At 37.0% G+C, this 121,896-nt stretch overlaps 2 protein-coding genes and 1 long non-coding RNA gene across 3 annotated transcripts; 2 read left to right on the top strand and 1 right to left on the bottom strand.

The window, feature by feature from the left end:
• The first annotated feature begins 575 nt into the window (after window positions 1-575).
• Window positions 576-55,764, top strand: RAB27A (RAB27A, member RAS oncogene family). Its single transcript, NM_001048130.1, has 6 exons — window positions 576-644; window positions 29,987-30,161; window positions 37,892-37,977; window positions 40,513-40,616; window positions 45,278-45,401; window positions 55,293-55,764. The coding sequence occupies exons 2-6, from the start codon at window positions 30,009-30,011 to the stop codon at window positions 55,489-55,491; spliced, it is 666 nt and encodes a 221-aa protein (NP_001041595.1). The 5' UTR covers window positions 576-644; window positions 29,987-30,008; the 3' UTR covers window positions 55,492-55,764.
• On the bottom strand, window positions 46,160-63,485 carry LOC119866896. The gene is made up of 4 exons (XR_005381684.1): window positions 62,855-63,485; window positions 51,270-51,385; window positions 47,354-47,409; window positions 46,160-46,424 (listed from the first exon to the last, which is right to left on the bottom strand). It is a non-coding gene; the product is annotated as an uncharacterized LOC119866896 (long non-coding RNA).
• RSL24D1 (ribosomal L24 domain containing 1) lies at window positions 62,824-80,487 on the top strand. Its single transcript, XM_038580465.1, has 6 exons — window positions 62,824-63,204; window positions 67,109-67,222; window positions 68,894-68,966; window positions 71,877-71,940; window positions 73,548-73,633; window positions 74,864-80,487. Exons 1-6 carry the CDS (start codon window positions 63,124-63,126, stop codon window positions 74,935-74,937), a joined length of 492 nt encoding a protein of 163 aa, XP_038436393.1. The 5' UTR covers window positions 62,824-63,123; the 3' UTR covers window positions 74,938-80,487.
• The last annotated feature ends 41,409 nt before the right edge of the window (window positions 80,488-121,896 follow it).

Here is a 121,896-nt window from a genome sequence, read left to right as displayed (position 1 = left end):
TGCTGGCAAAAATTCTGGGTGCACCTCCCAGTAGACAGTTTTATTTATGGGTCTGGAGGCCAGGAGAGGTCTGGTAAGTTATCTAGCCCCATTCCTTCTGCACTTCCATTTGATCTCCTGTGTTGTTGGTTTGTATCAGGCATTGCATTTGTGAAGAAACAATGTTAATATAACCTTTAAGGGCCTGGAGAATGCAATACTTAGACTTTCTTAAGAAAACAAATATTCTACTTTTTTGATTGGGGAAAGAAAGTCTAGCCTTCTAACACCAGAAGAGGTTAATACAGCCACCTTCTGTCTGAGAGGCCAGTGGAATTGGGTTTTAGTAAGCTCAAAATGGGCAAAATCACTTGACTGGTCTGCAGGCCATATGACGAACAGCTGAGACTAATTAGCTGGATTGTGGGTTTTTACAGAGATGCCTGATTTTGAAAGTTGATGGAGCGGACTGCTTTTCAAAAGACTCTTTTGAAAACCTTTTATAAGTAAGCAATTCTGACTTTAACATTTCTCTTTGTATTATGTAGGCAAGAAGTAACCTTTTTGAAGAGGACATGTGATTGGAAGTTGTCTAATTGGTGAAGTGTTGGGAGCAACTTTTCTAAAATTTTAGAAAAACAACAACTTATACTCCCTCCCTCAAGGTATAGTTTTGTGTTTTTATATATATATGCATATATATATATATTTTTTGTAGAGGTTTCAAATTCCACCATGCCAATTTTCATGTATTTAGAATATGTGTGATTTAACATAGAATACCACTGCACATGTTAACTTTTTTTTTAAACTAAAGACTTTAAGACACATGCTGAATTTCTGGGTTGGAGTTTGAAAAATACATTTTCAGTTACTGTATGGTGGATAGGAATACTGACTGCATTTTCCTTTCTTTTCTTAACTTTAATAAAGTAACAGATTTTTATTCTCTGATAATATGTTGAATAAGAGAGCTGATTAAGGAATTGCTCTAAGCTTAAGGGTTTTTGGGATTTTATTTTTAATATTGTTACAGCTTTAATGGGGGAAAGCTTTATGTAAGCATGTGTTTTAGTATTAGGTGTATTTCTTCTATGAATTAAATTTGCCCCCCAAGTAATTGTTAACTTTTGTTAGGTTTGGCCGTGGTATTGTGGTTATGTTAAGGAAAGGACCGTATATTTTATAGATGCTTAGTTTTTTTTTTTTAATTATTTATTCATGATAGTCCTAGAGAGAGGAGAGAGAGGCAGAGACACAGGCAGAGGGAGAAGCGGGCTCCATGCCGGGAGCCCGATGTGGGACTCGATCCTGGGACCCCGGGATCGTGCCCTGGGCCAAAGGCAGACGCCAAACCGCTGAGCCACCAGGGATCCCCCTTTATAGATGCTTAGTGATAGTATGCAGGAGTGAAAGATCTGGGGTTTGGTTCTGATGGGGTCTGATGTTCATTAAACAATTCTGTCTACTTCTGGACATGCACCAGTTTGCCGGGACTGCTGTGACAAAGCACTACACACTGGGTGGCCTCAGCAGCAGACACTTATTGTCTGAGATGCAGATGTCTGCAGGGTTGGTTTATTCTGAGGACTATGAGGAAGAATCTGTTCCAAGCTCCTCTCCTTGGCTTGTAGGTGGCCGAGTCTCACTGTGTCTCATCTTATAGTCTTCCCTCTATGCAAGTCCTTACACTAAGAGGGAATCTGGATGCAGACACACAGGTCATGGGGCTGGTTGGTGTCAGAGTCAAGGCGATGTCCTGACTTCCACTCCAGGCCGCTGACCAAATTCCTCATTTTGTTGTCTTTGCTGTGAGTTCAGGCTTTTTTCCTGTGACTCCTGAACACCGATTGTCAGGAATCACTGTGGGGGAAAAAGCCTTAATTAAAAGTTGACTTTGTCTAGATTCTTGGATTATTAACACACACACAGTTTTGAAAAAAAAATATTTTGGGGAGTAGTGTTTATTCATGAGGGCATCCTACCCATAGACATCAGGTTGGATTTAATATATTCCAAAGGAGTTTATCCCCATCTTGGTTGCAGCTATTAGAATACAAAAACCATTATTTTTTCTTTTTGTTTGCTGCTGCTACCCACACGACAGGAACTGTGGCAGAAAATGCTGGTGAAACCTTGCGGCCAGCAGGATGGCACCATAGCAACCGAGACCTGCACCTCTGAACAGGTCCCGGAACTCAGGCTGCCTCCGCTGCTGATCCAGTTTCCGCCTTCTCGAGACCCTCAGTACTTGTGTGCTCAAAGAGGAAATGCTCACCACTTCCCTCTGTTTCTGTTTTCTCTTTTTAGGATGAAAGCTTCCTGAGATCTGTGTTCATCTTTTCGCTACCCTTCCTTTCTTCTGCCCTCTGCACTTGGTGGATTTATAGCTAGAGCTCCGGGCATTGCATACCTCATAGCTGATGAGTCATGTAAAGCCCATTAAAAAGAAAAGCTGATTTTCGCAGAAGCCCTAATTCATTTGTACTGTCTTTGCAAGGGAACGTTTTCTTACTTGCTTCGGTGCTCCTGGTGTTGCTGCAGTATGGCTGGGGCCCTACCCTCTCAATAGTAGTGGGTTCTGTGGGGGGTCGGAGGGTGGAGAGAGGATGAGTGAGATCAGAGGGCTGCTCAGGAGAGGAGTTTGCATCACTGCTGATACACTGGAGGCAGGAGCCACTTCCTGAGAATGCAGATACAGATCATTCTTCCAAGAAATGAGAGCATCAGTTTGTTTGTTTGTTTTCTCCATTTCATACTCCATTAGGTTTCTCTTCTCTCTGATGTTATCTGAGCAGGGAACCTTTAGCTGAGAATGCTAGATTTATCACACAGCAAATATTGAATGGCTCCCCTGTTTCACAAGAAGGAGAAAGTCCTGATGTCTTTAAGCTGGCTCCTCTGTGCTTTGGTGACTGTGGACTATTGTTTAAAAAATCTTACTAGTGTCCTTCTGGGTTTCCCTTCATTCTGAATGGTCATCTTCTCTCTCCCATGGCCTCAGGAATCAATTATGTTGATAACTCTAAAATCCATATTGTTAACCCTGATTTCTCTTTTGAAGCCTACTTCTGTTTTCCAAATGCCAGTTAAACACAACTAACTCCCTGGATGTCCAACATGTCTAAGGGACATTTAATTGATCATGTCTGTTATGCTGTAGCATTGTAGTAGTGTGTCTGGGTTCAAATCTTGGCTCTACGGTTTACTGGTTGAGTGAGTTGGAGAAGTTATTTAACCTTTCTGTATATTAATCTTCTCATCTGAAAATTAGAGCCCTCATAGGGTTGTTGTGAGGATTAAATGAGCTGGTGTTTATTTATTTATAAATATTTATTGATTTATTTATATAGATTTATTTATTTATTTTAGAGAGAGAGGGCACAAGCAGGAGGGGCAGACGGAGAGGGAGAGAATCCTAAGCAGACTTCATGCTGAGCATGGAGCCTGACTTGGGGCTCCATCTCACAACCCTGAGATCATGACCTGAGTTGAAATCAAGAGACATCTAACTGACCAGGTGCCACTTTGGTGCCCCTAAGTGAGTTGGTATTTTAAAGGTCTTAGATACTGGGTGTTGTATGCAACTGATGAATTATTAAACACTACATCTGAAACTAATGATATACTACTGTTGGCTAATTGAATTTAAATTTAAAAAGAAGGACTTAGAAAAGTAAGTGTTGGTTATAATAATCATCTCAAGTCATCTTTTCTGTTAATTCATTCTGTTACCAAACCTAAGTTTTGGTTATCTTTTACTCCTAAACCAGTGAGTTAAGAAGTTATATTATACTGATTTTTCTACTTCCTAAATATGTCTTGAATTAATCCTTTCTTCTTCATTCTCACTGTCACTGACACAAGTCAAATCACCATCTCTCCCATCCCCTCCTGACTATCTGTTGTGCCTTCCCAGTCTCCATGTGGCTGCTGGAAATATCCCTCTAAGTTATATGCTTTATGTTCCTCTCTTTCATAAAAGTCTGCAGTGGCTTTCCATTGCCCAGAGGATAACACCAACTTTTTATGTTATGGAATAGTCCTCTCAGGCCTTGGTTGCAGAGTCTCTCCCACCTTCATAGCCTCTGTCTGGACACCTCCTCTCCTATGCCCATGCACTCTCCTTTAGTCATCCATCTGCCCACCCCCTCAGTGTGCCATATCCTTCTCCCTCTTATGCCTCTGCAAGTGCAAATGTCTTCACTCCACTACCACCCTCCCAGGCTGTCAGCTGCCACTTGCTCCCTTATCATGGCTGTAAGCTTCGTCTGGCTTTTGTACTTTGAATACCAGACAGCCCTTACCTAATTCCATCAATAGTTATTTACACCTTTCAGATTAGCATCAAAGATCATTTTGTTAATAGTTTTTGTTTTCTTTAAAGGATGATGTTTATATGAAATGTGAAGTCCTTTATCACATCATTTTATGAACTGTGTGATTTTTGTCCATTCACATGCATCACTTGTCCGTTTGTGTACCAATTTTAGTCCTTGACTACTTCAAGATGCTACTCTGAAGTTTTCCTGATTGCCACACCAGGCATATTGGGCTTCTCCTCTTCCTTCTAACCCTCTCTGCCCAACATTCCCACCTGCCTAGCATCTTGTACATATTTTGCAGTTCTTTTCCATGGAGAGTGCTTCTATTAGACCCTTGTCATCTAGAACTACCTCATTGTTTCACATAGTTATGAGTGCAAGGCATGTTCTCAATGCTTGTTTGTTAAATGCACGATGTTTTAACTGATGTGCTTGTAGGCTGGTGCCTGAATTTAATCATCTCCCTCCTCAGTGACTTCAAGCTTTGCTGTTGTGTCTTTTGATAGTCCCCATAGGCCAGTCTACTTATCAAACTTTACTTGAGACTATTGACACCTTTCAGGTATTTGTATGTCATTTTGCATTTAATGTCAGTTATATTTAAGGGACATTTGGTGTAGGTTACTTGAGAGGTACTTCCATACCTGTTCCAGGTGGTACTACCCTTCCCTACATCCTCCTGTGCTTTAGAATTTTTGTCATTTCACATTTGTCAGTCAAGCCAAGTTTATTTCCCTCTAAAACAACTTAAATGTTTTGTTTAGGCTAGATCAAAATCTTTTTTTTTCAGTCTTTAATAGTTATTAAAAATGTTTAAAAGTGATTAAAGGCTGGTAGAAATCACAAACTGAAAAGGCACTGTTTTTAAATACTGTTATAAAACTTATTTACTGGAGGAAGTGGCTGTGGGCTCTTTGGAGTCAGATATAGACTCTAATACTATATTGTGATGTTTAATTGCTTTTCTAAGAACTAAAGATTTTAGTATTTTATTATAGAGTTGCTTGCTGATTTCTGTTTCATTTGCATAAGTATCCCTTTTCATTTCTAGAACATACCTTGTCTAACATCCTTGGTCAAATAGATGCACATGATGGACTAAAACAGATTTTAGGATAATTACATAGACCAATAAAAAAACTTTGCAATGTTTTTTTTTTTTCTAAAGAACATCCTAAATAGTTAGAATTTAGTATTTGTAGAGCTTAGAAATGTAGTTTCAACTTCTTTAATTTTAAAATTAAGGTATTGTCACCTTTTAAAAAGTATTAAGTTCACACTTTTACTAGCAGGGGGAGATGGCAGATTGGGTAGAGCCCAGAGCATACCAAGAGGCATGTTAAGACGAGAAAGATGAGGAACCTGGGTGATAACTCATCTTCAGTCGTTTCTCCAAGTATCTCTCGAGGATCTTGACTTTTTTTTTTTTTTTTTTTTTAAACCGTAGCTTCTTGGGTTGTATGTGTATATGGGCAGTGGGGTCATATGGGGCGAGTTTGTGGATAGGGTCCATGGATCTTACAGATTTTTTTCCTTCCCTCTCCTGTTCTACACCATGGAGCTATGGAGTGTTTCCCCCCAAAGAATACTACCTTTATATATACTGTTTAGGACTGCAGAGTACTTAAAGAACTTCTGTATCTGAAGTCATCAAACCCCCTCCTCCACTTCTCAGAAACCTCCCCTGGGACCCACCCAGCCCATGTCTAGGTTAGGTATTAGTTTCATGAGATCCTTCCATTATGCCTACTATAGATACTAACCATACTTGGCATCTTGCTTTGGTGGTCCATGCCCTCCATTAAATGCTAAACTCTGTGAGGATAGGTGCTGTGTCTTATTTGCATTTCTGTGACCTCGCACAGCATGCACTGGGTGCTTCACCTATTAAATGAATAAACAAACATATAATCTTTTATTAAGAGAGAACCTGCCCAGACTTCCCTAGAACTATAAACCCCCTTGATGCATCATGGCCAAAATCAGATTTGTTCACCTTGTTTTAAACAAAAAGAAATGCCTATGTTTTTCCCTCCATCTCTGGATTGTTTGTTACAAATTAGATCATCATTGTAGCTGGTCTGGTTTAGGTTCTGAACCAAGGTTTTGAGGTATGGGCTGACCCTTCTGAGTGATAATGTTGAATTACAGAGTGTGTATAAGCAGCACTTTGCATCTTTCCAAAATGCTTATTTTTGAAATCTATTACCTCTAATTGCTAGCTGCTGTAACGGGGGAGCTTGAGTTCTGGTACTTGAAGTCAAGAATAGTCTTGAAAAGAAAATTCAAAAGATAGCTTAATGACTTTCTGTTATTTCTCTAGGGGATGAAACACTATTTCAATTGAAAAACTTTCTATGATAATTATGTCTCTAAGGGACTGCATCTCAAGTAGCCTTGTTTTATTTAGCACCAAAAAAGAACAACCTTATATAAATGTAATTTGAAGATCAGTTTTGGGTAATCACCTCAAATACCTGGCATTTACTATATACTTCATTTTTTATTCATTCAAGTGTGTATGAACAACTCTGAGGTCTACAGTCTTCCCCATCCTAGGACTGACCAGGAAGAAAGAGAATGACTTTGAAAGAAAAATCTTGGGTGAAAGTGTAAATCAAGAATAGAAGTCAGTGGGTGGCGGGCACTGAGGGGGGCACTTTGACGGGATGAGCACTGGGTATTATGCTGTATGTTGGCAAATCGAACTCCAATAAAAAATATACAAAAAAAAATAGAAGTCAGGAAGGTCAGAGAAGAAGAAAGGAGACTGGAAAACTAAAGATCAAAGGCACAATAAATGTAAAAGCTTGTTAATTAACAGACTGAAGGAGAAAAATTACATAATTTTCTTGATAGATGCCAGAATAAAATTTGATAAGACTGATACCCATTTGTAATACTCATTCCTAGAAAACTAGGAATAGACGGAGAACTTCCTTAATCCCCAAAAGTATCTACCAAAAACTATAGCAAATGTTCTTTTTTTTTTTTTATAGCAAATGTTCTTAATGATGAAATGTTAGAATCAAGACAAGACTGTCTATTAAATACTTTTGGAATTCCTAACTGCCACAGTAAGACAAATATAAATATAAAGTAGAAAGATTAGATAAGAAAGAAGCAAAATGTAATTATTTTATCTATGTTTATCATGTTTAGAATAAGTGTGGCTAAATAATAGAAGATATATGTATATTTTTAAAACATGTCACAATAGTGACAAAACTATAAATTATCAATAAGTCTGCAGATGTAAAAAGTCTTTATGAAGAGAATTTATTTAATGACATTTTAAAAGTCATTTAGAAAGACCTGAATAAGTGGAGAGAGATAACATGTACATACACAGCTAGGTTCAATATCATGAATATGTCGATCTTCTCATTTTGATCTATATAGATTTTCATGCAATCCCAATCAAAATCCCATATGGTTTTTGAAGAACTTAGATGGAAATATGAAAGGTTAAGAATATCCACAGTAAGGTTGAGGAGACTGGTCTTCCCAGGCACAAAGTTGTACAGATAGTCCCTGACTTAACAATGATTTAACTAAAGAGTTTTTGACTTTATGGTGTGGAAGCAGTATGCATTCAGTTGAAACTGCACTTTGAATATTGAATTTTGATCTTTTCCTAGTCTAGCAATGTGGTAGGATACTTTCTTCTGATGCTGTGTAGCCAGAGTGAGCCTCAGCTCCCAGTTGGCCACCTGATCATGAGAGTAAACAACCGGTACACTTAAACCATTCTGTACCCAGACAACCACTCTGATTTTCACTTTCAGTACAGTATTCAATCAACTACACGAGAGAGTCAACACTTTATTATAAAATAGGCTTTGTGTTAGATGATTTTGACTAACTAGAGGCTAATGTAAGTATTCTGAACACTTCTAAGGCTAAGCCTTAAGGATTAGTAGATTGGGTGTATCAAATGCATTTTTGACTTAAGATATTTTAATTTATGATGGGTTTATCAGGACATAATCACATTGTAAGTTGAGGAAGACTTGTATAATGAAGTTATAGTAATTAAGGTCTTGTGACATTGGCCCAGGGATAGTAAAAATGACCAAGGAACAAAAGAGCCCTGAAACAGATCTGCCTTTATATAGTGAGTCACTAGAGAAAGGACGGTTTTTTCAATGAATGCTCATGGGGCAATTAGATATTCTCCAGGGAAAAAATTATGAACTTGGATCCCTACATACACCTTAAAAAATTTCCAATGGATTAAAGACTTAAATGTAAAAGGCAACATGTTAGGAAAATAGTATAGAAGAATATCTTTACTTTGGGTAAATAAGGATTTCTTTTGACTACTCAAAGATTAAGAGCCATTTAAAAAGTAAAAAGATAAACTACAAACAGGGAACAGATATTTGTGACATCTGTAACTGACAAAGGACTAGTATCTGGAATATATGAAGAACTCCTGCATGTTCATATAGCAAGGAAAATATTGGGAAGCAATTTTCAAGAGAAAATCTTGCTAGTGTGCATCAGGAGATGTGCACATGCATATTTATAGCAGTATTGTTTTAAATGAGAACAAAAACATGGGGGAATGTGGTTTAGTTCTGCTAATTCTTCTCTGAAAACCCACAGGCATTAAGTAATTAGAGAAGGGTTTTGGCATGTCATTTCTTAATATCAGTGATAAAAGTGGTAATGCTTTCAAGTCAAGAAAGAGAGACACAGAAAGAGGCTGAATGAAAATGATATTACTCTTGGTCAGAATATGTTTTCATCAACATGCAGTCAGATGGGTGGTGTATGATGATGGGCAAGGGTCTGAGGTTTGAAACTGAGTGGATGCCTTAATGTTGGCTCCCTAAAGGAGAACATGCTGTGGAGGCAAAATGACATCCAGCTGTCTTCCTGACATTTCCTTTTTAATCACTGCCAGATAAAATACCTTACAACAGAGGAATGCAAACAAAATTTTGTCAGAACAGCAGGGATTGCCCACCATGTCCCATGTAATTTAGTTTGGCTGATAATGCCTGCTGTGATCCTTGGTCTTGTGTGTTCCCTCTTCTGTGGTAGGTACAGTCACGGCCTTCTTTTTTGACATTTCACCATTGGCCCCCCTGCCTCTGTCCCAAGGACAGAGATAAATATGGGACCATAGGGAATGGAGGTGGTTTTCAGGCATTTCTGTGTGTCTTTGCTGACCCCTTAACATTCCATCTGTCCTAATCCAATCTTGTCATCTCTCCTGTCTAAAAACCTTATACCCACCATGACAACCTTATGTCCTCTCCAACTTTTTCCCTTTCCCCACTTCAGTGGCCTGTTTCTATCTGCAACACTACTTTGCTGTCTGATCACTCAGTTTCATTCTTTTTTCTTTTTCTTTTTTTTTTTTATTTTTTTTTTAATTTTTATTTATTTATGATAGTCACAGAGAGAGAGAGAGAGAGGCAGAGACATAGGCAGAGGGAGAAGCAGGCTCCATGCACCGGGAGCCCGACGTGGGGTTCGATCCCGGGTCTCCAGGATCGCGCCCTGGGCCAAAGGCAGGCGCCAAACCGCTGCGCCACCCAGGGATCCCCTCTTTTTTTTTTTTTTTTAGATTTTATTTACTTATGGGAGAGAGTGAGTGAGTGAGCAAGCTTGGGGAGGAGCAGAGGGAGAGGGACAAGCAGACCCCACACTGATGCAGAGCTCAAAATGGGGCCTGATCTCAGGACCCTGAGATCATGACCTGAGCCGAAACCAGAAGTCGAATGCTTAACCAAATGAGCTACCCAGGTGCCCCACCCAGTTTCATTTTTTGGAGCTCTTTGTCTTTGCTGCTTTCTCTTGTGCCCACTGAGCCACTACATTCTATTGTTTTTAAATTAACGTCTATTGAATTCCTTCCACATTCCCACTGCTGGTGACCTTGTCTAGGCTTTCATCTTTAAGAAGTAAGAAGTGATACCAGAGATACCTGCTGCCATGACACCATTGAACTTTCTTATGGTTAAACCCCGGACTCTGAACCTACAATCAGAGAATAGAATGTTTTCTAGGAAAGACACCATGGAGTCAAAACCTCTTATTTCATATTTAAGGAGATAAGCCTGGAGAGGGATAGTGACCCATGCTGAGGGGCACACAGATAGTAGCAGAGCCAGAACTAGAAACCCACACACTGATGGTTAGTTTTCTAGCCCTCTTCAACTTGCCACATTAACTTATAAGCATTCCTTTGAATTTATAGTGGTCTTATGTCTCTCTCTGACTAAATTTTTAGGGGAAGAATTATCTTAGTCATATTTGTAGCCTTTGAAGTAATTGACAGGGTTTCTCAATACTTGTTAAATTGAAGTTGAAACACAGCCATGCACCAAATGTGCTTTTTCTTTCCTATTCCTGACCACCTTGCCAAGTCCTTCTTAGGCTTGGAAGGTACTCAGCTCAGGCTCTGATTCCTGCTTGAAGGCTTGGTCAGATAGTTGCCTCTTTCTGACCTCCCTACAGTCTATTTGTCTTATAAAACCATCTTATAGTTACCCAGCAGTTTATAGTTTATAAAATGCATTCACATAATGTATTCTTTAGTCCTTCCAATAATCTTGCTGGATAAATATTTCCATATTGAAGAAATAGACTTGGAGAGGTTATGTGACTTGCCATAGGTCGCACAGCTAGGAAGTAAGTAGCAGAGTTTAGGTCTTCTGACTTCAAGCCCTTTGTGCTTTTGATGTCCTGTGCTAGGTGGTCTACATGGCATACTAGACATTTTGTTTCCTGATTATCTTACTTGTCCTTTGTTGAAAATTAATTCGTTTCATCATCCCAATTACCAACTTATTGAGGAGAGTGGCTGGGTCACATATTTCTTTCATGCCATTCATAGTTGCTAGCACAGTATTGGGCAACATAGAAGTTGCTTCTCAAATACTGTTGAGTTGAACACTAATACAATTTAATTTATCAAAAAAGAGCAGCTATCAGTGGAGCCCCAAGACACTTTTTTTGGGTCACTCCTGAATGAAATCAGCAATGAACAGAGGGAACCAGAGGAAGGAAGAGGCTGTTGGAGAAAGCCAGATGGTAAGCACAATTAGCAGTTGAGTGACAGCTGGCCTGTTGTTAGTCTAGTGATGAGGGGTGGTGGATAAGTAATTCACAAGGAGACAGTCTTCAGGAAATGTGCAAGTTTACTGGAGAGTTGAGACACATTCACGAGAAGGGAGAGGAGTACTTAGAAGAAGCATAATACTCCTATGAGTTAAGCAAAATAAAACACTCATACATATTTGAGTTGTGTTTAACCAAATGTTGGTTAAAGGAATATCCAGAGTAGGATGTGGCTTATGAAGACAGGTTTCCAAGGTGGGAGTGGAGTGGGTAGAGGAGCTTTTGGCTTACTTTGTGATTATTTTATTAATTACTGAGGCTGTGAGAAAAGGAACATGAATACGTAAGGATGTTTCCTTTGAAACAACTTCCCTTCCCTTTTCCCTACTGTGGCAATCAAAAGGGCCTCAGCTCTGAGAGCCCTAGGGTCAAAAGTACAGGGAATGCAAATAAATACACATGTCGTATGTGCATGGAGATGTGTTGTGATGACCAAATCTGTGAATTTTTCTGGGACTGCCTCATTTCACATATTCTTGTGCATTTGCCCCATAAATTAGTGAGATGCTTTAGAAATTTCAGTACCTTGACAACTAAACTACGTTTCCAAACTATATTTCCTTTTCCTGAAAGGGTCACAAAAACCCACTGACAGACCACATGCCCCACATTTTGGTTTGAAAAATCACACTGCATCTCCTGAGTTCTTAAACATTTTGCATCTGAGCAAAATGTAAAACCTCTTCTCCTAGAGTGGATATGAAAAATGTCCAGTTTCCTAATAGTAGAAGCCTATATATGTTTTTTATGAGCTCTTGTCTCCTACAGAGAATTTAAGATTAAGTCCTTTTAGATTAATGGTAATTGAACTTTAATATCTCTCCCTTCCTATCAAAATGTTCACAGTTTAGAGTTATTTTATAGAAGCTGAAGGAATGTGTATCTCAACTACTTAAAGGCACCAGCACTTAAGGGAAATTATTTCAAATTAAAAATTGTAATTTCTATACGGTGGACTCAAATGTGAATATATAAAACCTTTTCTGGGACATTCATATATGAATTTTTAAGGTGATTTCTCATTAAAAATTGATTAATATCATTGGGGTCTATTCGAAGTTTTAGTTTATTTTTAGTGCTTGATAGCTATATAGCAATGTATTTTTATGTGATATGCAGATATATGTGGGAAGGTTCTAATTTAAAAAGGATACCATTGATAGCATTGCTTTTTGTTTACTTATTTTTTTTTAGTGGAAAGATAATTCCTGACGTCAAAACATGCAACTTATAAACTTTTATAATCTAATTTGTTGGTATGTGGAAGGTCTTTATATTTTAAAAAGTGGACTATTAGAACATGTTTATAGAATTGCGAGATTGATTTTTTTCCATGTGTGGCTTATAAAACCTTTTCTTACTACTTTACAGTCACCTCTCTTATAAATAGAATCTCATTTCATCCTCATTAAAAAAATTAATGTAATTTGTTTCTTTAATGCCCTCTAACCACTCAAAATTTCTGAAGTTTCTCATCAATTTCTTATAAATTCATGGATTCTTATGACCTCATGGTGTTGTCATGTGCTTCATGCTCCTCTTGTCTATAATTTTCTTTATCCAGTTGACTTGTTCTCTTACTGATTCACAGTCAAAATTTTTATTTTATGTCAGTAAATTTAATTGAGGTTTATCTACTCTTTAAAAAAAAAAAAAAAAACAAGGCTTTCTAGATTCTTTCTGAGTGACCATCTTGCCTATTCACGTTGGCCCCTACATACATTAGACCCTGACTTAAAATATCATTCAGGCACAGGAGCTTGGTTCTCATAGGTGCCTGTGTCTCAGGCTTAGCTGATAACAAAGACAGGTATGGCTTTGGGGGACCAAATGCTAACCTAGATGCATGGCTTTCCATCTTTCCAGGATAGAAAGAGGAAACTTTAGTGAAGGAACCTGGTTGGAATAATTAGGGAGCCTTTGAAATTGAATGGACTAACAGAGGAGAGCAAGTAGATGGAAAAAATTGCCCTGACCTAGAGGGTAAGAGAATCTCTCTGGTTTTTGATAAAGCAAGAGCTACCAGGGGCCTTTTTTCCTAGATATTGCTCCTGCTGGCTGTAATGAGCTAGAAGGTCTCTCCAGTCTGTATGACTAGATGTTCTTCTGAATTCGTGGAACACTCTCTCACGATCCATAAGCCACTTCTCCCCTTTTTGATCTGTTCCTTACCTTATGGGTGTTTGACTTTGATGTGACTTTGACCACCTGCATTTGTATTTAACCCCTTGTGTCTGGAAGTGGTTCTGTGTCCCCTTCACATGAGCCTGCCTGCTCTGGTGGGGAACACTAGAGATTGCTCTTTTCCCATTTTCCTTATACCCCTTTCTGCTTTCTTGGAATTTTCTAATAGTTTTAAGTAGTAATACTTTCATATAAAAGCATTCTTCATGACATAGCCATTAGCTGTAACAAGAGGTTCTGTGGATAAAATATAATACTAGCAATTTCTCCTGAATTCATAGAAAAAAATCAAGTTAGTGAAGAGAATTTTCTGTTTTTCTCCCATCAGTATTTAAAAAAAAAGTTTGTGCCTCTATGCTATTCTGGTTATAATTTAGTATAAAGTGGCTTTGGACATAGCACAAAATAATATATTCTGAATTATTTTAAGTTTGCTCTATCAATATTTCAAACTGTTCTTCAAAACATATCTTGACTTTTGAGAATTATACCCCGAGTATAGCTTCTTGAGTCTAGATGAATCTGGATATGTTTTCTGATGGCTCAATGTGTCCATTTAGACCCTTTAGGAAAGGATCACCAATGTAGCTGTTTACAAACATCTTCCTACCATTTTCCGTTTCAAGGATACTGGTTCCTGACCCAAGGTGGGGTGTCAGGAGTGCTGCCTCTTGGTTCACTTCTGGCCAGTTTGGTCTGGATTTTCCCAGGACTATTTAGACTTAGACCCAGGGCTCTTAGGTTTCTTGTGAATGATCCATTGAGCATTGTCTACAAGACTCTTTCCTATAGGCTTATCTTACTCTCTCAAGCTTTAGGTAACACTTCTTGGAATCCTCACCAGGAACATCAATACATTTTAGGTTTCCCCCCCTAGATGAGAAAACTACTAAGATTGTGGTAAGTGGAGGAGATCCAAGAGGTGGCATCTTTAGGAGCTGTTCAATAGAAAAGTCTGGCAGGCCTTAACAAAATGAGTTGTCAGTCTCAGGTGTTTAGGCAGACAGGAAGTGTTAAGGAACAAAACCAAATGAGATGATTCAGAGTTGGGTTAAAGGTAGAGCTTTCCTCATTGGTTTCTAAATGTGTACAAGGAGCTCTTATTAGTCTTTATTGGACCACAGGCCTTGGAAGTCAGGTCTCATCTTCATTTTTTCATTGAAATGGTTCCATTCTCATTGGTTTTGTATGTTGGAGTGCCATGTAAGAATTCATTTGAAGAAACTTGCTAAAGAAACTTTGCTACTAGCTGAACCAAAGCAGTTTTCTGAGGCAGTGAAAGACACTGATCTGCTATAGACAAGAAATAACCCAAACTTAGGATAGGTCAATCATGTTTATGTAAGTCAAACAAGAAGTTCCCCAAACATAAAACCATCTCTACAGTGATCTATAATAGAATGTTCATTTTATATAATTATATATAAGTGAATTTTATTGCATTTACATTTTGTTTTTTATTTTTATAATTGAATGTTTTGATGAAACATATTGTGTTCATTTTTTTTATTGCTCAATTGACAGTCCTAACAGGATGAAAGCAAACGTGCTGAACAGATGTGCCTGAGCCTTGCTGTCATGTATTGAGTATGGCTGGCATATGCTTCTTTACATAATTTCACAAGAGTGGACACATGAATCCACTCTGAATTGTTTTAAAAAAGAGAAAAAGAAAAAAGTTGAGTGCAAATTATAGCCTTCTAAATTAATGATACATTTATAGAAATTTCAAATAACATATATGCTAGAAGAGCAGAAGCAAATAACTTAGCCAAGCAGCATAAGTGAACAATTTGGAGGTCTCTAAATCTGTATATAACTCATTTGACTATAAGAGTTTTTATTCCAATTCAAAAAAATAACAAGGGAAAATGGACATTTGAATAAAAGTTTACGGAACTCTTGAAGTACCTTCATGGATCTCAGAGTTCTACAAAACACAAATTGAGGACCAGAAACTTAATGCCTCTCTGAATAGGGACTGCAAAGCCTTGTTCTTTTATAGTGCTTTATATTTATCTCCTGTAGGACATTTTCCTTGTATTTATTTCATAAAAATAAATACAACCCAGTTTCTTAACACACCTTTCTCAGAAACGAACAGATAAAAGAGCAAAACATAAATAAATCTATATAAGAGTGAAAGACTAGCTAGAACTAGTATGTATGTAATTCTGGATACAACAAGGTTACAAATTTTTTAAAGAAATCTTGGAACATTCATAAAATTTACCTTAACAGACCTTATATTTGTTATTATGCAGATCACATTTACTGACCAAAATGCAATAAAATTAGAAGTCAATAGCAATAGCGAAATAGCCAACTGTGATCCGACAGGTTGATTTAGAAATTGGCTGGATGGTTGCAAGTACATTGTAGTTCCTCAGTCCTTTTGCATAAGTAAATCCAAGGCACACCCCATTCTATAAACAGCTGCTGACAGAAATGCAAACAGTCCATTCCAAGACTACATACTGAATAGGTGGAACAAGGAAAGACTTCCTGAGAATCAATAAGTACATCCTATTAGACCTTGTCCATTAGGTGAGTTTCTTTTCTTTCCTTTTGATTCAGCTATTAAAGAACATGATACTATTTAGGGAGTAGTTCAACACACATTACAAATACATTGCTGAGAGAGTAGACCTGAGGGGGACCAAAAAGATCTCTGTCCAGCTCTCTGTAACTTACTGACACCTAATGGACACTAAAGGCTAAGAATCCTAGTGTCCTTGTTTTAGTGGTGCTAAAACATCAGGAAATAGTTTGATATTCTGAGCCTATATCAATTTTTTTAAAAAAATTATATTTTTAAAAAATTTAAGAACTGAGGTATATTTGATATACCTTGTATTCGTTTCAGGTGTACAATATGATTCAGTATTTGCGTATACTGCAAAAACGATCACAATAAGTCTTGTTAACATCTGTCACAGAATTTCTTGTGTGATAACTTTTAAGATTTATTCTCTTAGCAAGTTTCAAATATGCAGTATAGTGTTAGTAACTGCAGTCACCATGCTGTATATTATATTCCTATAATATATTTATTTCATCACTAGAAGTTTTTACCTTTTGTTTCCCTTTACCCATTTGGCCCACCCCATAGTCCCTGCCTCTGGTAATCACCAATTTGTATCCAAGAGCTTGGGGTTTTGTTTTGTTTTGTTTTGTTTTGTTTTTTTGATTCCACATATAACTGAGATCATACAGATTTGTCTTTCCTTGTCTGACTTATTTCACTTAGTGTAATATCCTCAAGGTCCATTCATGTTGTACAAATGGCAGTATTTCCTTTCTTATGGCTGAGTAGTATTCCTCTGTGCATGTGTGTATGTATGTATCCATCCCATTTTATTTTATCATTCATTTGTTGATGGATATTTAGGTTGTTTCTAAATTATCTATTTGTTGTAGATAATGCTGCAATGAACATGGGGTACATATATTTTTTTGAGTTTTTGCATTTTCTTTTGACAAATACCAGAAATGGAATTACTGGGTTATATGGTTGTTCTATTTTAATTTTTTTGAGGAACCTCCATACTGTTTTACACTGTGGTTGCACCATTTCTACCAACAGCATAGAAGCCTTCCTTTTCTCCACATCCTCATCCCCTGTCTTTTTGATAATAGCCATTCTAGAAGATATGAGCTAATATCTCACCGTGTCTTTGATTAGCATTTCCTTGATGATTAGTGATTTGGGGCATCTTTTCATGTGTCTGTTGGCCACCTGTACGTCTTCTTTGGAAAAATATCTATTCAGGTCTTCTGCCCATTTTGAAATCAGATTATTTGTGGGTGGTTTGTTTGTTTTTGTTGTTGTTGTTGTTTTGTATTAAGATGTATGACTTTCTTTATATATTTTGGGTATTAACTCCTATCAGATATATGATTTGCAAATATTTTCTCCCATTTAGTAGGTTGCTTTATCATTTTGTTGATGGTCTCCCTCACTGAGCAGAAGTATTTCAGTGTTTTTAAAATAATTAAGTTGTGGGGCATGGGTGACTCAATCAGTTAAGCATCCAACTCTTGATTTTGCCTCAGTTCATGATCTCAGGGTCGTGGGATTGAGTTCAGCATGGATCCTGCCCATCCCTCTCCTTTTGCTCTTTCCCCTGCTCATGTGCACGCTCTCTCTCAAATAAGTGGTGACTAAAATCATTAAAATAAATAAAGGAACTAAGTTGTTACATGGTAGAAATATTTACAGATGTCTTTTGTTCATTCATTCGTTCGTTCCTTGAACTCATGAGCCTGAGATCAAGACCTAAGCTGAGTGAAATAAGTCAATCGGAGAAGGACAAACATTATATGGTCTCATTCATTTGGGGAATATAAATAATAGTGAAAGGGAATAGAGGGGAAGGGAGAAGAAATGGGTAGGAAATATCAGAAAGGGCGACAGAACATGGAAGACTCCTAACTCTGGGAAATGAACTAGGGGTGGTGGAAGGGGAGGAGGGAGGGGGGTGGGGGTGACTGGGTGGCGGGCACTGAGGGGGGCACTTGACGGGATGAGCACTAGGTGTTATTCTGTATGTTGGCAAATTGAACACCAATAAAAAATAAATTTACTATTAAAAAAAAAAAAAAGACCTAAGCTGAAATCAAGAGTCATACACTTAACTGACTGAGTCACCCAGGACTCCTATGAGTGTTTTAAACTCAGGACCAACTTGTATCAGTTTGCTGCCGGTTCATTAACATTATGGGAAAGCCAAAACTAGGATAGTATTGAGAAGTATTTGTGTTCCTGAAATGGCTCTATTCCCAGAAATAGATAGGGGAAAGCTCTTTTCCTTGTTGGAAAAGTAGAAGTCCTTAAAGACACAGTAGCTTTTGAGCTTATTGAGGAGGGTCCAATATCTTGAAGTTAACATGGCAGCTCACTGTGTTACAAAAAAAAAAGAAAAGTGCATTCATTGACTGGCATTGTTGATGTAAGGTCAGTTGTTGCACACACAAACTAGAGTTTGGAGAAAGTACTTGGAGATAAGAGACAAGAAAGCCAGTGGGCACCAGCATGGCTCGGTTGGTTAAATGTCTACCTTTGGTTCAGCCAGGTCATGATCCCAGGGTCCTGGGATGGAGTCCCGAACCAGACTCCTGCTCCGTGGGGGAGCCTGCTTCTCTTTCTTCTTCAGTGTGCCACTCCCCCTGCTTGTGCACACATGCTGTCTCTCTGTCAAATAAATAAAATCTTAAGACAAGAAAGCCGGAAAGGGGAAAAAAGCAGAGAGGTCATGGCACAAGGGCAATTATTAGAAAAGGCTTTTAGAACCCAACATGGGGAGGTCGTAGGGTGGATGTTAGACTGTGGAAAAGAATGCCAGCTGTGAAGTGATGGGTCCTATGCATCAATAAGCAACCATGTACCGTAAAAGCATATTCCTAAGAGCTGAGGACAGCTGTGCTGAATGTTAGCCAACAAGGGTGAGGGTGTGGGGCAGGCAGGACAAGGGAAAAGTGGATCCATATCTGGCATATCTTCATAGCCATTGTAAATGTTTGTGTATGAAACCAATGGTTCAGTTTAGCCTTTGGAGTAGGACATGTGGGATGGGAGCTCTCAACATTCATAGTTCCTGCAAGTACACAGGTGTAGCATCTCTCATCACAGAAAAGTAACAGTATGATTTCTGTCCTTTGTTGAAGAAATCAGTGAAATGATTTCAGTATACTGTAGAAATCACACTTATAAAACAACAGTGAAAATAATAATCTTAGTGTGCAAATGGTTGGGTCTGGAAAGGCAGGGTGGCATTATATATTCTGGACACACCTTCTCTATGGGGTGAATAAATACAGAGTACTCACATTCTCATTTTTTAAAAAAAGGCAGTGATAAAGGAGCTCTTCTCTTCCCTAGTTATTGTTAACTCAGGGATATTTATGTAATTGTTCTTATTTGGACAATGGCAGCACACAAAAAACTTGAAGCAGGTGAGATGCAAGAGAGAGCCAGGCTGTGCTGGTCAAAGGCCTCACCACACATGTGCTGTGCTCTGGGAGGACAAAGCTTGGCAGAACTCTTGACTCCATTTCTAAGTGAATAATGGAAAGGTGCGGTGTGTTTTGCAACCTTGGAAAAGCACATTCCAATATCAAGTCCTTTGAGTGCTACTTGATTTGTCATCCTTATAGTCCTGGCTAGGGGAGCAGCATGTCACTTCTAATATTTCTCCCTTTGAGTCCCAGGCCCTAGACTTTGGTGGCACTCTGACATAGCAAGATGCCACCATTTGTCTTGTTAATAACAGAATTCCCTCTGTTAACCAGTTGGGCTTGAAGCTATCCTACCTTCCAGGTACTTTAAGTCACTCCTCCATTTACATTTTCAGAAAATCTATTTACTACGTTCTTTGAGAGTTTTATAAAGTGTCAGTGTCATTCTTATGGTATTGTGGAAAAGTGCCAGGCTTAAGGCCATAAGATCAGTGTTCTAGCTTTAATCTTTTGTAATCATAAGAAGAGCTGTGACATATTGATATCTATCAGGCATTTTGCTTCTCACTCTACACAGATAGGTGGTGGTATCCTGTTGTTTGAATATAGGAGACCTTGACTCCAATGTCTATTAAAACCATCTTCTATGTGCTTATAAAAAGCAACCATTGTGTGGGAGTAGACTTTATAGGTTTTGTGCTTCTGTCAAATTCTTGGAGACTCTCCAGCTTCGTGGTGTCATTAAGAACCATATTTAGCCATGGGTTGGACATTGAAGTCACATATGGTTGTGTCCATTATAGGACTGCTCTCATATTGTTTGAGATATTGCTCAGCAAACCAAACAACCACTCCTGTTGCCACAGTATGGCCTATATTTTATAAATGCCATATTCTATAGTGTGCCCTTCCCTGTTAACCTTATATCTATAAAACAAAAGGTACTTACCATAATCTATAAGTAATTTAACACCCAGTGCTTACCTTCCATAAATTCCTATAAACATTCATATTCTGACCCTAAAAGAAACTTAAGTAACAAATAAGGTCTTTTAAGTAAATGAATCAATCAATGGTCTCTATAAATTAAAAAACAACAAAACATCTAGTATATCATTTGAATCATCCCACAATCATCTCCTGGCCTTCCAGGAGAACACTTTGTATTTTCAAGAATAATTCCAGTGTCCCCCTCTTCCCTAATGTGTAGTTGCTTGTATTATTTGTTTACTGGGTTATGTTGCTCACCTACTGAGGTGATGGTAACATTTCAGAAATGGTAGATCAAGTCCTGGATTGAGACTGTTTATTTTTTCTTTACCCTAGTCTTTCTCTTTAATACTCATAAAGGATTTGCAAATGTCTAGAGGAAACTTTTTACAAATGAAGATATATTCAAATGTCCTGCCGGTATTTGAAAATGTATATTTAATGGTATTTGCAGGTAATTTTATTTTTCTCTGAATAACTTGCTTTGCTGGAATACCACTATCTACTACAAGTTAGTCTTTTCACTTTGTTTAAATGGGGAGAATGAAATATTCCTATGTAGCAGGCACATTTATAAATATAAAGCCAAATGATAGGTGAATTTAGATCCTGTCAGTTTTTAGCCAAGAATATCTCCCCTCACTGTTAAGGATGGATCCATAATATTACTACATTGTATTGATAGGAATGCATTTATGAATCATAGGTTATAGGAGAATATCTAATGCAGTTATATAGTATTCCCAATTTAGATAAAATCAAACTCATCTTTCAATTAGGAGACAAGGAAAAGCTAGGATTTCTAGCTAGGGCAGAAACCTATCTTCTCTTGCCTTGACCAGAAATTGAAAAGAGGAAACTCACGGCCCAGAAGGCAGAGGCTATCTCCTCTTGCGAAAATAGGGAGCCCCACTATTGGGTAGGACACTTGTTTTTATAGTGAAAGTAGATGTATTTTACTTTAGGGTCTAGGAATTGCAATGATCTAAGACAGTTGTAACCAGGGCTTATTTGGTAACCACAAGTTGTCCCTACTCATATCTTGATTTGTTATAAAATGCCTTCTCTGTCCTGCCCCACTCTGTATGATTTCTCTTACCCCTTTCTGCTGTCTCTATTATGTGTATTCTTCAGAACCAAGAATAGATCAATGGTTCCATAAACAAAAGGAGAAAAATCTACTGCTTTTTAACATTAAATTTAAAAAACACCGATAGGCTTTATTGTTCTATGCCTGTCATTGTTGCGTGAACATTTTTCTCCAAATGAATCCTTGAATAAGGAGACATTAATATGTACAACAGAACATGAGACAATATAGGTCTCAAAAATCCTGATGTTTTGTGTTTTGTCTGAAAAGTAATAGTTATATTCATATTTTTCTATTTCTACGTAGAAATCACTTTGGGCAAGGCAAGTGAGGTCCATAAACTCTATAGGAACACTGTAATATCTTATTAACCTTTCTAAGAAATTCAAAATGTTTTCTAGTTAAAATTTCTTACAGTATACCTCATGTTTCTCTTTTAAAAGTTTTCTCTTTTTTCTCTGTTAAGCTTTACATTTTTATTCCTTTTGCATCTTTATATGCATGCCAAACATGTGACGTGCACATATCGGCAGGGAAAAAACAATATGGGGATGTGAATTTTCATGTCATATTGTACTATGTTTACAAGGGAATATTAAAATGTTTTTGAGGATTGGCTTTTTTGAAAATGCAAAGAAGTGGGTATAGTTATTAGAATATAGATTGGGAAGTGGCTAAAAGTGTAAGGTTTTAATGTTGAATATTGGCTCCCCATTGTGCTCTGGCACCAAGCACAAAATAGGCATTCAATAAATATTTGATGAATGAAAGAGTTAGTGAATGAGCCTGAAGAAGTATCCTTACAGAGAATTTCAGGCAGCACCACAGGAAATAATCTTGATTTGAAAGGAATGCATCAAGCTCAATAGCAAATAAATCTGTAAGGAAATGAAAAACACCATGATTTTTCTGCTCTCTTTACATTTTGAAACCACAGGAAAGAAAGACATAAAGAGGATTTACAGGAGATAGTACAAGTATCAAGATACATAATTTCTTAGATTTGCTGTGACCAACAAGAGGCAGACATGCCTTCAGTTTATGACCTGTCTCCTTGGGGGGAACTCATCAGAAGGAAGAGCTTTGTGACAGAGACAGAAGTACAGGTCCTTCATACCAACTTCTGTGTGTCTAAGCCTTACTTATAAAGTAATTCATCTCTATAATTGCTGGCGCTACAGAAAACTTTTGATTCCTGAATCAAATCAACTATAACTGAAGTTCCTGGCTTTGAAGGAAGGATTACCGAGAGAACAAAAGACATGCTATGTTAGAAAAGGGTATAGGACTAGAATTTAGAAGACTAGGAATCTAGCTCAGCTCCACATCTAATTGGCTGATTGATTTTATATGGTTCACTTGTCTTCTCTGGACTTCATTCAGTTTCCTCTTTTGGAAATTTAAGTATTGAACTGATGAACATTTCGGTTCTGAAATTGCCAAAAATCATACAGATAAAACTCAGTGTTATATTGGAATGCCAGTCATAGCTTTCATAATGGATAGAGATCTCATAAGTGATTGCATCTAAATTGAATTTTTCCTATGTTTTTTCTAAAGGTTCAGGTAGTGGATTAAGAATAGATCATAAAGTGACATGCCTTGCTGAGAGCTTGATGAGATTTTTAGTCATAGTATTGCTAAAAACAAGTTTCAATTATTGAACATTTAATATAAGCAATGCACTAAAAGCTTTCTGTGGATAATGTCACTTAACCATTGTTATCTCCATTTTATAGTTGAAAGAATGGAGGCTTAGTGTAAAGAACTCAGACCAGGACAAAGAAACAGTCAGAATTTGAACCTGAGCCTACCTCCCATTATATTTAAGAAAATATCACTCTTTGTGTAATATAAGTCTTGTACAGACCCTTGAGTTATCTTTAAGGGTGGTGTGCTGATAAAATCATGCATGTCTAGTACTGTTTGTGGCACATCTATTCAGTTAATATTATCCCTCCCTCTTTTTAAATTCTCTGTACTAAATATGGCTGATAGAGAATTTGGCTTTCAAGAAATGGCTGACCTATCTGAATTAGTTTCAGAATGAGTCTGCCTAATGATAGGGGATCCTAAGGTTGGAGTCTAGGACTGACTTTCATAGGAAGCTTTATGGAGTATTTGGGCTAGGGGTGTGTGTGTGGGGGGGGGGGCGGTGGAGATGGAGAAGGGAGGGAGAGAAATCTAATTCCTTTGCTCTGACTAAAACCACTCTCTTCTATCTTATTCCCCTAAGAACAATTAAGATATGTTTTATTTTTTAAATAAGGAAGAAGATCATTGACTTTCTCTCTGAAGGCAATTACCACTACTTAGTGTATGTTGAGGAAGTGGGTGTTCCTTGCTTTCTATTGTTAGTCTGGTGAGAGTGAGGGTGGAGAGCACTTTGAAAAAATATTTGTGTAGGGAGGATAGATGGAAGTGAACAGAGTAAGAAAGTCTTTTGCATGTCCCAAATTAGAGTCATTCTTGACTTTTTAGAAGACATTTCCTTGAGGTGTCTCAGATGCTACTTCCTGAAGGAGATACAGAGTTTAAAGAAGTGAACTTTGGTTTAAGTGCTCTTCACAAGTTCCTAATTTTTTCTTTCATTAGTTTTTAGTTTAGGGGCATAGTTCTTTCTTATAGTTCTTGGAAAGAAAGGAATATTGTCTGCATATTTACCATTGGGAGCTAGATTGCAAGATGATGATGCTAATGGCAGTTAATAGTCATACAAGATTTACTGTGTGCCAGACACTGTTCTAAACTCTTCATGTATACATTAACTCTATCTTTACCACAGCCTCCTGAGATAGGTTTACAGCTCCTTCAAATCTAAAATGTGTTGATGGTGCATTTGTGATCTTGCTAGAAGATGCTAATGAAATATTTTCATACAACTATCTCCAGTGCTACCTCATTTAGTAACAGTTGCAAGATGTCATACATTATAAGACTGTGAAATGAAAGATGCATGCCAGTTATAAAGAACTTAAGATAAGAAAGCATATGCGTGATAGAGTTAATAGAATAAAAATTAATTAAAAAATCATTCCCATTTTTAAAATGGGGGAACCTGAAGCAAAGGGATTAAATATTCTTTAAAAGTTTTTTTTTTCTTCTTTAAAAGATTATTTATTTATTCATGAGAAACACAGAGAGAGAGGCAGAGACACAGGCAGAGGGAGAAGGAGGCTCCATGCAGGGAGCTGGACGTAGGACTCGATCCTGGGACCGTGGGATCATGCCCTGAGCCAAAGGCAGATGCTCAACCATTGAGACACCCAGGCGTCCCAATTTTTTCTTTTATTTTTTAAATATTTTATTTTTATTTATTAGAGAGAGTGCATGTGAGGGGGATGGGGAGGAGCAGTTGGATGCTGAGTTGAGCACAAAGCCCTACCCAGGGCCCATCTTAGGACCCTGAGGATCAGGACCTGAGCTGCAATCAAAACTTGGTCGCTTAACTGGCTGAACCACCCAGGCACCCCAAGGGATCAAATTTTCCGATTTCAATATATGTGCTGCCAAAGTGAGCACAGGGATTAAATTATCTAAAGTGAAATGACTATATTCACATCTAGGTGATTTGGTTCTGGAGTCCATGTTCTTAACCTCCACTTTTTCTTCTTTCTCAACAACATGCTGGAATTGAGCCCATGTTAGCATGTGAATAGACTGCCCAAGACGCACTTACTTGTATTCTCATTGGAGCATCCATTATAGAATGGCACTGAGGAAGTGTGTGTGGTATGTAGCCCCTGACTTTAGGACTGTGATAAGGATTGTAAAGTACTTGGTGTGTGGGCATCTGATCTAGGCTTCTGAGCTGCTTTTAGCAAGAGTAATGTAATTGGGAAAAGCCTTCATGAACTAACTTCTCAAGCATCAATAGGTTGGAATGCAACCACTGCAAATATTATGTACAAAATGTTGTTTGGATGTCCCAAATGTCAAATCTTGCACCATGTGTTTTCAGTGTTTCCCTTCCTGCTCTAAAATGCCAACATAAAAATAATTTATGTTATTTCTATACTTGGGGAATGGAATTTTTTCTTTATGGGGAGTAGGCCCCTGACTACTCAAGACTGGAGTAATAAGAATAAGAAACAAAAATAATTTTTTTATATGAAGGTGGTTCTATATGAAGACCTACCAGCAGTTTATTTATTTTTTATTTTTTATTTTATTTTTTTTCTACCAGCAGTTTAAACTTAATATTAAGTTTTCTTCATCTGGTGGTGATAAGCAGTGGTGAAACACATATATTGGACTGCAGGATGGGTTTGGGGCTATAGTTTGCTATGCACTAGAATTATTTTCTGCTGAAGCAGGAAATGGTTCCACTAATTCTAGGCTTTGACTAATTGGCTGCAAACTCAGATAAGAAACTTGTTACCCTCAATACCCTGCCCAAAACCTGAAAAATCTCTGTTATCAGTGAAGGCCTGCCTCCTTCCTAAGTCCTTTTATTTCCTTGCAGGTCCTTACTTTTTAGAATTCTGGTCTGTTAACCCAGACTAGCCTAGTCATTGTGACCAATTTAGGGCACACTTTACATAGCCTCCAAATTTGCTACAGATTTTTCTTAACTTGAAATCTCTGTTTTAAAAAAAAAAAAAAAAATCTCTGTTTTATTGTTGGATCATGGATTAATGTTTTGCTGTGATCCCTGAGATAAAATGGTGAGTTGTCAACCAAGGAAATCTCTGTCACCCATCACACCTTTTCCTATTGTTTCTCATATTCTCCTCTGCCAGTGTGCCTGTATTCCTTTTTCTCAACTTGTTTACTGTTCTCCAACACATACAAACTGTTCAGATATAGAAAGAAACTATATTGTAGTGGAGATCAATTTGGGGTATAGACTATCTGCAATTGAGGTAATTATCAGTAAAAATCTGAGTTTGTTAGTTTGACATAGATTTAAAACACCAAACCATTGCTTTTTTTGCTTCTGTTTATCATTTTACATTTTTAGTCTTGAACTGTTTGAACATCTTTCTGATCAGTCAACTTGGACTGGTTGGAACCAGTTTTTAATCATTCTGGGACAGTAAAAAACAATTTTATAGATGACATGATCCAGTTATAAGCAGTTTGATAAAATTAGAGCAAGTTTGACTCAGTTGGAGATATTTAACTGGTCAACACTAACTTGACTCAGTAAAATATACTCTGAACCAATCAAACCTCACATGAGCCAGTTCTGACTGCCTTCCAGGTCAGAACTTATTTGAGCTAGGTAAAACTAGTTTGAAGCAGTTTGAGCTATTGAAACCAGACCCAAGTAATTTTCATTAGATATATTTAGTTTTAGCCAAAGTGACTTTACATCAGTCAGAAATAGTTTTGTGGGTGTAACCTCTTTGAATTTGAGTCTTTCATTCTGAACTAGAATGAACCATTCAGATTTTTTTTTTTTTGAGCAAGTATGAGCTTGTTAGAATGGACTGCAGTGTTTTATACAGATTTGAACCTGTTTTTAACTTGGTCATAACTTCTTTTTCAATAGGCATATCAATTTGAAATGAATTGAAAATGTTTTAAACCAGCCAAAAAAGATCAGAATTAGTTTAAAAGTGATCTGTGTTGACTCAGCAAATTACTCTGAGCCAGTCAGAAATCCTTTGTATTAGAAATATGTTTTGAGCTGCTCATAGGCAATTTCAGTGATTGATCTGGGTCTTTAGAACCAGTCTGATCTGTTCAGAATGGTGTGAAGAGAGTGAGCTAACATTTACTGAGTTGTAATATATGCTAAACACTGTGCTGGGTATTCCACAAAGAGTGTCTTGTTCAATCTTTAGAACAATGGTGTGAATGAGTATAAAGTATCTTCTTTTTCGTAGAACGGAAACCTGAAGCCAAGACTCCGAGACATCTGAGTAGCTGGCATGTGGGAGACATGGGATTCAGCCCAGTTCTTCTTGACTTCAAAAATCATGTGTTTCCTCTTAGGCTGCCTTGTACAATTAGTACCTGGTAATTTTAATCCCAACATGCATTTATGGAAACTTGAGTAACAGACAATAAGCTTGGAGGTATACTGGACATTGAACTTGGAGTTAGATTTATTTTCTAGACTATGCAAATGAGTTATTCTCTCTGGGTTGTATTTCATCTTTGGGAAAACTGAACCCAGAGAGTGAAAGGTCTGGACATTTATTTTCAGATTAACAAGGCAGATAATTGCCTAGAGATGTGATTTGAAGAGTGCAAACTATGATTAATATTGATGGTGGTATTTATACCTTTAGCTGTGGTATTTGGTTTGTTAATACTTCCTTTACAATGGCTTGGTTTGGGAACAAATTGTTATGTATTGCTATCAACATGAATAGAAAAACCCACAAAGAACATTTTTAGACTTATATTTGTGATTCTTCTCCCCTAGTAACTAACACATTAAATTTTGGTGCAGCAGAGATAGTTTCATCTGTCTTTGAATTCCATTCAAGTGGATTTAGAGAATCCTAATGGCACTCTTCTGAGTGATGCCATTGGTGATAACATTTTCTCCTGTACCTTAAATGATATAAAAACATAGATACAGAAATGACCAACCTTTGTTCAACCTGAAAGTAGAGAGGAAGTAAGGTAACCACAGTGTTGTTGTATCATTCTCATTGCAGAATTTGAAGTTGCCTTCTGCTTCCTTATTCATTTTTAGGGGAACTTCCAAAATGATTAAACATTATTTGGGCCTGCTTTTAAATTCTTAGCTCTTATTAATGAATAACTTGGAGCCAAATGAGATCCTATAATACGATACTAGCATATTTATTTGTACCATATTAGTTATCTTCTGGAGAGGACTATGTTATATACCATTAATACAGGCAACCCAAACCTGTGAATACAGAAGCTATAATGTAGGAAAGCCATCATCTGTGAAGTGTCATTCTTTACAGTGTGCAAATAGAGTTATGAATGTTTGTGGAATCTCTGCCTTTATCAGCTGACCAGCCATATCTGAATGTGAGGTCCTAGCTCTTTACTAAGGCACCATGAAGAAGTAAATTGCAGTGGCTCTTGGGGGTTAGTATTCAGGATTTTTGAGCATAAGACGAGTCACCAAATTGAGGATGGGGTAGTGGAAAAAACATAGAAAATCAATAAATGTCCTTGCTTGAATTTTTATTAATTTTATGGACCTATAGAAATAATCCTATAGGAAGCATGAGAATGGTAGTAAAGTTTTTCAATGTGAGGCTGGGTGGAAATAGACAATGAAAGGAAAATTAGCATCTAATATAGGGCATCTGATGTGTGTATGGATGGGAGAATATGCATGTTTGAATGGGCATGTAGAGTTGCAGGTGGTAGTGGGGTAGCTCATTATTTTTCTGATTTTGAGGAGGGTTTATTGGTATTAGAAATGGGAGCATAAAAATAAGTAAGCCTTTCCTGGAGACAGACTACATTTTCAGTTGGACTGATATTTTCAGTAGTTTGAATCTATTTAGAGAATAAAAACAAATCATGAGAAGTGCTCATTGCAAAGGATAAAAATAACCGTGGTTAGGCTTTGCTGGTAAAAACAAGAATTTTTCTTCTCTAAGTTGCACCTTTGTTTTAGTCAATATCAAAAACCTGAATTGGTAGCATTTCTTGTTTGAATACCAAGGCAAGTATAGGTAGATGAGCCAACTGTGACTTCTGAACAGTGGCTGCCCAAATCTGAACTCAGTTTCCAGGGGAGCAGTGGTATTCTAAGAAAGTCTGACTTAACATGAGGTATGTAATTGTAATAATAATAATAACAATGCCACAAGCCAAATTTTACTTGTGAATTTAGTATTGTCTTTGAAAGAACTATAGTGACATTTGAAAGTGAATAGGATAAATGAAATTGCCTAAATGTCCAAGTAAAAGAGAAAAGCCTGAGATCTAGGACCAGGAGACTTTGAAAAAAGTTGTGTGTGTGTGTGTGGGGGGGGGGGGGGGGGTTGGGAATTGGAACCACTTGCACTCTATTATTATTCCTGTAACATTCTCCTTCCTTATTTCTTTTTAAAATTTTTGCATCTGCATGTAAGACTTAGTGGTGGTTATCTTCTTAATTTTTATTCTCACTTTGAATTTTTGTCTTAATGGTACTGTAATATGCACATTAAGTTTAAGCTGTTATTTATTATTTCTGTTACATCTCCTCTAGCAAATTATTAGACCCTTGGGGGCAGTGAATAGTATCTAATCCTCTTCACAGAACCCTTAGGCATATAAGTGTCACATAGTACTTACTGAACTGGATATTAGAGTAACCGATAGTATTCATGGAATAGTCTAATATTTCCTAATGGCTTTTTAAAAATATGCATTTGTTTGTATTTTACAGGTGAAGCACTGAGTTCTTCATTATGTCTGATGGAGACTATGATTACCTCATCAAGTTTTTAGCTTTGGGAGATTCTGGAGTAGGGAAGACCAGTGTACTTTACCAGTACACAGATGGCAAATTTAACTCCAAATTTATCACGACAGTGGGCATTGATTTCAGGGAGAAAAGAGTGGTAAGTTCTATATGACAATGTGATCTGTGAATCAGTGCTTTCCTGTCTGTCTAGTTTATTTGTAGGAATTAGAAGGACAAAGTTAGGAATATATAATTGAAGGGTGCATGTGAAAGTGTAGTATGTTCAGTCTTTGCAATGTGATTTAAAAGATTGTGCTAAATGACATTTAATATAAAACCAAGGAGACAAAAGGGAAGATTTCTTTTAATTTTCCCTTGATACCCTTTTGGCTTGTATGGTCCCTCAGAACTCTACAAAGTTATTTGTCTGCCTTTGTTATGAAGCTTACAAACCACCCTCACCCTCCTACTCCTGTTTTTTTTTTTTTTTTTTTTTTTTTTAAGATTTTGTTTATTCATTCGTGAGAGACACAGAGAGGCAGAGATACAGGCAGAGGGAGAAGCAGGCTCCATGCACGGAGCCTGACGTGGGACTCCATCCCTGGTTGCCAGGATCACGCCCTGGGCTGAAGGCAGGCACTCAACCGCTGAGCCACCCAGGGATCCCCCTACTCCTGTTTTGTGGACTATTTCATCCACCTTTGATGTCATTTTTAATTACCTTTATCTTAATTCAGTCCCACGTGGAACGCTAAGTGGCAGAACTCATCATGCTGCCAGGAGGGGGAGGTTGACCTAGGAGTGAGAATGCCAGTAGTGAATGTTGATCTGGGAAGAAACCAAGGAGGAGGTTCTACTGAATGGTGAAGGGGCACTTATTTTTTTTTTTTTTAATATAAGGGGCCATAGGACTGATAGTTATTCTGATGGTGGAGGGGATGGCAGGGGGTCACTGTGTTAGAGTTGCCTTCACATGAACTACATTTCTTGCTGAAGAATCAACTGTTACCATGACATGGATCAACAAGTGGTCAAGAGATTAATGACAAAGATCTTTCAATGGAGCATATTCTACCTGGAAAAGGTACAGGGTCTCTGGCTTCCAGGATAGAAGAATGCATTCCCTCTTACTCTAGGTCTTTTCTGACAGAGAGTCTTATAGAGACTCAGACCCACTGAGTGAGAATAGGATTTCATGAAATTTTTAGTATTGAAATATAATTGTAGAATCAGTATATATGTATATGATTATATTTATTAATTTCCATTTTATGATCTTGTTTTTTTAAAAATCACCTTATTGAGATATAATTCACATAACAAAATTCACCCACTGAAAGTGTACGGTTCAGTGGTTTTTAGCATATTCACAGTTGTGCATCTCATTCTAGAACATTTCACTCCCAAAAGAAACCTCATGCCCTTTAGCAGTCATTCCTCTTTTATCCCTTCTCTGGCCACTAATCTATTCTCCATGGATTTGACTATTCTGGACATATCATGTAAATGGAATCATACAATATGCCTCCTTTTGTGTGTGGCTTCTTTCAGTTAGCATAATGTTTTCAAGGTTCATCCATATTGTAGCATGTATCATGACTTCATTCTTTTTTATGGCCAAATAATATTCCATTGCATTGATATACCACATTTTGTTTATTCATCCATTGATAGACAATTTTATTGTTTCACTTTTTAGCTATTATGAATAATGCTTCCATTAACAGTCATATACATTTTTTTTTGTGTGGACTTATGTTTCCAAATCTCTTGGGTATACACCTAGGAATAGAATTAATTTGCCATATGATAACTCTCTGTTTAACTTTGAGTAACCTCCAAATTTTCTAAAGTTGCTGCACTTTTTATATTCTTACCAGCAATATGGAAAGAGTTCCATTTTCTCCATATCCTTACCAACTCTTGTTATTGTCTATTTGATTATAGCCATTCCAGTGCATGTGAAGTGATATCTCATTGTAGGTTTGACATAAATTTCCCTAATGACACGTTTTTGAGCAATAATTATTTTTCATGTACTTACTAGCCATTTGTGTAATCTTTGGAGAAATGTCTATTCAAATTGTTTGCCTATTTTGAAATTGGTTGTCTTTTTATTCTTCACTTTTCAGAGTTTTAAAAATACATTCTGGATAAATGTCCTTTTAAATATATACATATAAGTAGTTATAACCCTTATGGTTAGGTCTGTGATCCATTTTGAGTTAATTTTTGTATACAGTGTGGGTAGGGGTCCAACAATTGAAAAGCCCATTCTTTTCCCCATGAATGATCTTGGCACTCTTGTTGAAAAATCAATTGACCATGAATATGTGTTTATTTTTGGGCTCTCAATTCTATTCTAGTCATCTAGATGTCTATCCTTAAGCCAGTACTATCTTGATTACATCTGCTTTGTACTAAGTTTTGAAATTGAGAAACATGAGTCCTCCCACCTTGTTCTTCTTTCTCAAGATTGTTTTGGATTCCTTACAATTCCACTTGAATTCAAGTGGAATTTCTACAAAGAAGCCAGCTGAAACTCTGATAGGAATTGCACTGAATCTGTAGATAAATTTCAGGAATATTGGTTGTTGATAATGTTACATCTTCTGATCCATGAACATGAGATATTTTTCCATTTTATTTAGATCTTCTTTCATTTCTTTCAACAATGTTTTGTAGCTTTTTCAAAGTTTAAGTTGTACACTTTTTTGCTCAATTTATTCTTCAGTATCTTTTTCATTCTTTTGTAAATTGTTTCTTAATTCAGTTTGAATTGTCCATTGCCACTATAGAAATATAATTTATTTTGTGAATTTATCTTGTATACTGAAACCTTGATGAACTTGTTTGTTAGTTCAAATTGTGTGTGTATATTTATATTTATTCCTTAGGATTTTCTATATACAAGATCACACCATCTTCTCTTTTACTTCTTCTTTTCCAATTTGGATATGCATTATTTCTTTTTCTTGCCTGATTACCCTGGCAAGAACCTCTAGTAAAATGTTGAATAGAACTGATAAGAGGGGACATCCTCATCTTGTTTTTGATTTTAGGGAGAAAGCATTCAGACCTCTACCATTAGGTATAATGTAAGCTCTGTGTTTTTTCATAGATGCTGTTTTTCAACCTGAGGACATTCTTTTCTGTTTTTGAGTAGTTTTTTTTTTATCATGAAAGATGTTGAATATTTTCAAAGGCTTTTCTTCTGCATCTATTGAGATAGTTATTGATTTTTGTCCTTTATTCTACTACAATGTATTGTATTATATTGATTGATTTTTGTAAGTTAAATCATCCTTGCTGTTCCTGTGATAAATTTCACTTTGTCATGGTATATAAACCTTTTTATATGTTGCTGGATTCTGTTTGCTAGTATTTTGTTGTCAATACTTAGAATGGATATTGGTTGGTAGATTTTTTTCCCCCTCATGATACCTTTAGTTTTGGTGTTAGGATAATATTGGCCTTATAAAATGAGTTGAAAAGTGTTTGGAAGAGTTGGGGAAAATTGGTGTTGATTCTTCTTTAAGCACTTGCTTAAATTCACCAGTGAAGACATTTGGGCCTGCCCTTTTCTTTGTGGGAAGTTTTCGATTACTAATTCAGTCTCCTTATTAGTTATATGTTTCTTTATATGTTCTATTTCTTCTTGAGTTAGTTTCAGTTGTTTGTGTCTAGGAATTTCTCAATTTATTATAGATTATTTAATTTTTTGGCATATGATTGTTCATAGTATTCATTTGTAATATTTTTATATATGTAAGGTTGGTAGTGTTGTCCTTCTTAAAAATTTCTTTAAAAATTATTTTAATTTGGGCACCTGGGTGACATAGTTCATTGACTTTCGGTTTCTACTCAGGTCATGATCTCAGGTTGTGACATCTAGCCTCACATTGGGCTCCCCATTCAGCATGGAGTTAGCTTGAGATCCCCTCTCCCCCCTCTCTCTGCCTCTTCTGCTTGTGCTCTCTCTCAAATAACTAAATCTTTAACAAATTATTTTAATTTTAATTTTTATTATTTATAGTATATCTGGTTATACAGGAGATCTTTTGAAAGCCTTCTGATTTTAGGAATTTGAGTCTTCTGTTTTTATCCTTGATCAGTCTAGCTGTTAAGATCAATCAATTTGTTTGATGTTTTCAAAGAAAAGATACCTTATTTCCACTCTTTATTATTTCTTTCCTTCTGTTTGATTTTGGTTTAATTTCTCTTATTTTCTAATTTCTTAAGTTTGAAAGTTAAGTTATTGATTTGAGATCTTCTTTTTTTAATATAGGTGTTTATTGCTATAAATTTCCTTCTGGTAACTGCCTTAGCTTCATTTGATCATTTTTTTTTTTGTAGTTGTGCTTTTATTTTTATCCATCTAAAAGTATTTTCTAGTTTCCCTTGTGTTTCTTCTTTGGCCCATCAGTTATTTAAGACTCTGTTAATTTAAGACTGTGTAAAATGTATTTGTGAATTTTCCAAATTTTTTCTGCTAATAATTGCTAATTTTACCCCATTTTGAGTGAAGACATAATTTGTATTATTTCAGACTTAAGTTTATTGAGGCTTGTTTTATGATCTTACATATTGCCTGTCTTTGAGAATGTTTCATGTATACCTGAGAAGAATATGTTCTGAAGTGTTCCATAGATGTCTTTTATGTTCTTGGTTTATAGTGGTGGTAAGCCTTCTGTTTCCTTGTTCATCTGCCTATTTATTCATCTATCCATTATAGAAAGTGAGTCTTGAAGTCTTCCAATATAATGATTGGCATGTTTATTTCTCCCCCTTTCTCCCTATATGTTCTCAATAGAGTAACCCTTTTATCATTATAAAATATCCTTCTTTGTCCTCAATAACAATTTTTGTCTCAGTGTTTTTTCCCTGATATTAGTACAGCTCCAGATCTCTTTTAGTTACTATTTGCATGGTATTTTCCTCCTATCCTTTTATATACAACCTCTTTGTGTCTTTGAATCTAAAGTATGTCTCTTGTAGACAGTACATAGTTGGATCATGTTTTTAAATCCATTTTGTCAGTATCTGCCTTTTATTTGGAGTAATTTATTTAATATAATTCCTGATAAAAAGCATTTATGTTTGCCATTTTGCTACTTGTTTTCTGTCTTATTTTTTGTTCCTATATTTTCTCATGACTACTTAATTTTGTGTCATATACTTTTTATTTTTTTATTTTCTTAAAGATTTTATTTATTTATTCATAGAGACACACAGAGAGAGAGAGGCAGAGACACAGGCAGAGGGAGAAGCAGGCTCCATGCAGAGAGCCTGACGTGGGACTCGATCCAGGGTCTCCAGGATCATGCCCTGGGCTGCAGGCGGTGCTAAACTGCTGCACCACCAGGGCTGCCTGTGTCATATACTTTTTAGTATGACATTTTAATTCCCTTGTCGTTCATTATTTTTACTATATATTTGAGTCATTTTTTAAGTTGGTACCCTAGGAATTACAACTATCATCTTAATTTAACAGTCTAGTTTGGATTAATACCAACTTAATTTCAATACTATCATGAAACTCTGCTTACATATGGCTTCATTTTCTACTCCCTCCTTTGCACTGTTATTGTCATACAAATTACATCTTTATATGCTATGTGCCCATCAATAGATTTATAATTATTCATTCAATTGTATTTTAATCAGATGGAAGAAAGAATTATAAAAATGCATTTCTACTGTCTTTTATATTTATCTATGTAGTTGTCTTTTTGGTGCTCTTTATTTTTTATGGGTTTGACTTATTGCCCAGTGTCCTTTTATCTCAGCCTAAAGCACTGTCTTTATTATTCCTTTTACAGCAACTTACTTTTTACAATATCTATCTCTTTATTAACATTCCCTATTCAATGAGGCATTATTCTTTAGCTCTTTAAAAAAAATGTTTTTCATTTATTTGAGAGAGTGAGAGAGAGAATGAATGAACACAAGCAGAGGGAGAGAGAGAGAAGCAGCCTCTGGGCCGAGCAGGAAGCCTGACTTGAAGCTTGATCTCGGGACCCTAGGATCATGACCTGAACCAATGGCAGACACTTAACCAACTGAACCACCCAGGCACCCCCATGCTTTAATTCTTTAAATATGATTTCTCTTAGTTCTTTGAACATGTTTACAATAGCTGATTTATTATGTTTACAATAGCTGATTTATTTAGTCTTTATTTAGTAGGTCCAACATCTGACCTTCCTTAGGGATGGTTTCTGCTGATTTTGTTTTCCCCCTGTGTATGAACCATACTTTATTTTTGTGTCTCATATACTTTATTGAAAGCTGGACATTTTGAATAATATAATCTAGCATCCTCTGGAGTCCGATTCCTCCCCACTTCCTAAGAAGGGGGGCAGAGGGAGAAGGAGAGAGAGAATCTCAATCAGACTCTGTGTTGAGCACAGAGCCTGACTTGGGACTCTATCTCGTTATCCTGATATCATGACCTGAGCTGAAATCAAGAGTCAGATGTTTAACTGACTGACTTAACTACCCAGGTGTCCCTGAGTGTACAGATTTCTTGAACTAGTAAGTCTGTCATCTTTTTCTGACACATTGTGTGTGTGTGTGTGTGTGTGTGTATGTGTGTGTGTTCATGTTCGTGTGTGCATGCCCATTTGGGAACATGTGCCTAATGCTCCTGCAGTCAATTTGTAGCTCTGCCTTAGCCTTCACTTCCTGCTTGAGAAGAGCATCAAAGTTAGCTAGAGATAAGACAATAAGGTCTTTTCAATTCTTTCCTAGGCATATGTTCAGCCCTTTACATGAGACCAGCCTGGAACTTTCCAAGGAACACTTTGGAGCTTTTCAAATATCCCTATGTACATCTCATTTCTTTTCTTTTTCAAGTTTTTTGGTTAGGCTTTTGTTAGCCCCAGATGGTTCATCTCTTGGTTTTCAAGGCTACTAGGAGTTGGGGAGAATGGTATGGGATAGGAAAAGTTAAAATGGCACAAAATTTATTGTTTTTACTGATATTCAGCCATTTTTCTTAAATAGATGCTTCTTAGAATGTTGTGAGCCTTTTTAATTTTCAGAGTTTGGAAAAAGTGGATTTTGGCTTTTTTTTTTTTTTTTTTTTGCCAGTGTTTCATTGCTTTTATGGGGAAAGAGATCTTTAGAGGTCCTTCTTATTTTTTTTAAAGATTTATTTATTTTTATTTATTTATGATGGACATAGAGAGAGAGAGAGAGAGAGGCAGAGACACAGGCAGAGGGAGAAGCAGGCTCCATGCCAGGAGCCCGACACGGGACTCGATTCTGGGACTCCAGGATTGCGCCCTGGGCCAAAGGCAGGTGCGAAACCACTGAGCCACCCAAGGATCCCCTAGAGGTCCTTCTTATAAAATTGCTTCAGAATACTTTTTAAAGATGGAATAGGGAGGGATGCTTGGGTGGCTCAGTGGTTGAGCGTCTGCCTTTGGCTCAGGGTATGATCCTAGAGTCCTGGGATAGAGTCCTGCACAGGCTTCCTGAGTGAAGCCTGCTTCTCCCTCTGCCTGTGTCTCTGCCTCTCTCTCGCTCTGTGTCTCTCATGAATAAATAAATAAAATCTTTAAAAATAAATAAAGATGGTATAGGGAAAAATACTAGTGATTTGAGGGAACTTTGAGGAAAGGTGAATGGATTATTATTTTTATACAAATTATGTGTTATTTATATATTTCATAATATATTTATAAAAATATATGTGTATATTTATGTTTTAATACAAATTATTATATTATCCAAAGACAATTATTTGAATAGCATACAAACAAGGTTGTATTCCATATGGGATGTTTTAGAAGTCTAGATGCTTATGGGCACTTTACTGAACAGAAAAGTGAGAAGATTTCACTGGTCTCAAAAGTTTTCTTTTTCATTTTGCTGTTTTAGGTATACAGAGCCAATGGGCCAGATGGAGCCATTGGCAGAGGCCAGAGAATCCACCTACAATTATGGGACACAGCAGGGCAAGAGAGGTATGAGATCTTCAGTTATCTGTTCCTTATTGGAGGAAAGCGAAAACCAGCTATGCCCTTCACACAGTACCTGAGCCAGGAAAAGGCCAGCTGATTAGTTGACTGAACTTAGATAAGACTTGCTGCTAAATCTGCAGGAAATTTCAGTCTGAAATGATAATGATGTCTATTTCATACAAGGTCAAAGGAAAAATGAGCCCTTTTCAAATAGACTATTTTACTTAGGGACTTTCTACTTTTTCTACTTTTTTCTCTTCCTCCTTCCTCCTCCTCCCCCCATTCTCTTTCCTCTTCTTTCTTCGTTTCTCTTGTTCTTTTCTTAAAGACACTTTGCTCCATTTACTTTTGTTATTTACTCAGCCACAAAGACAACTACAGACATACATGCATTATTCTCAGCTGATTATTGAAACCTCACAGAAAATCTGATTGGAATTAACTCATATGGTCAGAAGTTGCTTGATTAAAATAAGCCACATGAAATCTTGATATAAAATTTCTTTCAGTTAGTTATAGCTTTTTTTCTCACAGTTTCCTCGAAGTATTTTTTTTTAAGATTGATTGATTGATTGATTGATGTAGAGTTAGAGAGTGAGTGAGCGAGGGTAGGGGAGGGCCAGAGGGAGAGGCAGAGGGAAACTTCAGCAGACTCCACACTGAGTGCAGTACTCAACAAGGGGCTTAATCTCATGATCCTTAGATCACATCCTGAGTTAAAACCAAGAGTCAGATGGTGAACCAACTGTACCACATAGGTGCACCTGAAGAGTTCTCTTTTTAACTTTTTATTATGGAAATCTTTAAATATATACTACAGTGGATAGTATAATAAAATCATGTACATATTTCCAATAGTCATCAATTTGTGGCCTTATTTCATATATACCTCTACCCTTTCTTAGCCCCTCCTCCAAACTATATTGAAGCCAAATCTAAATATCAGATATTTTCATTTATAACTACTCTGGTATGTATTCGTAAAATATAGAACTCTTTTTGTAAAAACATGGATTAGAAATATTTGAGAAAACTTAAAATAACAGATTAGGTGACAAATTCATACCAGTATTTCCTTTCCTGGAGTCTATGCCTGTCAGTTGCAGACTTTCCATTGAAATAAAATGGAAACCAACCTTTAGAGGGAGAGAGAGGGGAGAGAGCAGAATAAAGCTTTGGGAGAGAGAGTACCAAGAAAGCATAGGGACTAAGTCAATACCACTCCCACCTTAAAGCCAAAGAAATGGTTATCAGAGTTATGAGACGTCTTTAGAGATGGAAATTAGAAGGTCATGGAACCCATTGTAACATCAAGTCAAGCCAAACTTTTTCAGGATGAGGAAAATATACACAGCAAGCACCATTGCTTTTAGTCTAATTAACTCTTAATTGTACAGTAAATTCTTTTTTTTTTTTGTACAGTAAATTCTTTTTTTTTTTTTTAATAGCTATTTTCATTTATTTATTTATGATAGTCACACACAGAGAGAGAGAGAGAGGCAGAGACACAGAGGGAGAAGCAGGCTCCATGCACCGGGAGCCCGACATGGGATTCGAGCCTGGGTCTCCAGGATCATGCCCTGGGCCAAAGGCAGGCGCTAAACTGCTGCGCCACCCAGGGATCCCTGTACAGTAAATTCTTGACTGAAGCTAAGATCTCCTGAGCTAGTTCTTTTTTTCTTTTTCTTTTTCTTTTTCTTTTTTTTTTTTTTAAAGATTTTATTCATTTATTCATGAGAGACACAGAGGCAGAGACATAGGCAGAGGGAGAAGCAGGCTCCATGCAGGTAACCTGATGGTGGGACTTGATCCCAGGACTCCAGGATCACACCCTGAGCAGAAGGCAGACACTTTAACTGCTGAACCACTCAGGCATCCCTCATGAGCTAGTTCTTGTGATCCCTGTCCAACAGTCTAGTTTTTCAAATCACATGGTCCATTAACACAAAAACTTATGTAAGTGATAAATAACTGTCTTGTACACTTTTGGAATATCATTATTCAATTTGTTTTTTAATTTTTAAAAATTTACACAGCTTGTTTTTATTTATTTTTATTTAATTCCAGTACAGTTAATGTCCTAGTGTTATATTAGTCTCAGGTGTACAATATAGTGACTCTGCAATTCCATACATTACTTGGTGCTTGGCATAAGTGTTCTCTTAATCCCCTTTATCTATTTCACCCACCCAGCCAGCCACCCCCACCTCCCCTCTGGTACCCATCACTTTGTTCTCTAAGAGATTGGATTCCAAATAGAACTTTTGATAATTGTTGGCATTTTATAAAGCCTCAATATATTTTCAAATATGCTTTCTAGCTCTAGGTATCTATTTGATAGCATACTTTGCTAGATTTTGTGTAATTAAAAAATACTATATGCATATATAATGTGAAGTTATTAAAAACAATGGCACATTATTAAAAACCCAATTTGTCATGGATGAATTATTGGAAGAGGCCAATGGCACTATTGTTAGTTTTATATTCAGGAGTGGGGGCGTGATTTAGGTGACCAATCTGCTTTTATGTTCCTAGGTTTCGTAGCTTGACAACAGCGTTCTTCAGAGATGCTATGGGATTTCTTCTGCTTTTTGATCTGACAAATGAGCAAAGTTTCCTCAATGTCAGAAACTGGATAAGTAAGTGATATTGTTTCTCTGTCTCCTGCTCCCCACTTCTCACAATACAATGCTCTCTGAAATTCTGCTTCTGTTGTAAGTTGTTTTGGAGGAGCTCCTAGTACTATTAAAAATGCTGTTAAAGGGGGATCCCTGGGTGGCGCAGCGGTTTAGCGCCTGCCTTTGGCCCAGGGCGCGATCCTGGAGACCCAGGATCGAATCCCACATCAGGCTCCCGGTGCATGGAGCCTGCTTCTCCCTCTGCCTGTGTCTCTGCCTCTCTCTCTCTCTGTGTGACTATCATAAATAAATGAAAAAAAAATTAAAAAAAAAATAAAATAAAAATGCTGTTAAAGGAGCAAGGTTTTACTTTGGAGACAAACATTACTGAAATACTGTTTTCCCTAGTAATACTAACTTTGATTTTTTTGAGTACTTATCCTGTAGGAACATGGAAGCACTTTCCATGTAATCTTTTTGGCTTTTCCACAGAGGATGCTCTTATCCCCATTTTATAGATAAGGAAACAAGCCCAGAGAAGTTAAATCTCTAAGTATCTGCTTGCCTATTGTATGCTATCAGGCTTATATCAACCAGGGCTTAATACATCTACTACATAGAGCTAAATATGTCTTGAAGGCTTAATAGATCACACCCCTGGCTCTATGTCTCTTCTGTACTCAGAGCTACACACACACACACACACACACACACACACACACACACAGAAAGAGAGAGAGAGAAACACACACCTACCTTCATCTTGGCTCTTTGCAGAGATCCCAATCTCTTAAATGATTGGTTAGTAGCCTCTTAAAATCCTGCCACTAACAGTTGGCAAACATTACATTTTTCTCTATTGTTTGTAATAGCACAAACCTAGAGAATCTATTGGGGAAGGCTGTGATGTTAAATTCTTAACATCCAAATCCTTAAAATGAAACACTTATTTAAAAATACCTGCTTTTTAAAAATAAAAAAATATGAAGGGGTCATTGGCTGTAGTTTTAATAGTAGAAAATCTTATTTTTAAGAATGAGTTTTTAAATAAGTAATTTATGTGGTAGATCATGATTTTCAAAGTATTTCCACATACTTTGTATCTGACCCTTGCAAGCACCCTGGAGGAAGATTCAGGCAGGTGGTGTGTCTTTATTTTAGAATGAAGACTCTGGGACTTAACCAGTAGTCAACTTCTCTGAGGACATGGAATTTGGCTTTCAGTTCAGTAGCCTTTTATGCTCCTTCTCAACTAAGTTAATCATTATGATTTGAAGAGCTATTTAATACTTTAAGTACAAATTCCTCAAATTTAGTTATGCTTATGGGCTTCACTTTGTTAGGTGCTTGTGTTGCACACCTCATTATTTCGATTAAAGCTGAATGATGATGGCTATTTTCTAGTCCTTTATCCTCAGCCCTTGCTCATCATCCTCTTCTTTGTATCATTCTAACAAGTTCTGGGCTTTAAGTCAAACACTTTATAAGATTCTTATTAGAGATGCGCTCATACAATCTTAACATTGGGAGATCAACAACCCACCTGTTTTCACAGGTAGAAATGGAAATTCTGAGACAGATGGCTCTTGCCTATCTGGACTTTTTAGATGATTTAGATAAATAACAAAATTATGGGAAATTATGTGTAATCTATACATTTTTTGTTTTCCTTATAGTGTAAAAGAAGTCTTAATGCACAGGTAGAGAAAACTTACACATTTTGAGGATTTCATATCTTCAATGGAAAATATTCTCCCCCAACCCCCCTTTAAAAAAAGTTCAGTGTCAAAGGTCATAATATCAAATCTTAATTAGGAATAAAAATTTATTATCTATACATTTTATTTGTCCTCTGCCTATTAGCATTTTGAATATTACAGGGATCATTCATTTCTTCTTTTTGAGGGGTATATACTAGAACAAAGGTACTGTTGCATTGAACAGGTAGTTGACTCCTGGGGCCTGACTTGCCCAGGGAGAGGAGAGCAGGTCTCCACCCTCCCTTTGCTTCTCCAGAGCTGCCATTGCAGTCCTTTCTCTCTTGACTCCAAGGCTGTCCATGTACTGCGGAAAATGGAATACATACAAGTCCAAAGGTGAGCCCTGCTGAATTCAGGAGACTGAACAGAGAGCTGAGTCCTCTGAACTTAAATCTGATAGCTGAAAGGAATCAGGTGGTGTTGTATTCACTCATCTGTCCTCCTGGAGCTCAGATGGGAAAGTCATGCCCATAGTCATTCCTCATTTAGAGGCAGCCTATTTCATAAAGAAACTCTAAAGTAGCCTGAATTTGTAAACATGGCTTCTATAGCCTCACATGAATGGTATCAGAGCCCAACAGGTATATGTTTTACATGTTTTTGCCTCTATATTTTTATTATTAGTATTCTATCTGAAAAGCCATCCCTACACCCCTCTTTTTAAATTAGGAAGGAAAAAATATAAAGAAAAATCACCAATAATCATACTTCCAGGAGTCTCCAAAATAAACACTATTAAACATCATTACTGGTGATACTTACATAGCACTTCTAAATGCTATGTTAGTATCATATTAATTTAATTGTTCTCAAGTGTGTGTGTGCATCTGGATCACCTAGAGTGTTTGTTAAAACACAGATTCTGGGGATCCCTGGGTGGCGCAGCGGTTTAGCGCCTGCCTTTGGTCCAGGGCGCGATCCTGGAGACCCGGGATCGAATCCCACGTCGGGCTCCCAGTGCATGGAGCCTGCTTCTCCCTCTGCCTGTGTCTCTGCGCCTCTCTCTCTCTCTCTCTCTCTGTATGACTATCATAAAAAACAAAACAAACAAAAAAAAAACACAGATTCTGGGCTCCATATGCCAGCATTCCTGATTAAGTAGATCTGGGGTGGGATCTGAGAATTTGCATTTCTAACGAGTTTCCTGGTAAGGGTAAGGCAAGTGGAATTGAAAAGGAAGGGGAAGTAGAGAGAGAGGTAGTGTGGAATGGTATTTAGGGGATGTTACCCAGTTACTGGCCCTGGTTACAGAATCCAAGGAGGCCAGAGGAGGGCCTTTCTCTCTTTATTGTGTGATGACTATTTTTTCTTCTTTGGGCTGATGGAGGACCAGAGAACACTTGAGGATAGTGTTCACATTGGGAAAGAAGTAGAAAGATAGGTTGGCCAGGTGGGAAGAAGTCAGAGTCTGGAGAGTTTAGAATACCAGGTAAGGAGAGTAGACTTGATCTCAGGTGAGATGGTGTTTAACCATGTTAGAAGCACCTGAAGAAGGCCCATGGACCTTACCTGGAGAATCACTGAATTAACTCATTTAATCCATACCTTAACTCTGTGAAGTAAGTACCATTATTATTACCATTTACAGATGGAGAAATGGCCTTCCTCAGGGTCACACAGCTAATAAATGGCAGAGCCAGGATTCAACCTTAGACATAGTCAGTTCTGAGTTCATGTTCATAATCATGACACTGGACACATATGGGGGTTAATAGAGCACAGAGCCACTCTGGAGACTAGAAAGCTTTCACAGTAGAGGTAACTGAGAGGCAAGTCATAAAAGAAGAGTGGGGATTCCTGGAAGGAAGGTTGTGGTTGGGTATTCAAGCATGTGGGGACAGCATGTGTTACCAGCTTCCTGGAGGAAAAAAAGCACATGGCAGTTATTGGAAACATGAATAGACTGGTTTTGCCTCTCTATAGGCCTTGTTGCCCAGTTGTCTCTTGAAGGCAATGGTCGAGGGCCCTGAAAATCTGCACCAAGTGTCTTGCCTATGTTAATGGTCAGTGAATACTTGCTGACTAGATTTTCTCTCGATAAGATATAATGAACATAACTTTGTAATGAGGAACTAAAATGTCGACACTTTTTGGTTAACCATGATAAAAAATAAATTAGGTCATTCCAACTTTGAGCTAGGTCTTCTTGTGATAGTTTGGGCTGCTTTAATTTCATTATGGGGTGTGGTGAATAAGAAATAAGGCTTTATTTTACTTGGGAAATTAGATTAGTGAAAGCTCTTTTTAGTGGGAAAATTAGATTAGTGGAGCTCTTTTTGTTTAATTGCTTTTTATAAAGTATGCCTATTTATAGGTTTTCAGGTAAAAAGTGATAAAAGCTGTGGAATAAGAATTATAGTCTTTTGCTTCCCCTTGGTTCTGGTGACAGACTCACTTCCTATTTATTCTAGGTTTTCTCTCATTAGTCTTACATTTTGCTTATTTTAATTGAATTGAATCTGCCTTAGGATTGTAGAAAAATGTGAAAACATTTCAGATAGAAACAAGCTAGTTCATAGGAAGACAGTTCTTTTTAAAATGTTGCTGTGGAGAGACACTATACAAAAAGCAGAGCTTTAAGATTAGCAATAAGCACTAAAAATTCTTCAATTTTTTCTTCAAATGGTTTTTCTTCAGTAGAAACCACATGTGTGTGCAACCATGGTTGCTCACGTTCACACCTACACATTTGGAGGGGTAGCGAATTCTCCTACTCCTCTCTGACACAAATAAGGTGGGGTGGGATATATGCTTAAGGATAAGGTTTAGATCTCTATCCCATCATTCAGTTTTGCAGATTAGGTTATTGATGCTTTGAAAGCATATCATTTCCTTATGACCGTATATCCATATTACAGTTTTTCATATATTCTCCATTGATCACACACTTATATTATTTACCTATAATAATTTTTCTTACAGGCCAACTACAAATGCATGCATATTGTGAAAACCCAGATATAGTGTTATGTGGAAATAAGAGTGATCTGGAAGACCAGAGAGTAGTAAAAGAGGAGGATGCAAGAGGACTTGCAGAGAAATATGGGTGAGTCTTTTTGTAGAAAAATCTAGTGAAAACATTCCCAATTCAAAAATTAGCACATGAATGGGTAATGGAAAATGCAAAAGCAAAAAATTGAAACAACACACTCATATGTAGGCCTTGGGAGGTATAAACACCTACTTTACATATTAATGTTATGTGATAGTGGGAACCCTAGGAAAAATATTGGGTGAGGGCCATGCTTCAATACCCAAAGATACAAATGCAATGAAATGCTGGGACACCTGCACCCCGATGTTTATAGCAGCAATGGCCACGATAGCCAAACTGTGGAAGGAGCCTCGGTGTCCAACAAAAGATGAATGGATAAAGAAGATGTGGTTTATGTATACAATGGAATATTACTCAGCTATTAGAAATGACAAATACACACCATTTGCTTCAACGTGGATGGAACTGGAGGGTATTATGCTGAGTGAAGTAAGTCAGTCGGAGAAGGACAAACATTATATGTTCTCATTCATTTGGGGAATATAAATAATAGTGAAAGGGAATATAAAGGAAGGGAGAAGAAATGTGTGGGAAATATCAGAAAGCGAGACAGGACGTAAAGACTGCTAACTCTAGGAAACGAACTAGGGGGTGGTAGAAGGGGAGGAGGGCGAGGGGTGGGAGTGAATGGGTGACGGCACTGGGGGTTATTCTGTATGTTAGTAAATTGAACACCAATAAAAAATAAATTAAAAAAATACCATTTTATTAATCTCTTGATATTTAAAGGAAGACACTTTTGAGGGCAGATGCCCAAACTATAAGTCAGTTTCCCCAAAATGAACGTAGGAGATGCATGGGATAAGAAAATTCTCTTTATTCAGCAAGAAACTTTCAATGTGCTGCTGTAGAGAGCCCCAGCATATAAGGAGGCCTATGGGCTTTGAAATTTCTCGACTGGGAGAGGATTGTGAAGATTCCCTTGGTTTAGGTTATATTTTTGTGGTGAAGAATCATCTAAAAACTGGTCTTCCTTGAGCTCTGGGAATAGCATCACAGTAGCATTAAATGGACCTGAAAGAAGGGGTTAGGTGCTGCTTATTAAAAATGTCAAGGTCCCCTCTACAAAGGAATTTGTGCTTTACTTTCTACCTCTGATACAATGAGAACTCAAATGTGTATGCTAATTACCCTTAATATAGGTGGGAGGCAGCAAGTAGAATTGAGAACGGGAAGTAGAGAGAGAGAGGTAGTATGGAATGGTATGTAGGGGATGTTACCCAGCTACTGGCCCTGGTTACAGAATCCAAGGAGGCCAGAGGAGGGCCTTTCTCTCTTTATTGTGTGATGACTATTTTTTCTTCTTTGGGCTGATGGAGGACCAGAGAACACTTGAGGATAGTGTTCACATTGGGAAAGAAGTAGAAAGATAGGTTGGCCAGGTGGGAAGAAGTCGGAGTCTGGAGAGTTTAGAATACCAGGTAAGGAGGGTAGATTTGATCTTGGGTGAGTGTGGGAGGTGGGTGGCAAGGAGTTGCTGAAAGCCTTTTGAGCATGGAGGGATGTGATAAGTACTTCTTTACATCAGTCTAGGGGTGGTGGGTGGGGTGAAATGGAGGGAGGAAAGACTAGAGACAGGGAGATTGTGGTGATCTGTTAGGTGGGTAGGGGCTATATTTGTGGAAAGGAAAAAGGAATAAATCAGAAAAAATAGGGTGGGGCAGAACAGGATTTTAAATCTTTTTCAATTCTAGGGGTGGAACAAGGCAAGGTGGGCTGGGGAGTGTAGTCCCCTCAACTCTAATGGCTTACATTATCTGGCACAGATTTGCAATAGGATGTGGAGATTTTCACTCTTGGGTAGATGGTGTTTAACCATGTTAGAAGCATCTGAAGAGCTTTTAAGAAATGCTTGTGTCTGGGCCTCACTTCTGAGCTTCTGAGGTAATTGGTCTGGAGTGGTTTATCAGTGGTTCAATATTCAATTGAAGAAACATACTTACATATAAAGGGATTTGTTACAGGTATCTGACCTTATGCACTTGGAGAGCTGGTTAAGCTGTAAGAAAAATTATTATAGGTAAATAATATAAGGTGTTGTTTCTGATGCAGAAACTTGAAGTCCACAGGTCAGGTAGTCAGGAAGAAGGTGGGTTTAAGGTGTGGAGAGCAAACACCAGCAGACACCAGCTGGGACCCATAATGACAGACTGAAACCCTGTCAGTGCTGGGTTACCTCTGACCTGGATGGTGTGGGTATCCTAGAGAAGCCAGGGACCTTTGTCACAGAGCTAAGCACACACACCTGGCCCAGGAGTTGGAGAAACTAAGGGAGGAAGGTGGAGCAGGTATAGGTCTGGTTGTTGGTTTATGCCAAAACCAGATGAGCCAGTAGGTAAGCAATGATGTATGAGAGCTACAGAATGGCTGCTGCTTCGCTTCCACCCCCAAAACTCCCCTGAATCTCTCCTGTGATCTTCCCTAACTGGAAAAGAAATTCTGAGAAATGTTCAACCTAACCAAGTTGACATGGTACAAAACCACCACAGGTGAGGGCCTGGGCACTGGTGTCTTTAAAAACCTCTCCACGTGATTGTCACGTTAGAAGCACCTGTGGAGCTTTTAAAAAAATACTCAGATCTGGGCCTCACTTCTGAGCTTTGACACAATTGATCTGGTGTAGTGATTCTGAGGTGGAGACTGGCAAAGCCCCACAGGCAATTCTGATATGCTTATCTACTCTTGAGAGGCATTCATATTGTGTAGTGGGAAGGAAAGAGGGAGGGCCAGATACCGAGAATAGTGAAGTGTCGAAACTGGGAGCTGGGAGCTATGTTGCAAGGGGTTAAGGAGGAAGTAAGTGATGAAGCAATGGAAACCGTGCACCTAGGCTATGCTTGTAAGAAGTAGGTTAGTGAGGCCAAAAGAAATAGGGCATTTAGGAAAATTGGCTAGATCCAACAAGTATGTTCTCAAGGGCTGGAAGAGAGCCAGGATTGACTTTATCCCCCTCTCGACTTCTTCAGACTTTGTTGGTTTCTTCTGTTCTGGTTCTTAGGATTCCACATCCTGCCTGGTATAAAAAGCCCAACATTGCCTTCTGTCTGTAGGGGAAGTTGGAGGGAGTCTTTTGTCTGTGCCCAGCTCACAAGGTCTGGGGAGTACTTCATAAGAGGGGCTCTATCTAAAGTTTCTGAATTAAGTTAAAATGAGAGAAAGGATTAGCAGGTAAGATAATGGAATCTACTGGAGAAGAATGGAAAGAGATGGAAACAGAATTTCCTTAGGAATTTGGAAGAATAAAATAAAGTTCTGGGGGCACCCGGGTCATTCAGTTGGTTAAGTGTCTGACTCTTGGTTTCAGCTTAGGTCATGATCTCAGGGTTGTGAGATCAAGCCCGGTGTTGGGCTCCACGCTGGGCATGAAGCCTGCTTAAGATTCTCTCTCCCTCTGCCCCTTCCCTCCACACACACACACACACACACACACACACGCACACACATACACACACGTGCACACTCTCTCACTCTCAAATCTTAAAAAAATATATAGTTCTGTAGGCTGTTTGGCAGTTTCAGAAGATTTAATGAAATGATTTAGTACACATGCATTTCACAAATTTGGTATATAAGTTTAATGATCATTTTCACAGAATTTTTTTTCATTTGTAATCCTGATATTTTTATTGATTGCACATGTACTAAAAGGTTGTGTTGGTCAGTTTATCTCCATGCTAATAGTGGTAGAGTATGGTTTATGGCACATCTTTGTATCATTTGTATGTTGTCTGATAAATTCACATTTTTTTTGTTACTATTGTGCTATCTCTTCTCCCCAGTACCTAAAAATAAATCATTGATTCATAAGTGCTTCTCTTAAATATATATGTGCTTGAAGAATGAAAGACTGTCTCAGAAAAACTTCACAAACCTAATAAAGAGCATGTTATAGTACAAATATGGAAAATATATTTGTCTGCAAGAATTCTCTTCTGCAAGGACAAGTAAATCTGAGAATAAGACATTCGTGTAGCAGTCAAAAATGGAAAGGGTGAATTGAATGTATAATGAAGAATATCAGACATTTTATGTTTAGTAGGCAAATAATCCATTTACCTCTAATTTCCTGTAATTTTTAGTTTTTTTTTAGAACAAGGGCAAAATAATGCTTTCTGGTATGTTATATTCAATAATAATATAAATGAAGTCAGACAAAGGAGCAAAACAGAAGTTTGTCTGAATTTGTTCTCCTGCCAGTCAAAATGAGGACAGTCTACACTGTTGCTGAAACATTTTTAAAAATAGCTACAAAGTCAAATATGTTAGAAGAGCAGACAGAACCAGCATTGGCTGGGATGCCTGGGTGGCTCAGCAGTTGAGCATCTGCCGTGGGCTCAAGTCATGATCTCTCAGTCCTGGGATTGAGTCCTACATCGGGCTCCCTGCATGGGGCCTGCTTCTCCCTCTGCCTGTGTCTCTGCTTCTCTGCATCTTTCATGAATAAATAAATAAATAAATAAAATCTTTAGGGGAAAAAAAAAAAACAGCATTGGTAACATTCCTCTTTCAGGTGATACTATTGGGTCTCAAAACTTAGTGTGTGTCAAAAATCACCTGAACTCTGGCTCCCAAGTAATTTCTGATTCAGTAGATCTGGCTTGGAGCCCAGAAATTTGTTTCTAAATGATTCCTAGATATTGCTCCTGCAGGTGGCTGAGGACAGCGCTTTGAGAACCACTGGCATGCATGTCAAGTTACTATCAGGTGTGTGTGCTGGCAGATACTTCCCTTGACAGTATAGTTGGCAAATCATTATGCACAGAATATGAAGCAATTGTTTACTGTGCCATGCATAGGTGAGGGAAGTGTGCTTAATGACCCATCACTGGAAAATCCATGTTTGAGGAAAGGTTTTTTTCTTTTTCATAGTTGATTAAATCAGCTGTGATCTAGACTGGGAAGGGACACAGGGATTGGTACTGAGGGAATGCCAGCCATAAGTTGCCAGGCAAGGACTTGGTGAGTAAAAATGGCTGCATCTAAATGCCTTCCCACTCTTCTTTTTTCACACAGGATAGTTGAAAGTCATTACAAGCCTTTTGTTTTTGATTCTGAGTTGAAGGAAATACAGAAAATTATGAATATGATGAAAGCATGGTAATTGAATGTATACATATTGCATGTGCTATACAAAGGAATGGGCAGCACATGCTTTTAAATTGATAAATAATTGATTATAACATTGTATTAGTTTTAGGTGTACAATGTAATGATTGGATATGTGTATATATTGCAAAAACGATCACAATAGGTATGGTTAACATCCATCACTACATGCAATTATATTTTTTTCTTCTGATGAGAACCTTTAAGATTTATTTTCTTAAGGGTAGCAAATTTAAGATAATTCTTTCCCCACTGTAGGAGGATGGCTCTTAATAAGGAAAGTGCTCGAGTTTCTGGATTGAAGAATGTGTTAAGAACATTTATTTACAACAGTAATAATATGAGTACAGACCATTTCTGGGTTCCAAATGGCTTAGCTCAGCAGAATGCTCAGTGTCCTATCTAGTCTGAACTAGATGAAATGTATGAATAGCTTTATCTTGAGTAATTTGATTTATTGCATACTTCATGACATCCTTCCTTTATTTAAGAAATAATGCTGTATCATCGGGCATGTTTTAAAACCACACACATAAGCTGAAACTAAACATCAGGATTTGACTGATCCATATTCCTTGTAGGACATACATTGTATCATCAGTAACATATGCCAGTATTAAGAGTCACTGATTTATAGGCTTCGTGACTTGTGCAATTTCCACCCATGGGAACATTTTTCTAAATTGGCATAAATAATAATTCCTCCAAGTACTGTGCCTGAACAAACAACAGTGGTCCTATTTGGGAACTCACATATAAGTTGGAAATTCCAGCCTTGTTGATTCATTTCATTGGATGAAAATCACATTTCCCAGAGGGATTTACCACGAGGTTCAGTGATGGATGGCATATCCAGAGAGTCATGGCACCTGGTAGGAAATTTTAAGGGATAGTTGCCTTAACCTGGTGGTGAAAAACTTGGGGGGAAAAAAAAACCTAAACATACAAAACTGATTTTCAGAACCCCACATAACTTAGTAGAGGATCTAGATTTCATTTGGCACAATCTCCTAGGTTGAACCAGTCCATACATCAGCCCTTTATTGTAAGACAACAGACTGTGAAAAGTAGTGAGACTCATTTCTTAATTAAGTGAAAACATTTTCTATAATATCTAGCTCCATATGTGAGCCAAATATTTAGAACTATTTGACAGACTCGTCAAATATAATTGCTTTCATTCCTGACAACCTCTAACTGTCATCTAGGATTTTCTAGTTTTGTGGAAATAAATAATACAAAAGAAACCAGATTGATGTGGATCCTGACCTATTGCATGAGCAGGATATAGATATCCTGGCAAAAACCTGCAAATGATAATAATACCATCCCTTGTCATTGATTTGAAGTAGTTTGCCCTTTTGCTCATTTTATTTAACATTTGTGATTAACCTCTTTTTAAAAAAATGTACCAAAATTGGTGTTCTGCATGCATTCCAAATGGCTGTTGAGTGGTCATTTTTGGATTGATAGCACAATTAGCTGCATGGGGTTTTTTCAAAGGTTTGGCGACACTGCCTCTAGTAAATTAATGCTACATTAGCACCACCATGTGGAGAGAAGGAACATTATCATTCTTTCTATGGCTAAAAAGGGGGACAGTTGACCCTCCTGAATGTAAGCTAATTTTACTAAATTTTTGCCTAGTAAGCTTTAGGAAAAGCAGAGTATGATTTTTAGAGAAGAAAAATCCATTAGGTTAAGATTTCTTGAGCACTTGCTGGATGCTAGGCTTGTGCTAAGTCCTTAACTTGTATTATCTCATGGAATTCCTCCTTGCCATGACCCCATGAACCACTATTATCTTCTTTGCAGATAAGAAGTGTTCAGATAATGTAGCCTAAATGCCTTATAAAAGTGGACGTCAAGAAGATACAGACATAAAAATAGTACTAACTCCATCGTCTAGCCTTTCCCTTGCCCTTAGGACAAGCTGGGCAGTCCATTTTTCTGTCTCTGGAGCATCATTTTGTTGTGGAAAGAAGGTCTTATTTCAGAGTATTCTCTGTGGATCTCACTTCTCCTCTGGCAGCTTTTAAAGAGTGGAGAACAGAGCCAGGTGAACTTGAACATTCATTAATTCTTGTAGAAACAAAAACTGCATTGCCCCAGTTGCTCAGAAGAGTCTGAATGATTAGTCTAAAGATTAAGATTGTTAACTAGACTCTTGGTCACATGACCTGGAGGTTCACAAATGGCAGGAAAATATACTTGAAGGAGAGAAGGTTGTTACTTGAATTTAGAGTTCTAAATCTAAGCTACATCTTATTAAAAGATGTACAATATTAACATGAATGACTTAAACATTTATAAACTATAACCCTGAAGTTCTACCAATTAAATATTTGCTTGAGTAAATATATTAGACAATAGCTTATAGGTCTGCTAGAAGCACCAGTCATTTATACCTCAGTATTAATCAGTAAAGTAAAATCTGTTTCTCTCTGTATTTAGTGAAGATCACTTGGGGGAAGTGAGGAATTTGATGCGGATTCATGGTAGGCAGATGCTTTGGAGCATGAAGCACTTTGGGAAGGACAGGTCTGAGTGAATCATCCCTGACATAGGGAAGGAAGCATGGTCCCAGGTACTAGAATTTAGGGCAGTACTGTAGATCAGCTACCTTATAAATTAAATCAAATAGTTTGTAAGCTACTTTGGAAATTGAATGTTTATAATATTGCTCACATCTCTTGGAGCTATGATTGTCCATGACTCAGGGACATTTTTTCTATGAGATGATGTGTTCTGAGTGTTAACAAAATTACCAGCAAACTTTTGTAACTTAACCTATTCTGTGTTGGAAATAAGTAACACTTGTCAATGACACACATGTCAGAAATGATATGTCAGATTCTGATATAAACACTTCAAATGTTAACTTATTTAATCCTTATAAGAGTATTGATATTCCATGATTAATGATATTATTTAGGTTTACGGATGAAGCAACTGACACACACAGTTTGATAACTTGCCAGAGTTATATAGTTGGTAAGAAGTCATACTAGGATTTAAATCCAGGTAGCCTGGCTTCCGAGGTTATGGCTCTTAACCATTGTCCAAGATGTTTGTAACTTCTATATTTTATAGTTTTTAAAGGTATTTTAAACTATGGTTTCTAATTTATACCTCAAAAATAACTGTGAGGCAATTTTTAGGAGCTGAGAGGGAAAAACTATGGAAAGTAGAAATAGGTTAATGGAGAGTCAGTTGAGGAACTCGACACTTAGGACTTGAATGTGCTATTTATAATGGACTTTGAGAGGATTTCAAAAAATTAGATGTGCAATACTATGATAAGCAAGTTCTTCCATCCAACAACTTTATTTCCTTCTTTCTTTCCTTCCCTTTCCTCTCTCCTTCCTTTCATTCTTCCCTCCTCTTCCTCCTCTCTCTCTCACTCTCTTTTTGTATTTCAGTTTCAGCTCATTATTCTTGGGGAGAGGGATGGGTTTTTCAGCTGCTTTTCCATGAAACAATATATTTCTGAAGGGTGGTAGAATGGTTAAGCCTTCTTTTTAAGTATGAGAAATGTTCTGTAGACATTAAATGAGTCTTCATAGCATAGTTGAGAAAAAGCATGGTGAAAAAAATATAAGTGCTGAAATTCTGAGACTTCTCAATCTAAGAGTATTCTTGTAACAATGGCAGCATCACACACTGCTCCAGTGATTTAACTCAATAACATCATAACTACTCAATAAATAAATATTTATTGAATCCACACAAAGGATGCCCTCTTCATACTTGGTAATCAAATACTGCATGTGACCAGAGGAGTGGGAAAAATGCATTATCATCATTTTGTTGGCAAGGCAGCAGATGAAGATGGAATTAAGAAGACTCACAATAACCAAAGATGTAGCCAGGTAGGAGGTATGCCAAGACCATGTAATTTGCTCAGCATACCATTCTCTGGTTAAGATATTTGAGAGTCAGTATATGAAGGGGATTGAACATGGGCATGGTAAAATTAGTGGAGTAACAATGTCTTGCAGTACTCACAGGTGGGTGGATAAATGTTTAAATGAATTGAGAGTTCCTCAACCAGTTTTTAAGAGCTATCCTAAAGGAGGAGAGAATTGCCGAGGTCCAGCTGAAAGGCCTGTCAGCTCCTACAGGAAGTGTGAGTCCCTCTCTCCCCCAAGTGCAGCAAGTGAAAGGGATTTGTTTTGGAAATCCTCATACAAGTAGATTAATTTGAACCAGTAGAATTTATGGTTACACTGGAATCAAGCAGCTGTGGATTCAAATCCTAGCCCTGCTACTTTCTATCTTTATGAAATTGGGCAGATTACTTCATCTTTCTGAGCCTCAGTCTAATCATCTGTGAAATGGGAATGAAAATTTCCAGGAGTTTTTGTCTGTTAGGAATTTAGTGTCAATTATTTTATTGTCTTAAAAAAAAACTTTTTAGTGTACACTGTTATGGTAGTTTTGTTTTTTTTTTTTTTTTTTTAAGATTTATGAGAGAGACGGAGAGAGAGAGACAAAGATAGATTGAGCACACACAAGGAAGGGGATGGGTAGAGACGGGGCGGAGGGAGAAGCAAGCTTCCTAGCAAGCAAGAAGCCCAATGTGGGGCTTGATCCCAGGACCCCGGGACTACAAACTGAGCCATAGGCAGACACTTAACTGAGCCACCCAGGTGCCTCTGTGGTAAAGTATTTTTATCATCTTATATATTCACGCTCATTTTTGAAGTTATCAAGGGCAAAGGTCACTGTCTTTTCCCTCCATATGTTGTTACCTGAGTTGTCTCTGTCTTGCAGAATCCCCTACTTTGAAACTAGTGCTGCCAATGGGACAAACATAAGCCAAGCAATCGAGATGCTCCTGGACCTGATAATGAAGCGAATGGAACGATGTGTAGATAAATCCTGGATTCCTGAAGGAGTGGTCCGATCCAATGGTCATACCTCCACAGATCACTTGAATGAAGCAAAGGAGAAGGGGATCTGTGGCTGTTGAAGAGTCCAGTGAGCTACACAGTAACTCAAGTGGCCCATGTCTGTGATCTTCTCTATGGGTGATACATAGCAGAGAGAGTGATGAACAGGCATTGTGTACAAATGGCTTCTACTGTCCCACTTAGGATCAATAAAGCATTTGGTTTTATGATTAATTTGCTGCAGCTTTGTAAATATTTAAGATTCAGCCCGAGAATTATGAGAAGTATTTCACGCAGCCGAAAGTGCCTTATAAAACCTTAGCCCATTGCAGTAGATGATTCAGGATTAAGGATTCTGTAGCCACAGAAGAGTGAGTTTATTATGCAGAATGACTAAAGATACCATTTCCTGCCTTAAAATACATCAGTCCAGAGTCTAACACTCAAAATCTTAGATACAATTCTAAAACTATCAGTTCTTAATCCAAATTAAAAAAAAAAATTCTACTTGTAGTGTAGGTGACCTTGTAAAATGCCATTTAAACCACTTCAAAAAAATAAACACTTCAATGTTAAATATGAATATATACAAACATCAGTTCAATGTCCTTGAGTACTAACTTATATAAACAATCTCTTTAAAATGAATATAGAATAAATTATGGTTATATCTATAGACTCTGGATAAGGCAGATTGACTAATATACTCACTGTGACTCTTATTAGTAGGAAAGGGCTTGGGGATGAGGCTAGGGGTATCTTAATGTAGTATGAGCAACTGAAGTGGGGTTTCTAGCTCCTTACCATATTCCCACTGCTCTGAAGGGTTGATTAAAGGATCAGGGAATTATATTTTAATGGCTTTATTTCACTGTGATCTGTGCATTTATACTTGGCCTATGTGCTGGCCACATTTGAACATAGCTGGTGCTTCTGCTGAAGTTATTTTTTATAAGTAAGCATTCAGCTTCTTTTTCTTCATATTTATAATGTTGGTCGGGCATCTTCAGACTTCAGTTTTAATTAGCTTGTGGACTAATCTTTTGTTTTCACCATCACACTTTGTTACTGATATTTGCAACTTGTTTTATTTTTACATTGGTGGAATTCAAGGAATTAGATTCTAATTACATAAAATGTTTGCTATTGGGAGAAGAAAAGTTGTATTTAAGCAGTTGCATTGATACTATAGCTCAATATAAGAAAAATGAAGCCTTTATAGCCTATATTTTTTATTGAGATCACAGGCATTTATTGCACTTGCTGGGTCTTGCCAACGTCATGGATTCCTCTGCATTGCCTAAGTGTCTTTATATTAAAGGTGGTTTTAAAATATGCTTCATGGTAGGTGTTTATAAAGGTAAAGGGGAAAATTCTTGATTAAAGTGGTTTAAGTAAATTAGAGTAAAATTTCCAAAGAGATTAATGGCTATTTAAGAAGAAATACCATTCATCATAATTTAAACAAAGAATAAAATCAACATATTTTGTGGTGGCAAATGTTTGGAAGAACTGTAATTAGAAAAATACAGCTATGATGGAAGTAATTACTTTTACATGGTAATTTTCAAATAGCTTTTGATTGAGTATGTATCCCGTTTCTTTGCCACTTACTACCAGTCTTTTAAAGAAGTTAGCTGTGGTAGTGAGATCTTACATATTTCTATTCTTGAAATGAATACGTCTTTTAAATACTAAGAAAGTCATTGAGTCCTGTTTGAATTCTGTATTCCAGTGAGGAAAAGATCCAGACATTACCAGGGCAGAGTCCTTATCACAAGCAGTGCCTTCTAAATTTGCTGTAGACTTCAGTGGAGCAAATTATAATTTTACAGCTACATATCACACAGCATTTTATATGGTCTATTATGTAGTTAAATAGAAGACAATATTTGTATGTTTCAATATTTCTAGGTTGCTAATGAGCAATCAGCTACATATCCCATTGGACTTAAGCATGACACACAAACATACATATGATATAGTGCACATGCAAGAACCATCTTCAGTTATTGAAATAAACCTGTATTCTCTTTGGAAATCATTTGTTTGAATTTGGTATCATAGTATCATTTTTGTGCATCTGTGTATTTTTCTATTTATAAGACTGTAAAAGTGAAGTGTATTTTCAGTGAACTTTGTGCCAATTAAGCTTATAATTAAAAAGTGGTCTACTCAAGTTGATGTGTGAACCTACTTCATTATATTTCTCCTTCTGCCCCTCCCACTCATGCTGTCAATAATCACTACTTGATACAGTTTTATGTTTGTCTCCACCTATTAAGATATAAGCTCCAACAGGGACTCCTGGGTGGCACATTTGGTTGAGCATCTGATTCTTGGTTTTGGCTCATGGTGTGATCTCAAAGTTGTGAGACTGAGCCCTGTACAGGGCTCTGTGCTCCGTTTGGAGTCTGCTTTAGATTCTACCTCTCTCTCTACCCTTCACACACTTTTTTTTTTCTCTCTCAAACAAATAAATCTTTAAAAAAAGATATAAACTCCATGACAAATGGGACTTAGGCAGCCTTCTTCAAAATTGTGTTGCCACTACACAAAAAAGGGCCATGACACAGTAGGTTATAGGTGGACTGCACGAAAGACTTCCGTGGCAACAGGGTTAACTGAGACAGTTTTCAGAATAGCAGTCACTGTTAATGTTCAAAGAGGAATAGAATTTGAAAATAAAAACAGCTTCAAAAATGTTTACACACTCTTTGAGGAACCTCCACACAGTTTTCCAGAGTGCACCAGTTCACATTCCCACCAACAATGTAAGAGGGTTCCCTTTTCTCCGCATCCTCTCCAACATTTGTGGTTTCCTGCCTTGTTAATTTTCCCCATTCTCACTGCTGTGAGGTGGTATCTCATTGTGGTTTTGATTTGTATTTCCCTGATGGCAAGGATGCAGAGCATTTTCTCATGTACATGTTGGCCATGCCTATGTCTTCCTCTGTGAGATTTCTTTTCATGTCTTTTTCCCATTTCATGATTGGATTGTTTGTTTCTTTGGTGTTGAGTTTAATAAGTTCTTTATAGATCTTGGCAACTAGCCCTTTATCTGATACGTCATTTGCAAATATCTTCTCCCATTCTGTAGGTTGGTCTTTTAGTTTTGTTGACTGTATCCTTTGCTGTCAATCGGAGAAGGACAAACATTATATGTTCTCATTCATTTGGGGAATATAAATAATAGTGAAAGGGAATATAAGAGAAGGGAGAAGAAATGTGTGGGAAATATCAGAAAGGGAGACAGAACATAAAGACTCCTAACTCTGGGAAACAAACTAGGGATGGTGGAAGGGGAGGAGGGTGGGGGGTGGGGGTGAATGGGTGACGGGCATGAGGAGGGCACTTGACGGGATGAGCACTGGGTGTTATTCTGTATGTTGGTAAATTGAACACCCATAAAAAATAAATTTATTAAAAAAAACAAATGTTTATACAGACTAACATGTTTATGGTTTATTATGAAAAATTAGAAAATTGAGAAGTATGTTCTGTATATTAAAGTTGATGTCAAGATTGCTAACAATCTAAGATGTTCAAAGGGAATGTTTTGATATTTTTATAAACTGGAAATTTCTGAAAGGCATTTCATGGTCTTCTGTTTTGGACAATATTGGTGACTATATAACTGGAAAGTTCTTCCATTATAAAACATTTACATAATGCTGGATAAAATACAATGAATGTATTTTTTAAATGTACTGTTGATCTCTGAATAAAGTAGGGGAAATATCCTGTGACCACCTCTTCCCCCACAAAACAGACAATAATAAGGGCAACAGCAATGGCAGCAAAAGAGAGAAATTACAGCCTGATTCTGAGAGTGGTTTGCTTTTGGTTTCATTTGCCAGCCAGTGTTGGTTTTAAGGACTACAGGCCAAGAGCAGGGAGAGAAAATCTTGGATATAGAGGAGATAGGGCACGGGAATGGGGAAGTCCCTACTCCCAAACAGAAAGCCAGGGCTCACTCTATGTCTTAGTCTTTTCTGTAAAATGTATAGTCTTTTACACAGGTTTGATGATCACATTTATAATACCTATTTTTTTTTTTTGTCTCTGAATGGCTAAGCCAAGAAATTAACATAAAACTGTGATTTGTGGTAATAATTCTGAACTACTTGGTAGAATCAAAGCAAAATCTTTTCAGAGGAGAGGACCTCCATCTGCACTTTACAAGACTCTTCCAAAACATTCTACTAAAGATGAACTCTCAAAAATGACAACGCATTCCTCCTCACTCAGTGTCAATCATGAACAAGGATCAGTAAATCAAAAACAGCAGTATTTTACACTTAAGGACTTCAAATAACATATCCATCAGATGGGGACCATAAAGTAAAAATGTTTAAGATAATTACACAAAAGGAAAGGAAATATCTGGGAAAAGAAGGCATTATTAAAGATACAAGATTTATTTTAAAAAAAGACTTCATGTATGAAAAATCTAGTCACTGATATTCAAGACTTAATGGTCAAAAGTTAAACGGCAAGTTTGACACAGTTGGAGAGGGAATTAGTGAACTAGAAACTTGGAGGAAATTACACAGACTTCAGCAGTGATAAAGAGCAAGTAAGAGAGAAGAGAGATGAGAGAAGAGATATAGAGGGGAAAAAAAAGCTTCAATTTATGTCCAATAGGAATTCTAGAAGAAGAAATTAGAGAAAATGAGAAGCAATATATGCAAAGACAGGAGCTGAGGATTTTTTGGTAATGATAAAAGACATTTTCAGATTGAGGAGTTATGCCTCTCAAGCAGGATAAATGAAACAGTATTTCCAAGACTTTAGCTTAATTTATTGGATGTGGAATACATGTCTTTTTTTCCTTTCTCATGTATTCTGTTGTAATAATTGGAAAGAAAAAAGCTTCAAAGACAGGCTACTCATCCATTCAACCTAATGTGAAGCACTGACTATGCTCATAGATTGAAAGGAACAAAGCCTCTAATGAAACTTTAGGGAATGGAATTAAGAGCACAGATAAGGGATGTAGTCTCTGACATGAAGGTAAGAGGAGGATGCTGGGTGATCATGTAAGTGAGAAGGGCAGGAAATTTCTTGTTCAAGTAGCAGGAGAAAACTGAGTTGGGAAGGAATTGTATAAATAGCTTGGGAGGACTGGTGAGGCTCTTCTGCAATTGTTGATGGGAATAGGGAGAGGATTAGACCAGGATAAAATAAGTTTTAGTCTCTTGGTTGACAATGAAGTATTGGGCAAATGTTTATTACTAATATTTCTGGTATGTGCCTTTGTTAACATTGTTCTGGAATTACTAGTCAAATGATTAGTGAAGAAAAGTAAATATAATTACCAGACAAAAGGAAAAAGTTTTAAAATATCAATATATTGGGAAATAATACCTAAATATCAGCAAAGCATTAACTTTCTTAATATGTAAAGTACTCTTAAGAATCAACATAGTCGACTACTGTGTAAAGGACATAAACAGACAATTCACAGAACAAAATGGATTTCAAACTTTTGGAAAGATTCAAGACCTCATTCATAGAGAAATGCAAATTAAAATAATAAACCAATCTTAACCTTTGACTGGTAAAGATTTTTGACAAGAATGTAAAATTAGTATCTTATTGGTTGAGTGTTAACTGATCAAACCTTTTAGACAGCATTCAGTACTATCTTCCAAATTTTAAAAGCTTACATATCATATCCTGACTTAGTTCTATGAAGATAAGTTCTCTTTAAAAAAAAAAGTGTATCAGTAAGTGATACAGTGGGCATTTAGTTAGACATGAGCTAGAGGCAAGGATGGTCATAAATAGGTTACACATTAGAAGCTTGGGAGCCCAATATCCTAATTCTGTGGATTCCAAGACCTGGGGCTAACAGACTAAGAGCCACAGGTGCAGAACATGGCTCTTCTCTTCCACCTCTGCCACAGGGTAACCCCTAGACTCATTAAAATACATTTACATTGTGGTTTTAGGCTTCCCAGCGCATCATGGGCAAAGACTATGGTGGTCTTGGTACAAACCTTGTAGGGTCAAAAATACTCCCCCACCCAACCAGTAGGAGGAGTCTCCCGAGTGATTGGAAGCAGCCTCCATTAGAAACCACCCCCTCTATATGGAAGACCTCGTGGCTATAAAAAGAAAGGACCCTTCTGCCCTGAGAGGGGTTCCCACCTCTGGGCCTTCTTGCTCTCCCACCTTGAGAGAATACTGTCCTTAATAAATTGCTTTTTGCTTGCTACTTTCCTTCTATCTTGATTGATTGATTTCCAACAACCAATACCTTCATTCACACAACGTGGACTCTCCCATCAGGAATATAAGGATGCTTGTTATGTTAAAAAGTAGGAAACAAATATCCATCCAGAGGCGGCCAATAAAAATGGTATTCTCATATAGTAATACAAAACTATTAAAAAGAATGTTAGGGGAACCTGGGTGGCTCAGTTGGCTAAGCCACAGACCTTAGATTTTGGCTCAGCTCCTGATCTTAGGGTTCTGGGATGGAGACTGGTGAAAGGCTCCTGGCTCAGCAGGGTGTGTGCTTGAGGATTCTCTCTCTCTCTGCCCCTCACCCCACTCGTGTGCCCCCTCTCTCAAATAGATCTTTTAAAAAAAGAATGTTAAAATATTCATCAATAATAAAATATATATTTATGTGCCAGAAACTGTTCTGTGCCTGTACACAAAAACGACAAAAAAAAAAAAAACAAAAAACAAACAAACAAAAAAAAAAAACCCTATCCTCACAGAGCACTTATTCCAGTAATGGGAGACAGGTAACAGAGAAACATAGAAAAGGGTGCATAGGATGCTCATTAGTGTCAAAAAGGAGGGGGAGGCACAGGCCCCAAAATAAACATGTTTTGGGGCAGCCGGGGTGGCTCAGTGGTTTAGCGCCGCCTTTGGCCCAGGGTGTGATCCTGGAGACCCGGGATCGAGTCCCGCGTCGGGCTCCTTGCGTGGAGCCTGCTTCTCCCTCTGCCTGTGTCTCCGCCTCTCTCTCTGTGTGTGTCTCTCGTGCATAAATAAAATCTAAGACAAAACAAACCACGTTTTTTCTAGGCAGAGAAAACTCTTGACAGGTAATAAAAGGAACCGACTGCCACCGCGGAGAAAGTCCTGGGGTCTGAGGAAGGAACCTTAGTTTCCTACGAAAATGTCTTTTGTTTTTACCACATGTATACCAATTGAAAGGAGAAAAGGTAAAAATAATTACAAGTCTTTCAAAAATTGTTGGTAACGTTCTCCAAGCCTCAGAGAATCGTGTTTCTGTCGCAGCGTCCGAAGCCGCCGGCGGCCGCAGCTCCTCAAGGCTGCAGCCCCGCTGGCCCGGGGACGCCCGGAAGGGGCGGGTCTGAGGCCGGGCTGAGGAGAAAGGCGTTCCCGGAGACTTCCCAGGGTGCGGAGAGTCGGCCGGGGTCAGAGCACAAACCACATGAGCTATGAGTAAACGCTGACCTTATAGGCCATGGTAGAGAGGAAAACCAGGCGCTGTGAGGGCGAGCTTCGCAGGGAGACAAGCACCACGCAAGGCCGAGTTTGCAGCTCCGCGCCTGCGCCTCACGGCCGCTCGGAGGCGCGGTCACGTAGGACTCCGAGCTCTCTGGGGCGAAAGACGCTCTCTCTTTTCCGGGTCGGGTGTTGAAGAGAATCACTTCCTGTGACGCGGCTACGTCACTTCCTTTCAAGAAGGGCTTTTGGTCGGTGGGAACCCACGCGTTTTCAGCATGCGTATTGAGAAGTGTTATTTCTGTTCGGGGCCTATTTACCCCGGCCACGGCATGATGTTTGTCCGCAACGATTGCAAGGTGAGGGGGCCGAGCCCAGCGCGCGCTCTGCGACGCTCCCCCAGGCGTGAGGCCTCGCCAGCGCGGCGCCGGGCCCTCCTGAGCCGGGGGTGGCTCGGGTTTTCCGCGCCGCCTTCACGAGAGGGTGATTTTGTGAGCAGCTCTGGCCTTGCCCTCGACCTGGGGAACTTCTCCTTGTGGGTGACCCCTGCCGAGCTGGGTCACCGGCTCATCCTTGGACGATACTGGCGGCGATGAGGTTCCCGAGTTACTAGAGCCTGCGCGGGATGGAGTCTGGGAGTTGGGGGGGGGGGGGGGGGGGGGGGGGGGGGGGGGGGTTGGGGCCGTTTGGCCACTCTGGTACGTGAGGGAAATTCTTGAATTCGGAAAACTTTGTTGAGTGCGTGCCCAGTCGAGCGTCATTGTTAAGGTCTGTGTCCAAAGAGATCAGTAAGACTTGGGAATGTCCGTGACGTGTAGAAGTTGATAGAAATGTTGCCTAATGGCCTCGTAGTAATGTATCACAAAGGTGCTGGAGGAGAGTTGAGCAGGGTCATATATGAAACGGCCCAGAAAGGAGAGGTCATTTATCTTGGATTTTGAATGTTGCCTAAAGTGAGGAGAGGACATTTTAGGTGGAAGTAAAGTGAACCGTGGAGCGGAGGCGCAGCGAAGCAATCTCTTTAAGGAGGTAGGTGGGTTGTGGCTGGTGATAGAGGCTTGGGGTAAAGCTACAAATACATGTGTAAGTGTTTATATTTAAAAAAAAAAATACGTAGGGGATCCCTGGGTAGCCCAGCGGTTTAGCGCCTGCCTTCGGCCCAGGGCGTGACCCTGGAGACCCGGGATTGAGTCCCACGTCGGGCTCCCTGCATGGAGCCTGCTTCTCCCTCTGCCTGTGTCTCTGCCTCTTTCTCTCTCTCTGCTTTTTATATCCTCAGGCAACTCTTGCTTTGAATAAATAAATAAAATAAAAAGTAAATGAATAAAATAAAAGTAAAATAAATAAATAAATAAATAAATAAATAAATAAATAAATAAATAAATAAAAGTAAAAAAAAAAGATACGTATATAAACATAAAATATGGGGCCTGGTTGTGAAAGACTGTGAGTGATACATGAATTTGTCTTCTAGCAGAATGAATCTCATTCTGTTGAACACATTGTTTCTTAGAATTTGACCTCCTATTTGCTTCAGAATCACTAGACACTTGTTAAAAAAAAAAAAAAGATTCCTGGTTTCCACTAGATCTATTAAATTGGTATCTTTGTGTAGAGGAGAAAAGGATCTAGGACTCTATATTTAACAGGTGATTTTAATGTACTAAGGAATTACATCCTGCTTCATCACCTTCTGTCTCTTACAGGAGCAAGGGGTTCTTGTTGAAAGTGTGGGACCAAAGCTAGGTTTGGGAACTTGAAAGAACATGCAAAGATTTTGAATATTTGCTCTCAGGAACATGATAAAAAGTCTGTAGAAACGAACTAAATGATTGTTAGGTTGGCATTTAATTCACAGTGGTACTATGGCTTTGTAGATGTAGGTCATCATAATTTTATGATTTTTGTTGAGCACTGTTTATCCTGTGGATATAGGAACTAGAACAACAGATCATGGGAGCTATCTAGAGTTAGGTGTCCATCTGGCAGTCACAGTGGAAGTTCATGTTGATTAGGAAGTCTCTTGCTAGCAAGGACAGTTTTGAATTGGTGAGGAGCCAGTCTACTCTAGGAAAGATCTGTGGGTTCAAAGCAAGAGTTGCCTGAGGATATAAAAAGCAGAGGCCCTGAAGCACTAAGGAAGATAGGTATCTCGTTTTTTTCTGTGTTAATGATTCCTAAATCTGTATTTTCTTAGCTCTAGTCTGAATTTTCCACCGGATGGGGAAATCCCTTTTGTGTCTAATGGTGAGCCTACTGAAAGAGTTCCTAATTACCTCAAATCTTTTTTGCTTTTTGAATTAATACCGCTGTCATATGCTTAGACAGTTTTGCTAGAAATATGATAGTCATCTTTGAATCTTTCACTTTTTTTTTTTTTTTTAAGATTTTATTTATTCAGGAGAGACGCACATAGAGAGGCAGAGACATAGGCAGAGGGAGATGCAGGCTCCCTATGGGGAGCCCTATGTGGGACTCCATCCCAGGACCCCAGGATCACGACCTGAGCCTAAGGCAGACACTCAACCACTGAGCCACCCAGGTGCCTCAACATTTTACCTTTTTAATCTAGTTACGAAGTCTTATCAGTCTGCCTATGCAAAGTATAGTGGTCTTTGCCTTCTTTCTACCCTCCCACTCTGGTTCCAGATTAAGCACTTGTCATTTTTATAGCCTCTTAACCAGTCTTTCTTTTTTCTCTTAGCTTTTCAGAGTGTTCTTCATAGAAAGCTCGGTCTCATGCTTCCTGGGTAGCTTTTTAAGGGTAGAATAGGTGTTAATGTTCCATATTTTCATATATTTTACAAACATAAAAAACTTGTGCACCCTTAATCGGTACTTGGTAAGTATTCATACAGTAGAAGAAAGAAGCTGAAGAAGAACTTCAAAGCTGAAGTATTACATCATTTGTTTGCATGTTGAAAACTGAGAATGATGATGGATGACTAGCTTAAAAGGGAAACTTGAGCCTATGAAGTTTTGCCTCACAATCCATCCACCACCTACCCCACCGTAGATTTAACCACTTATTTTGTATTTCTATATTACTTAAATATGATCATTGTATATATTGTTTATGTCCAATCCTGATCTCAGTCCCTCCTTTGTAAATTGAGACTTTATTACAATGCTAGCCTAGGCTTTGGAGGTAGAGTATCATGTTTTAATTATACTTGTGTTCCTAGCACCTGGTAATACCAGATACATAGTAGATCCTTCTCCTTGTTAATTGTTGATTGTTGATTGAATCTCCAATGATTCCAGTCTCTTCAGGTACTTCATTGTCCTTTTTAGTTAACATCTAGGTACAGAAGTCAAGGAGACTTCTCTGTAACTTTCCATTGGTCTGTTTAGAATTGAGACCCAAGACAAGTTCAGACCTCTCATTTGGTAGACCTCAGACCTCAGAAACTTGTCTAGGAGTTACCTAGTAGGTAATAAATGTAGGAGGCTTTTACTTCAAAGGTAATAGTCCTTTGGGCTGAAAATAGTTACAAAAAAAAAAAGAAGAAAGGAAGGAAGGAAGGAAAGAAGGAAGGAAAGAAGGAAAGAAATTACTGATATGGATTCATAGTGAGATATTCCAGGAGACCCACTTGTATTCCTATATTTCTGTGTGCTTTGAAAGTAATTCAACAATAAAGACATGTTTTGACTCCTGTCTCTTAGGAGAGGGTCCGCTAGGAAGGACTGACCTAGGTCAGATTAAATTGATATTACATACTATTTCTAAGAAAATGATGTTCTAGTGTGTATAGGGACCTGCTTGAATTTCCCCCGTTGAACAAAGTGTACATTAAATGAAAAGTATTTTGACTTGTGATAATATATACAGATTCGTGATCTACACACAATTTGAAATGTTTATACTTCATTTTGACTTTCACCCCCATTGAGGTATATAGAGAATTTGTAAGTGCGAAAGGATTTAAAGAAATGACTTTCCTTGAAACTTGTTTTTATTCAAGGTGATTTTAAGGTTTTACTGCTAATCTATGAAAAGGAGTTTTGAATTATATATTTGGGGCCCTGCATCTTTAGTTTTGATGACATTTGATAGTCAAAAATAGTCAAAAGATAGTTCAGTTTACATTTAATCTTACATGCCTCATATATTTCTAGATGGTGTTGTAAGTAGAAAGAATTGTTAGTGAGAGCCATTGCCTTTTTCTCAGACTTTGCAGTATATTTTATCTGGCAGGGTAACATCCTAGAATAGAAACATTCCTAATGTTGACTCCACTATTTTAACTTTCCTTTTAGGTATTCAGATTCTGTAAATCCAAATGTCATAAAAACTTTAAAAAGAAGCGCAATCCTCGCAAGGTCAGGTGGACTAAAGCATTCCGTAAAGCAGCTGGTAAAGAGCTTACAGTGGTGAGTATAGTTAGCTATCAATATAATTTTTACGAGTTTTCAAAATTTTAACTTTTGTGTGGGAGGGTATGTAATTTAATTAACTATAACAAGACTTTCTATGACAAGATTGGTGAGCGATTTATTTGCATTTGGCTATCATAATAATATTCTCACATGATCCTAAAAACCATAGATCTGTAGAATTCTGAAAAGAAAAAACATTCCCAATTCAATTTATGGAAGTGATTTTCCTTATTTTAGCTCCTGCAAACAAAAAGGAAAATCATTTAAATGGGTTGGGGTGAAGTTGGAAATTACTACTCAAGGATTTTGAGAGGAACCTAAGAGATTAAAGGATTCTTGAACAGCATTGAAGGCTTTGATGAGATTTGTAATAGACTCATTTGTCAGTTTCTGGATTTCCTTACAGGACTTTGAGAGCAGAGAAATTAGTTAATAGTGTTGTTTGAAGGAGGAATAGTGGGAAGTCAGAGGTGAGGGAATTTCATGCATGAGCTTCCATCGCCAGATTGTTACTGAGTTGCTCTAAGGGCCTGGTGGAACTTATCCGTATTTGACCCCTATAAAAGGAGGTGAAAGCTGCTGCATGAGGTACCTTTGAAGGAAGAAGATCTGTAATCTGTTCCTTCTCTCCATGACTTCCTCCTTCCAACCTCTCTACTACTTTAAGGGCAGTATCTAAGCAGTTACAATGATGCCCCTTCCTGGCTTCATTTTCAATGAATGGGGAGAATATTTTTTGACAAGATGCAAAGCTAAATCACAATTATTTTCACAAAAATAATTTTCAGTATGGATGAGAATAAACAGCACTTCAAATGCAAGTGACAACTGCATTAGTGAAAAAAGGATGCCAATCACAGTCATTTGCTGGTGACCAGTTACCTTGTCATTGCTGAGGTTATTGTGACTGAATAGGTCATGTGTATATAAATGAAACAGGTAAATACAGAGTTAGTGCTGTTCCATTTGCCTATTTCAAGATTTGAAAACTAAGAAGTACACCTATAGTTATTCTAAGAAATCTGTAGTGTTTCTAAAATTGTTTCACATGTTTTAAGGTAAATAGGATTATTAACTGTCAAAATACCAACTGTATTTAGAGGAGACCTGAAGAGTTTCTGAGAGAAAAGTATGTCATGCAGAGCAGCACCACATTTTTTTGAAGATATGTAGTTTTCTACCTTTATACTATAATAAAGGTATATAAATATTGAAATACATAAACATGTTAGGCAGGTAGGTTGAACCATATGAAGGTCTCAATATCTGACTCTTTTTGATCTATGAAAAGTGGTAATCATATGGTTTAGCCTAAAAGAAAGTTTTCTGCCTGTGAGTCTCAGCTAAGAATGGGAAACTAGGGAAGCCTCTTCAGTTTGTTTGAAATCTCCATGATTGGTGTGTGACCCTTTAGAGGATGAGGCTGATATCCTCCTCTTGTCTTCTAAAAATCACTTGTATATAGATTGATATTTTCCATTGGGCTGTCTTGTACATCTGGTATGTAGAGGAGAAGTAAGGAAACTTGCATCTGTTAGGGTCACCCTGGGGAAATCTTAGTATGTGTCCATGGTTGAACACTTGGAACTGTTGTGAAAAAGAGAAAAGTTTGAAGAAATGCTTCTTTTGTATCTCTCCTAAAATCCTATCTTTCCCTTTTTACAGGATAATTCATTTGAATTTGAAAAACGTAGAAATGAACCTGTCAAATACCAGCGAGAGTTATGGAATAAAACTAGTAAGTTTCAAAGGAATACCAGGAATTTTCTAATTCCTTTGCTCCCACTTATTTATACATATGTAAAATCTGTAAGAAGCAGTGCCCTGTTGATTTTCCTGCATAGATTCTATTATCCTTTCCTTTTGAAATCCTAAAAATAGATTTTTCAAAGAAAATCTGCTTGGTGTAGACAGTAGGAGTCTTTTGGAACTTAAAACTATTTCCTGCTGGTTAACACAAGTAATAAAAATTGTTAGTAGTGTGTTAGTAGTGTTCCAGAAAAATATGTTTTTACTCTTCTAAAAGATTTGTTATTTCCTCACAACCCCTATTTCAACATATCAGGTCTGTAAGCTAATCTGTTGACAGTTTTATATTCATTGCTTACATTTTTGAATAGTGTGAAGATGTGGACTCAGCAGTCTTTGTTAAGATGCTGATGTTCACAGAAACAGGAGAACTTCAAAAACAAGAATACTAGGAAGAATAGTTTGTATTTTATTCCTCATGTCTCTGTATTGCAGATCAATTTGTAATATCATGTACTTCTTACATTTAAAGTTTTTCAGTCTTCTGGAATATTTGAAATGTATTAGTTTAGAAAAGGATAGTTAGAAAGGATTTACCTGCTACTTCTTTTTTTTTTTTTTTTTTTTTTTTTGCCTCCTGAGGAACTTTAAGATATAAATATACTTTTGAGTACTAGAACTTGGCCTTATCAATTTTTGTTGAAAGTCAAAGTTGTATATCTAGCATATTTAGCATGTGCAAATTTAATTAGAGTTGACTTTGTCTTATTTATACAAACATCCTCTTAATACCAGTGGTCCCATAGGGCCTTCTGAGGAGTCTTGTTAAAATGCAGATTATGATATGGTATTTCTGGGTAGAGCCTAAGATTATGCTTTTTTTTTTTTTTTTTTAAAGATTTTATGTATTTGAGATAGAGAACATGTATGCACAAGCAGGGGGGGAGGGGCAGAGGGAGGTAGAAACAGACTCCTTACTGGGCAGGGAGCCCTATGTGGGGCTCGATCCCAGGACCCCGGGATTCATGACTTGAGCCAAGGCAGATGTTTAAGTGACTAAGCCACCCAGGGGCCCCAGATAATGCATTTCTAACAAGCTCTCAGATGATGCCAATGTGGCTGGTCCCCAGGTTACACTTAAATGTTTTTGACTTAATTTTATATTGAACAGAAAAGTCACAGAATTCTGATATCCTTCACCAGATTCCTGAAATGTTAACATTTTATTAAATTTACCTATTCTCTTTCTATCCTTCTGTAATTTTCTGAACTTTAAGTTGCATACATGCTTTTATTCCCTAAATAATTTAATAGAACTAAAGAATAAGAATATTTCCTCAAAAAATAGAACTTTCTCATTTATAACTGAGGTAGTTATTAAAATCAAGAAATTAAAAAAAAAAAATAAAATAAAATCAAGAAATTAACATTGATGCAGTATTATTATCTAATCAGACCTGTGTAAGAATAGTACATGTCACGTCTCTTTGGTTTCTTTGAATTTGGAATGGTTTGCAAGTTTTTATATTCCATGACATTGACAGTTTTTTTTTTTTTTTTTTTTAATTTTATTTATTTATTCATAGAGACAGAGAGAGAGGCAGAGGCTCAGGCAGAGGGAAAAGCAGGCATCATACAGAGAGCCTGACATGGGACTCGATCCAGGGTCTCCAGCATCACACCCTGGGCTGCAGGCGGCGCTAAACCGCTGCGCCACTGGGGCTGCCCCCGACATTGATAGTTTTGAAGAGTATGGGTCAAGTGTTTGGTATAAAACCCCTAAAACCCCTAATTGACTTTTGTCTGATGCTACCTCAAGATTAGATTTGAGTAATGGATATTTGACAGGAATACCGTAGATACGATGCTGAGTTCTTGTTATTGTGTCCTGTCAGAAGGCACCTGCTATTGTCCTGTAACTGGCCATGTTAGCTTTGATCATTGGTTAAGGTGGCCTCTGGCCAGTTTCTTCACTGTAAAGTTAGTATTTTATCCTTTGTAATTAATAAGTAAATCGTGGGGAGATATTTTAAGATTGTGTGAATATCCTGCTCTTCTTCACATCCATAGAATGTGAGCAGTTAGATTGAGAATGTGCTGCCCAATATGGCAACCACTAGCCAGAGGGGCTGCTGAGCACTTAAAATGTGGCTAATCTGAATAAAGGTTTGCTGTGAACATAAAATACATGATTTTTGAAGACTTCTGTGAAAACAAGCATAAAATAACCTTGGTAATTTTATATATTATGTTGAAGTAACAGTGTTTTGGATATGTTGGGTGGTTAAACAAAATCTGTCATGTTCCTTTTTTTTTTTTATTTTTTTATTTTTTTTTAATGTGGTTGTCAGAAAATGTAGAATTACATGTATGGTTTGTCTTATACAATGCCGATATAGATTCTAGAGCATGTTTGGATTCAGTTCGTCTACACGTTTTCCAAAACAGTTGGATATTAGTGGTTGGGAACATGGCAAATTGGTTTCATTCATTCTACCAATGTTCATCATGTGCAGATCATATCCCAGGCATTTGGAGAAATAGTGGTATTTATGCCTGGAATGGTGCTTTTATAAATGGAGAGGACAAGCTAAGAATGGGATTAGTTGCCATTAATCTAGGTTTTCTGTAAAGTTTGAGAAGCATTGAGCTGGTTTAAAGTAGAGGGAAAATGTAGCCATAAAGACTTTTTGTAAAATAGAGACATATTTGTGAAAGGTAAAAAGTTAACAGTGATGTCAGTCAAGAGTATCTATCTTCTTTAGCTATTTTAGCAGGGATTGTTTTTGCTATGAGTTTTGCATTTAACCCATTCCTAAATGAGAATAAAGGAATGATCATTAAAGCTCTTGCTTGGATGTGCAAAAATTTGCTAACTTGTATGAATTTTTTTTCGTAGTTGATGCAATGAAGAGAGTTGAAGAGATCAAACAGAAGCGCCAAGCTAAATTTATAATGAATAGGTATGAATAAATGTATCAAGTAACTTTTGGAAAAATATTTACTAGTAGAAATCCAGAGATATTTTTTCCTACTTTTTGTTTTCACATAACTTCAAAATTTGCAAGAAAGTATAAAGGACTCTTGTATATTCTGTTGGCATTTTGCCACATTTACTGTATCCTTGTCTATAGTAAGTTGAAGACATGATGCCCTTTTCCTGAGTATGTTTCAGTGTATATATTCTAAAAATAAGAACATGCTCTTATGTAACTACAGTATAGTTAACATTGAACAGTACTATTATAGAACCTTACTTAGATTTCACCGGTTCTTTAGCAATAGAACTAGAATATAGCAATAGAAAATCCTGCATCTTACATTTAAATGACATGGACATTTTTGAAGAGTATAGGTCATTTATTTTGTAGAATGTGCCTCACTTTGTATTATGTCTAATGCTTTCCTCATGATTATATTAGATTAGGTACACCTTTGGGCAGAATATCATAGAAATGATGATGCATGAGAAGGACACACATTTTAGGAAGCAGATGTCGCAAGTGACTGATCCCTTAGTTAAGAGGTGTCTGCCAATTTTCTCCATTGGACAGGTTTTTTTCCTCCTTTTTAATCAGTACATATCTTAGTGGAAATACTTTGATACTCTGCATAGGATGCCTTATTTCTGAAACTGGCACCTACTGGTATTGGCATCCGTTAGAGTCTTGTCTGAATCTGTTACTACAGTGATTGTTGCCAAATGGTGATTTTTCTAACTCAGTAATTTCTTCTTTGGCTTTCCCATATAAAAGAACTTTTCCAATTTCAAAATATATTCATTATTTATTCATATGTCTGTGTGTATTCATTCTTATGATATTTAATGGGTTATTACTTACTTGTCGTTATTTATTTAGATGTTCTAAGTGCTCCAGATTGGCCAATTGGAGTTCCTTCCAGCAGGCTCCCATGTCATTTTGACAATTTCTCATTTTTCTTTAGGTGCTTTCTTGATTTATGGCTAACAGGATGTGGCCTCATCTTATACTTCCCTGGTTCCAGCCTGGAATCTGTTTCTCTAGAGGAGGGTCATTTGTTTTTGATTTCGTCACTGAAAAGCATCTGCCAACAGCTTTCTGGCTTTAAAAAAATGTTGAAGCATTGAAAGGGAGCCCAAATGTTTATCTAAAATGACAGTCTTGTATATGTTTTGTATTCTTGTACTGATTTATTTGTTTGTTTATTTTTTCTTGTACTGATTTTAAAAACACTAGGTAACAGAGACTGTATTCTCAGTTGGAGGAGAAAAGATCTAGGTATTTTAACAAATAGAGATTTGTACTATATTTGTATAATAGACATTGATGTCTAAGATTTCGTTCTCTGCTTCAATCACATTTCTTCATTCACTTAGCAAATATATAAATCCCACTTTATTCCCAAGTAAGTACTAGGGATACAATCCAATGAACAAGTTTGTAGTGTAGGAATCCTATTAAGCTAATTAGGAACTAGAAAATAATTTTGAGTTCTCATTGCTCATATACGTGGCTAATAAGATTTTTATGAATTAATGTCTTTTAGGGTATGTTGACTGAAATTTTGACTTTGGTATGTTTTATCCTAGATTAAAGAAAAATAAAGAATTACAGAAAGTTCAGGACATCAAAGAAGTCAAGCAAAACATTCATCTTATCCGGGCCCCTCTTGCAGGTAAGTACTGCATTACACAGGAGTTCTCTTTCAGTAAAGAGTTGAAAAATCTGTATCCTTGAGGTCTGTCTAATGGGTATCAGCCAACTTTCTATGGGTATTTTTTCAGATAAATATATCATTTATGATATGACTTGATTTATAAAAATATAATTTGTACTGTGTATTTCCCAGTTCCAACTTATTGCATATGGTGTTTCTTTTCCCCCCTTTATAAAATCATATTCCATAAGCTAATCAAAAAAGATTTGAGTACTAATTTCATAGATTTTGCTTCAGACTTGTTTTTATAAAAGAACAACATTTTATACTAGTGGTTTTCTAACTTTGGTTAGTATGGGAATTGCTTGGGGAACTTAGTGTTAATTTTGAGTCTGAGCTTCTGTTCCTTAATAGCTCTCTGGATTCTGATACTGATTTTGATATATAGGTTTGAGAACTACTGTTTTATATTAAAACCTTTCTTTTGTGATTATGTAACTTGCTTGTAGTCTTGCATTTTGGGTAGTCATCTGTGCACATAGTTTCTTTTGTGAGGTGCTAGAAAACCAGTCTTTTACTCAGCTGGCAACAGATACCATCTTTTATATAATTTACATATACAGATTACCTGAAGGGAGAGAAATTTTGGTGAGAGAGTGATTTCATGCCTAAACTTTATTTAGTAAAGGTCAAATTCCGGGGGTGGGGGGGGTGAGTGGGGGAAGGTCAAATTCTGTAACCACATGTTGAATAGATTTATATAAAAGTCTTAACAAGGTTAATTTTTGTACTCATTTTATTAAGACAAAATAGACAAAATTCTAGAGCATTATTTCATGTATAGACAATATGAACTTACCCCAAAACAAAGGAATTGAGCCACTATTTAACTTTTTAGGTAACCCTCTGTGGGTAGGTAAGTACAGTTTAAAAGTAGGTTTCTTGGATCCAGAGGGCCAAGGTTCGAATCCTTGCTCTTTGACTTACTGGGCTTATTGAGTGGTTTGGGAAAATTATATCTGCCTATGGGTCTCCATGCTCTCATATTTAAAATGCAAGTTGTTAGGATGGTGAAGTCAGCAAATGTATATGGAATGCTTATTACTTCATGCATGGCATATCATAAGACCTGTGTAAATTTCTTAGAAATGGCTGTTATTTAAAAACATTTAAGATCCTTTATAAAATGTTAATAAGAGTTTGGCAAAGTCACATTGAATTGATAGTTTTTTAAATTTATTTTTAAAGGCAAAGGAAAGCAGCTGGAAGAAAAAATGGTGCAGAAATTACAAGAGGATGTGGACATGGAAGATATTTCTTAAAAAAAAATCTCACTCCATTTCTATAAGTGCGTTTGAAAATCTCCTTAGGAGCCTAAGAACTTATAAATTATCAATTTATATTTTAAATAAGGTCACTCAAATGAAAGGTAATTAAAAGTACATCTCTTGTACATTGCTGTCTGTAGAACATCAGATATTGTGGATGTTAGATTGCATCTTCATTGTTAAACCTTCACTGATAGTTACATTTATGTAAGTCATGCAAATTTTTTTTATAAATACAGAGTGAAATGTGGACATAAAATGGTTCTGCCATTTGGATGGTGGCAGTAGGTGGTACTTATGTAAGAACTAATGACAAAATTCATGGCTAGCAATATGTAAAATAAATTTTCTTTGCAGTAAAATATTCCTTTTATTAATATTATAGAAAGGGGGCTTAGAAAAAGGAACTAAAAACTTTGATAGTCTCATCAAAATAAGATTTTCAGTATTTGTTTTGGTTTCTTAGCATCTTAGGTTTCAATATGTGAGGCCATTATGCCAATTATGTTGGACTGTTTTGACCTGGTTTAATTGTTTTGATAGGTAGCTCTTAATGTTGGGGGTGAGAGCTGAACAGTGTGTCCTGAAATGGCACTGTATACTTTCCACTTTGGACATTATTCAATCTGAGATTCCTGATAGAACCAGATTTTTTCCAGCATGGTAATGATGTAGAAGCAAAGGAATCGCAATGCCTTTTAAGATATGTTGTATGATTTTTTTTTTTTTTTTTAAAGAGCTCTAATTGTTTTTAGGAAACAACTTACAGTTTTTGGTCACAAATTATTTGCACATAAGACCATTTCTAAAGTACAAATTTTTTGTTTAAAAGGTACTTAAAAAAGTATTAGTGGGAAGAAAATAATTCCTTCCCTCCCAAATACTATTGAAGCAAGAGATATATTTAATTAAAAATATATACTGCATATTTAATGTTTTTATATTTCTACATTATTTGCAACTTTAAGGATATTAAGTTAGTTTTTATATTGCTTTTTGAGGACAGAACTTTTTAATTTTGGTATTAGTGAAAAAGTGACTGATCACTGGACCAAGTGTTAGAAGATCCGAATTCCAGTGTGGTTTTTGCCTTTGTGTTCTTATTTGTAAACAACATTATTGATAAAACAATTAGGGGAAATGATATGAAATCAAAGACATATGTTAAATTACTTGAAGTTTTCACTCTAAAGTAGGTTTCTGTTTGCTTTAATATAAACATTTTAAGATTACTTACCATTAGTAAATTTCCTATCCTGTTAGCAAGCTATTGCCTGAGACTATCAATTTGGGAAATTGAGCTGAAAGGAAGAACTGACATTGCATCTCAGTTTTAACATCCAGACAGTTCTCTTAATTGTCAGGAATTCATAGTATTTTGAGACCCCAGATATCATTATAAACTATATGGATGCAGATGCCATTTTTACCCCCCTGCAACCTCATAAGCTTGGTTGGATCACTGACTTGTCCCTTTAAAATGGTGCCTGAGAAGTGGCATGGTACAGTGCTATTATTTCTATTTGTCTGATTGAGACCTCTGCTGGGCAGTTAGTATAACACAAAAGCATAAAATATTCCAGACACTTGCTACAGAGAACTTTTATATTCTCTAAATGCTTAAGGGTAATGTAGCATTGGAAGTCATAGAAAAGAATTTCCTTTAACATCTGTCTTACAAAACCCTGTAGGGTAGCAGAAAAAAAAACTAATTGAGGAGCATATGGCTGGTTCAGTCAGGAGAGCATGCAACTTATGATGTCAGGATATAGAGTTTACTTAAAGAAAACTCAGATCATTTCTTATAATTAGAAAACCTTGAAAGATGTTTATCTTATAGATAGCAGTTAGATAAGGATTCTCCTTTTATAGATTGAAAAATTTTTAGGTGACTTGCCTTTTTATCACACAGAAGATGGAGGATGTAGTGGTTTATATTCATGCAAGTGCCTGTGTGTAGAAGGAATTTATCCAGAGCCTCAGATCTGGTCCTCACAAGTTCCTGTGATTGCTGTGAGAGAGGATTGTAAAAGTTACTTGAGTGATGGTCAACTTGACTATGCCTTGGTTTCTTCATTGGGAAAATGGAAATGATACATGACTAAGCTCAGGATTTTTTATGAGGAACCAATCAGGTAATATATCTAAAGTAATCATTCAAGGCCACTATCGTTGGAGCTAGTGTTAAAATGTTAACTAATAGGATTGGCTGTGTGACCACATAAACCTCATAGTAATGCACTTTGTCTTGGGAGAAAGGTTGAGGGTATTAGGATTTGGGAATAGCTATGGCTAAATTGAGTGCAGTGCACTTAGTCCACAAAGACAGGGTTACATAGGGTTTAAAATGTTAGTTTTTAGCATTTAATGTCACCTAGAAAATTTACTTATTATGAGCATACTATTTCCCATTCTCTGTTAGGAAGACGGAGAGGGGCAATATATTTCCTACTGGTCAGCTAGTAGTTTAAAACAGTGAATTGTCACCCATGATTTTAAGGGCTAATTTATATATGGGTTTTTTTCCCTTGTCCTTTAGATTACATTTTAAGTGAAGTTTGAAAAGAACACATCAGACTTTAATCACACAGATTTATAGTGTAAATTCTAATATTGAATGAAGACTGCCTTGTAAAAATTAACATAGTAGCCTGCTGAATTAAAATTGTTGATAAGGGGAAAGTTGATATTAAAATAGATAGAACCCAGTTTCAAAGTCTGTAGGAAGAATTTTCTAAAATCACTATTTTTATTCTATGTGATAGAATTGAAAAGGTGACTTAAAATTTTGCCCTGCGTGTCTTTATATTGAGTATTAATTAGCCTCAGGCTGATTTGAATCATTTCTGTGTCTGTTGATGAATTTGTTTTGAAAGAAGTGACCTTTTTCTTAAAAATGTATTATGTTCTGAATGTAAAAATCTCTACTTTCTGGTGCCACTAGGTGAGTCCTGCTCCAAAATTTTCCCTGGCTTATATATCTTAATTGAAGCTATCATACAGGGATTGAAAGTGATATTTCTGCTGCATAACCTTCCCTTTGGGACCAGTTACTGGATCTCATTCTCTAACCTCTCATTGATTCTGTGGCTTCCCTATGATCTTGCCAGTAGGTTTCTTTTTTTAATGTTAGTAATAAAAAAAATCTTAACAGACCTCTCCATATCATTCAGCAAACCCAGGCAGCCCACTACTATCATAATCTCCAAAGGTGCAGGGATGGTTTCTATCTTATCCCAGGCACATATTGGGTACCTGGTGAATAGAAGATATTTGGTAAGTGTGACTGAATGGAAAACGTGAGGTTTACTGGAGTTTATTTTTTAAATAACCAATAACTTGAAAGATACAAAGAATAAGTTACGAATAGTGAACTACAATACGAAAAGAAGCATTCTATGACTTCAGCATTAATCAAATCTGCACCGTAGGGAACATTTGCTGAACAGCAGGGTTTTCTTAGGTTGCATACCAAATTTTGCTTATGCCTACTTGTTTAGTGGTGATAGATCAACCTGCATTTCTGGGTTTGGCTGATGCATTCACTTGTCAAGAAATCCCAGGAGGGACTGAGCATAGACTGTGTGGCAGAGTTCTTAAAGAGGTTTTGCCTGTAACTTGCTTTGCTGGTGAAGAAATAGTTTACTTCAGGAGCCACAGAGCATACAAATAAAAATAAGGACAATGAATTGGTAAGAATCAGTTAATACTTAAAGAGTATTGCTCCAAAGAATATTAGCCAACCAAAAAATACAAGAGATAGGCTCTTTAGTTTTCTGAGGAACTCAGTTTTCAATTCTTTTAAATACTTGCTTTAGTATATTACAATAAAGTGATATATGTTTAGTTTGGTGCCAAGCATTCAACGCTTAGGAACACCAAGAAAAGTATGCCTATCTAGTGTGTGGTACTTAACACAACTTTCTAATGTACATCTAATGAGACTGTTACATATTTCCTCCTTCTCTCTCTCTCTCTTTTAAGATGTTTTCTGTAGAGAGTGTGCACAAGTTGGGGGTGGTGAAAAGGGATAGAGAATCCCCAAGCTGACTCCCTGTTGAGTACCAGAGATCATGACCTGAGCCAAAATCAAGAGTTGGACATTTAACTGATTGAGCCACCCAGGTGCCCTCATGATACAAGGAATGCAATGTAGGGAGTATTAAAGATAGCCCACCTAATTAAAAGGATTTGCCAAGCAAAATAATAATACAACATATTCAACGTTTTGTTAAACTATAGGTGTCTACATTGCATTGTTCAGAGTTTCTCTTCAGTGCCCTCAGATTCTTCATACTAGCAAAACAACAGAGCTAAAAGCTTTTGACTTAGTAGTAATATATTTCCCCTATTTCTTAGAAGATACACTAGAAAAACTACCAGAAAATACATTAGAAGACTATACAGTGGAAATGAAAATTATGTAGGGGAAAACATCGCAAAGGAGAAAATATCAGGACACCTGGGTGGCTCAGGGGTTGAGCGTCTGTCTGCCTGTGGCTCAGGGCATGATCCTGGAGACCCAGGATCGAGTCCCACATTGGGCTCCCTGCGAGGAGCCTGCTTCTCCCTCTGCCTGCATTTCTGCCTCTTCTCTCTCTGTGTCTCTCATGAATAAATAAATAAAATGTTAAAAAAAAAATATGTAGGTCAAAACCTCTCAGTACCATTGCTGACACATTTGCATACGTGTAGTACCATCTAGTTCAAGAGTTGTAAGACTAAGGCCAGTTACTACAGCCAGGTACATTGCATAGAATATCTTAGAATATTCACAACCCTTTAATCTTTCTTCATTCTGCAGATGAGGAACAGGAGCTTAAGAGAAATTGAGTAGCTTGATCCATGTCACTAACAATGAGCAGAGTTTAGAATTAAGCTTTGTCTGACTCCATCCTAGCTGATTTTTTTTTTAAAGGTTTTTATTTATTCATGAGAGAGAGAGAGAGAGAGGCAGAGACACAGGCAGAGAGAGAAGCAGACTCCATGCAGGGAACCCAATGTGGGACTCGATCCCAGGACTCCAGGATCACACCCTGGGCCAAAGGTAGGCACCAAAACACTGAGCCACCCAGGGATTTCCCTCTAGCTGATATTCTAAACAGCATCTAGTATTATACCCGGCACACAGGTGGTTGCTCAATATATGTTTATTCATTCAAGGAAAAAAAAATCTAGCACCAAAAGGTGTTCTGGAAAATTGGATAGATTTTTATGGAGTAATTTGATTATTTTTTATTTTTTTATTTTTTTATTTTGTGACTGGACTGGATCTTTTTTCTTACCAGTTCTTCCAGGACTGACAGGTGATCATCTCTCCCAGTTTGAGTGTAATTAAGACAGCAAGTCTAATGAAATGTTTTTGAAATTCACAGTCTTTTAAAAAATTAGCATAGCAATGCCAATAATTACGGTTTATAATTTTGGAAGAAATATTCATTGGGCCTGAAATATATGTTAGTCCTGTTATCCAGAGAAAAATTTAAAATTTTATCAATGCTTGCTTTTATTTATTGGGGCAATAAATTTCAATTATTTATTCAATTTCAATGTTTATTCATTAGGTTTTAAAATGTGTCTGCTAGGTGTGAGGCATTGTTCGCCTCATTTAGCAACAAAATAATTAATTCACGTTATACTTGAGAAGTTTGAATCATTGGAAATTGTATTTGTCTTGTTATAGTTTATAGGACTTTTAAAATCTGGTATTTATCGTTCTTTTGTCAATTCTTAAAATTCTCCAGGACTGTTGAGATTATTGCCAACAACAGTTCTTTTTCCCCAGGGCTGAAAGATTATGACAACCTTCAGTGTTCATCTGAGGTCAGAAGTGGCTTTGAAGATGCTCAATATGCTGAGTTGTCTCACAACTGATAGCGAAAAGAATCTTCATGTTCTCAAAATGCATAACATATATGGTAACATTTCATTCCTACTGGTAAATGGAATCTCAGAAATAATGTGGATCCTACTAAGTGATTTTACTTCCTTTGGCTTAATGAGAAGTAGAGATTAGGCATTCAGGAATGTTTGGGTCAAAATAGTTGAGGATGAGCTACAGTAGCATCCAGAGAGCAAGCCTGATGCATAGCCAGAGCAAGCAAGTCTTCTGACATATTAGAATCATATGGGGCAGCCATACAATTAACATTGCCAGAGCCGTATCCCAGGCAAATTAAATGAGAATCTCTGGGATGAGACCCAGCCATGGGTATTTTTAAACAAGCTACCAGATGAGAGGGTTGACTGACATAGGAGGCCTCTTGAACTTCCACCCATGAACATACAATGTAAAATTACATACGGAGCAATTACTGCTGAAAAAAATCCAGAAACTAAGTGACTTACACATTGGCCAAGTGAAAAAATAGCTACATTGAAATGGATGTGAAAGGCACAGTCTTAAACCCCACCTAGCATAAGACCAGTGATCAGGAAAAAACCCAACTAGTAGTTTCTCCCTATGGAGTGAAGGGTTTTGGACTGCACATCTCATTCCCCAACTTTTAAGACTTCCACCTGAGGGATAGACTCCCAGAACACCTAGCTCTGAACACCAGTGAGACTTGGGTTCCATAAGAATGTGGCAAACAAAGGAGTGGTTACTGGCATGTGAACACTTGGTGTGGCTACCCTCTCTAGGCCCAGTGCAAAGAGAGCAGGCAAAATCATGTATTTCCTAGTTTTTTAACTAAAAGGGGACCATCTGCATACTTTGAAAGCTGCTGACTGCAGATCAGGCTTTAGCACACCTCTAGGGGCAACCTGCATTCCCTGGAGACTGAGGAAACTAGTGGACATCTCTTCCTTTTGTCTCCCTACAGCCACTTGAAGTTACCAGCGTCATTGTGGAAGAAACTTGTACACACATTTGTGCCCCAGCTTTTGCACTGCTGCCCAAGGGACATACCTGTTAATCACTTGGCTCTCATAGAATTGGGGCTTGCATTCATGAGTCCCGCAGGACAGTAGCAAATAAAGAAGTAGTTCTTAAGGGGCACAGGAGTAGCTACTTGCAGCTATACATACATGTGGGCACAGAGCAGAGGGAGCAGGCAAAAAGGTCCAACTCCCAGTGTTTTCCTGGAAGGGGCTTAACTACATACTTTTTCACCTATTGCCTGAGGGTCTGCCACCTTTTTTTAAATTTTTTTTTTTTTTTTTTTTTTTTTTTTTTTTTTTTTTAGATTCATGAGAGACAGAGAAACAGGCAGAGGGAGAAGTAAGTTCCATGCAGGGAACCCAACGTGGGACTCGATCTCGGGTCTCCAGGATCAGGCTCTGGGCTGAAGGTGGCATTAAACCGCTAGCCACCCTGGCTGTCCGAGGGTCTGCCTGCCCGAGGGTCTGCCTTCTAATCAGCCTGCATCTAGGTAATTACTGAGAGCTTCCACTTTGGGATGGACACATTGGGATAGGTTCTGGCTCACCTTCAACTAGAAGCTGCTAACAACAAAGAAGGCAGCTTGGACAACTATGAAGGGAGCGGAGACCAACCTGATAAGACTTCTCATATATAGGACCACTTGTCAAGACAGAGAAGTGGCTATTTTACCTAGTAATGCAGAAGTCAACATGGTCAAGGAAAATGAAAACAGGATTATATTGCAAACATAAGAATACCTCTAAAATAGCTCCTGCTCTGTCTGTCTTACCTTGCAAGCAATCCTAGCAGGGACAGGCACCACTCCAACTACTGCACTGGGGAGGAGAATCAGCCACACACACCAATGTGCCTGCTGTTCTGGCAGCTGAGCCTCTTAGGTGGCTGTGCAGGGGATAAGTCCTGCCATTCAGTGCCCCAGTGGCAGACAGGCTATTTGCAAGACACCTTGTCTGACAGGCAGCCCTACCTAGCTACCTATAAGCCCATAGCCATCTCACACACTCCTCTTAACAGAAAAGGAGCAGACTCTGCTCAGTGACCAAACCCTGCTTCAAGCACCCACAGCAGGCAAAACAGGTCATTGCAGCAGGCTGAATTCAAATGCAGCTCACCCACACTAGGGCACATGCAGCCCACCTAGGAGACCTCCCGTGGAATCCTGGTTCTGTTAACCAGGGAGGATTTGTGCTATGGGGAACCAGAGGACTTCTACACAAGGTAACAACTTTCAAGACCAGGAGATGTAGTGGGTCTTCCTAATACACAGAGAAATAGACAAAATGAGACAGAGAAGTTCCAAATGAACAAGAAAGTCAAAATGAAAGAGCTAAATGAATTCTTTATCAAGCATACTGCTCATCTCTGTTTCAGAGTAATACAATAATAGGGAGCTTTAACACACCACTTAATCTAAAGATCATACAGTCAGAAAAGCAGCAAGGAAAAATGGCTTTGAATGACTTTGGACCCGATGGACCTAACATATATACAGTAAAATTAATCCAAAAGCAATACACATTCTTTTCAAATGCACATGAAACATCTCCGGGATAGACCACATGTTAGACCACTAAACATAGCTCAATAAATTTCAGAAGATGGAAATTATCAAGCATTTTTTCCAATCACAAAGTATGAAACAAGTTGATTACAAGAAAATATCTGGAAAGAACACATACATGGAGGCAAACAACATGCTACTAAGCAATGGATGAGTGAATCAAGAAAAAAAAATGCATGGAGACAAAAATGAAAACAAATGGTCCAAAATTTTTAGGACAGTAAAAGTTCTAAGGGGGATGTTTATAGTGATACAACTCTACCTCTAGAAGCGAGAAAAAGCTAACCTAATCTTATGCCTAAGGGTACTAAAAAAGAACAAACAGATTATAAAGTTAGTAGAAGGAAGGAACCAAGATTAGAACAAAAATAAATGAAATAAAAGCAAATAGATCAATGAAACCAGGAGTTGTTTCTTTGAAAACATAAGCAAAATTGATAAATCTTTAGCCAGACTTATCAAGAAGAGGCCTCAAGTAAAATCAGCTGTGAGGGAGGAGAAATAGCCAGCACCAGAAACACAAAGGATTATCATAATTTTTTTGCCAACGAATTGGATAACCTGGAAGTAATGAATAAATTCTTAGGAATATACAATCTTCCAAAACTGAATCAGGAAGAAATAGAAAACTTGAACAGACCAATTACCAGCAATGAAATTAGATCAGTAATCTAATTTCCCAGATCCTGGGTCCAGTGGCTTCACAGGTGAATTCTACCAAACATTTTTTAAAGGAGAGTTAATACTTACTCTTTTACAACTATTCCAAAAAGTGAAAGAGGAAGGAAAACTTCCAAATTTGTACTGCGAGGCCAATGTTATCCTGATACCAAAACCAGACAAAGACACTACAAATAAAGGACACAGTTGGCCCATATCTCTGATGAACATAGATGGAAAGATCCTCAACATCTTAGCAAACAATTCAACAATATGTTAAAAAAAAAAAAGATCAAGTGGGAGTTATTACAGGGATGCAAGAGTAGTTTAATGTTCACAAAACCATCAATGTGATATAATACATTAACAAAAAGGATAAAACCATATGATTATCTTATTAGAAGCAGAAAAAGACTTGACAAAATTCAACATTCACAATAAAAACTCTCAACAAAGTGTGTAGAGAGGGATCATATGTCAATGTAAGAAAGGCCGTATATAGCAAACTGAAAGCTAACATCTTACTTATTGGTGGGAAACTGAAAACTTCAAGAACCAGACAATGATGGCCACTCTCACCACTTTTATTCAATGTAGTACTGGAAGCAATCAGACAAGAAATAATACAGCATCCAAATTGGTAAGGAAGAAATAAAATTTTCACTTCTTGTAGATGATATAATACTATGTATAGAAAACCCTAACAACACCACTAAAAAACTATTAGGACTAATAAAATATTTAAGTAAAATTGCAGGATACAAAATATACAGAAATCTGTTGAATTTCTTTCTTTTTTTTTCTGTTGAATTTCTATACACTGAACATGCATAATAGAAAGGGAAGTTAACAATTACATTTGCAATTGTGCCAAAAAGAATAAAATACTTAGGAAAAATTTAACCAAGGAGGTGAAAGACCTAAAATGTAAGATATTGTTAAAAGAAACTGAAGATGACACAAATAAGTGAAAAGTTTATACCATGCTCATGGGTTGAAAATATTGTTACATGTTCAAAATATCCAAAGCACTCAATGGATTCAGTGCAATCCCTATAAAATACCAACTTTTTTCACATAACTAGAATAATCCTAAAATGTGTAGGAACCACAAAAGATCTTGAATACCCAAAGCAATCTTGAGAAAGAACAAAGCTGGATATATTATAACCCTAGATTTAATAATATAGTAATCAAAACAGTATGGCACTGGCAAAAAAAGTAGATTAGTGAAACTGGATAGAAACCCAGAAATAAACCTACATGTATATGGTCAATTAGTCTATGACAAAGGAGGCAATAATATACAATGAGGACAAGACAGTCTTTTCACTAAGTGGTATTAGGAAAAATGGATAGCTACGTGTAAAAGGATGAACCACTTTCTTATACCATACACCAACCCCTCCCTGCAACAAACAAGCAAAAACCTCTCAAGGCAGATTGAAGACCTAAATATGAGTACTGAAGCCATAAAGTGCTTAAGAGAAAATATAGGGAATAATCTCTTGGATATTGTCCTTAGCAACATATTTATGGATATGTCCCCTCAGGCAAGGGAAACAAAAGTAGAAGTTCCAGTAAAAGTCCCAGTAAAAGTACTGGGACTACATCAAAATAAAAAGTTTTTGCATTGCAAAGGAAACTATCAACAAAACAAAAGAACCCAGTAAATAGGAGATATTAGCAAATAATATCTGATAGGAAGTTAATCCAGAATATATGAAAAATTTATGCAACTCAACACCAAAAAAGAAAATCAAATAATCTGATTTAAAAATGGACAGAGGATCTGAATAGACATTTTCCCAAAGAATACATAAAAATGGCCAACAGACACATGAAAAGATTCTCGATATCACTAACCATCAAGAAAATGCAAATCAAAACCACAATGAATTATCACTTCTTACCCATCAGAATGGCTAGTATCAAAAAGACAAGAAAAAAACAAGTGTTGGATGTGGAAAAAAAGAAACCCTCATGCACCATTAGTGAGAATGTAAATTGGTGCAACCACTGTGGAAAACAGTATGAAAGTTTTTTGAAAAATTAAAAATAGAAATACCTTATGATTTAGTGATTCCACTACTAAGCTCATATCAAAGAAAATGAAAACACTAATTCAAAAAGATATATGCATTCTATGTGTATTGCAGCATTATTTTTACTAGCCAAGATTTGGAAGCAACCCAAGTGTCCATCCGTAAGTGAATCAATAAAAATATAATGTGTGTGTGTGGGCCACTGCTTAGCCATTAAAAAAGGATGGGATCTTGCCATTATTGACAATATGAATGAATCTAGAGGATATTATACTAAGGGAAATAAGTCAGAGAAAGACAAATACCATATGATTTAATTTATATGCAGAATCTAAAGAATGAAATAACTGAACAAACAGAAACAGACTCTTAAGTAGAATAACCTGGTGGTTGCCAGAGGGGAGGCAGGTAGGGGGATGGGTGAAATGGATAAAGATGACTAAGAAGTACAAAACTTCCAGTTATGAAACAAATCACAGAGATGAAAACTATGAAGTATAGGGAATATAATCAATAATATTGTAATAATGTATGGTAACAGATGGTGACTACATTTATCACTGGTGAGCATTGAATAATGTATAAAAGTGTTGAATCATTATGTTGTGCATCTGAAACTAACGTATGTTGATTATATTACAGTAAAGAAAAACACTGAAGAGTGAAGATCGCTTAACAGACTTATGGGAAAGCATCACATGGATTAAAACTCACATTATAATTGTCCCTGAAGGAGAAGAGAAAGGTGTGGAAAAGATATTTGAAGAATAATGGCTAATAACCTTAATCTACAGAAGGCAATAGAGCTCCATGGTAGGGAAGTCCAGAGGATCCAAATAAGATCAACTCAAGGAGAACAACACAAAGACACAGTATAATTAAATTACCTAAAGCTAAAAGCAAGGAGAGAATCTTAAAAGCAACAACAAAAGATCAACTGGTATACAAGACTACGAGCAGATTTTCCAGCAGAAGTTGTGTAGGCCAGAAGGAAGTGGCATGATATATATTCAAGTGCTAAAAGAAAAAAAAAAAACAAAAAAAACCTGCCAACCAAGAATAGTTTACCTGACAAAACTGTCCTTCAAAATTGAAGGAAAGATGAAGATTTTTCCAGGCAAAGAAAAGCTGAAGGAGTTCATCACCATTAAACCAGGCTTACAAGAAATATTAAAGGGACATATTAAGGTGAAATGAAAGGGTGATAATTACTAACAGGGAAACAAAGTGTAAATCTTATTGGTAAAGGTAAATATGTAGTAAAATTCAGAATAATTTCATGGTGTAGTAGTGGAGGATAATCACCTATAAAGCTAAAATGATGTTTAAAAGATAAAAATAATAAAAAATAACCATAAGCACAATAACTTGGTAATGCATACTCAAGATAAAAAGATAAAAGTTTGTGATATTAAAAACAGGTTGAAAGGGTAAGGGAAGTAAAAGCTTTAGAATGTGTTTGAACTTATGTTACCAATCTAAAATAGACTTACAAGTTGTTTTTTGTAAGCCTACTGATCATAGCTACACAAATCCATCTCCATTAGATACACAAAAGACAAAGGGAAAGGAATTAAGCAAACCAATAAAAAAAGTCACTAAATCACAAAGAGCAAGAAAAGGAAGGAATATATGAACAACGAAGCAGAAACAATGAACAAAATGGCATTAAATATAAATAATTTGAATGTAAATGGATAAAATTCTCCAAAAGACCTAGATGGGCTGAATGGATAAAAAACAAAAACAAAAACACAAGAACCATCTATATCCTGCTTACAATAGACTAATTTCATATGTAAAGACATGCATATTCTGTAAGTGAAGAGATGGTAAAAGGTATCCTGTACAAATGGAAACCAAGAGAAAGCTGGGACAGCCATACTTAGACAAAATAGACTTTCAGATAAACACTGTATTAAGAGACAAAGAACATTATTATATGATGATTATGTGGTCGAATCTATGAGGGGATATAACTCTTGTAAGTATTTAATCATCCAACATAGGAGCACCTAAATATATAAAGCAAATGTAAAGAGACCTAAAGGGAGAAATAGATAGTAATACAAAGATACTAGGGGACTTTAATAACCCACTTTCACAAATGCATAAATCAGAACATTTGTAAGGAAGCAGTGGCCTTAACATGTTAGATCAGATAGACATATACAGAGCAGTCCATTCAAAAGCAATGGAATACACGTTTTTCTCAAGTACACAAGCAACATTCTCCAGAATATATGTTATGCCACAAGTCTTAGTACATTTTAAAAGACTAAAATCTGGGCAGCCCCAGTGGCCCAGCGGTTTAGCGCCGCCTTCCGCCCAGGGTGTGATCCTGGGGACCCAGGATCGAGTTCCCATGTTGGGCTCCCTGCATGGAGCCTGCTTCTCCCTCTGCCTGTGTTTCTGCACCCCCCCCCTCTCTGTATGTGTGTGTCTCTGTCATGAATAAATAAATAAATCTTTAAAAAAAAAAAAGACTGAAATCAAACATATTTCTGACCACAATGGTTTGAAACTAGAAATCAATTACAGGAAGTAAACTGGAAAAATTCAAACGCAGAGATTAAACTGTATACTACTGAACAATCAATGTGTCAGAGAATAAAAAAGGAAGTAAAAATTACCTTGAGACAAATGAAAATGTAAATACCAAAACTAATGGGATACAACATAAAGCTATTCTAAGAGGGAGGTTCAGCATGGTAAATGCCTGCATCATGAAACAAGAGAGATTTCAGAAAACCAAACTTTATACTCTGAGGAACCAGAAAAAGAACAAACAAAACCCAAAATTAGCAGAAGGAAGGAAGCAAAGACCAAAGAAGAAATAAATGAAATAGAGATCAGAAAAACAGCAGAAGAGATGAAACAAAGATATACTGAATTGACAAACCTTTAGTTAGACTAAGAAAAAAAGGGTGAAGACCCAAATAAACAACATCGGAAATGAAAGATGTGGCAGCACACAGAAACTACAGAATATGAAACATCTTAGAAGATACTATAAACAAATATCTGAAAAAAAATTAAAAAAATAAACATATCTGCTAACAAACTGGATAACCTAAAGAAAATAGATAAATTTCTAGAAATATATGACCCATAAAAACTGATCGTAAAGAAACAGAAAATCTGAACTAATAATGAACAAGGAGACTAATTTAGTAGTTAAAAACTTTTGGACACAAGGAAGTCCAGAAACAGATATTTTCACTGCTAAATTCTACCAAACATTTAAAGAATTAGTACTCATTTTTGTCAAGCTCTAAGAAAAAAAGAATAGGGAATGCTCTCAAACTTTATGAGGACAGCATTACCTGATACCAAAATAGATAAGAACACTAGAAAGAAAAGAAAATCATAAGCCAATAATCCTGATGATCATAGATGCAAAATCCTCAACAAAATATTAGCAAACTGAGGGGTGTCTGGCTGGCTTAGAGAAGCAGGTGACTCTTGCTCTTGAGGTTAGAGTTCAAGCCCCACCTAGGTTGTAGAGATTACATAAATGAACTTTTAAAAAATATTAGCAAACTGGATTCAATAGTATATTAAATGGTTTTTACATGGTGATCAAGTGGAATTTATCCTAAGCATGCACAGATAGATGGCTCAATATCCATCAATCAATAATAGCCTATACCACATTAACAAAGTGAAAGATTAAAATTGTATGATCATCTCAATAGAGGCAGAAAAAGCATTTGAGAAAATTTTACAACTTTATGGCAAAAACAAAGCAGGTATAGAGGAAGTGCACCTCAATATAATAAAGGCAGTATATAACAAGTCTCCAACTAACATCATACTCAACATTGAAAAGCTAAAAGCGTTTTCTCTTAAGATTAGGAACAAAACAGATGTCTGCTCTCACCACATTTACTCAACATGTTTCTATTAAGTCCTAGCCAGAGTGATTAGGCAAGAAAAAGAAATAAAAGGCATCCAAATCAGAAAGGAAGAATTAAGACTGTCACTATTTGTCAATGACATGGTATATATAGAAAATTCTAAAGACTCCAAAAACCAGTTATAATTAAACTAATTCAATAAAGTTTCAGAATAGAAAATCAACATCCAAAATTGGTTGTTTCTATACACTAATAAGTATCAGAGAAAGAAAACAATTGCATCAAAAAGTTTAAAGTACCTAAAAATAAACTTAACAAAGTAGATTAAAGACCTGTACATTGATGTCTATAAGACATGGAATGAAGAAATTGAAAAGATATAGATAAACAAGAAAATATTCCATAGTAGTGGATTGGCAGAATTAATATTGTTAAAATGTTCATTTACCAAAGCAATCTACAAGTTCAATGCAATCCTTGCCAATATTGCAATGGCTTTTTTCATGGAAATAGAATAAACAGTCATAAAATATTTATGGAGTCACAAAAGACCTTGAATAGTCAAAATGATCTTGAGAAAGAAAAATAAATCTAGAGGCATTATGTTCCTTGATATCAAGTTAAGTTCCAAGGTTACAATAATCAAAACAGTGTGATATTGCATAAAAGCAGAATAGAGAGCCCAGAAATAAATACATGTATATGTGGTCAATTTTTCAAAAGGAGCCAAGGATATACAATAGGGAATGGATAGTCTCTTCAGTAAATGATATTGGGAAAACTTGACAGCCACATGCCAGAAAATGAAACTAGACAACGATCTTACACAATACACAAAATGGATTAAATATTTGAACAAGAGATATGGAAACCTACAACTCCTAGAAGAAAACATAAGTGGTAAGCTCCTGGACATAGTGATGATTCTTTGGATTTGACAGCCAAAGTAAGGGCAACAATACCAATAATAAGCAAACAGGATTATATCAAGCTATATAGTTCCTTCATAGCAAAGGAAACCATAAAATGAAAAGGCAACCTGCCAAATGGAAGAAAATATTTGCATATCATATATAAGAAGTTAATATCCAAAATATATAAGGAAATAATATAACTTGATAGAAAAAAATCTGATTAAAGAATAGGTAGAGGACTTGAATAGACATTTCTCTATAGAACATATACAGGTGGCCAATAGGTACATGAAGAGATTCTCAAATCATTACTCATCATAGAAATGCAAATCACAAATACAATGAGATTTCACTTCATACCTGTTGGGATGGCTCTTATAAAAAAGACAAGAGATAACAAATGCTGGCAAAAATGTGGAGAAAAGGTAACTCTTACACGTTGTTGGTAGCAGTGTAAAATTGGTACAGCCTCTATGGAAAACAATATGGAGATTTCTAGAAAAAATAAAAATAGAACTATCATATGATCCAGTAATTCTACTTCTGGGTATATATCCAAAGGAAATGAAATAATTACACTGAAGAGGTATCTGTACTCCCATGTTCATTGCAGCAGTATTTAGAACAACCAAGACATAGAAGCAATCTAAGTGTCCATTGCTGGATGAGGAATGGATAAAGAAAATGTAGTGTGTGTCATCCAACCACGAAAAGGAAGAAACATGGACATTGGTAACAACAGTGGACCTGAAGGACATTATGCTAAGTCAAATAAGCAGATAGAGAAAGACAAATACTGCATGATATCACTTATATGTGGAATCTAATACTACTAATATTAAAATGCAAAAATGTTGAGCTCATAGAAAAAGTAGAAAATTGTTTGCTGGAGGTGGGAGGAGGTGGAAATAGGAAGAAGTCTGTCAAAGGGTACAGGTTCAGTTGTAAGTTGAATAAATTCTGAGAGTCTAATATAAAACATGGTGACTATAGTTGATAACGCTATTGTTTAATTGAAATTTGCTATGAAGATAGAACTTAAATGTTTTCCATACACAAAACAGGATAAACATATGAGGTGATAGATGTGTTAATTAACTGAATGGAGGGAATTTTCAGAATGTATATCAAATCTCCTAGTTGTACATTTTAAATATCTTGCAATTTTGTCAATTATAATTCAGAGATGTAAAGGAAAAAGGCTACCAGGTGATTCTAATGTTCCCAAGGTTGATGACTACCATCTAATACATCTAGGAATTCTTAATTTAGGCAGTTAATGCAAAGAGGTTTTCAAATAATGCCTTTTCAAAGAGAATTTTACTAAACACTCAAATTCTTTGTTATTAAATTGTTCTCCAAAATAAGGAATATTTTTGGCATGATGTTTGTGTAATTTCAGCGGTAGTTACATAATTTTCCAATTACTTAGTGATTCCACTATGATAGTTAACTGGAGGTTTCTTAAGTTTTAAAAGAAAATGGAGTACAAAGACAATAATTTTAATATTTTTTATTGGAGTTTGATTAATATCCTGTTCAACTGATGTGGCCTTGGAATAAAGCAGGGAGGATGGTATGGTCCATTTGCCAAGATCTACATAGTTTATCTTCTTTAATTCTTCCACTTATGAACATCCTGGCTAGGACTCCTCCTTGAATCTAAAATGAGGCACATACCATATTCTTGCCCTTCCATTTATGCTCCTGTCAAGGTGTAGCCTATCACAAAACATAGAACTCACCTACTTCAACAATAGTTGGAGAGGATCTAAGAGTGAAGAGAGTTGGGGTTTTTACTCTGAGAAGTGTATTATACCATCTATGGGTGGACATAACTGCAAAATGGACTATTACTTGAAGCATTTTTTGTGCTTGTTATAACTAGATTTATATTTTCCCCAATGACTTTGGGATTCAAGATCCACTAATTAGATTTGGACAAGTACATAGTACAATGTCATTTTGGAATGTTTCCATTACAAGACAAATACTTGGCCAAAGCAGCAGCATCTTCTAAATTTCTTAGTCTTGACTTATGAAAATATTCAAAGAAACCACGTTGTCTTTTTTTTCTTCTTCCCAGGAATGAAGCTATACAGTCGTAAGGACAGTTGAACAGGTATTGTCTTCTAAAGAACATCCAGAAATAGGGGTATTCGATAAATAATTCATTACTTTCTTACCTCCACCAAAATTTCTTCACTCCAGCTGCAAACTTGAAACTCGAAAGTATTCAAGTCTTAGACTTTTAATCTGCCTCTTCTTAATACTCTTCCTTTTTCTGGGAAATCAAAATACATCTATAGCTTATTTTAGGATCAATCTCAAATGTGCTTTTTTTTGACAAAGTAAGTTTCAAAACTAGTAATTTGCATCGTGTTTGAAATTTTAACTGCTATTCTTTGATTTATCCATATTTCTATTCAATAAATATTGAGCTCGTAGTATGTTGGGTACTGTTCAAGGCACTGTGTGGATATTGTAGTGAACATATGGAAGTCAATACCTACACTCATGGATTAGGGTGGGAGAAAATGTCCCAAGTAAAGGCTGACACCAGTCTCAAACAGAAAATGATGCAACGAACAGTATGTCAAAGTTTTAAAATGAGGTTATAAAAACAAAGTAAAAAACCTTGACCCCAAAATCTTAATATATTCTAAGGAAATAATTATGTGCCAAAATATGTATGTGCAGAGATCTTCATCATATTATAGAACGTTGGAACATTAAATTAAGGACCAGTTGAATACATTATAATGTAATAGACTGATCTGAAGCCATTAAAAAAGATGCTGCAGATATGTTTCTAATTACATAGAAAGAAGAAAATATATTAAGTGAAAGTTGCTGGGTTCAGAGTTTTATGTGATTCCTCTAAAAGAGTGGTCTCAACTGGGGGCTACTTTGCCTCTCAGGGAACATTTATCAATGTCCAGAGACACTTTTGACTGCCACACTGGGTTATGCTACTAGCTTCTGGTCAGTAGAGGACAGGGATCCTGTTGAACATCTTACAATGCATAGGACAGTCCCCCACAACAAAGAATTATGTGGTCCAAAATATCAATAGTGCTGAAGCTGGGAGACCTTCCTCTTAATTATGTATAACACTGAAAGAACAAATGGGGTCATGGATGTTTTTAAATGTTATTTTGTTTGGATTTTACTTTAGATCAGAACATATTAACTTCATAATTAGAAACAAAAAATATTTTAAAATGTGCTAAAGTTTGGACTCATCTCTGCCTGGGAATGTTTTTTCTTAAGAAGTTCAGGCATTTTTGTCTTTTCTGACTGCTCTCCTGGCTTATGCACACCTGATTGCCTATATTTGTGATGCCTCTATTTCTGATGGATCGAGGTTATGTCTGGTCCTAGTTTACTCCCATTACATGGGTTGAGATACTTGCCTGAGTTAGTAATGAGCTTTATCCATCAAGAGAGTTTATCGTTCTAGGTTTTGAAAAGCATGTTCTTAGATATCCATGGGTTATATTTTAGGGAAGTTAAAGGACCTGTCATCCCTCAGCACAGGACCCAGAAAGATGAGACTGCACAGTAAAGTATTCTTCAGCTGCAAAGAACTCTATTCAGCCAGATCCAATCCAGACTCCTCTCCAGAAAAGCTGTGGTATGGTTAATTGTCTCTTTTTGGTTTAATATTGTGATTTTTAAAAAAGGGTCTACGTGGGCTAATTCACCCACTTCTTTTTTAAAATCCACCATGGAAATAAAGATTAACCATAAAATATCTTTAATAAGCAGTTGAGTTTATCTGCAGGGAACCCAGGACCAGTGGCATGCTGGTTTGTGGAAGGCTATTATGGTCTTTGTAGAAACTTTCTCAGGATTTCTATTACTTTGAATGTGTATGTTTTATTCTTCAGGGAATTAATTGTTTCTATTCTCTTTCATTAAAAGACATATTAACTTGGCAGGATAAGCATTGTCCAAGTGGGTAAGGTAAATTATATATTTTCTCTTTCCCTGGACTCATTTTCTAACTAGAGCCTATATGCTATAAAAACTTGAAGTTAGTTTCCTGTTGTTCTTATAACATAGCCATTTATTGAGACCCATGAATGTGTATGCACTTCATCTGATTACATGAAATGTTCTCAACCCCAAAATAAAGAGTACAATTACTTCATTAGTGGACAGTTTGTTTCCATGGGTAAGTGCCAGTTTATGATGATTCTATCAATACTATCACCACAGTAATTTACTTCTCATTTAATCAGTGTTTAAATTAAACTGGGATGGGCAGAAAAAAAGTTTTGCATAATTATTATGGAGCAAATGGAGATAGTCATAGCACTTTAGCATAGAAGCCTCATTGCAGAAGCACAGATGGGTTAGGAGACGTTGATAAAAAATATGTTCAGGAATAAATCTCTTATAAGCATTGTATTAAATTTCCAATGCTTGCAAGGCAATTAACTTTGCATTAATTACTTTAAGTTTTCTTATGCTTTATATAGCTCCAAGTAGAAATCCTACAGACTGAGTAGCCTGTGAAGGCACTTCTTTGTCATGCTCCATTTCACATAAGTCATTAGATTGTTCAGAAAGGTGTTTCTTCCCAGATTTTTCTAGGTAGTAAGTTCAATATTTAGTAAGTCATCCCCCTGTGCTTCTCTAACCTTCTCCAAGCCAGTGTTTTTGAAGTATGGGTTTGCCTTGTGGGAAGATGGGCTACCTTGGAAAACTGATTTCCAAATAGAGGCTTGTCTACAAATTTTCTAGATTAAGAATTGTACTTACTGGTTTTGCTTCCTCAAAACTGCTAAGAGAGGGTATACATGTAGTGTTCTTCAGGCAAGCTTCTTGATATTATTTGTTAATTGATTAAGTTTTTGTCTTAGAATTTTTCCCCTCCTCCTCAGTAAGTCATAGCAAATACTATTGAAGTCTTCCCTTCCACATTGTTATCCCATTTCCTGCCTTCCATTCCCAGAGAACCACTATTCCCAAGTGGATATATAGCTTTCTAGGCATGTCTTTCTAATTTCACTTCATTAGTGTATATCTACAAACATTATATTATTTTACATGTATTTAAACTTTTAAAAAATGGTTTCATACTTAAGGTATCCTATCATTTAATACATTTTTGCACTTGTCATTTTTTAAGTTATATCCATGTTGTGCACACATGTAGATTTAGTTTGTTCATTTAAATGGTGTACAATATGTCATCATGGAAAGATACCACAATTTTTATCCATTACACTAGTGAAGGCAATTTTTAAGAAATGTTAATTTTTCACTGTTATAAACAACCAGTTAGTGAAGATTTTTTGTATCATTTTGCTGGGATTTGAATTCAAGACCATCTGATTATAAAGCCTATACTTTCCTTGCTATATCAGTTTGGCTCTCAAGTGATAAACTCCTGTTATAATCCAGTTTAATTTGGTAGAACACATTAGCTAATGGATTTAATGTCTAAAGCTAAAATGGAGAAATTCAGTAACCACTAACCACATGTGGTTACTGAGCACTTGAAATGTGGCTAGTGCCAATTATGATGTACTGTAAATAGAAAATACATGCTAATTTTGATGGAAAACAATGTAGAATACCTCATTAACAAATTTTTGGTATTGCAAAGTTAATATTTTAGATATATTGGGTTAAATATATCAAAATTAATTTCCTTTATTTTTATTTTATTAATGTGGCCTCTGGGAAATTTAGTCACATACGTGGCTATTGATTGCACAGCGCTGGTAAAGAATGACTTGGGCTGAAGTGGCCTCTGTACTTTCTAGGTGCCAGGTGGCAGCAGCAGAGAGTTGCTAGAATCAGGATTCAGATAGGGTAGCATCAGGTAGAAGTGCTCTACTACAGGCCTAGAAGCTGAGGCAGAATGTCAGCAAAGGGGTTAAACGGAACTATAGCCAATGAGGATCCAGATCTGGTTGAGAGAGATTGCAGCCAAGGCAATTTAGAGGACATAGCTCTGCTTTAACAACGAAAGCTCTAATACAGCACAGCTTTGAAGTCATAATTCTGTTTGACTCCCAAATTCAGTCAAGTTATTTGACCTCTGAAAGTCTCAGTTCTCACATATGTAAATCAGGGATAATAGCACATATATATATATTTTTTAGTTGGTGCATGTAAAGAGCTTATCACATATACTGAATGTTTGCTATTATTATCATTTATTTTAATGAGTCATTGAGAAAGCATAAGAGATGGTCTCTTCTTTTGAAGCGGTAGACTCAGGCTGCAGGTCTTATCCACAAAGTTTTAAAGTTACCCATATAAAGCTCAACATGAAGTTCCCTCAGCTGAGAAGTAATACATTGGAATTCTTACTATCTTATCTCTTGCCAAGCAAGAGCCTTAAATTGATTTCTTTTTCTGGCTCTAGACTGATGTAATGCATGCATTTGTTCATCACAGAAGTTTCCCAGTGCCATGTTAAGTAAACGTTAGGGATGCAGACATTAGTGAAGTGGGATTAAAATGTTTACAGTTAAGTGAAAGAGATAGATAGGCTATTACCTATCTATGACACAAGGTGATGGGAGCCAAAGTTGAGTTATGAGAGAGTAATTAATTCCACAGGGAGAATACATAGGGCTTCCATGATGGTGTTGAAAAGTAGAGAACATTACTGAGCTACTCATCATTCTGTCCCATAAATTCCCCACTCTCTCAAGGCTCAATATCTGTGATTTTTACTAGTGATATATATCACCCACCATCAAAGTGTTACCACAGAGTCCATCACCATGAGGAACTGCTCCATTTTTAATATCTGAGCTCTGATTTTCTTCTCAGCACTGTCAAGCCTTGCCCAGTCTCCACTTATTCAGTGATCTCTAACAAGGGAGGTAACTATTCAGGGGCTTTACTTTGCAAGACAATTCAAAGGGATTCAGAAAGAAAACATTAAGACTTTTATTTATATTTAACTTTTAATCACTTTATTATAATGTATATTTTTATGTATTCTTTATAACTACACTATATATTAAAACAGCAATACAAGTATATAATAAACACATGCATATATATTGAGGGTGAACAAAATTTAGTGATAGGGTACATATAATCAAAGAAGCCTGTAGACAACTGCTTTAATGTATTATTCATAATTTGTGCTTGCTAGTGAAAGAAACCCACTCATACTAAGCTTATGGAGAGGGTACTTATTGGAGCTCTGTACTGAAAAGACCAAGTGTGTGGTTAGCTTCAGATATGTGGGGCCTAGGCTGCAATAATATTGTTAGAGTGCCCTCACTCTGTCTTTCAGCCCTTTGCGTTAGACAAGATGGTAAATGGTATACTCTTCCAACTTAATACCTGGTAGGAAAAGACTCTTCTGAGGTACCAAAAATTCCCAGGGGATACTGATTCATTCACATATGGGCATGGAACCCAACCAGATCAATCACTGGTTGGTTAGTGGGAATGGAATATTCTGGCCATGTGGATCAGATCATGTTCTTGAAGAATGATGATGTGAATGAACCCTATGGGAACCACCTAGTAAGTTTCCCCATGGAAGAGAAAGGAGACAGAAGTGGGCAAATAGGACAGACAGTGTCCTAGAACAGAGTGGGACTGATTACTTCAGGACAGGTTTCATCCAAAGATGCTAAGATCCAGGGACTCCTGGGTGGCTCAATGGTTGAGTGTCTGCCTTTGGCTCAGATCAGGATCCCAGGGTCCTGAGATTGAGTCCACTTCTCTCTCTGCCTATGTCTCTGCCTCTCTCTGAATCTGTCTCTCTCTCTGTGCATGTCATGAATAAAATCTAAAAAAACAAAACAAAACAAAACAACAACAAAAAACCCCAAAACCCCCACAACAAAACCCACAAAGATGCTAAAATCCATAATCTAATGGGTAACTTTTCCTAAAGTTGTAATCAGCCCTGAGAAACTGAAGAAAGATGTTGGAATTGTTCCTAGGCTGAGGAAAATTTTATGTTAAATGTGCATAAATATGACACCAAGTCTAGGCAAATATGGTTTCCAATACCCCCAAATTACAAAAAAGGCCGAGATGTAATTTCTCTCTCTTTAGAACTGCCAGTGTCCTTTCTCTGAGTTTATATTATAGTGTTAAGTTACAGACTTTGCAATCAGAGTGGCTTGGATTTTCACCTTGACTCTCCTACACACCTAGCTGTGTATGTGCTGGCCAGTACACTAGAATATCACTTACAATACATCATCTGTACTTTCTTGGTAGGTTGCTTGGGTAGGTTCTTATGAAAAATAAGAATATGTAGCTTAGTTCCTAGTACTTACTAGGAATTATCATGTTGATGCTGCTAATGCTATGGTTTTCCTTTTCAACCAGTTTGGCCAGATTCCTATAGTTAAGGATACAGGGCTGATTCATCTTTGGAAACCATGAGTCCCCATATAGCCTGGCATGTAGTAGATGTTCAATCAATATTTGTTGAGTGATGAATGAGGTTATGAATGTAGTTTATTTTGTTTCAAATTATTCCCAAGGACTCTATTTTGAAATGCTGTGCAGACTTTCAGTTCTACCAAGGGACAAATTATTCTTTCAACAAGAAAATTATTTGTTCATGTTTTTCCTCTAGCCTTCTGAAACCAACATTATTGCAGGGAAACTTTTCAGTGTGCTGGGATTTCAGCACTGGCTTTGTGCTGAAGTATATAGAAGTTTTCAGGACTTATTCTACTGCTTTGTAAAATATTTGGTCTTTTTTTCCCCAAAAATGACCACACACACACAAAAAAAAACCTGAATGAGCTGTTCTCATTGACCTCTCCAAAGGCTCTTTTCCACTCCGGAAGGGATGAAAAGGCTGACTTGGCCTGGGATTGTGTGGGCTGCTTGAAAGAATAATTTGGGAACAAAAGTTGTGGGTTTTCATGGGCCACCTTTGTATTATTGTGACTCTCAATGTGAAGAAGTTGCCATGGAAAACAGTGATTTAAAAAGATAGGCTGTTCTTTTGGAAAGTAATGATGGATAAAGTGGTATACATTTGCCCACATAACTGCTAAGAGACTCATTTTTGATCACCTTTATTTGCTGAAGAATCTGGTATATGAGAGCTTTTACACATAGGAAAACAAAGTGGTAACCTTCCCAAAATGCTATCAGAACTCCCAGCCTTGGAAAGTTATTATGGAGTCACCAGGGCTTTCATCTCAAACTCCAAACTGCGTGCTTACTGGTGACAGAACAATGATACTAGAAGGGCTGGCTAACTGCCAAGAGAACACACCTGTCACTTTGGTTTTGAAAGTAAAAAAGACAAATGAAGTTGATGATTTCAGGGCTAATTACCAACTACAACCAAAGTCACTTTGGACTTTTTGTTTAAAGATCAGAAAGATTCTACAGGGGGCAAGGAAGCTCCTTGATCCAGTCATTAGAAAGGCAGTTCCTTAGTGTAGGCACTGATCAAGATGGAAAAGATTGGGGATGCCTGGGTGGCTCAGCGATTGAGCACCTCCCTTTGGCCCAGGGAGTGATCTGGAGTCCTGGGATTGAGTCCCACATCGGGCTTCCTGCATGCAGCCTGCTTCTTCCTCTGCCTGTGTCTCTGCCTCTCTCTGTGTCTCTCATGAATAAATAAATAATAAAATCTTAAAAAAAAAGATGAAAAAGATTGAATTGAAATAATGAAGCTGATGTGACAATATTTAATAGAATTCAAGAGTGATGTCACTAAAATGGTGGTGTAGGAGACCCTAATCTCTGTCCCCCAACAAAGATCAAAATTAGACCATTATCCATGAACAAAAAGAGCTCTGAGAGAGCTCTGGAAACGAACTTAAGAAACTTTAGCAACACAGAGAAATTAAAAAAACACCTGAGAATACCTGCAAAAAAAAAAAAAAAAAAAAAAAAAGTGTGTGTGTGGGGAAGACAGCTTCATTTTGCCTGCATCATCCTATTCCGTAAGCTGGCATTGCTTAGCACCAAGAGTCAACTTCTCAGCTAGAAAGAGTTCCCCTCTCTTGGTGAGTGAGGATCCAGCTTCCCTAGACTTTCAAAGCGCTGCATGAAGGACCTGGAGTGGCAAAACTTAGTACATAGTGATGGCTAGAAACAAGGAAGAAAAGCAAAGGCTGTATGTATAAGCCACACAGTGGGAGTGATGGTGGCTCCCAATGAGTTGCTCTGCAGACAAACCTGATAGCTTTCACCACCAAAGAAACTAATAGCCAGCACAGCTGCTATGAACTCCTTGAAGATTTCACCTGCTTTTACCTCAGATATTCACACTCACTGGTGGCAGCTGAGTGCCTCTTCACTCTTAACTTCTCCCACAGCCCCTCTGGAGCCCAGGAATTATACTGGCAACCAATCCAGACCTCTGTGGCTGTGTAAATGCAAGAAACCAGGCCTAGATTCCTTTGGCTGACCTCCACTGCTGTGTGCATACTCAGGGCTCACCCTTCTAATAATGCACATGTCTGAACACGCATCACTGTCCTTCAGTGCAGTGCACATGTCTGAGTGGAGACTGTGCAGCCAGGGGAGAACACACAAACAGTTAGGGCCTCCCCGATGTTTGTGGTCTCAGGTAAAGTTGCCATTACAGCAGCTAAGGTGGTATACAATGATATTCAGGGCACCTGCAGCTTCCAGTGTGCCCACAGTTGACCCTAGCCTTTGCTGCAAACCCTGGCTCCCACAACTATAACTTGTGTGTCTGCAATTGGCCTTTTACACTAAAAAGGCACTGGCCTCCACACTTGAGTGTGTGCACATCACCAGCTCCAGCCACCACTGCTGTCTACTTTGATCCCCAGATGCTAGATCAGGAGGCACCACTGAGGAATCCAATAGCCCTTGAAGCCACTGCAGACACCCACAATGCTTACATCCATGCAGTTTTTTATCTGGATCCTAGCAGCTTGAGTAGAGAGACATCACATTCCCCTAGACCCAGTGCTGCCACGTGCCCCTGCACTTGATACCCTGCACCACTAGACCCAGGGTCACAGTATGCTCCAGCATGCCCTTACCTACAGGTGAAAGGCCTCCTTTACTAAATTTAGTCCATAAAATCTGGAATAGGTAACTGCTTCAAATATTCAGACACCTATGCAAAGCTACAGGAATCAAAGAGTTAAGGGAAACACAACTCTACCAAAAGATTACAGTAAATCTCCACTAACTGGTCCCAAAGAAATGGAGATCCAGGGATTTTCTAATATAAAGTTCACAATAATTGTTCTTGATGCTCAAAGAGCTACAAGAGAACACAGAAACAATTCAACAATATCAGGAATACAAGAACAAAATGAGAAGTCTACAAAGAGAAAACAAAAAAGAACCAAACAAATTTTGGAGCTGAAGAATATCATGAGTGAACTGAAAATTTGTTAGAAAGCTTCAACATCAGACTTGACCAAGCAGAAAAGAATCAGTGAGCTTGAAAATAGATCAATTGAAAATATCCATTGAAAATATCCAATCGGGCAGCCCCGGTGGTGCAGTGGTTTAGCGCTGCCTGCAGCCTGGGGTGTGATCCTGGAGACCCTGGATTGAGTCCCGTGTCAGGCTCTCTGCATGGTGCCTGCTTCTCCCTCTGCCTGTGTCTCTGTCTCTCTGTCTCTCTATGAATAAATACCTAAAAAAATCTTTTAAATTTTTTTGAAAATAACCAATCATAGGAGCAAAAGGAAAAAAAGTAAAAAGGAATGAAGGAGTTGTGGACCAAGATGTCACTGAAGGAGGCTCCTGAACTCACCTCTTACCTTGGACACACCAAGTCTACAGCAACATACGTAGCAGTTTCCTATAAAAGATATATAGAAAAAAACCCTGTGCAACTCTTACATATCAAGTGAATAATAAAAAAACCCAAAGTCAAAATGGGTAGGAGAGGCTGACAGACTTGCCATAACCCCACCCCTGGTACGGTAACCTACCTGAGGAATGAAGTGTTTGAACACTTGCAAATTTTAACATCTACAATTGAAAGATGAACCCCCCAAACACTTAGCTTTGAAAGCCAATGGGACTTACATTCACAAGACCCATTGGCTATACTAAACTGAGAATCAGTTCTTAAAAGGCTTGGGCAGGGCATCCCCAAAACCCTGACTGCTAAATACACACCCCTTACTCTGCTGCATCCTTGTATGTGTTCCTGAGTGCACCTGTGAGAGTGAGTTCCAGCAGATAGGGGATGTACTCAAGAAATTGAACCTAGTCAAGGGCAAAGGGGGAGAAACCACAAACTTGAGCTATAACAACAAAGACAGGTTTCTGGAATACAAAAGACAGGTTTCTAAAAGCCAGCATGATGAATAGTAAGAACCAAAGTATAAGGGCTTAGTTAAGGAAGTGTCTGCTACTTCCAATGTAAAAGCAGAAGCATGTAACTATGAACAATATGAGAAATCAAGGAAATATGTTATCACAGAAACAATTCTTCAGCAACCAAACTCAAAGGCATGGAATATTGTGTTCTAATTTATGAATTCAAAAATAGTTATTAGGAAGAAATTCAATGATTTATAAGAAAAATCAAAGGAAATTCAATGAAATCAGAATAAAATTAATGAACAGAAGTTCTTTACCAGAAAGAATGAAATTATATATATAGTTTATATAAATATATGTAAAGTTATATATGAAAATATAAAATTATATATATAAATATAAAATTTAGGTACACAAACTGAATAGAAATCATAGAGCTGAAAAATTCAATGAATGAGATGAAGAGCAATATGTCTGCACAGGGCACACCAGATAAAACAAAGAAGTAACTTGGTGGGTAGGAATATAGAAATAATACAGTTAGGAGGGAGCTAAGATTTTTAAAAGAGTGAAACAAGCCTACAAGAGCCATCAGTTTCCGTGAGAAAGTCAAATATCTGAATAATTGGGGTTCCAGAACAGAAGAGAAGTAGGAGGGGACAGAATTTACTTAAAGAAATCACAGCTGAGAACTTGCCAAACCTGGGGAAGGAAGAGGACATAGAAGTTCACGAAGCTAATAGAACATCCTATTCAATGCAAAAAGTTATTCAATGCAAAAAATCTTCTCTAAGACATTACAATGGAACTATCAAAAATCAATGATAAAGAATGAATCTTAAAGGCAGCCAGAGTAAAAAATGAAAGTAACCTATAAAGAAATCCCTATTAGGATACCAGCAGAAACTCTACAGTAGTCAGGGAAGGATGGAATGACATATTCAAAGTGTGGAAAAATAAAAATTGCCAGCCAAGAATACTTAATCCAGAAAAGTTATCCTTCTGTTATGAAGGAAAAATAAAGGCCTTTCCAGACAAACTAAAGCTAAGGGAGTTCACCACCAGACTTGCCATACAAGAAATGCTGAAAAGAGCTCTTCAGACTGAAATGAAGACACTCATCAGTCACATGAAAATACACAAAGCACTGGTAAAAGTGAAGAATAGACTAGAAAAATGTAACTTTATATTAGGATGGTGTATTAATCACTCAACAGTAGTATAAAAGTTAAAGGCGAGCAAAAATAACTGTAAATTGTTAACACATTAAATAACACATTAAAAGAGGTAAATTGTAACATCAGTAATATTAAAAGAAGGAACAAAAAGGTGGAGCCTTTCTAGGTCAAAGATAAATGGCTATCAGTCTAAAATATACTGTTTTATCTATGTTTTATGTAATTTACAATGTAATGACAAAACAGAATCTTATAGTAGATCTACAAAAGACAAAAGAGGAAACCAAGCATACCACCATGGAAATTAACATACAAAAGTAGTTAGAGATTGAGGGAAAAGCAATAGACATACAAAAAAACAAAAATTAATAAAGTGGCTTACTTGGTAAGTCCTACATATCAATACTTTAAATGTAGCTATTTATATTTCATTACATTTACACTTCATACATTTTATTCAAATTCTCTAATTGTTTTTATCCATCTAGCCAATTTGTGACTTACAAACACAAACAAAAACCCCACAAGACCCAAATACCTGCTGCTTATAGGAGACTCACATCAGCTCTAAAGTCCCAAATAGAATCAAAGTGAAGGAATGGAAAAGATATTCTATGCAAGTGGAAACCAAAAGAAAGCAGATGTGTGTGTGTGTGTGTGTGTGTGTATATATATATATATATATATATATATATATATATATATATATCCAGCATTGAAGCACCTAAGCATATTAAGCACATACTAATAGATATGAAGGAAGAAATAGATAACAACAGTAAGGGACTTTCACACCCCACTTTCAACAATGAATAGATAATACAGACAGAAAATCAACAAAGAAACATTGGACTTGAACTATGTATTAGACTAAGTGGACCTAAGACATCTTTAGAACAGTCTATGCAATAGCAGCAGCAGAATACAAATTCTGTTCAAGCGCACATGAAGCATTCTCTATTATGATAGACCACAAAATAGTCTTGGCAAATTTAAGGAGATAGAAATCACACTAAGATCTTTTCCAACCACAATATAAAACTAGAAATCAGTAACATGAGGAAAGCTGGAAAATCTACAGATCTGTGGAAACCACACACATTCCTGAACAACCAATGGGTCAAAGAGGAAATAAAATGAGAAATCAAAGTATATCTCAAAAGAAATCAAAATAGAAACACAACTTACCAAATCCATGAGATGCTCCAAAGCAGCTCGGAAAGGGAACTTCATAGTGATAAATACATATATTAAGAAATAGAAAAATCACAAGTTAAAAAAGACTAACTTAACACCTCAAAGAAGTAGAAAAAACACTAATTAGGCCCAAAGTAGGAAGGAAGGAAATAAAGATCAGAGTGGACCTAAGTGAAATAGAGCCCAAAAAACAATAAAGATCAATGAAAATAAGAGCTGGTTTATCAAAAAGATAAACAAAATTAATAAACTTTTAGTGTAACTAAGAAGAAAGGTGAAGACTCAAAGTCAGAAATGAAAGAGGAGAAATAACAACTGACACTACAGAAGCACATAGGGTCACAAGAGACTATTAAGAACAATTATATGCCAGGGTGCCTGGAGGGCTTAGTGAGTTAAGCATCTGCTTTCAGCTCAGGTCATGATCTTGGGGTCCTGGGTTGAAGCCCCATGTTGGGCTATCTGCTCAGTGGGTAGTCTGCTACTCTCCCTCTGTATTTTCTCCCTCTCCCTCTGTGCTCTCTGTCTCTCTCTCTCTCTCTCTCAAGTAAATAAATCTTTAAAAAAAACCCATAATTATATTTCAATAAATTAGATACCCTGGAAGAATCAGGAAGAAATAGCAAGCATGAACAGATCAATGAGTAAGGAAATTAAATTACTAATCAAAACCTCCCAGCACAGAGAACCCCAGGACCAGATGGCTTCACAGGTGAATTCTGCTAAACATTTAAAGAATTAATGCCAATCCTTCTCAAAATCTTCCAAGAAATTGAAGAGGAGAGAACACTTCCAAACTCCTTTTATGAGACTAGCATTATATGGATACCAAAGCCAGATAAGAACACTACAAGAAAACTATAGATCAATAAATATCCCTGACAGACAGATACAAAAATTCTCAACAAAATATTAGCAAACTGAATTTAAGAACTCATTAAATGGATCATAGAGGAGAGGCAAGATTAAGATGGTAGCATAGAAAGATTCTAAGCTCATATCTACCCCCACCCCAACATACCAAAATCTACAACTATACACAGAACTGTGTTTGAGAACAAATTGAAGATTAGCTCAACATATCATACACAGCTCAGATATAAAGAAAAAAACATCAAGTCAGGTAGGAGAGATGAAGAAGTGGTTTAGTTAGGACCCACACCCCGTGGCATGGTGATCCACAAGTAGGAGGGGTATCACAACCATAGAAACCCTCCCTAAGGAACAAACATTCCAAGCTCCACATTGAGTTCCACACAGGAGTCTTGCGCAAGGAAGATGAACCCTAATAATGACTGGTTTTGAAATCCACTAGGGCTTATGTTTGGGAGAACCAAAGGGCAGTAGGAAATGAAGACTGCTTTTAAAGGATGTACACACATTCTTGCTCTCTCCAAGTCCCAGAGCAGAGAGAGCAGTTTGAAAAGCACCTGGGTTACATGTGAAGAAGACCCACTGACTAATTCAAGGATGTGTGCTAGAGGGTCAGGCATCTGTTGGAACATACTCTGAGGATGGAAGCACTCTGTGGGCACCTTTGTCACTTTCCTTTTAACTAGCTGCCTGGTGCTAGTAGTAACATTTCTGACACTATCTGTTGTGCTAGCACTGCCTGTTCTCTAGTTTTCCCAGGTCACACCATGCACACACTGCCCACCTGTCTCAGGACCCCTCCCGCCAGACAGCTTACTGCACTGTTATCCCTGGTGGATGGCCTCTGCCAGCATCAGAGACACTCTCAAGTTCCCTGCTCTAGGAAGGCCAGCTTCACACATTAGAACTATAATACATATAGCCAGACCTTGCAGCAAAGCATGCCAGAGGCCTGCCCTATCCATCTTGTGCCTACAACTGTTGCAACCAGTCATTACAGCAAATCAAACCAAGGGCCAACCCTGCACACCAGTATAGCTACAAAAGTCAATGTTGGGCCTCTCAGACAGGGAGGGTTCATGCCTGCTCCTCAATATAAACCTGTTATCAGTCACAACTGGACCATGTAACCATGTCCCCCTGCTGGTGTACAATCCTGCACACCATTGGTTCTGCAAAATAACAGCCCAGCCACAACAGAAGGGTGCATGCAGCCTACACAAGTGTCACTCCTGAGGTATTTAATGTGGAGCACCAGAGCAAGGGGTGTCTTGTGCTATTAGACCTCACAGGATACCTTATGCATAAAGCCACTTCAAGATCAGGAGTTATAACTGATCTACCTTAATATGGAATATGCTCCAAATGAAAGTATAAGGCAAACCTCAGAAAAAGAACTAAATGAAATGGAGATAAGCAAACAAAGAATTCAAGATAATTGTCATAAAGATACTTAGTGAATTCAAGAGCACAGTGAGAACTTCAGCAAGGAGATATAAAATATTTTTTAAAAGCCAATCAAAGGATGAAGAACACAATAATTGAAAACAAAACTATACTAGAGAGAATAATGGCAGATTAGATGATGCAGAAGAATAGTTCAGTGGTCTGGGAAATAGGGTAGTGGAAATCAGTACCCTGAACATCAAAAAGAAAATAGAATAAGAAAGATGAAGATCACTTAAGAGACCTTTGGACAATATAAAACATATTAACATTTACATTTTAAGGGTCCCATAAAGAGAAGAGAAGAGAAAGAGAAAGGACCAGAAAACCTATTTTGATAAAATAATGGCTGAAAACTTCCCTAACCTGGTGAAAGAAACAGATATCCATGTCTAGGAAGCACAGATATCCCAAGTAAATGAACCCAATTAGACCATACTAAGAAAAATTATAATCAAAGCACCAACAGTTAAATAAAAAGAGAGAATCTTAAAAACAGCAAGAGAAATACAACTAGTTATATACAAAGGAACTCCCATAAGACTAACAGTGAGGGCGAACCCTAGGTGGCTCAGCGGTTTAGCGCCTGCCTTTGGCCCAGGGAGTGATCCTGGAGTCCAGGATGGAGTTCTGCATTGGGCTCCTGGCATGGAGCCTGCTTCTCCCTCTGCCTGTGTCTCTGCCTCTCTCTCTCTCTATCATGAATATATAAATAACAAAATCTTAAAAAAAAAAAAAAAGACTACTAGCTGATTTTTCAGAAGAAACTTTCAGGCCAAGAAGGAGTAGTATGATATATTCAAAGTGATAAAAGAAAAAAAACTTAAACCAAGAATACTCTGGGTTATCACTCAGAACTGAAGGAGAGATAAGGAATTTCCTAGACAAAAGCTAAAGGAGTCGACAATAAACCAGCCCTACAAGAAACATTAAAGGATTTCTTTAAAAGGAACAGTAAGCCATAGCTAGAAATAAAAATATTATAGGAGGAAAAAAAAATCTCACTGGTAAACATAGTAAAGGCAGTATTCCACTCACCTACCTAGCTAGTATATAGGTTAAAAGGAAAAAGCAATAAAATCATCTAGACTTATAAGTCAAGGGATTCACAAAATAGTTAGATGTAAAATAGGACATCAAAACCAAAATGGTGTGTGTGTGTATAGTAAAAATGTGCTTTTATAATGTGCTTGAACTTAAGTGATCTTCAACTTAAAATAGACTTATAGACACAGGATGTTATATATGAACATTATGGTAACCAGAACCCACAAAGGTACATACACAAAAAAATAAAAGGGAATACAAATATAATACTAAATCACCAAATCACAAGGGAAGACAGCAAGAAAAGAAACAATGAAGTACAAGAACATACAGGAAATAATCAACAAAATGACAATGAATACATATCAATAATTACTTTAAATGTAAATGAACTAGATGATCCAATTAAAATGCATCAGTGGTGAATGGATTAAAAAAACAAGGTACATCTACCTGGTCCTTATAAGACTCACATCAGATGTAAACACACATAGGGTGAAAGTGAACAGATACAAAACGATATTGCATGCAAATAAAAAGAAATCTAGGGTAACAATATTTATATCAGACAGAATAAACTTTAACACAAAGACTGTAACAATAAACAAAGAAGGGCATTACCTAACAATAAAGGGATCAATCCAAAAGAGCATATGACAATTATAAATATCCAACATAGGGGTATCTAAATACACAAAACAAATATTAATAGACATAATGGGAGAAGTTGACAGTAATACAATAGTGGGGGGGATTTAATACTCCACTTACATCAATGAAATAATCATCAGAGAGAAGTTCATTGGCTTTAAATGAACACGTTAGGCCAGATGGACTTCACAGGGAGGGTAAACAACATGCTATTGAATAACCTATGGGTTAATAAGGAAATAAAAGAGGAAATAAATACCTTGAGGGAGTTCTGGTTCAAGATGGTGATCTAGGAAGACTCTGAACTCACATCTTCCACAGAACATACCAAATTATACCTATTAATAGAATCATTTCCTCCTGAAGAAGAACTGAGTGTTGACTGAACAGCTACTGAACAACCAAGATACTGAAAATAGCAACAGAAAAACAAAGGGAACTCCACCCCTAATGCTGTGAACTGCAATGGGGAGGGATGCTACTGAGGGACAGATTCCTCCATCCTTGGGCAAAGAATAAAAGCTGTTGTTTTAAAAATAAAAGAGACAGCACTAGAATTCTGCCAAGTGTCAGGGGAGCTGCAGGAAAACTTCAGGTCAGAGAGATGGGAGAATGACATGGTTTATACTTCCCCTTCTCCTTAAGAGCTCACACCAGAGAGGGTATTTATAATATTTATAATAGCCAAGACTTGGAAGCAACCTAAGTTTTCACTAATAGAAGAATGGATATGGATAAGGAAAATGTGGTATACATATATATGCACACACACGCAATGGAATATTACATAGCCACAAAAAGGATTTCATGCCCTTTATGACATTAATAGACCTAGAGAGTATTATGCTAAGTAAAACAGGTCAAAGAAAGACAAATATCATATGATTCCACTCATAAATGAGCCTAAAAAATGTATTATGAAAAAGTAGAATCAGAACTATAAATACAGAGAACAAACCAATGATTGCTGGGGGATGGTTGGGCAAAATGGGTGAAGGGGAGTGATAGATACAGTTCTCTAGTTATGGAATGAGTAAGTCACAGGAATAAAAAGCAGAGCATAAGGAATACAGTCAAGGATATTGTAATACTGATATAATAGGACAGATGGTAGCTATACTTGTGGTGAACATAGCATAATGTATAAACTTGTCAAATCATTAGGGTATACACTTGTAAGTAAAGAATGGAACATTGCATGTCAAGTATACTAAAAAAATGTAGCCATCTCATAAAATCTAAACATGTTGTTCTTTAAGAAAAAGAAACAGAATTCTTAAAGATGTTATTGTCCCTTAGTTGTGCAAATAATCATCAAATGTCTTGCCTTTTATATAAGTCTCCTTCAGTCTATAATAATTTATAAAAAAATACTTTGAGACTGGTGAAAATGGAAATAGTCCAAAATCTATAGGATATAGCAAAAGTAGTTCTAAGGAGGCAGTTTAGAGTGATACAAGCCCACCTCAAGACACAAGAAGAATCTTAAACAGTCTAACTTGCACCTAAATTAACTAGAAAAAGAACAAACAAAGCCTGAAGTTCTTGGAAAGACTAAAGATCATAGCAGATATAAATGAAATAGAAACTAAAAAAAAATAGAAAAAAAATCAGTAAAACTAAGAACTGGTTCTTTGAAAAGATAAAATTGAAAACAGTTTGTATATTGATGAAAACAGTTTAACTAGAGTCATTAAGAATAAAAGAGGGTACAAATAAAATTATAGAGGAGAAATAACTGATACCACAGAAATACAAAGAATCTCAAGACTACTATAAGCAATTATATGCTAACAAATTAGATAGCTTAGAAGAAATGGATAAATTCCTAGAAACATGCAATCTTCCAAGAGTGAATCAGAAAGAAATAGAATATCTTAAAAGACTGATATCTACCAACTAAATTGAATCAGTAATAATAAAAAATTCCAATAAACAGGAGCCCAGAACCAGATGGCTTTGTAGATCAATCTTACCAAATAGTTAAAGAAGAGTTATATCTATCCTTCTCAAGCTAATCCAAAAAAAAATGAAGGTGAAGGAATGCCTCCAACTCATTTTATGAGTTCAACATTCCCCTGATACCAAAACCAGAGAAAGACCCTCATCCCCCAACTTACAGGCCAATATCCCTGACGAACTTTGATGCAAAAATCTTTAACAAAGACTAGCATACTGAAGTCAGCAATACATTAAAAACACTAGGATTTATTCCAGGGCTGCAAGGATGGTTCAACATCTACAAATTAGTTCATGGGTAACATTACATTAACACAAAGGATAAAAACAATATGATCATCTAAAAAATGCTGAAGAAGCATTTGAGAAAATTTAAAATCTATTTATGATAAAAACTTAAAATGGGTAGAGAACATACCTCAGCATAATGAAGGCCATATATGACAAACTTAACAAACAAGAGAAAACAGAAACAGACTCACAGGTACAGGGAACAATCTGGTGGTAGTTAATCATATAATCATCTCAGTAGATACGGAAAACCATTTGACAAAATAGAACATCCCTTCATGACAAAACCCTCAACAGGTTAGGTATAGAATAAACATACCTTAACATAATTAAGGCCATAAATGACAAACCCACAGCTAACATTATACTCAGTGGGGAAAATTAAAAGCTTTTCATCTAAGATTAGGAACAAATCCTAGCTAGAGTAATCAGGCAAGACAAAAACAATAAGGTATCAAAACCAGAAAAGAAGTAAACTTTTCACTATTTGCTGATATGAGGTTATAAATTGAAAATTCCAAAGACTCAACTAAAATAATGTTGGCTCTAATCAATAAATTCAGTAACATTGCAGGATATAATAGCTGAATACACAAAAATCAGTTACTTTTCTATATACTAAGAAACATTCTGAAAAATAAAAATATCCCATTTACAATAGCATCAAAAACAATTAAATATCTAAAAACATATTTATCCAAAGTGAGAAACCATAGGACTTTGTGGAAAGAAATGAAGAAGACAAACAAATGGACAGACATCATGTGTTTGGGAACTGTAGGACCCAATATTGCTAAAATGTCCATTCTACCTAAAGCCATCTTTAGATTCAACACAATTCCTATAAAAATTCCAATGGAATTTCTTTCAAAGAAATAGAAAAGAATCTCAAAATTTGTTCAGAACTAAAAAGACCCCAAATAGACCAATCCTGAGAAAGAAGAATAAAAGTGGAGGCATCACACTTTCTAATTTCAGAATATACTACAAAGCTGTAATAGTTTTAAAAGTATGATACTGGCATAAAAATAGACACAGAAATGAATGGAACAGATAGAGAACTTGGAATTAATTCTCGACATACATAGTTAATATTTGAAAAGGGAGCCAGGAATATACACTGTGGAAGGGATAGTCTCTTCAACAAGTGGTGCTGGGAGCACTGGAAAGCCACATGCAGAAAAATAAAACTGGACCCCTGTCTTACACCACTCAAAATATTATTTCAAAAGAAATAGGTGAAGGGGGATCAAAAGGTAAAAAGAGAAACTCCATACATGAGTAGTCGGTGAGCTGCTTATTTTGTTTCCCTGAGTTTAATCCCAAGGCTGCATTCCTCCTCATGCCACACCCCCCTGCCCCATCCTCCTTTCCTTGCTTATCAACAGAAAACTGCTTGGGCACATAGTGGATAAGGAAGGAAAGGAGGGAGTGAGAAACATTCTATTATCAAGGAAGCTTCAAGAGAGAGATACTGTGGGCGAAAGAAGATGACAAGAAAAGGAAAGATAGATGCACATTCTGTCCTATTTGTATTTCTTTTCCTTGCTTCTAAGATTATCCTAATCCTAAATAGAAAACAGAAAACTGGGCTCTTGTCAACTCTTAACCTAGCAAAGATTGCAACATTAGTTTGCTGGTACAGCTCCTAAAGTTAAAGATGTCATGGAAAACAGTAAGACTCTGGCATTCCACTTTTAACCCTAATCCTGATACAGAACTGTTTCATGTGCATGCTATTTGGCCATTATAAGGTCTGTTAGGATATGAAAAAAGAAAAATATAAAGCTCAAAATAGATCAAAGAATTAAGTGTAAGTCTTGAAACTATAAAGCTCCTAGAAGAAACAAGGAAGGAGCTCCCTAATGTTGGTCTTGGCAAGGACTTTCTGGATATGGCACCAAAGGCACAAACAGCTAAAGAAGAAGAAGAAAAAAAAAAAAAAAACAAGTAGGAATCAAATTCAAAAGCATCTGCACTGTAAAAGAAACAATTAACAAAATGAAAAAAGCAAAACTATGGAAAATTTTTGCAAACCATGTATTGAATAAGGGGTTAAGAGCTAAGATCTATAAAGACATCCTATAACTTACTGACAAACTGATATGATTAAAAATGGGTAGAGGAATTGAATATGCATTTTTCCAAAGAAGACATACTGATGGTCAATAGACATATGAAAAGATGTTCAACATCACTAATCATCAGGGAAATGCAAATCAAAAGCACAATGGGATGTCATCTCACATCTGGTAGAAATGACTATCATTAAAGATAAGAGATAATAAATGTTGGATAAGGAGAAAAGGGAATCATTATGTACTATTGGTAGCAATGTCAACTGGCACACTCATTATGGAAAACATTATGGAGGTTCTTCAAGAAATTAAATTTATAACTAGCACATGATCCAGCAATCCCACCTCTGAGTATATATTCAAAGGAAATGACAACAGGTAATCAAAGAGATATCTGTACCCTTATGTCCATTGCAGCATTATTGACAATAGCCAAGATATGGAAACAACCCAAATGTACCTCAATAGATGAATGAATAAAGAAGATGGATATGAACACACACACACACGAGGAATATATTTCAGCCATTAGAAAGGAAACCCTGCCATTTGCAATAACATGGATGAAATTGAGGCTATAATTCGAAGTGAAATAAATAGATAAAGACTGTATGACATCACTTACATGTGGAATCTTAAAAACTGGAAATCATAGAAATAGAGTAGAATGGTAGTTACTCTAGAATGGTAGAATGGAGGTGGGGGAAATGGTCAAAGGGTGCCAATTTCCAGTTATAAGATGAGTAGGTTCTGGGGATCTAGTGCACAGCATAATGATCTATAGGTAATAGTTCTGTATTGTTACTTGAAAGTTGCTAAGAGAGAAGTCTTAAGTGTTTTCACCACTAAAAAGCAATGAAGATTACATGAAGTTAATGATGGTAATCATTTTGCTACACATAAATGTATCAAATCAACATGTTGTACCTTTTAAACTTCAGAATATTCCAATTATATCTCAATAGGAAATTCTCCTCCTTCAAACCTTCCCAAGACTCCCAATGTACAATTCAAATCATGTTTCATCTAATGGGGTCAGGGGGAAGAACTATTTGGAAAGATTAGACATTCCTTAGGTCTGAACTATAGGATAGGAATTGTGTTTGAATATGGCATTTATATTTGTTCCACTGCTGGGAGTAGAATAACTAAAGTTTGTGTGTTCTGGGCAGAGAAAATGGGCCCACAGCTTCAGACCCAGACTGAATAATGGTGATCAGAATAGGGTATGGAGTAGGGGTATAGTTATAAGTGCAGCTGAAAAGCTGTACCTCTCTTTGGCTGACCTTACTGTGGTAATGTGGATGGAAGTGAAAGACAATACAAGCAGTCATATGAATCTGTTGATGCTATTAATAATCCTATGATCAATCTGCTGGTGATCTAGCTCTAAGGCAGTGATTAAAGCTGGAACAGGAAATATAGTCACCAAAAAGAAGATTAGGCTAGATTGTGGTCAAGGTCTCTAATGGAAATACAAAAAGAATGGTTATCATTCTTCTGCTTTTCATCTCCCCTATATCTTTACCTCTATCAGAGAAAGGCAGTGGGCTTACATGCAGGTGTTGAATTACATAGCTGTTGATTTGAATGGAAAAACTGTGTGAAAGAAAATAGTGAAATGAACTGATTTATAAGGATGATTGCAGTTATTTCCAGTCAATGAAGCATCAAGAAATGATTTTATTATTATTATTATTATTATTATTATTATTATTATTTTTAGTAGGCTCCACACCCAACATGGGGCTTGAACTCACAACTCTGAGATCAAGAGTCATATGCTTTTCCAACTGAGTCAGCCAGGCTCTGCAAGAAATGATTTTAGATTATATACCTAGAAATGGGGCAAGTATAGGTTATGGAAATCATTGGAATTCAGTAACTGTCTTCCTATTACCAGGAAATTACCAGGAAATTTCACTCAGTGATGATGGTAATCTGGTATTTGTACAGGGATCTAAACTTTTCCAACACTGTTATACACTTCTCTCATATGAGGTACATAGCCACTCTGTAAGCACATATTATTCCCCTATGACAAGTAACTGAAGCTCACACAGATCCAATGGACTTGCTCAAGGTCACAAATTCAGGTAAAAGAACTAGGCCTGAAGCCCAAATCTCAATACTGTTAGCAATTTTTTCTACAATGGTTTTAGCATGACTAGCAGATGACATTCTGCTTTGACCTGAACCAGGTTTAAAGGACGACTCAGATTTCAGAAAAGAGGCTGAACTTCCTTCTCTGGTGGGCAATTCCAGCACATTAATATTTTCAGAGGGGCAGCTAGGGGTGGTACCTGCTGCTTCTTTTCAAGAAGAATAACAAGTCTATTTAATTACTTGGAGGTGAACATTTCCCCTTACAAATCTGTTTTGAAAAAAGAAAGACCATTTAGTAGCAGACTAGTGCAGAGATAATTATGATGGCTTGAATCAATTGAGTTCTTGGTTCATAGTTTTATTTCCCCAAAATTATGCTTGGAGAGTTTTAAATAACACAATTTCACCAAATACCAGTAAGTAGAAAATGAACAAATCAAATTCCAATTAATTTTACGGATCTAATATTGCAATGATGTATTTTAGTCAAATAAAAATGCATTTATTTAGAACATAAGCATATAGAAGAATGGGCAAAGATAGCTATATCATCAGAATTAATGTTTTATGTTTCCTTCATTGATATTTATTTTCTACACCAAACAATATTAACTAGGTATATTTCTTGTGAATAAGATCCATAAATAGAGCAAGCATTACTAATTTTTGGAGAGCTCTTATTTTGTCTGCAATTTATAAGGCTACAGTAGAGTTGAGAGTTTCTTTTGTTAGTCAGAGGCCGTTTCTCTAAGGGCAATCAACATTTCACACCTGATAGGGAGCATTTGTTTGTAAAAACTGTCCTTAGCCTTGGGGAGCTGTTTAAGGTGAAAAAATATTCACGACTCTCTCCCTTTCCTCAGGACCAAGGGTTGATTCTCATTAGTTATCCCAATCAACAACATAGGCAGGGGACTAAAACACCATCTCAGTCATTTGATCTGAACCAGGCTTCAGATTTTGTGCCTCATCTGGTTTATGACTTTATGGAGAAGCTTGAAGGATTTCCCTTACTTGGATGGATTCTCAGAGTCGTGTGGGTTCTGCCTGTGGGCTGACCTGATGGGGACATGAGTCACAAGGACTGAAGTGCTGACTTATACAGAGCATTTACTACTGATGGCAGAAAGAAGCTGAAGTAGGAATTGACTGCCAAATTGTGATCCAGGGTAAAGTTAGGTCTTGGAGCTGGAGTACTGTCTAAGGTTCAAGGGGATCAAATGATAATATAACTAAGAAACAGAGTCAAAAGTGGAGGGGTGGGCATAAACTGGATAGTTGAGTAGGAGGTAGGTGGGGCTTGTGGTTCAGGATAAAGGCCATGAATAAAGAGAAGCTCTGGAAGCCTGTGGAGACATCCAAAGGATACAGATGATCTGTTCAAAGAAAAGGTTAACTGCCACAAAAACAAAAAAACATTTTCTAAAGAGAACGTTAGGGAATACCTTCTGCATGGGTTCAACAGTGGACAATCTACCAAGTATATGATGGGATATACTGCTCCTGAGTGTTGTAACTGGACATCCAGAGAGGATTAAATACAAGAGAGCCAATATGATGGCAAAACCAAACTTTGGGTAGACACTGAAAGAAATGAGCTTAAGTGTTTCTGTTTTTCAGGTTCTGTGAGAGGTGAATAACTACAAATAGGAATTTCATTTTTTAAAATTAGGCTTGCTGCTTTTCTAAATAAAAAATTTACAAGATTAGAATTGCTGTTCAATAGACAGCAATAGTTGTTAGTTGTCTTTTCTGGGTCTCTGGAATGCTCCACTGACTAGCCCTTGCAGCAGAACTTCCTTTGGAGATGGTGTATCCTCTCCACTATTAAAATTTAATGTATACCTATAAAAAGTTTTATATGAATGTATACCTGTGATCCTATCACACACACTTTGAGCCCTTATGGGACTTAAAAAGAAGGTCTTTATTCTACCTTTACACTTGATTGCTAGTTTGGCCACATTAAGAACTTTTAGATGATGGAGATTCGGGAGGACTAAATTGTTTATACAGAATTTTAAGCCACCATCCTATTTTCAGCCCCCTCTATAGCACTGGGCAACTCCAGTTCCTGATTCTTTCAGAAAGGCACATCATTTGGCTGCTCACCAGTGTGCATCCTCTCATATTCTTCCTTGTTCTGAGCCATTTACCAATTCTCTGTCAGATTTCCATCTTCATGTGCGTGGTGCCTTGGAGATTCATTACAACAGAATGTGTCAATCTGTTTATCATTCTAAGTATTTTGGACCCTAGATTAAATCTATGGCTTATGAAGCCATATTGGGTTTTATACTTTAGGCCACTTCAAGGTAGAAGCCATTATACTGGAAAGGACATTAGCAAGTGCCTGGGTCAGTATTTACCAAAGAAGGTTAGAATAGCCTTGATGGCACAGAATAATATACAGGTGATACAGGTGGTGCATAGCCAAGTAGGTTTAAGTATGTATTTATTTTAATGTGTTTTTGAAAAATTACAACCATTGTGTCAATTAGTTTTGCATTTAGGTACATGTAAATTGAAGCTGTGTAAAAAAATTTGAGTAGATTTAAAGAAAAATATTAAGCAAACAATATAAGGAGTCTAATAGAAAAAATCAAGAAGGTGATACAAAATTAATAAGATTTTTGAAAACATTAATTTATTTTACAATGGTGAGAGAAACTTAGAGAAATTATGTATGCATGCTTATTAAGAACATGGGCTCTGGAATCAACTCTTGCCTGAATTTGAATCCTAACTTTACTTTATAATAATTGGCTACTTATCAAGTTATATAACCTAAGTTTTATCTGTAAAAGGGGATGAAAATATCTAAGGATTGTTTGGAGGATTAAATTAAAGGGGTGATATCTGGCACACAGCAAGTGCTCAATAAACATTATTGAATCCTCTGGTCAGTTTGTTAAAAAAAAAACACAGCAGAAGAAAACAAAGGTTGAGTGAATGGTCAAGTTGAAGGAGTTGTCCATGTTGAGACTGATTCCTCCAGGTCGGGGGTTCTCATCCTGGCCACTATTGACATTTTGAGCAGGATAATGGATTGTTGTCCACTATCTTTTGCACTGTAGCATGCTTAGCAGCATCCCTAGCCTCTGCCCGCTAGATGTCAGTAGCATCCCTCCCCTAGTTGTGATAACCAAAAATGTCTCAAGACGTGACTTCTCCTGGAGGGCAAAACTGCTTTCTTTGAGAATCAGGGTTATAGGCTAATAAAGCTGTTGTTGATGACTAATAAATTGTGATATAATCAGTCTTCTTTGGTGTTCTCTTTAGGCTTCTGGTAGCATAGTTCGTTGAAGGAACCAGGGTTTAAGGAGTGCTCAAACCTGAGTTTAGATCCCAGTTTTGTCACTTATTTATTGTGGGACCATGTGTAAATTATTTAATCTTGGGCTCTTCATTTGTAAGAGGAATAACAATGCCTCCCTACTTCTCTGGGCTATGTTAGAACTCATGCAGCTTTGTACCAGACATAATCCAGGCTCATTAGAGGTTAGTTCCCAGGCTTCCTCCGGTTCTTCTTTTCCCTTACCCCCAGTGGGGGCTGTGAAAGCAGGAGGACCAAAGGATGGAAATAGAGGACATTCCTGGTCCAGATTCTAATCCCTGACCCATATCAGAGTTTCTGTGAGTCCAATAAACATAGAAAAGCATAACATTTCAGGTTGGGCCATAAAGAATGCACAAGAAGTTTATAGTAGGAGACTTCTAAGAATATGTAAATTTGCACATGATTTACAACACACTGCTGAAGTCCTTATACACAAAACATGGAGACTGCTTCCAGAGTGCCAAGGGCAGAAGGTGGCCATCAAACATTGTACTACATGCTTTTGGACCTTATTTCCACTGGTATCCTGAAAAGTGATCCCTTTGGGGAAACTAAAGGAATAATAAATACACCTACTTTCAGGCCATTCTATAGATCTGTGGAGTGATTTGGGTGACGGTCACATTTCTTTACAGACTTAAACTTTTATCAGCTTGGATCCTTATTGCCAACCTATGGCAAGCACATGACTCTAAATCTGGACCCTGCTAGCCAGACTGGACATAGTGCTCTTGCTGCACAACATAGGTGGGAGGATTTGTGCAGTGGATGGCTGAGGGAAAGACAGCTCAATACATACTGCACAGGGAAGGATGCACGAGGCTGTCAGTGTGAAAAGTGCAGGAAAGGGAACATCACAATGCTGTCTCAAACAAAACAGTGTGAAGGGGCTTGCTGGGGAGCTACTCCAATAACCAGAGACAGGATCAATATACAGCAGGTGAGGGAGTCAAAGGATTGAGTACTGAATTGTTTGCCTTCTTGATTTGGCTTTGCTGCTTAATAGCAGTCTGCAAATCACTTTATATTTTGGCACCTTGGTTTTTACCTCTACAAAACAAGAGTTTACTTTGTCTTCCTCTCAGGGTATTGTCAAAACCAACTGAAGCAACATATGTGAATGAAAAATTTGAAGCCTTGAGTGTGGCAGGTGTTATCTAAGTGAGGCCTAATGGAGCATTAGAGGACAAGAAACAAAAGTCAAAAAGCAGCACAATTTACAAGTAGTAACAGCAATAATGATGAATGTGTTAAGTGTGTATGTCTGAAGATTAACATGCATTATTAATAATCTTTACAGCTCTGTGAACTAGGTATTTTTATTCCTATTTAAAGTTAAGCAATTTGTTCAGGGAAGAAACTAAACTCAGTCCTGTATCTAGAGACTGTGCTCTTTTTACTATCATACATGCTTCTTCCAAATTCTTTGTATATTCATAAGTTGTTAGTATGGGGATTATGAAATAGGACTTTTTTTTCTAAGCTTTCCATCCTCCATAACTTAGTATGTAGCCCTGTAATTCCCCATCTTGGAAATGTATGCAGGCTTTGATCTAGCAAATCTGTTATAAGAAATTTGTCTGGAGACTGGCTTTCTCATTTTCTTGAGTACGTTAATTCTAATCCTGCAGAATTCAAGCAATCTGGTTATGGTCCTGGACCTTCCTTCACACCTGAAAAACATAGCAGCTGGAACAAGGCCAAGTGGGGACAGTTTATGTGGGGAGATTGGGATATTGAATTCCTGTATTTTTGTTCTATAGTTGCTATAACAAGTCATCCAAAATTTAGAGATTTAAATCAATACACATGCATTATCTCATAATTCTATAGGTCCAAAATCTGACATGGGTTTCACGGGATTAGGTTTCACTTTCACAAGGTGCGGCAGGACTACATTCCTTTCTGGAAACTCTAGAGGAAAGTATGTTTCCTTACCTTTTCCAGCTTCTAGAAGACCATGTCTTCATTCCTCAGCCATGACCACTTTCCTACATTTTCAAAGCCAGCAAGCATCCAAGTACTCTTCCATCACTACCTTTCTCTCTGACTGAGCACACCAAGGAAAGAATCTCCCCTTATAAGGTTTCATGTGATTAGATTGGGCCTACCTGGATAATCCAATCTATTCCAACCCCCCCTCCCCCCCCGCTTCAAAGTCCTTAACCCTGATTGCACTTGCAGAGTTCCCGTTGCTATATACGGTAACATATTCACAAATTCTGGGGATGAGGATGGGGCGATCTTCAAGGGGCATTTTTCTGCTTACCACAATCCCCATTCAGATTATAAGTACAAGACATAAACAGGTTTGGGGACAAACACAATTGACTGCTGGCAAACATATGATTAATGTAAGGGAAGTAGAAGTTGTGGATGTGCTAGGGAATAGCTGAAGAGCTGACATACTGCGTCTATTCAGTATGCATTGTGCATCTGTCTGTTTTATAGAGGGAATGGACAGAGTTGATTAATCTGGAAATGGTTAAATGGCAGTCAATTAATAGAATTTATACTGCCAGGGAACCTGGGTAACTCAGTTAAGTAACCACCTCTTGGTTTTGGTTCATGATCTCAGGGTCATGGGATCAAGCCCATTCTCAGCAAGGAGTCTGCTTGAGATT

The sequence above is a fragment of the Canis lupus genome, chromosome 30 (genome assembly GCF_011100685.1).
Source record: "Canis lupus familiaris isolate Mischka breed German Shepherd chromosome 30, alternate assembly UU_Cfam_GSD_1.0, whole genome shotgun sequence".
Lineage (NCBI taxonomy): Eukaryota > Metazoa > Chordata > Mammalia > Carnivora > Canidae > Canis > Canis lupus.
This window is presented reverse-complemented; position numbering and strand designations above follow the sequence as displayed.

Coding starts and splice junctions, on each gene's coding strand:
- RSL24D1 (XM_038580465.1), top strand. CDS start 63,124: ATGCGTATTGAGAAGTGTTATTTCTGTTCGGGGCCTATTTACCCCGGC. Junction 63,205..67,108: donor TTGTCCGCAACGATTGCAAG/GTGAGGGGGCCG, acceptor CTTTCCTTTTAG/GTATTCAGATTCTGTAAATC. Junction 73,634..74,863: donor TATCCGGGCCCCTCTTGCAG/GTAAGTACTGCA, acceptor TTATTTTTAAAG/GCAAAGGAAAGCAGCTGGAA.
- RAB27A (NM_001048130.1), top strand. CDS start 30,009: ATGTCTGATGGAGACTATGATTACCTCATCAAGTTTTTAGCTTTGGGA. Junction 30,162..37,891: donor ATTTCAGGGAGAAAAGAGTG/GTAAGTTCTATA, acceptor TTGCTGTTTTAG/GTATACAGAGCCAATGGGCC. Junction 40,617..45,277: donor CAATGTCAGAAACTGGATAA/GTAAGTGATATT, acceptor TTTTTCTTACAG/GCCAACTACAAATGCATGCA.